The 144,179-nt window shown below is 38.5% G+C and overlaps 1 protein-coding gene across 5 annotated transcripts; it reads right to left on the bottom strand.

The window, feature by feature from the left end:
• Positions 1-28,235: 28,235 nt before the first annotated feature.
• On the bottom strand, positions 28,236-120,365 carry GAPVD1 (GTPase activating protein and VPS9 domains 1). Of its 5 annotated transcripts, XM_036748279.1 has the most exons (27): positions 120,174-120,327; positions 89,661-89,877; positions 87,954-88,797; positions 81,185-81,271; positions 80,572-80,706; positions 78,510-78,699; positions 75,437-75,517; positions 71,271-71,431; positions 65,610-65,739; positions 64,658-64,783; positions 63,975-64,148; positions 62,545-62,685; positions 60,181-60,315; positions 59,251-59,370; positions 56,006-56,083; positions 54,564-54,931; positions 52,944-53,031; positions 51,843-51,923; positions 47,278-47,400; positions 44,657-44,786; positions 41,861-41,970; positions 39,694-39,853; positions 38,011-38,198; positions 36,889-37,102; positions 35,335-35,407; positions 31,755-31,952; positions 28,236-29,454 (listed from the first exon to the last, which is right to left on the bottom strand). In XM_036748279.1, exons 2-27 carry the CDS (start codon positions 89,843-89,845, stop codon positions 29,314-29,316), a joined length of 4,461 nt encoding a protein of 1,486 aa, XP_036604174.1. In that variant the 5' UTR covers positions 89,846-89,877; positions 120,174-120,327; the 3' UTR covers positions 28,236-29,313. The 5 variants fall into 5 exon arrangements, with proteins under 5 accessions (XP_036604174.1, XP_036604175.1, XP_036604176.1 ...); XM_036748280.1 differs by lacking the exon at positions 75,437-75,517 and having other exon boundaries at positions 120,174-120,365; XM_036748281.1 differs by lacking the exon at positions 75,437-75,517 and having other exon boundaries at positions 65,673-65,739; positions 120,174-120,352.
• Between the last annotated feature and the right edge of the window lie 23,814 nt (positions 120,366-144,179).

The following is a 144,179-nucleotide window of genomic DNA, read 5'->3' as shown; positions in this document are numbered from 1 at the left end:
AGTCAGGAGGACCTGAGTTCAAATCCAGCCTCAGACACTTGACACACTTACTAGCTGTGTGACCTTGGGCAAGTCATTTAACCCCAATTGCCCTGCCTTCCCCACCTCCAAAAAAACCCAAACAAAACAGAACTCAATCTCACCCTACAAGAAAATAGAGAAGAAGGGGATAAGAGAAGGGAGGGGGTGATAGAAGGGAGCACAGACTGGAAGAAGGGATAATCAGGGGGAGGGGAGAGATGGGGAGAAAATTTGGAACTCAAAATCTTGTGAAAGTGAATATTGATAACTAAAAGTAAATTAATTAATAGGAGAAAATAGTCATGAGGTGATGAGGGTGGTGGCAGAGTCAGAAGAGAGAGGTGGGCATACAGGAGAAACGTTATGAAGGTAGGAAGGACAAGAAAGAAGAGCTGAGGGTGATACTGAGGTTGTAAGCGTATGTGACTGGGAGGGAGGTGGCACCTCAGCATAATAGGGAAGTCAGAAGAAGGGAGAGTTTTGAGGAAAAGATCATGAGCTCAGTTTTGGACACGGGTTTAAGATGTCTACGAGAGACACCTCCAGTTCAAGAAGTCTAAACGGTAGTTAGAGAGCCGAGGTCAGAAGAGAAGTTAGAGCTGCCCAAGTGGATCTGAGAGTCGTCTGCATAGAGATAATAATTTAAACCGTGGGAGTTGATGAGATCAGGTGAAGTAGTGTAACAGGGGGAGAAGAGAAGAGAGTCCAGAAGAGAGCAACTATTCGTGAGCATTACCTGGAAGAAGATCGGCCAGAGGGGACTGAAGAGTGGTCAGAAAGGTAGAAGGAGAAGCACAGGAGAGGAGAGCCGTGAAAATCTAAACAGAAGAGAATACCCAGGAGAAGAGGGTGAAAGATGGTGTAAAAAATGCCGCTTTCCTCAAACCATCCGGGTGGAGTAGATAACGCAAGCATCATTCTCCTTTTCTAGACAAGGATATGGGTTCAGAGAAGGAACGCGACTCGCTCAGGGTCTCATAGGTAGAAAATACTAATAAATAATCATAACAAAATGTGTTACTATCGTCTTTAAGATTTACACCACACTGGCCTGAGACGCAGTGGAAAGAGTGCTGCATCCGGAGGCAGAGAATCAGGTTAAAATCCTAGCTCTGCTCCTCGCTTTCTGGATGACCTTGGGTAGTCATCCGGCCTTTCGGGCCACAGGCGGTCTCAGCTGAAAAATGGGAATAGTAACGCCTACCTCCACAGGATCGTTGTGAAGATCAGATGAAATGAAACTTTGCCAACGTAAACTTTGCACAATTAACATGCTATACAAAAGTTCATTGTTTGCTATCATTGTCATCATCATCATCACTACGACTGCACTCTGGGTGGCTTTAGGCAAGAGGTTGAACCAGGTGACCTTTAAGGTCTCGGACTCTCTGCTCCTGAGCATTTCCATTTCACTGAGGCTTCAAGGTTTACAAAACCCTGTCTTCGCAATGATCTTCCAGGTAAAGAGTATGAAGGTTATTTTGCCCACTTTAGTGGTGGGGTGAAGAAAGTGAACTGCCCAAGGTCATACGGCCAGTGGGTGTAGTGATAAAAGAACAACTTGTGTTTCTACAGTACTTTAGGATTCACGAGGTAATTGCCTCAAAATTGTGATGTAAAGCAGATAGTAAATGTTTTATTATCTCCACTTCATAGTTGGGGAAACCAAGATTCAAAGAAGGGAAGTAAATGATTTCCCCAAGATCACATCAGTAGTGATCGGCTCAAACTTGGTGTAAGGATTATGGAAGGTAGAACTGGAAAGGACTCTTGAAGATCATTTAGATTCTCCCTCCCTCCCAGTTTTACAGATGAAGAAACTGAGGTTCAAGAGGTGAAGTGATTCACCACAGATTATAGAAGACAACCTGGGAATTAAATCCTTGTAAGGTCAAAGAAACAGAGAGTTCAGGGCTTTTTCTACTCCACAAGTTCCCCTCCCCCAACTCCAACTCTTCTCACTAAGTGGCTCCTTTCCCTGTTATCAGTCCTCTGCCTTGCATCCTTCCATTCAATAATCAATCCATCAATGAGCATATATTAAGCACCTCTGTGTGCCAGGAACTCTGCATCAATCTGGGGATATAAAGACAAAAAAAAAAGAGATAGCCCCTGTTCTCAATAAGTTTGCATTCTATTGAGGAGGCAATAGGTACTTACATAAAAACACATATATGTAGTTCATGGGCTCTGGGACTCTCTCCCAAATGACAGTCAGACCCAAACCATAGCTGGCATCATCTCCCTTTAGGGTTCTAGGAGTAACCCTGAGAAGCTGGGGGAGGGGAGCCCCATCTGCTGTGTTCTCCCTAAAGTCAATTGTTAGTTAATATCTTCCCAATAGCATTTAACCAGCTAATACTAGCTTTTACAAAGGGATGTTCACTGAGAAAGTGTAGCAATAATTAAAGTACAACCAGTTCTAAAATGACTTTCCTTCACCACCTTGGGTCTGCTAGGTGTGGCACAGCCAATTCACTCCCTTGCTTAGAGGTCGACGTGTCCCAGCTGCTGGGTCACACACATACACACACACACACACACACACACAAATAGATGCCAAAACAAGGTAACTTTGCACTAGTAGCTTTGGAGATCAGGAAAGGCTTCACATAGGTGGCGTTGCTAGAATTGATTTTTGAAGAAACTTAGGGATTCTAGAAGGTAGAGAGGAGGAGGGAATGAAGTCCAAGCATGAGGGACAGCCTGGATGAAGGAATAGTAATGGGAGATGTGTGATGGACAGCAAGAAAGCCAGTTTGACTGGACCATAGGGTATGTAAGGGGTTTTAATGGAATAGAAAAGCATCTATTATTACAAAGCACTATGCTAAGTACTGGATACACAAGTAGAAATATGAGATAGTCCCTCCTCCCAAGGAGCTCCTTCTGATTGGAGGTTTCTTGTTCTTATTCAATTCGTAGCAGATGGAAAAGTCCGGCAGTAGTTAGGGTATTGAAGTAAAGGTAGCAGGTCAAGTGGGGATTTGGTGTCAGCATCCAGCCAGGCAACGGGACACTGAGGGTTGAATGGGGAAAGCAAAGGGTCCATAGTGTCTCTCAGTGGCGGTGGGCAGCTCTGGTCCATCTCCAATTCTATTGATAAGTGAGAGAATAAGGCTTTTCTGCTTGCTCTGTGGAGCCAGTAGTGGTAATATACAATAGAGCTGGAAAGGTAGGTTAGAGACCATTTGTGAAGCACTTTAAATGCCAAAAGAGTTTGTATTTGATCCTTAACATAATAGGTATGCCTGGCTTTCTTCGGTGTCATTTACCCAGCACCCTTCTCCACAATCAATACTTAATTCCAGTCCCTGTTAGCACACACAAGTTAGTTATTCAGCTGGTATAAGTTCAGATCTCCCAAAAGAGACATTTCATTCTCTCTCCAAACCTTAAAGTGCTCTGGCAACGTGAGTGGTTGCAAGTCTATCTCAGAGGGAACAGAGCGGTAACCCCCAAAGAGTTTGGAGTTGGAATTAGAAGACAGTTTCCAATTCTGGCCCTGACATTTAACCCATTTGAAACTGAGCACATCATTTGCCTCCTCCGGACCTCCCTCGGGACAATAAGCTTGTACCACCTACCACATAGGGCTGTTGTGAGGCTCAAACAAAGGAGGGAGGCTTGTGGACACTAGTGATGAACCTGAGGTGAGGGAGTTTTGGTTTGGAATCCTGACTCAGACACTACTGTGTGACCCTGGGCTAGTCACCGAATGTCTCAGTCTCGATTTGCTCTCTGTAAATTGGTATAATTATTGGTACCAATTATTGGTATAAGAAATAAATTATGTAATGTATGTAAAATGACTTGCAGATCTGAGGCATTATGTAAATATGGATTATTGTTATTAACCCATAGAACATAAGCTCCTTAAGGACATCCCTAAAATGGTTCTTTGAACATAACAGCTACTGAAGAAACGTTTGTTGAAATACGTCCAAACAGAAATTGGAAAGCTCTTTTAAAATGCCGGATATTGTTAAAGTCCCTGCCAGTTCTAAAATTATATAATCCCAACAATTCTTGGTTATTTCAGTATAATGTATGATCCTTGAAGGAAAGGATGGTGTTGGTTTTATTTCTGTATCCCCAGCACTTAGCTCAGCACCTGGGACATAGGAGGTGCTTCTAAAAATGTTTGTTGATCGATTAGAATCATAGAATTTTCAAGTTGCAAGGGACTTCAGATAACAATTATTCAGTTGGTAACATGGTGTCATGAGCGGGGCAGAGCCAAGATGGCGGCTGGAAAGCAGGGATTTGCCTAAAGCTCTCCCCCAGGAACCTCCAAACACCTATAAAAATGGCTCTAAACAAATTCTAGAACTGCAGAACCCACAAAATAGCAGGGGGAAGCAGGACTCCAGCCCAGGATGGCCTGGATGGTCTCTGGGTAAGGTCTATCACACCGTGCTGGGAGTAGAGTGGAGCAGAGCCCAGCGTGGACCACGCCCAAACCAACCAGACCAGGAGCCAGGCCAAACAGGCCCTAGCACCCTGAATCAGTGAGCTGGGGCAGTTACCAGACTTCTCAACCCACAAACACCAAAGACAACAGAGAAGGTTAGTGGGGAAAACTTCTGGGACAGAGTGAAAGGAGTTCATGGTCCGCCACTGCCCTGGGGGCAGCGGAGGTGGTGCAGCTCTGAGGCTGCTTACAGAGCTACAGCTGCAGTTGCTTCTGGCCCCAGGCCCACGTGGTAGGAGGAATTAAGTGGCGGATCAGAGTGGGCATGCAGAGCCTGCTCAGATCTGAGTCGCGGTCTGGGTTGGAAGTTCTTGGGGGAGAAGAAGGGCTGGTGTGGCAGAGCTTGTTGTGTAGAAATAGCTCTGAAAACAACAGCACAACTCCTCAAGCTTGGGACAAAGTACTCTCTATTCTACAAGCAGTCATATCCCAATGAAAAGCTCAAGGGTCAAGTAGTTGCCTGGGAACATGGACAGGCAGTGAAAACAGACTCAGATTCAGACTCAGACTTTGGAATCTTTCTTTGGTGACAAAGAAGACCAAAACATACAGCCAGAAGAAGTCAACACAGTCAAAGAGCCTACAACAAAAGTCTTCAAGAAAAACATGAACTGGTCTCAGGCCATGGAAGAGCTCAAAAACGATTTGGAAAAGCAAGTAGGAGAAGTAGAGGAAAAATTGGGAAGAGAAATGAGAGGGATGCAAGAAAATCATGAAAAACAAGTCAATGACTTGCTAAAGGAGACCCAAAAAAATACTGAAGAAAATGACACCTTAAAAAATAGACTAACTCAAATGGAAAAAGAGCTCCAAAAAGCCAATGAGGAGAAGAATGCCTTGAAAGGCAGAATTAGCCAAATGGAAAAGGAGGTCCAAAAGACCACTGAAGAAAATATTACCTTAAAAATTAGATTGGAGCAAGTGGAAGCTAGTGACTTTATGAGAAATCAAGATATTATAAAACAGAACCAAAGGAATGAAAAAATGGAAGACAGTGTGAAATATCTCATTGGAAAAACCACTGACCTGGAAAATAGATCCAGGAGAGATAATTTAAAAATATTGGACTACCTGAAAGCCATGATCAAAAAAAGAGCCTAGACACCATCTTTCATTATCAAGGAAAACTGCCCTGATATTCCAGAGCCAGAGGGTAAAATAGAAATTGAAAGAATCCACCGATTGCCTTCTGAAAAAGATCCCAAAAAGAAAACTTCTAGGAATATTGTTGCCAAATTCCAGAGCTCCCAGATAAAGGAGAAAATACTGCAAGCAGCCAGAAAGAAACAATTTGAGTGTTGTGGAAACACAATCAGGATAACACAAGATCTAGCAGCTTCTACATTAAAGGATTGAAGGGCTTGGAATATGATATTCCAGAGGTCAGTGGAACTAGGATTATAACCAAGAATCACTTACCCAGCCAAACTGAGTATCATGCTCCAAGGCAAAATATGGATTTTCAATAAAATAGAGGACTTTCAAGCTTTCTCAGCAAAAAGACCAGACCTGAATAGAAAATTTGACTTTCAAACACAAGAATCAAGAGAAGCATGAGAAGGTAAACAAGAAAGAGAAATCATAAGGGACTTACTAAAGTTGAACTGTTTTGTTTACATTCCTACATGGAAAGATGATGTGTATAATTCATAAGACCTCAATATTAGCGTAGCTGAAGGGAATATACATACATACATACATACATACATACATATATATTTATATATATATATATATATATATAGACAGAGGGCACAGGGTGAGTTGAATATGAAGGGATGATATCTATAAAAAATAAAATAAAATTAAGGGATGAGAGAGGAATATATTGAGAGAGGGAGAAAGTGAGAGATAGAATGGGGTAAATTATCTCGCATAAAAGTGGCAAGAAAAAGCAGTTCTGTTGGAAGGGAAGAGGCGGCAGGTGAGGGGGAATGAGTGAATCTTGCTCTCATCGGATTTGACCTGAGGAAGGAATAACATACACACTCAATTGGGTATCTTGCCCCACAGGAAAGAAGGAGGAAGGAGATAAAAAAGGGGGAACGAAAGAAGGGAGGGCAGATGTGGCAGCAGGTAATGAAAAGCAAACACTTTCGAAAAGAGACAGGATCAAGGGAGAAAACTGAATAAAGGGGGATAGGATAGGCAGGAGCAAAATATAGTTAGTCTTTCATGACATGAGTATTGAGGAAGGGTTTTGCATAATGTGGCCTATGTTGAATTGCTTGCCTTCCTAGGGAGGGTGGGTGGGGAGGGAAGAGGAGAGAGAATTTGGAACTCAATGTTTTAAAAGCAGATGTTAAAAAAAATGTTTCTGCATGCAACTAGGAAATAAGATGTACAGGCAATGGGGCATGGAAATCTAACTTGCCCTACAAGAAAGTAAGGGAAAAGGGGTTGGGGGCAGGGAGTGGGGTAACAGAAGGGAAGGCTGACTGGGGAACGGTGCAATCAGAATATATGCCATCTTGGAGTAGGGGGGAGGGTAGAAATAGGGAGAAAATTTGTAATTCAAACGCTTGTGGAAATCAGCACTGAAAACTAAAAATATTAAATGAAAATGAGAATTTAAAAAAAGAAAAAAACATGGTATCATGAAAAGAACACTGGGCTTGAGAGACAGGAGACTTGGGTTCAAATCTAGATTTATGACCCTTGGCAAGTAATTTCATCCATCTGAATTTCAGTTTCTTCATCTGCTAACAGAAGGGATAATAATATTTGCATTACCTATATCACTGGAAGTAATTTGGAGCTTTAAAGTGTTGAATGGGAAGGCTTTAGAAACAGAAGTAGGTAGAATTAGATATCAAGATATATAGAGATATATAGATAGAAAGATACACCAAGCTAACCAACAGGAAGTGGTTGTCAGGCTGGGTTGTCATAGAAGTCACCCCAAGGAGGTTTTACTGATAGAGTTAATTTGTAAGCTTGCATCCTGGTTCCAGAATTTACTATCTGTATGACCTTTTAAAAAGTCATTGAACCCAGAAATGGAACATGATAAATACTGGAGGGAATATGGGAAAATTAGGACATTAATGCACTGTTAGTGAAGTTGCAAACTGATCCAACCATTCTGTAGAGTAATTTGGAACTAAGCCAATGGCATGCATACCCTTTGACCCAGCAATACCACTACTAGGTCTAAACTAAAACTAAAGAGTTTTTTTTAAGGGAGAGGGGAGCAGGGGAAAGGTTCTATTTGTACACAAATATGTATTACAGCTTTTTTCATGGTGGCAAAGAATTGGAAATTGAAGTTTACCTAAACTGATGTGAAGTGAACGGAACCAGAACACTGTACACGGTAACAGCAATATCACACAGTGATCAACTGTGAATGACTTAGCTATTCTTAGTAATACAATGCTCCAAAACAACGCCAAAGTACTCCAAAGAAAGAATTCATGGAGTCTGAATGCAGATCGAAGCAGACTATTATTCACTCTATTTTTATGGGGTTTTGGGGGGGAGGTCTGCGCTATTACATGATGACTAATATGAAAATATTTTTGCATGATTGCACATATATAATCTATATCAAATTGCTTACCGTCTCAGGGAGAAGAGTAAGGGAATGGAGGGAGTGAGAGAATTTAGAACTCACAATTTTTTTTTTAAAAATACTAGAATTTATTTTTACATACAATTGGGGAAAAAAAGAAAACATTGTTAAACAATAAAAGTCCCCTAACCTCTCTGGGCCTCAGTTACTTCATTTGTAAAATGCAGATAATTTATACTTTACTACTTACTTCATGGGGCTATTGTAAGAAAAATATTTTGTAAACCTTAAAGTGCTGTCGACTTTACAGAGGGTATTACTCTTCTTTTAGCAAAGAAACTTCCAAAAAAGCACTTGCAATTCTGCCTCTCTTTTCTGTAGAGACAGCCAAGGGCTGGAAGGTGGAAGTGGGGGTGTAGGTGTCACTCAGTTCAGTCTTCAATGGGATCTTCAGGTGAGCAGGTGGGCCTGGAGTCAGGAAGACCTGAGTTCTAATTGGGCCTCAGACACTTACCAGCTGTGTAACCCTGGGCTTGTCATCCTCAAGCAGTTCCTGTAGACCCTCCCACCCTCCCAGAGCCTATGCTTTAGTACAGTGGAAAGAGCACTTGCTCTGAAGGTTGGACATCCTGGGTTCAAATTCTACCTCTGACACTCCCTCTGTGACCTTGGGTAGGTTATTTCTCCCTGGACAGTAGAATTGAAGGAGAAACGGAGAAAGAATGTCAGGGTAGATTCAAACGCCAGTTTCTGGGGGAAGCTGAAAAAGTATAGATGATATGATGGAACTTAAGACTTGAAAGGGATCTCTAATATAACCACACATGAGTAAAAGATGCTTTTACCTCTCCAAGTCATTATTCAACCCTTGAAAGACCTCTGACAAAGGGAAAACCATTTTGTCCAGAAGTAACCCCTTCCGGATAAGGGGGTGGGGGAAAGTGATAGAAGGGAGGGCAGATGGGGGGAGAGGATAGTTAAAAGCAAATGCCATTGAAAAAAGACAAGATCAAAGGAGAAAATTAAATAAAGCGGGGACGGGATAAGATGGAGGGAAATATAGTCAGTCTTTCACAGCCTATTATGGAAGTGTTTTGCAAAATGATACATATATAAGCTATTACAAACTGCTTGCCTTCTCAAGGAGGGTGGGTAGGGAGGGAAGAAGGGAGAGAATCTGGAACTCAAAGTTTTAAAAACAAATGTTAAAAATTGTTTTTATGTGCAACTGGGAAATAAGATACACAGGCAATGGGGTATAGAAATCTGTCTTGACCTACGAGAAAGTAGGGGGGAAAGGGATGTGGGGGCGGGGAAGGGAGTGGGGTGATAGAAGGGAGGGCAGACTGGAGAAAGAGGCAATCAGAATACATGCCATCTTGGGGTGGGGGGAGGGTAGAGATGGGGAGAAAATTTGTAACTCAATATCTTGTGGAAATGAATGTTGAAAATTAAAAATAAATTAATTAATTAATTAAAAAAAGAAGTATCCCCTTCCAATTTCAGGTAGCTTTAATTGTTAGAAAGTTTTGCTTTACAATTATAAATCGGCCTCTCTACATACCCGCGCCCAGAAGGAGAGCTAACGTATTCATTTCCCTCATAAGAAGCTGTTAGGCACAATGAAACAGGAGTACTCATGTGGCACAGTGGATAGACCCCCTCCTCTTGGGGTGAGAATAGACCTGAGTTCAAAGCTGTCCTCAGACGCTTATGTCCTGGGCAAGTCACTTAACCTTTTGTCTGCCTTTGTTTCCTCACCCATAAAACGGGCATAATGATAGCCCCTCCCTACCACGTCGTTGCGAGGATCCAATTAGATAATATTTGTTAAGCACTTGACATAGTAAGCAAGCACTTAATAAACACTTTTTTAAAAAGTAACAACCTGCAAGGTTCAGGCCTAATCTCCCAGGCCACAGGAATTTGCTATCAATGAGTTTGTACACGGTACTTGGTACTGCTAGTGGAAATAAAAAGATACTACGAGATGGAGTTTCTTTCTGAATTCAGGGTTCAACTTGGCAATTCACCTTGTCAGCTTGAGACGGCTGCCTGATCGTCACTGGGTAGGTCCTTAGCAGTCCAGTCCCTGGCTCCCATTTGCAAAACATCAGAGCCCTAGATTCCCAACACCCAGGTGAGAGAAGCAAGGCAAGTATTATCACAGCCATTTTACAGATGATGATTAAGGCTAGGCAAGAAATGAGGCAGAGAATGACCTCTTTTACCTATCTGGAAGGGGAAGACCCTCAGGGTTTCTGGCCAAAACAGAAACAATTGTGTTTTACATCCACTTGTTGCCTCCATCAAACTGAGACCAGTTGAAAAGCTTAGCTTAAAAGGGCCAAGGTCTCTCACTACATCCAGGGCCATCTCCGGTCCTCCTGATCTACATATCTTGCCACTGGACCCAGATGGCTCTGGAGGAGAAAGTGAGGCTGGTGACTTTGCAGAGCCCTTCCTTGCTCAAATCCAATTCACTTGCAAGTCTTGGCATCACCTCCCTGAACAAACAACAGCAAATAACAGGATCAGACTGGTTAAACCACTTACCAGCCATGTGACCTTGTTCTAGTCTTCACTTCTTTGAGCTCCAGATAAAACGGAGGGTGGGGCACAATAATATTCATATTCCGTTCTTCAAGGGGTTATTGTGAGGATCAATGAGATCATGGAGGTACCGTATTTTGTGACCACAAAGCACTATCCAAATATAAAGGGTTATTATCATTATTATCCTTACAGCTGCTTCAAATATTAATTCTTCTTGGGAAATAAGAGGGTCTTTCACTTCTCTAGTCATTTCACGTGGATCACAGATTTAGAACTGGAAGCAGCCCCTCCTATAAACTATAATTTTACTGATGAGGAAGCTGAGGTCTTGGGGAAGTCACTGTAGGCCTCAGTTTCTATAACTATAAAACGAGGAGGTGGAACTGGATGACTTCAAAGATCCCTTCCATCTTTAAACCTATGATCCCCAGAATGGAGCTTAAAGCAGAATTTTTGACCTAAAAAGGGCTTTAGGAATCATCCTCCTTAGTTGAGGAAACTAAGGAGATACAGAAAGCTAGGGACAAGGCCAGGATTTGAACCCGGGTTCCTGACTCTATCCAGTGTTGTTCATACTGCACTACTGCACAGCCTCTCTGTTGACCGATCCTTTGACAGGCCGGGATCCCAAGATGTCTGTGGCTCCTTCAGTCTGACCGCAGGAGCGTGGCCACGGCAGACAGCGCATGTGTGCCTCTTCTGCCGGTCAGTTTGAAAAGCTCTCTCTGCGCACCTGGAGAAACGTCATTAGCTTCTGGCTTTGGTTCAGTCTGTGGTCAGGGAAAGTCTGCATCTCAGCCGGCTAACGGTACTAAGGGTTGGTGCTTTCTCAATATGATGAAAGTGAGCAAAGAAAAAAAAAAAACTCAGGAGAGCGGGTAAGCTAACAAGAGACTGCATTAAGAGCAATGTAGGGCAACGGTGGGGAGAAGCGCCGCCGCGAGGCACAGAAAACCACAAAGCACCGTGTGAGGTCTGAGGGGGAAAGGTGTTAGTCAAAGGCGGGATGAGGGAAGGTTATCCAGAGAGTGCCTCGAGTTCAGCTTTAAAGAATGAATAGAAATTCTCCAAGTGTGGTTAGACGTCCTTTCTAAGGTTCATTTTACATTCAAGGACATGCATTCATTTAAGTACCTACAATGGGCAAAGCACGACACTGGACATCCAGGATGATATCTGGTTAAATAAAACAATTAGCTGCCGCCTTTAGAGATGAGAAAAAAAGAGACTAGAGGAGAAAAAAGTAAGACTAGGTAAGACACAGGTCAGTTGACTAGGAGGAATGCAAGAAACAAGCGTCTTATCAAGAACTCTGAGAAGCCGCTGGTGACTTAGGAAGGACTTAGTTAACGTCCTCGCAAGAGCAGATGCCTAACAGGTAGGCGCACGTTTGAGACAAATACACAGTTATTTATTCCCTATTCCCGGTTCATATTTCCCTCCCCTCTTTCCCCATTGGCTGGGTCTTGCAGGGTTTACAGCCTATCCGGAACGCCTAAACTCCCCCACGTGATTCTCCGCCCCCGTTTACATCTCCCATTACCCTTCCCCCTTGCCCTCATTTTCATTATACCTTCCAGCTGCTTGGTAAGCACCTGCATCTTGTTTAGCAACTTGGCTTTTATGCAGAAGCAACAACCTCCTTTTCCCCGATAATGTTCCCCCTTTTCTTTTTACTTACCATTTGTTGCGTCTGCACCTTATTTCAATGTACCATAGGAAGGAGCCTAGTTTTTAATTCACTTTCCTTGTCACCATTAGGGTTCACTTCAGTCTCATCGTCTAGTAGGATTTGTTTTGTTACTGCTGTTTCGATTAACCTCTGTACCAAACCCCTTACACAAGGCATTATGCAACAGCCTACAGCTGTCAATACCCCAGCAACTACTATTAAGGAGATCTAGATAGACTCATTCCTTTCTACTTGCCAAGCTATGATCCCAACCATTCCGTCAATGAATTATCTTTCACAGCAGCTAAAGCGATTAGACTTTGCAACGCCTTCAACAGCTTTCCCCTAACGTGACACATACTCCTCCTTTCTTGGCTAGTGTTATTTGATTTCTAACCTTAAACTGGCATGGAACTCCCCTCAGGACCCCGATGGCATCGAGGTAAACTTTCTTTTCTTTTTCTTTTTCCATCCTTAGCAGCATCCTCTTCCTCAAATGCCAGGGTAAATGGTATAGCTAATTGTACCATTTCACATATGCCTCTCCAATTAGGGGGAAAACTAGGTCTCAAAATACCATCATAGGTCTGCTCTGGGGATGCTTAAAGGAAGAGTAGTCTCCTGATTCATCCTCATTCACATTCCACATATCTATGCACATCTCTAGTTCTCCCAGATTTCTGGTAGCCTTCACACCTAGTCATGAGAGACAAGCTGTGCGGTTTCCAGTTGTCCTGGAGAAGGCAGGAGGTGTCCTCATATCTTTGTCCCATAGAGCTGGGGACAGTAGCAAGAGGGATTTACAGATATCATCTCCCCATGCCGTTTTATCCTGATATAGAGCCACCATACACCTCATCCCCTTTTCCTCCTTGGTTCATCCCAAAAGGAAAGGGACTATCTGGGCCACTGGTCAGCCTGAGGCACAAGCATAGCAGTTGCTTTTATTTAAGCTCTTAACCGTGTATTTAACCCATTCCACCCAGGCATTTGTGTCCCCATAACCTGTTTCTATCTCTATGGTCTGTCTTAAGTCCTTAACTTCAATTACCTTCACAATCTTAGGGTTATTTGGGTGTTTCCACTCCTTCACTGGGGGCACTATGGTTGCTTTGACTAAGTTTCTCATCATGAAAAAAGACAAAACCACTGAATCAGGTGAAGGAAGAGAATATGGGTCCAAATCCTTTGCCACTCGGTGTGACTGACCATGGACAAATCACTTAACTTCTCTGGGCCTCAGTCTCCTCTCCTGTAAAATAGAAGTTAAGGCTAAATGATCTCTGAGGTCTCTTCCCACTTCTATGAATAGCCCCCCTAAAGAATGCTGGGTATGAGCATGAAGTGCTGAGAGAAGATGAGAGAGGTCACATGCAGCTACCTAAGCCTTACTTCTCTGCCATTCTCCATGAAAAACAGAAGCAGATTAGGAAAAAGTTAAGCACGTTAACCAATTAACATATGCAGCTCTTCCTATAATCTCAGGTCGGATAGGATCTAAGAGCCCATTTAGTTCAACTGTCTCCTCAACAGGCTTCATCTCCTTCACCCTCTGCTGGGAATCAGTGCCAGCCAGGCCCATTCCACTTTTGGTAACCTCAACCTCTCATTGTTAGGGAGTAGAATATTTTTCCTCCTTTTTGGATGTTTTTGAGTCATTTTTTCAGTCGTGGCTGTGACCCCATTTAGGGTTTTCTTGGCAGAGATGCTACAGTAGTTTGCCATTTCCTTCTGCAGCTCATTTTACAGATGAGGAAACTGAGGCAAACAGGGTCTAGTGACTTGCCCAGGGTCACACAGCTGGTTAGTGCCCGAGGCCACATTAGAATTCGGGAAGATGAGTCTTTCTGACACTTTATCCATTGAACCACCTAGCTGTCCTAGGTTTGTTCTCGATATTTTTCCTCCTATCTTCGACTGAATTTTGAACAGAATTGACATGCCCTCCCTTCAAATGGGTCTCAGAGCATCTCCCTCCTTTTCCCCTTCCCGTCATTGATTCTGGCACTTTACACTAGTTTTGGAACACTCGCAACCCTTCGGTTGCCAACACCAACAATCCTAGATCCCAGGATAGACTGTACGACCTAGTAACTAAGACCTAGTCACTGTCCGAGGAAAATGATCTCTCGAAGAGTTCCATCCAGCGGGCGCGTCCCGGCCGTGACGTCTCTCCCAGATATGCGGGCAGCTTGAACCTGCATAAACGATTCCCCTTTCCCCTTCCTCCGCCCCCCACCCCAGAGGCTCCAGAAGCGCAGGCAGGAGTCCCATTTCCTTGCCACCATGCCCATAGCCTAGCTCCAGTCGTCGGTGTGGTCCTGCTCCTGCAGAAGACCCCAGGCTTCAGCCCTAGAAGTGAAGCAACGCTCCCACAAAGGTCTGACGGATACCCGGGGCAGGAGCTAGGACCGCGGGAGCTCTCTGAAGCTGGATTCATGCCCCAAAGCCCGGGGCGGCAATCTGCAAAGGAAGGCGGCTTCTTCCATCTTTGCCGGCTTTTTAAGTGAATGCAAAGGAAGGTCAGCCTTCCCCTAAGTCTCCCTCTCCCTCCACTTGGGCCCAGGCAGCCTTAACAGAATCCGTTATCCCTCCCTTCCTTGGTCCCCAGACTCAGCGCAGTCCTGCTCTGCAAATGGCCGCTGGCCGCCGCTCGGGTCAAGCAGGGAGGCGCGAAGTGTACAGACTGATCCGATGGGTTCCGGTGGGAGGGCCGGGCAACTAGATTGGACGCTTGTGGAGAGCCGATAGGGTAATAAATTTCAGAGCCGGGCACTTCAGCGCCTAACCCCAAGTCTTACAGATTGGGTAATTATAGCCTAGCGGGGTTAAGTGCTTGACCCAAAGTCACCCGGGTAGCGTTTGAACTCGGGGCTTGTTCCTCCAAATCCATTGTACTTTCCACTGTACAGCTGAGGATTTACCACCACCCCTGTAGCGATGGAAACAAACGGGCCCCCGGGACTGGAAAGCGCAGGGAGCACTTGGGCTTGCAGGAGGGCTGAAGCACCAGGACCGTCTTGGACAGTGGGCCACAGGCTTGGGGGTTCAAAGAAGCCGGCACGGTCCCCGACCTACCGGTACCTGTGGGAGCTGAGTGCGGAGTCCCTTCCCCCAGGATATAAAGGACTACCCAGACCCCGCCCACAGACAGGTAATATGGGGATCGAGGGTAGAAGAGAAGCCTCGCCTGCTGCTTTCTTACAGATTAATGATCCGTTAATATTGGAAAGGCTTCAGCTGAATTCAACAAGCATTACACAACTCTGTGCATGAGCCGCCGGATGAACTGAGGGCAAAAGAAAAGGCTCCTGTTTTCATGGAGTTTACAAGCTGGTGACAGAATACACACAGCTACAAAACTAAAGATGCTACTCTTGTAAAGTGGAAAGAGTGCGGGATTTAGAGTCAGAAGTCTTGGGTTCAAATCCCAGCTCTGGTGCTTACTATGTCTATTACCAAGGAAATCCTCCTTTGAACCAAGTGTAAAATAAGGGGGATGGGCTAGATGAATTTATCCAACAAGGGCTTGTTAAGCAGTTATGTTTCAGGCACTGTGCTAGAAAATGAGACTAAAAAGAAGCTGACATTCTACGGGAGACAACACGAACCCACGAGCATATATATAAGTAATGGGGGGAGGGAAGAAGGGGGAAAGGGGATGTTTTCCAAACATGGGAAATAGTCTGTGCCTGATGCACTGAGGCTTGGAGATGGAATGTTGTGTAAGGGGAACAGAAAGGAGGCCAGACTGCCTATAACTTTGTGTGCAGGAAAAAGTAATCAGGGACCAGATTGTAAAGGGTTTTAGAAGCCAAACAAGAGAGATTATATTTGAGTCTAGAGAGGAGAGAGGCACTGGGGCTTCTTGAGAAGAGGGGTGACTGATTATCAATTCCGACTGATCGAAGAAGGAAAGACAGGAAACAGGGAGATAATCAAATTGTTATTAGTCGTGTCTGATTCTTTGTGACCCCATTTGGAGTATTCTTGGCAGAGATGCTGGAGTGGTTTGTCATTTTCTTCTTCAGCTCATTTTACAGATGAAGAAACTGAGGCAAACAGGGTTAAATGCCTTGCCCAGGGTCACACAGCTAGTGTCTGAGGCCAGATTTGAACTCAGGAAGATGTCTTCCTGGCTCCAGGCCCAGCATTCTATCTGTTGTGCCACTTGGCAGATGAAGTAATCTTGGTGACAGGTGATAAGGGCCTGAACTAGGGCAGATATATGTGACTTCAAGAATAGAAAGAAGAGGTTGGAAATGAGAAATGTTCTAGAGGAAGAACCAAGACTTTGTGTCTGGATGACCTCTAACGTCCCTTCCAGCTCTAAATCTATGATCCTCTAATACACAGGATTTATTACCCAATAAATACATTTGAAAGGTGTAAATGAAGTGTGAGGTGGGGTGGGGGTGGGGGGATTGGGTGAGGGGAGGTGGTAATAGGCCTAGGGAATTAGGGAAGTCTTACTGGAGCCGGGGCCAATGCCTGACCTGAGTTCTTGAGGGCTATACCAGCAAAGCAAACACTGGCTGGTCCTACCAAGATGGAAGGGACAGACCACAGATCATGAACACCTACAAAGGTGTGCAAAAATTGTGATCTATAGATAGGTTGCCGTATTCAGACCAAAAAAAGTCACAGGTCTTTTTAAGTCTTGGACAAGCTTTTTTACGTTGCACTCTCCTGGCCTTTGCACAGACATAGGGTCTATAGCTGAGACCTTCCTCGAAAGTACAACTCAAATGACATCTCATCAATGAAGTCTTTGCCTAAATGTAATGACCTGCATCCTTAGACCTCACATGACCCTTAGTTTTACACTCTGGTGCACTTACTCCAATATTCCAGAATTGGATTTAGAGCCAAAGGACCTGGTTCAAATCCCATCCCTTCCATTTAACCTCTCTGGGTCTCAGTTTTCTTATCTGTAAAAATGAGGCTGGACTCCCATGACCTCCAAAGTCCCTGCTAACAATAGATGTGTTCTCACTGACATGAGTATCCTCTCACGACATAGAACCCAGTCATCTGTGCTTACCCATCCTGTGTGATTCCTGTCTTTCCCTAAGCTTGCCAAAGGGGATCCACCCAACAAGGTGGTGACGAATTCTTTGGCTCGTGCAAATCATGAAACAACCGGCCCACTAACTCTACAATATTGTGTAGTCTATTCTTCTCTGTTTTATCCCTCGATTTGACTTCAGACCCCATGTGGGCAGCTAATATTTTAGTTTTTGTATTTCAAGCCAAGTGCAGTGCCTTGCACATAGTAATTCCTCAATGAATGTTCATTGTTGACTTTGAAACTAAACTGAAATATCTTCCCCAGTCATTTGCACAGTGCCTTCCTTCTACATGGTAAGGGCTTATCAAATACGTAATGAATGAATGGTAGGATCCGACAGCCTGGCCACCTAGATTTCTCATTTAAAATGAACATATTGGTTGAGAGGCCATGTCACATAGTGATTGGATAGGGGTTCATCTGGAGGTGAGGAAGGCCTGGCTCAAGTTTTGCCTCTAAGACATACCAATTGTATGACTTCTAGTAAATTATTTAACATCTTGGTACCCCTAGGCAACTCTCTAAGACTTTGGGTACATTAGAGTTGCTGGACTGAATCAGTGGCTGATTCAAGACCAAAATTCAAAACTACCCCATGGAAATGGAGGAACAAGGATAGTCACTGGAGAAGTGAAGGAAGTTGCCCAAGTTCAGAGTTAAGTAAGACCTGGGAGGTGGGAAATCTACTCCTGGCATGCCAAGATGATCTGAACAATGGGCTGCTGGAAAATAAAAATGCTAACTGAACTATACTATTTTTTCTTAAAGGCCTGTCCTTTCTGTTAGCATGGGTTGAATTGTTCAAACTGTTGTCATGTGCATTCATGCAAACATAGAATTTGGATGTTAAAAACTGAATGATTCATAATGAAAATAAATCTGATATGTGTGAGTTAAGATTTCCCTCTGGGCAGTTCTGGACCACTTCTATCATTCACCTTGGCCAAATGATTTTCCACAAAGTGGAATGTGGTGTGATAATAATGAAAAATCACATTTGCATAGCACCTTAAGGTTGGCAGAGCACTTTCCTCACAACGCCCTGTGAGTTGAGACAGTGTAATTGGTATCTCCATTTTACACAGGATGGAACTGAGGCTTAGACAAGTTCTCCAATTGCATGTGATCTCATTCCATCTTCTCTGTCATCCCCATTTTTACTTCTCTTCAATCTCTCCGTTACTGGGTGCTTCCCTACAGCCTACAAATAAGCTTGTTTCCTCCATATTCAAAAAACCCTCACTGGATCCATCCATCTCTACTAACTATAGTCCCATTTCTCCTTTTATGGCTAAACTCCTTGAGGACATCTTAAATAGGTGTTTCCACTTCCATACAGCCCAGCTTCTGACATCATCATTCAAATGAAACTGAAGTTACTCTCTGCAAAGTTACCAATGATCTCTTAATTGCCAGATTTAAAGGCCTCTTCTCGATCTTCATCTTTGACATCTCTGCAGCCTTTAACACCCTCCTTCTCCTTGATAATCTCTCCTCTCTAGGATTTCATGACATTCCTCTTTTCTACTTCTCCTCCTACCTGCCTCACTTGTCCCAACTCCTCTGGTGGATCTGCATCCACGTCAGGCCCATTAACAGTGAGTGTCTTAAAAGGCTCTGCCCTGAGCCCTCTTCTCTTCTATTTCACTTGGTGATCTCATCAGTTCCCATGGATTCAAATAACATCTCTGCTGGTAATTCTCAGATCTACTTATCCAGCCCTAACCTGCTGACCTCTAGTCTCACGTCTCCAAATGCCTCCTGGACATATCACACCAGATGTCCTGTAGACATCTTAGCATAGCCAAAACTAATGTTATCTTCCTTCCGCAAACCTTCTCCTCATCTTAATTTGTCTATTACCATCATCTTCCAAGTCACCTAGGCAGGAAAGCAAATTGTTATCTTTGACTCTCCACTCTCTCTCCCTCCCCACCAATATCAATTTTACTTTTTGTTAACATGTCACATGTGCCCTTTTTCATGTTGTTTCCCACACTAGAATATGGGTTCCTTGAAAACAGGAACTGTCTTTTGCCCTTCTTTGTATCCCCAGAACTTAGGTCAATGCCTGGTCCACAGGAGACATTTAATAAATGCTTATTGACTAACAAGTGATTCACCACGGTCATCCTTTCCTGACTCCCAAATTAAGAGCAGTGGGTTTGGGATCACAGAACTTGGGCTCCCAGCTCTGCTACTTCAAGCAAGGTCATTTAAATGCCCTGGGCCAAAATTTCTGCAGCTATAAAACAATGGGGTTGGACTAGATATTCTTTAAAGTCCCTTTTATATCTACATCCTTTGAATCTCCTCCATCCCTTGCCTTTTTAGAGGTAGCATGCTGAACTTTGGTCCTGAGTATCCCTTTGCCCGTCACTGTACAACTGAAGTCCTTCTCTAGTTCTCCATCAAAAAAGTGATCCTGGGTTCCCTCATGTGTTTCCTCATGAAGATGGCATTGCTTTGAGATTATACACTCTCCTACTGTCAGTCTCCCTGCCGTTACTGGGACTGTGGGGGAATTCGATGTCCTATAGACTCCATGGGATAGGATTAAACTTATTTGGGAGTTTTGTTTTTTTAAAGATGGATTTTTATTCTGAACTTTCTAGTTGGTTCTCAAGAGTTATTGTGTCATCTACCTCCCTTCCCTTGTTATCTGAAGTAACAAAGGGGTAGGAGGAAATAAAAGAAGTTCCAGGTAGCATGTTTTACTGCAGATACATATAAATATGCTTCATTAAAGTCCTTATTTCAGTATGTAAGTGAACCCGAGTTCTTGAAGGCTCTGCCAGCCAACCTTGCGCCCTGTCAGAGACCTGATTTTTTTCTTGATTGTCCAATGAATGGTTCATGTCCGGCAATTGTAGACATCAGGTAAACCACAGACAAAGGGGGAATGAGGGTTTTTGAAGAGCATAAACAAAAGTACAACACTAGTAACACCTCTATCCATACCCTGCTTCAAACTCAATAATAACAATAACAATAATAATAATAATAATAATGGCAACTAGCATTTTTATAGTGCCTACTATTGCAGGCACTAGGCTAAGTGCTTTACGAATATCATTTAATTATCTCCTCACAACCCTGGGAGGTAGGTGCTGTTATTATCCCAATATGACAGTTAAGGAAACTGAGGCAAACAGAGCTTAAGCGACTTGCCCAAGGCCCTAAGTGTCTAAGGGCAGATTTTATTCAAGTCTTCCCGACTCCATGCCCAGCACTATCCACTTGTACCACCAAGAAGTGGCCCCAGAAATTAAATTTACCTTCCTTCAGTGCCTTTTATTAGCAAGTCTCAAATGAAATGAATTCCATACTCACTGTAACTTTTAGACTGTTCTTGGGTACACTGGTAGGTTGAACACCGGAGTTAGAATTAGCAGACTTGAGCTGGAATCGTAGCTCAACCATTTAGGTCATTGCCTATGGGCCAGAGTCCTGGCCCCATCAACTACATGAGGTGCCCATGAGCAAGATACTTCACCCTCCAAGCCTGCTGCTTCATCTGTAAGATGAGGTTCTTACTTACACTACTTAATTCATACAGCTTTGGTGAGGGTAGCACCTTGCTTATTCTAAAGAATTAAGTAAATGATTGCTACTACAATACAATTTCCCCTGAAGTGTGGCATAGTGAAAATAGCACTGGTCAGAAGACTGAAGGTTCAGGCCCCACTCTCAGACTAACTGGGTAACACTTCAGCATTTCCACCCCAAAAATCAGTAAATACTATAAATCAGGAATTGATTTCTTGTTTTGCTGATTGTCTAGACTTAAATAGAGGATATGTTAGTAATGCAGAATAAACTTTAAAGTGTTTACAGCAAATCTCCTCCCCACTCCCTCCCCCAAGAGCTGGTCTTTAAACATTCACCAGCACACCTTTGATTAGAATCTCAGGACTTTGCATATAGGAGGTGCTCCATATGTGTTAAATCGAACTACACTCCTCATTTACAGCTTGAGCAGAAAGAATTCACCTAATTCTCAGCTGCCCTGTAACAAAGCCAAATTCAACTCCCTTTGTTCCAGGAATGTTTCATAATTTCCTAAATGCACTCTTCTTTAGCCTTGGAAACTAAAGCTGTTTTCATGGCATAGAATAGAAAGGATACCTTTGGGGCCCCATATTTTAAGATTTTTTCTACCTCTGTGGCCAGTTTTTAGAAGAATTCTGGGTTGAATGAAGACATCACATGAATACTTATAGCTCTAGGAAGCAAGAGTTTTTATCATTCAAGTCACTCCATTATCTCGCTCTGACCTACTGTCAAAGCTTAGTTCATACTATTTCTCTTAAGGGATACTCCTATCTCTGTGTCTCTGATCATGCCATCTTCTATGCGCCAAGGGCCTGACAACCCCCTCTCAGACGAAGTCTAAGTCACCCCCCTTCTTCCAAGGCCCAGCAAAAGTGTCCTATCACCTCTCCCATGAAATCTTACCTAAGCCCTACCACCATCCCTCTAAAGTACAAGTGGGCTCTCCTCCCTCAACTTTCTGACGGTACTTGGCAAACACAGTCCAAATATCTCCCTCTCCTTTGTATCACCATAAACTTGTCGTTTTCCATTGGGTATAAGCATACTGAATGCAAGCCGTTTTGGAACTGCAGATCTAAACACCAGGCTTCTGCACAACTGAGTGCTTAACAGACGTTTAATTGAATTTATAAACTAGGATTCTGAGCCTTTTATGTGGATCTAAAAAGGGTCATGACATATTTCCTTAATAGCACTCATATTTTTACTTGTAGAAATACTGATAGGTCTAGCTAAATGTCATAAAGTAGCAGTGAGCAGGCACTTAATTAACTGTGTGACCTTAGGCAAATTGCTTAACTTCTCTGAGCCTGTTTCCTCAGCTGTAAAATGGGGATAAAAATAGAACCTAATTTTTAGGATTGTTTTGAGGATCAAAAGAGCAATTTGCAAACCTTAAAATGCCACACAAATGCTAATTATTATTATTATTATTATTATTATAATAAGATCAACCAACTAAATTCATTCAATAGTCAAAACACACAATGCACCAGATAAAAAACTTAATGAATAGCTATAGATGATAAATTGGCCAAAAAAAGAGCCCAATATATCCATAATTAGTTTTTAATATAACGTATTGTCACATGTAAGGAGGATGTAGCATTAACTTTAAAATTTAGCTCTGCTTGAGTCCAAAGACAGTAAGGAGCTCTTCATCAAGAAAAAGTTCCTTCCTATTTTCCCGTTATGGGTAACAATGTGCTGTTTGTATCCAGCCCAACAATGCTAGAGGACCTTCTCAATGAGATGTTTGGCCTTTAAAAGAAAGTTTAGCAATCCACACGGGAAAAATCATATGGGTATGAATGCACATTGTCCAAGTTCTATTGAATGGGGTAGCTCATTGACTTGGTCCACTGGTACACATATCTTGAATCATCACTGTTTGAGCTGGTCAAGAACTGAATAAGTAAGCAGACTAGATCACATTTGGGAAATTAAATAGTGCTTTCACAATGATCTCAACTTCTTACTTCCACAAAAGCCCATCTCTAAATAATATTCCCCATGTGATGCAATATGGTTACCAATCAGGTACCACAATATCAGATAGAATCAAAATTACATGACCCAAAAAACAATGGAAAGCTGCATTGTGGGTCTCAATCAAGGTGCAATATGTTACTATTTGTATGCAAAAAGTGGCATAAAAGATACAATCTACTACATGTATGCCCATAAAAGAAGGTGGCAAAGCCATACAGTATGAGTGAGGGATAAGCTATGGGCAACCCTAGTGTTGCATTTCTACTCACCAAACATTAAAAGAATTAGAGGAAAGCTTTCCATGTCTTGAGATGTTTTTCTGTAAAGGATTAATGGAAAGATAAAATCACAAAGGATGGGAAGATATAGATGGGCTGCAACAAGCCTTGCTGGAGAGTGTTCACACCAATGAGTTCCCAGATCTATTAAAGTATTGAAGCTTGAATTTAATTTGATTTTTAACAGTTCCTTTCTAAAACTATGTGTATTGCATAGAAAGGAAAATCTGTGAAAGAACAGTTTTAGATTTTTCCCCATTTCCTCACCTTCACCATCCCTTTATGTCTTATCTGAAAGGTATGCTTATGTCTGAAGAGAAGGGCTCCTTATCTGTAGTTTTTCTCAGCTGGAAAGACCAGCTGTGGCTTCAGAAAATATGGTTATGATTATAATTCACATTTATTAAAGCATTCTGCATACTTTAGTTGTTCTGAGCCTCACAACCATGTACAGTAAGCAGCATGAATATTATTGTCTTTCATAGATAAGGAAACTGAAGCTCATGGAGAAGTGATTTGTTCAGGGTTATAGAACTACAATGGTATGACTTAAAACTAGGCCTTCCGATGTTAAAAACCAATGCTCTTTCCATTAAATAAAGCTGTCTCTAATGGTATCTGTCTTTTTAATCAGAATTAAGCCATACAATTTTCAACAAATTGGATTGCTTCAGGGTTTCCATAACTAGGAACAAAAAGAAACTGTGCTAAAAGTGAAACATTCATCTTCATAGGATTTTAAAGCTTGTAAGAAATTAAAATCATAAAATCCAACACCTCTCCTCTCTCATTTTATAGAGGAGGAAACTGAGGCCCAAAGAAGAAACTTGACCAAAGTCAAGGAAGAATAATTGGAATCTGAACCCAAGATTCCGAGGCCAGTCTCAGGCCGGTATCTCTCTTCATGGCAGCTCCCTGATCTAGAATCCGAGAACATTAAAGGTGGAAGGGAGCTTGCTTAGGCACTAGTCCTCTAGCCCACCTTCCCCATGGATAAGAGAAGGAAAAACATAGAGCAGCAACATGGTATAGTGGAAAGGACACTGGATTTGGAGTCAGAAGACACGTGAATTTGATCTACTCACCTGGAAAATGACAGGACTAGAACTTGGGTCTCTTTTACTCCCAGGTCAGTGTTCTTTTTTCCCATAGTACTCATGTACCCTCTCTCTCTAATTCCTTCTTCCAACACATTTGACATATATTTTCAAGTTTATGGAAAAGATAAGTGTGAATTCATGAAGAAGAGCAGTAATATTTCCAATACAAAAATAATTTTCAACATCGCTTACAAGACAAACTACATAAGATGATGGAAACAAAATCCAGGGAGTTAAACTGCTCTCCTTTTTTAATCAGTTTTACAGAATGATATAATACATTAATAATCACATTAGAGACAAGACGAGTTTCCTGTAGGTATACAAGATTGTGCAAGCTCATTAATTTAGACTTATAGAAAGGCTTTACCAGTTTCAAAGAGGAGAGGCAGTACAAAGCTTTTCAATACAGGAGAAGCATACGATAGATACACAACACAGAAGAGTTCAGCAGAGATGAAGTCTAAAGCCACACAGGCTCAGCCATACTGACTGTTGTGGGCTAGATACAAAACGCCCTCTTTCTGAAGTCCAACTTCCTATTTGGCTGCTACCAGGAACGTCCTGCCACATCACTGGCCACACCGCCAATCTCCACTTGACCATATAACTCTTCTTTGACTTCATTTACATGCAGCTTTCTAAGGAGAAGCAAAGCTATTCTTGACTGAGGAGCCATTTCTGGTATTGTTTGCATTCTATAATATATTCAGTTACCATCAGTCTGGCAAAGAGCTCCCAAGCATTTTGGCATTCAACATTTTTCCAAACAACACCTACTGTCAATCTTTAAAAAAAAAAAAAAAAAGGAAAACCTTTAGCTAAAAAAAAAATTGTTTTTGAAACTCTATTCTCTTAAAATTATGGCAGGTAACATTCAGAATTCTTCAGAATAATCTTGCTTGAATAAAAGGAACTAAAAATAGGGCAGACAGACTTTCCCTCAAAAAAAGAATGTGGGAGTAGAGAAGAAACATTTAAACAACATTTTTTAAAAGTATACAGCATATGAAGAGGAACAGCTCTAACAAAGGAACGCCTGGGTTCTGATAACCCTACGGCTCTTGGGCAGTTCTGAGAAGAGCATCGATACTGGGAAGTCATCCACTCAAGCTTAGGACAGGAGAACACAGAAAAGACCAACAAAGACATCTCCCTGAGCCAACTCTGTGGGCTGACTGGTCAGTTCTCTGGGTCAATTCCCTTAGGTTGACTGGCCAATACAAACATCCACAACTAAGAAGACATGTGAACCTTGGCAAATGCAAGTAACCCAAGACCTCTCGGGGTACCCAGGGTGGTTCATGAAGGACCTTAACCCCAAACCTAGCTTTCACATCATACTGGTAAGTTCTCCTGGTAAATTTGGTCTACAACCAAAAACCACAATAAATTCCTATTTTTTTTAAAAGAACATCTCAGGATCTATCTTTTTAATACCTAGCCATCCTATTAGACAGAAAGCTTATTTCTACTGAGAGCCACTACCACAATTTGTCAAGTAATCAGGTGAACAAATTCCCTACTCTTTCTCCTTCCACCTTTACTCCCATCTAGGGGGTGAAACGACCATTTTTATACATTTCATTGACCTTTGTTTGGCAAAAAAAAAAATCTAATAGCATTCTAAACACATTTATAGCTCCCAAAGTTCTGCTCCTGTAGCTACAGACTATTGTAGTAAAAGTCTTTGCTTTTGTATTTTTATTATTGTTTGGGGGGCAGGAGGGGCATTCTTCTAGCTTTTGTTTGGGCTATTTTTTCTCTTTTTGGTTTAGATAGTTTTTGTTTGTGTTTCAAGAGGAAAAACAAAATGAAATCTTCCTATAGATACATAATATGAAGAATATTTAAAAGTCACATCAACAAAAGACATCTATGAGTCTGATGGTTCCTCATAAAGCCTAATTCTGTGATTATAACTATTGAACAATGTTTATATAAATGGCTTTCAATAATCAGGATATTTTTTTTAAAGAAAAAAATCAAGAAACAGATTAACAGCTCTTGTTGAAATTCTGATGTAAACCAGAGGCAGTAAACTCATTTTACAGAGGGGTTGCGGAAAACTCAAAATCTTTAATTATGTTTCTTCTAATCAATTCTCAGAAGCAGCAAATAAACAGAAAATCAGTTTTCTTCTCTTTTCAACTGGGAAAAAATTAGGCCTAAAAAAGGGGCCTAGAAATCATGTTGGTCAACCCCCTCAGTTTACAGATGAAGAAACTAAAACTTACAGAGAAATGACTTGCCTGAAGTCCCACAGCTGCTAAACAGAAGCATCAGGATTCAAACACCAGTCTTCTAATTCCAAATCCAATGCTCTCTATACCACATTAGTTTTTCAAAACTCCAGTGTGAACCAGTGTTCCCAACTTAACACCCACCGTGAACTCATTCAGCATGAAAAGCAAGAGGTTCTGTGCTCTTTCACACTAATGCTCCATTTTAAGTTGTTGGGAGAAAGCTCAGTACAAATCTTCAGAGTATTCCATTACTTTGAAAAAGCAAAGCCAAACTCATACTACTTCTTTTCCCCTCCCTTCAACACACACACACACACACACACACACACACACACAGATAGTGTACTGACTCCCATGCTTAAATATCAATAAAATAATAAATCTTAACACTGAACACAACTGGGTCATTGTTGATCCTGAAATAATTCCTGCCTTTAAAGTTTCTCAGAATGAATATGTTAACTGTCTCTTGAAAGGCTCTACTATGTTCATTTGCTAAAAGTCTCCACTGTCAGGCCTAAAAGTACAGTCCTCATCTCTATCACAAATGGAAAAAGAATATATAGACACAGAAACTGAACTTCTATGGTATTCTCACTATGGGCTCAAGCATCTGCATTACTACAGGTAGGCAGCACTAAATAAGGCAAATTCTATTGCTACCAGCACTTTAACACTGCGCCTCCAGTCAAGATTATAAAGAGATGAAACCCTTAACCCCTGCCCATCCCCTCTTCAAAACAATAACTCTATGTAAGTTCATTTCTGATTCTTATAATTTTCACACTGATGACATAGAATAGATTTTAACAGTCCCTGGGGGGAGGGAGCAGTCAGTGCACAAAGAAACAAATATTTTTTGTTAAATTATCAAAATCAAATTGCATTACAATTGACTCCAAATTTTTAAATACCAACGGAAATAAGTTGACCAGTTGAATCTTAGAAATCTTATCATACAAATGTTTGGGGTTTTGTTTGGTTTTTGGTAATGGAATACATAACAGACTTTGACTTACAATAACAAAGGCAACTGTGATAGGCACAGCCTAGGAAACAGTATATACTGTACACAAGTTTGTATTTTGTTGATTTTTTTAAAAACTTAAACAAAGGATGAAAGTTTAGCAGTATTAGTTTAATGTGTTCACTTATTAAAAACAAACACCTAACTCTACATCTACCTCTATAGTACTTGATATCTTCAAGTAAATGAATGGAAAAGGGAGAATGGTGGAATAAACAAACTAATTTTCCCTCAGTATCTCATAAATGCTTAACAGCATGTCTTAAAGAAAAAGAACAGACCGTGTCTTTCCTTGCCTCTAAGAGGCTGGCTACTACATCCTTAGCTAACTGCCAGCAATAAAAATACTTGGGGGAGTGGGGTGCTACTATTAGCATTAAGAAGCTAACTCAGCTCTCTATTACATAAAAGAACCGATTATTATCTATATTGAGAAATAACAGAGGTACGAAATAAAACCAGCCAGTGATCACTTATATACAAGACATGTGCTTAATGCTGTCAAGTGCCTGCTTAGTCAACTTCTCAGGCACCAAGGATAATCTGTCAGTTTAGTTATCTAAAAGAAAACAAAGCCATATTTTGTTAGGAGAGAGGAGAAAATAACAGAAATCTGCCCAAATACCCTGACATGGTGCCTATTTATGAATATATATGTATGTGTGAGTATATATATATATATTATATATACATATATATAAAATATATATATATTTTTATAAGAACAGTGTGATTTGTTAAAATATTTTATGACTAGTAAAACCTGCACCACTAGAGCAGACAATACAAAGAACACTTAGTAAAAAAAACGCCATTCACTGAATCCCCTGGCGTATGCATTCAATGTGAATAATCAATCAAAACATATATTACAATTTAAGGTTCATAAGGAGCTCTGTCTGGGGTTTGTACAGTATACACAATATTTCAGAAGAAAAATATTACAATAAGGTATCTGATATTTACTATTCCTTTCTATAGTCAGTGCTTATCTCTAGACACAGTTCATCTCTTTTATGTGCAGCTCCCAAACCTCCATGGTGAAAGATCCAAAAATTTACACTTGCCGTCAACTGTAGCACTGCATGTATCAAACTCTTGGAAAGTTCAATAAACTGCACTGTATTTTAATAAATATTTATGGTTTTTTGTTTTAAGCTCAGCTTAAGTTCTTTTGAGGAAACCATATCACAACAGGGTTATGGCACAACCTACTGTCAAGACACAGAAGTTCCTTGTTTATGAAAGAGTCTGAAGATGTCCAAAGTACAACAAATATAAATATATATATTATATTTACATTTCCTTCTCAGCTTCTCAGTTTAGGTATATATAGATTTAGAGATAATGCCACTAATGTTTCAACTATTATAAACCTTCAGGTTCAGTAGGTGTTTTCTTACCAATACTAGATATCTTAAAAGAGGTGACCTGGTCTTTTTGTTTGTTTGTTTTTAAGAAAAGGAAAGAATGGCTATCCATGAATGATGACCTAGGAATTTTCACGAGAGGTTTTTATATTCCAAAATACCTGAAAAATGTGGTCCCTTGTTGCAGCTCTAGCCTCTACTTAGAGTGGGAAGAATAAAATATGCAACCCAGAAATGGGAAGAGGGGGAAAAAAAACAAAGAAAAGAAAACCTGCTAGTTAACTCATTAATCTGTTTAGTAAAGATCTGCTTGAAAATGCCTGAACTCTGTACAATATACAAGGACAATCTTCAGCCTGCTAAGCAGCTGGTGAATATTATTTAAGAGATTCTGCTCCCCTGAACAGTCTGCCTGCTGTAGCAGGCTTCAGAGTGGGTCACTTCCGGTCATCAATGGTTTTAATGAATTCAACTGCTGCTGTGAATTGCATCCACCAATACGATTCTTCTCCAGACAGACAGCTAGCATAGAAGCTACTGATGTACTGAACAGTAGACAGTAAACAGGGTGGGTTTGCCTGGAAGAAAAGCCACAAATACAAATTAATCTAAAGATCAACTCTCATTTCTTCAGCACTTTAAAGATTATAACATGCTTTTCCCTAGGACCACTTTGTGAGGGAAGCTGAGTATTACTCCCAGCCAAGGCCCCTCCAGATGGTTGTTTTTCTATCTATTCAGGCAGCCAGGTGGTACAGTGGGAGCCAGGCCTGGAGTCAGGAAGACCCAAGTTCAAATCTGACCTGAGACACTTACTAGATGTGTGACCTTGGGCAAGTTACTTAACTTCTGACTGTGAAATGGAGATAAGAATAGCAGCTACCTCTCAGGCTTGTTGTGAGGACCCAATGAGATCATACTTATAAAGTACATAGCACAATGCTGGGCACACAGTAAGCACTATATAAAGTCAGCTAGTGTTATAATTATTATATTGCTGTTACTGCTGTTAAACAGACTCCAGATGGGAAAGCTTCTCAACTATTAACACTAAGTGGAACGGGCCACCTCAAGAACACTTCCCCTTGCGCAAAGTCCTCAAGCAAAAGCTGGATGACCACTTGGGACATTGTATAATGGGAAAATTTTTCAAGTATGGTTTGGAATGGATAACCTCTAAGGTCCCTTTTATGTATAAAATTCTGGGCTCTTACTCTCCTCCTCCAAATCAGGGGGCTCCATCTTAGTTCACTGGCAGTCATGTACCTTGGGTACAATAAAAAAAAAAGATTCCTTTCCTAGGCCCAGAAGCAAGCTATACTTACTTCTCTGTGCTCAGACCAATGAATGAGTTATCCTTTAATTCTTCCCAAGAAAAAAAGAGCTCTTTATCCTCCTCCCCTCCTCCAAATAAAATATGGATAGGATCAAGGTACCACAGAAACTGTGGGGCACTAAAACTAAGCTAAGCAAAAATATGACAAAAAACTATTGCAAAAGGAAGGCTTTTGACTCGAGGCTAAACACATTCAAGTTGTTACTCATTTTTAAAAAGGAGTTAGTGAAAAAGTTCCTAAGTTGTTCCTTAGACATTTATTTAAAAACTATTCTAAAATACCACTGAAACATTTGTTTACTACTATTAAATTCTACTGGTTTAATAGCACTTTTAATAAAAAGGTATAAAAAGCTCAAAGTTGTAAATTTAGAGGAAAGTTAACACTAAAAGGTCAAGATGCAAAAAAATGATGCAAAAAATGCAATTTTATTTCAAAATAAAGATTTTCATCTTATCTATTTGCCTTAAAGATTAAAGAAAATTTAGCACATCAATTGAAACTGCTTGATCTTTTAAAGCATTCTTAAGTTCTGGTCCGTCTAGTATTAAGCAGAAAGGACAAAGTCTAAACCATGCAGTTTATACAACATTGCCACAGCATACATCAATGCCACCACTGGCATACCTAAATACCAAATGATTCTTTCTTTAAAAAACAGAAAAAAAGAGTACATAAACATTCAGAAATGTAAAAATCAAAGTGACAACAAACCTTATGATTATCTATGCCCTAGAGTTTAAAGCAATAAATAATTACATTCCTAAAATTAACAGGCTAGAGATCTAATAAATTCAATATGATGTGTGACAAGTAGCACAAAATAATATTTATGCATGTGAATTAACAAAGGCAACAATAAGTGAAATAAGCATTATCTGTTTACCTATAGCTTATAGATTCTGACACTATTTTTAAAAGAATGAATGTTTAGTCAGGAGTCTAGGATTCCCATCCTTTTTTTCTGAAAGCTCTTACTTGTCATCTAACTTCTATTTAATAACAGACCCCAAGGACACAGCCCCAGTGAACAAGAGGCAAAATATCTTTGGGAGTGAATTAGACTTTAAAACCTGTGAATGTGGGCTATTTTTTACTACCATCATAAAGATCAAATGACAATCCAATGAGATAATGCACACAGTACTTAGTAAATATAAGATTTTATCTTCATCTGCAGCCTTCACTTTACCCAGCTTCTGTTGCTTAACATACCCACTAGGCTATTGTATTTAACAGTGGTAATTGGGGGGCCTTTTTTATAAAACACATCATCAATGACACAAAAACCAGAAAAAGCCTCAAGCTAATCATACAGTGAGAGTGCAAGAAAACAGCTTAATGCTGCTGCACAGGTATCCTCAAGATACTAAAAGACCCAGAGGAAGGTCTGTAGGGCATTAGGTGTCTCCTCAGAAACTTACAGAAAGATGTGGACAAAAATCACACAACAAAGGAAGCTAAGGAGGGGCTATGATTTGCATCAGTAATCTCCCCAATGATACCACAAATCTATGGAAGTACATAAGTAGCTGGCTCACCTTTATCAAAACAAACACCAGAACAGGAACAAAGTCATCTGCTCCAGGGACTGAATCTTCATTGGCCAGACTCAGCAGGTTCATAATTGTGGAGCACATTCTCAGGATGCACTGCACTTTGTCCCTAGGGGTCTTATAAGCACTTATTGTGCGGATTTCAGATTGTGCAGATGGCCATGGTGCCTCCCGAAGATAGACCTATAGGGGAGAAGAGATTCATACTCTGATACATCAGCCTACACAGGACCCACCACCAGCAATAGACAATGGAAGACTACAGTGTAAAAATATGCTTTCACTTCGATAACTCTTTAACAAGTACAAGCACAGAAGAATAAAGTTTTCATTGCCAGAACAAGACAGCTGCTTTGTCTGTAAAGGAGTTTCTATGGAAATTAGCTTCTCAATCAGGCCAGGTGACAGAATCTCAGATTTGAAAGAAAATTTAAAGATGACCTAAAGCAGGGGTGGAGAATCTGCGGCCTCAAGGCCACAAAGGGCCCTCTAGGTCCTCAGGTGCAGCCCTTTGACTGAATCCAAACTTCACAGGACAAATCCCTTTAATAAAATGATCTGTATTGTAAAACTTGGACTCAGTCAAAAGGCCAATCCTGAGGACTTAGAGGGACACATGGCCTCGAGGCTGCAGATTCCCCACCCCTGACCTAGAGTAAAGTGCTTCTAGTCCTTTCCTGAAGTAAGAATCCTTTCTACAACATCCCCCACTGGTGGCTAGCTAGCCTTTGCTTGAAGATGTCTAATAACACCTAAATCCATTCTCTCCCATAACAATCCGTTCCATTCTAGGACAGCACTAATTTGGGGAAAGTTTTCGTTACCTTGAATTAAAATCTGCTTCTAGGAACTCCTCACAATCGTTTCTATTTATGCCCCATGGGATCAAGCAAAACAAATGTAACCCCCCTTCCACATAACCCATAAATACAGCTATCATGTTCACAAGTTTCTCCTTCTCCAAGCTAATTTGTTGTTGCTGAGTTGTTTCAGTCATGTCCAACCCTTCATGACCCAATTTGGGGTTTTCTTGGCAAAGATACTGATTTCCCATTTCCTTCTGCAGCTAATTTTACAGATGAGGAAACTGAGGCAAAGAGGGTTAAGTGACTTGCCCAGGGTCATGCTAGGCCATGTCTGAGGCTGAATTTGAACTCTGGCTTTCCTGACTCCAGGCCCAGCTCTCTATCCATTGCGCCCCTAGCCACCCTCCAAGTTAAACAAATCTTTAACTATTTGCTAAGTCCTCTCTCTTCTCCAGCCCACATTTCCCTAATTCCTATAACCAGTCCCACATAGCATGGTTTTCAGTCCCTTCATCATACTTGCTACACTCTTGCATATATTTCAGCTGTCTCTCCCCTTCCAAAAATATAGAGCCTAGAACAATACTCCAGTTTTGGTCTGACCAGGTAAGAAGACAAAATTACAATCATTTCCTTTTTTTTCAGCCAATTATTAAGAATATAAACAAAAATCAAAATAGTCTTCACCTAAAGGAGCTAATATTTAATTGGAAAAGAAGAGGTATTCATCAGAGAGAGAGAGAGAGAGAGAGAATATGACATAATGTAATTTTAGAATAGAGACACTATCAACTCAGTGGATCAGGTAAAGCCTCATGAAGGAGGTGGTGCCTGAGTAGAGTTTTGAAGGAAGCTGGAGATTTCAACAAGTGGTAGTGAGAAGAGGGTAAACCACAGGCCTGGAGGACAGCCTGTACTAAGACACAAAGAGGCACAATGGACTAGGATGTGTAAGGAACAGCGATAGGGCCAGAGTGTGATGACTGTACAGTGAGGGCACAAAAGGGAGTAATCTGCAGGAAGCCTAGAAAGATAGGTTGGTGGTTAGGTTTTAAGGGCTTTAAATGCCAAGGAGAGGAGTATGCATTTGTTACTGTAGGTGAGAGGGAATCTCTGGAGCTTATTGAGCAAGGGAAGAACATGTCTGTTTCTGAACACCAGGGTCCTAGGGGCACAATCTAATCATCACACTGACTACTGTGGTTACTGCATCACATTTCTGTCTGCTACTGAGCTGGAAGCCTATTTAAAACCACAGTTCTCTTTCACATGAACTGCTGACTGTCTTATCTTCCTCATTCTATATCTCTACAATCGATACTTTTTAACATTCCAAGTAGACTTTAAAGTCATTTACATTTAATTTGACCTGATAAGATCTGGTCTATTTTTCCAGTCTTTGAAGATATTCCTAATAAGTTTCAATTCTGTCATGCAATAAATTAGTTTGTAGAATGCATTAACTTTTTAAAATATTTACAGAGCTATAATTAAGTACTTCGAGATTTATGATTTTGTTGGTGAGAATACCTCCAACAACACTGCTTATAACTCCTCTATGTCTTAGTAGGTGGTAATAAGAGTTGCTATGGACAAAAAAAGAAAAAAGAAAATCCCCTGGTGGCCAAATTCTGGTAGCTCTCCATACTTAAGATTGGTCCTGAAACAAACCTCATACAGCCAATCCTTAAAAGACTTTCTAGCCAGCAAAGCCCACTAAAAGCAAAGTATTTGAGAGCCTGAGGTTACCAACAAGCCACAAAGACGTATCCAAGGAAGACTTCAGTGGAGGTATGTGTCCATAAATAATAAAAGTATAGATGGCTCTAAGCCTGAGGAACTAAAAGCTCCAAAGAACTAGCTTCTTTATGCCATCAGACTGAAACTTATCCCATTTTGGAAAAAGGAAACAAAATGTATTTAAAAAGCTACCGGCATAAGTTACTAAAATCATGGACATGTGAAGTGCTATCTCTCAAATAGGGGAGATCTAAATTCTCAATTCAAATAGCCCACTCAAATATCCTTATCATCTCCTTAACACTGTATCATTCCAAGAGCCTTTCCAACTCTGAAATTCTATGTTCTAAGGTTCTTTCTAACACTAACATTCAATGTTTTACGTTCCAACGTCTCCTTCGGGCAGGACATTTTGTGTTTATTATTCTAATATCCCATTTGGTTCTAATATTCCATGATTCTATAAAACCAGAACACATAAATATCTGTAATTATTTTCTATATCTTCTTTTTATAATAAAGATAAATGACAAACAATCTGTCAGGGAATTAACAAAAAAAACCAAACAACTTTTAGATTATGACACCAATTTAATCTGTTCTCCTACATAATGGTAATAGCAACCCCAGAACTACCTTATAAATTTAAACACCTGTAAGATATCTTATTCCCATGTTACAAATGAAGATATGGGCTCTAAGAGGTTAAGTACCTTGCACAAGTTAATTGGTACCAAAGTCATTACTTAAATCACGTTTTTTGACTGCAACTGTTTCCAACAGAACACACTGAGTTTCTCTGTATCCAAGGTATTATTTGATGGTATCTGGTGCTCAGAACAACCCCTCTCAGGTACAATAGTCTTGAAACCTAATGAGCAATTTTTAAAATTAAATAATAACAGTGCTATAGATCTGAGAATATTAATTATTTGAAAACTGGTCATCTAAAATTGGTAAATAACTTTTACTAACATCCAACCCTTCTGGATAAATTGGATTTTGTTGTATCATATTACCTCAGGGATCTGAAGTGCTTTATGATTTGCAGTCACTACTTTAGACAATCTCTGGATATGCTCATGAAGAACCCTAAAAACAACAACAAAAGTATGTCAGTAGTTGTAACTCATTTCTTCAGGTTTATACACATCTTGTTTGTGGATATGGATTAGAATGATAACACAAGCTGCTTTTATATTTTATCTTTCAAAAGATATTTAAAATACAGGGTAAAAGTCAAGTATACAAACGGCTTGGAGTATATTGAGACTCATTTACAGATGGATCAATATTATCATTATTATTACTGTAACAATGTCATTGTCAATAATATGATATAGAATTGATGACAATGACCCAACTATTCCAGAAAACAATTTGAAATTATGCTAGAAAATGATTAAATAGCCATACGCTTTGACCAAGTGACTCCACTCACTACTAGGCATATAACTACCTCTCGTAAAGTGAAAGACAGAGAGAGAAAGGTTCTATATACATAAAAATATTCATAGTGTCACCTTTTGTGATATCAAAAAACTGGAAACAAAGAAGGTCCCTATAGACTAGGGAATGAGGCATATATTTAAATACAAAGTAATATTACTGTGCTATAAGAAATGACAAATATGAATGAATACAGAAAAACATAAGAAGACATATGAACTGATGAACAGTGAAGTAAGCAGGACTAGGAAAATAATAAATACAATGAAAACAATATAAAAAAAATGAAGAAAACCTCCAAAGTAAACGGTTTGTAGAAATGGCAAACAAATTTGGTCCTAAAAAAAAGTTGAAAAAGTGAACCTCTCTTCTTTCACTCCAGAGGTGGCAGACTATGGATGGAGAATGTAGTTTATACTGTCAGTCATGGTTGATGTGTTGACTAATTTTGCTGAACTATATTTTTTTCCTCTCTCTTTTAATCTTTGTTACAAAGAATGGCTCACTAAGTAGGCAAGGGGGAAGAAATATATTCAGAAACAAAATACTCAAAAACAAAAGCTATCAGTAAAAAGATAATTTTTTAAAGCCTTAAGGCACTCTAAAAATAAACGATGGCTTGTATCACAATTACAGTTACAAGGTATTCTGTACAAATTATATAATCTGATCTTCAGATCAACTCTGTGACACCAGTAGTGCAAAAATTTTTAGAAGCACTGTGATATGCCTTTTTTCTTCAAAAGAAGTCTTTTGCTTTATAAGACCAGATAAATATTATACATGCTAGCTAGCCTGCTTTGAATCTCATTTAGATGGTACAATAATTACTCTCACTCTTTCAGCAAGTCAGAATTTGCAAAGCATTTACCTCACAACAGCCTTGTGAGGCAGGTGAGGTAGGTATTATTATCCCTAATTTAAAAATGGGGAAATTGAGGCTCAGAGAGATGAAATGAATTGCTACATGACTAATAAAAAGTGGAACTCGGCCTCAAACTCACAGGTTCTGATCTAGTGCTCAATAGCGATTCCACCATTACCTCCACAACTCTCCATAAAGATATCTAACTGACTTCTAGATAGTCCAGCAAACATAGGCATAGAACAATGTTATTACTCACTGGTCACGGAGAATGTCTCCATCTTGGTTAGGATAGAAGGCGAGTTTGAAAATTCGGTTCATCACACTTCGCTCGATCGCCATCTGAGCATCTTGGAGCTGTTCCTCACTAGCATTCTGCCAGATGACATCCTGAGCCATGGCACCGTACAAAAATTGCAGGAAATCTTCCACCTGAGCTGTCTTATCATCAGCTGCTGTGAGCTTCTGAAAGTCTTCAATGCAGAACAACACACACAAAGTGGAAATTAGGGAGGGAAAAAAAAAGCTAACTCTGGCTACAATCCCAGCTGCCAGCTAAAAAAGATACCAAACTCTCTTGTAGTCCCAGGTCTCTGTTTTCCTGATTTCAAGAATAATTACAACGAAGTTGGTGAGATCAGGACAAAAGGTGAGTATATAAAAACTTAAGGATGCTAGGGTACAAACTTGCTCAGAAATCTTCAGTAGCTCCTTATGCCTAAAAGGTGAACTACCAATTCCATGGACTGACATTTAAAGTCCCTTAAATTCTGGCTCTCAGCTATCTGTCTAGCCTTCTCTGACTCTAGATTTTGGCCAAACCAGACTACTTGTTCCCCTATCTCCTCCTGTCCTCTCCTGCTTGCCTACATTTTAACCTCAACACTTCCCATGCTTGACACATACTCCCTCTTCATCACCACCTACTGCAATCTTTCCCTTCCTTCAAAGACAGAGCTCAAGTATCAACTTTATCAAAAAAAACTAATACATGCCCCACCCTCCAGTTAAAGATGATCATTTCCCCTCAAATCTTCTTAAAGCATTTCACATTACTCAGCTGTTATAACATTCAACCTTTTCTCACACTTATTTGTGTGCATCTATCTCCCCTATTAAAGCAGAAATGATGTTGCTAATAGTAGTAACATCCCTGAGGGCAGGAAGATGTTGCTAATAATATTTAAATATCTAATAGCACTTCTCTGCTTAAGACTTCTTCACTGAATTGGATTAAAGTTAGCAGAATTCCATAGGTCACAGAGCTAGAAGCGTCAAGACTGGATATGAACTTTAGCTTTCTGGTCTCTAATCACAGGTTCCATGCACTCTGTCAGCAGACAGAACCACAAACCTCAAACTCAAATCCAAAGTCATTTACCTTGAATAAATTCCCGAATCTTCTTCTCTTTACTCTCTAGCAATAATCTCACACAAACTGTGGTAAAGTACCGGTTGGCCACCTCCTTGTCCCGCAAAACCCTCTGCAACAGTCTTTCCAGATGGGCCTGTGTGGTCTGTAGCCCCTGGCGACAACGGGTGAGGTAAGCGATATATGGGGCTCTTTTCCTAAAAGAAGAAATGCTTTGAAAAACACCAGATATAGACTAGCATAACATATAAAATCTCTGTCAAGACCAAGATTTTCTCTTTATGAAGAAACTTTTTTTAGGCGTTTGTTTATAAACCAGTAGGCCACAGCGCAACCATTCTTCTCAAACAATACACAGAGATCATCAAAGCTAGAAGGGACCTTAAAGAGCGAAAGAGATGATGAAGGTGGGGAGGAGAGATGATTTCTGCCTTTATACATCTGAGGGACTTTCATAGGGGAAAACTTCCTATCAATTAGAACAGACCAAAAGCAAAATGAGCTCTACCAGGAGGTAGTAAGTTTCTAATGCTCAGAAATCTTCAAACAGGAGACTATAGAGAAGATCCTGGTTTGGCCAAGGGCTGAACTAGATTATGATATCCAAGGTCCCTTCCAACCTTAGATTCTATGATTCTATTAATTTACAGAATAAGAAATCAGTCACAAGACCTGAATTCAAGGCAGCTCTGTCACCAGCTAGTTGTGTGACCTTGGGCAAATGACTTCTCATTGTCTCAGTTTCTCCATTTGTAAAATGAGGGGATTGGACTATAAGACCTCTAGGATTCTAATATTCTGCCAGAGATCATAAAATAAAGCCAGAGAGGTAAAGTGACTTGCCCAAAGTCACACAGTAAGAAAGCAGAAGAGCTAGGAAGAAAATTCAGATGTGACTCAGCTCAGTCCTCTTTCTGTTGTCTTGCAGAGCAGTGAAGAATATCACAAACAAACCCAATGCTTTGAGACTGACTCATTAAACCCTTTTAGTAGTCTTCTCTCTACAGGCTCACGTCCAGCAAAAAGGAGATAGCACAAAGTCAATTTATACAAGCCCAGAGTGATTACACAGTAGTAATGTTAATGCAGCTCTGGGTTACTTTGGCCAGAGTGGAGTAAATCTGCTCCACCCTCCCACTCCCATAATCTCTTTTGCATACCAAAGCCTTCATACCCTTCATCATTATTATTTGTAATAATAATTCACATTTCCGGCCAACAAAGCACTTCCTTCACCATCCATGCCTATTTTAAAATGAGAAATCTGATTCTCTATACGTTTAGGAACCTCAATTCAAATTCAGCCCTCCTGTCTCCAAATTCAGTGATTTTACAACTAATACAACACAACCTTTGCTTTGAGCAAAAACACATTCACATATGAACAGCAAATTTTTTTTTAAATAAAGGGAGAATTTCCTGAAATGATGCATCTGTTCCAGCAATGTTGCTGTTCCTCAGACATCACCTTTAAAGGAAGACATATCCCAGGCTAGCTGCTGCCAAAAACAAGCACATCTCTCCATAATGACCTCACTACAATACTAATGAAAGCATGTCTACCAATTCTTTCCATATTAAAGCTAAATCCTACCACCTGGATTCTTCTTTTAGAAAAAGATTCAATAGGGGGAAAAAAACACACAAGGAGCTGAAAATTGAGTTTAAAAACCAAATGGGTAGATAAAGTACCGGTAGTCCTCTGCAATAGATGCCAGCAGCTTCCGACAAGTTCTATTATCAAAGCGTCCCACGCAGCGAATAGTTTCTTGAAGTTGAGCCATTAAGTTCTTGTCTTGTAAATTAATTGCTTCAGCTATCTGAACTTTTAGGAAGCATACAATCTCATTGTCTAACAATTAAAAAAAAAAAAAGGCAATTTACACTAGTGTCATGTACTTCCATGAGTATATGTAAGACAAGAATATATATCATCGCCACTGCCTGTGGAATTCCAGATTGATAAGCAATCTGTTCTACCACAACGCATACAATGTCTCCCAGACCACCCCTTTTCCATGTCTTAGTTGGAGTCATATTGAGTTGCAGTGGCAAAAAAATTTCAACATTATAGTACAACCCCTGTATTAATAAACCTCTGTGCACTTAGCTGGGGGTGGGGCTCTGACAACACAGGTTTCATTGCCAGGCCCACACTGAAAGGTAATGCTGGACCCAGAACCAGGAAAACTTGAATTCCAATCTAGCCTTAAACACTTACCAGGTGTGTGACCCTGGGAAAGGGATAACCTGCCTCAGTTTCCTCATCTGTAAGATGGAAATAATAATAATAGCACCTATGTCCCAGGGCTAAAGTGAGCCTAAAACGAAGTAATATTTGTAAAGTGCTTTGCAAACCGTAAAGTGCTATATAAATGCCAGCTATTATTATATGAATGCTAGTTGTACTGTGCTGGCATAGCTTTAACAGAAGCTAAAGTCACTTGCAACCCATGACGAGTTATCAAAGTAGGGTTTTTAAGAGAAAACTGCCTCTCATATTATGCATAATTAGTACAATCACATAATTAAAATCCTCCTCAGATGACTCATCATGACACGGTAGTAACACTGAGCTCCTGAAGGCTACGGTATTGAAGCACAAGCTTTAGCAGGTTCAAGTACAGGTCAGATAACGGGACTATATGCCTGTTCTCTGAGGACCAAAATACCTGAGGAGAGAATTAATAAGTGATCAATTTTAGCCACTAGATGATGAAATTTTCAATTAGTCAACATGCATTTATTATTTTTCACTCACAAATATCATCTACTAAGACATGAAGGACCCTGCCATCTTTTTCAGCAGAGTAGTACACCAGTGAAATCAAAGATGCTTGGACTTTTTTAAATAAACAATTCAGGAACATAGGAGTTAATTGGGTTTTTGTGGGTTAGATGGAGAACCTAATCATTGTGTACAACATACTATTCCTCAGAAAAAAACATACACTGTATTCCAAACTATCAATTTACAAATTCACTTTAGGAACAAAACTTATTCACAAGCTGGGAATTCTATTTACGGTAGTATACTTATTTTCACCACCTTATTACAGAATGCTTTGTACAGAAATATCAGGCCATCATTCTCTGTGAACATGTCCTGGACACGTTCACTAAGCTGGAAGCTCCTGGAGAATCCTTTAGCAATTAACACACTTAATAAATGTTGACATGAATTATCCATGCTTCAGAGACAAAAGAACTCTGATTATATCAGCATGGGAACTCCCTGTCCACTTTACACAGGTAACAATCCTTCTACTTTTTTTTGAGTTACTGTGGCCAAAAAAATCGTCCTCCAATAACAACAATAATAATAATAACTGACATCTATCTAACGCTTCTGTCCTGGGCGCTGTACTAAGCACTTTACAACTGTCATCACAGCTGATCCACACACCAGCCCGGGGAGGTAGATGCTATTATTACAGGTGAGGAAACTAAGGCAAACAGAAGTTAAGTGACTTGCCCAAGGTCACACAGCTTAATAAATGTCTGAGGCCAGATACGACCTCAAGTCTTCCTGACTCCAGGCCCAGCTCTCTAACCAATGCACCACCTAGTTGCTCTAGTGATCCATTTTCTGGTGAACATTCTGAACTTCATTATACTGGTCCGTGGCTAACACAGAGCCTATTACTGGAACAATACTCAAAGCATGCAAGAGCTTATGAAGCATGCAAGAGCTTATGCTCTGTACTGACTAATCTTAAAGAACTAAAGGCCACTTCTGCACCAGCATAAGAGAGCAGAATAGGTCTTTGGTGAAGGGAATTGTTCATAAAGCATGTTGTTATAAGTATTAATATAGGGGGAAAACATGTCATTATCCACTGATCAAGCAGCATCTTACCTTCTGGGTCTGTATGGTCTGGCAGACCATTCCTTGTCGAATGAGTCAGCACTGGGAAAGCAACAGAATCTGCTGAGCAAAGTGCAAGCCTCAGTTTCTTTTTGGCATCCCTAGAAGGATGTAAAAATACAAGAAATTGATTTCAATACTCAGGGACATGAGCCTTTTATTATAGTTCACTGAACAAATGAAAAGCTGAGATGATGCCTCTCATTTCAATTCAGAACTGGGCAGCTAGATTCAAAAGGCACATATTAATGTGTTGAACATTTTTATCAGTGACTTAGATAAAGGCAAAGATGGCCAGCTCAACCAATATGAAAATGAAGTGAAGCAAACACACTAGGTGATATAGAAAGGTTTCAAAAAGAATCTGACAAGCCAAAATTCTGGGCCGAAATTAATGATAAATAATTTCATAGGGACACATGTAAAGTGTTGTACATGGATACAAAAAATCAGCTTCACAAGAACAAGATGAGGGAGGCATGGCTAGACAACAGTTGTTGTGAATAAGATCTAGGGGTTTAAGTGGACTGCAAGCTCAATAGGCGATATGGTGGCCAAAAAAAAAGCTAATGCTTTTTTTGAGAAAGACACTATTAAGAGAAAGACAGATTAAGAAAGACAATGATAATTAGAATAATGAATCCTAACATACTCTGCCCTTATCAGAGAGCATGTGAAGTACTGTATTACGATCTTGGGAAAATAGGTTTAAGAAGGGCATTGTTAAGCTGGAAAGTGTCCAGAGAAGAGCAACCAGGACAGTGAAGGGCCTTGACTCATGTCATAAGAACATAATAGACTGAAGGAACTGGGCATGTTTAGCCCAGAGAAGAAAAGACTCAGGTGGGACATGATAGCCATATTCAAGTATCTGACAGCTATTTTCAACCTCTGAAGGGCTGACTGTCATTTGGAGGAGGGATTAGATTTGTTCTGTTGGGCCCCAGAAGACAGGAGCAATGGGTGGTAGCTGCAAAGAAGCAAATTTAGGCTAGATGTCACAGAGAAGCTCTGCACAATTATTTGTCCAAAAGTGGAAAGGCCTGTCTTGGGAAGTGATGGGATCCCTCTCCCCAGAGGTCTTCAAGCAGAGGCTGGATGATGACTTGTAGTGTACGTTACAGTAAAGATTTCTTCTGTATATGAGCTGGACTAGATGACGGCTGTGGTCCCTGCTAATTCTCAAATTCTGTGATTCTGTAAGATAGATCGTAACTGTAAAAACATCCAAGATAGTTCTGAATAAAGGAACCCCTTGGTTAATGGGCAAAACTGGGAGGAAATGATGTTCTGATGTGGTGATAGGATAAACCAAATCTTTTTCCCAATACCTGTACAGCTAGCCATTTATTTTTCAAAGACTTTTTCTTCCAAAATCATGATCATTAATAGAGAAAAAATACCACCTGTCCCCTCAAATCCTTCAGAGTTTCTAGAAATTTATCCCAGGTTTCTTTTGATTGCATCATTGTTTTCCATGTTAATCACCAGAATTGGTTGACAATCAATAGACTGAGAAGTCTTGGCAGGTCCTGGTCCCACCTTGAATAGATACTCAATCAAGAGAATACACTTGTCATTTTGTCATAGGAGGCATGTACATGCCTGAATCTATAAAACTCTAAAGGATTCTTCAAATAAATGATGGATCTTCCCCCTACTTGAGTGCAGTAACAAGATGTTCTCATCAGCCAACTCTCCACACAAAGATGATGCGTCCTCACCAAATCCAAAAATCACTTTCCATGAGAAGAGCTGGTATCGTCCCCAAGAACCTCATAGTTTACAATATGAAAAAATCAAGATATACTAGAAAAAACCCTGGATTTGGAGTGAAAGACCTGTATTCAAGCACAAGTCACAGAATCATTCATGTTAACACTAACTCGATAAACTGGAAGTCACAAACTACAACTCTGCACGCTATCATCCACCTTGCCATTCCAGATGAAGGTCCTCTGGGCCTTGCCACCCACCTCACTGCTAATCTGTGAGGACTGCTGGGCCTTTTCATAAGCCCTGCAGCTGAACTCTTATATAGGTTGTTTCCTACAAGAAGACTGTAGACTCCTTAAAAGCAAGGATTGCCTCAAATTTCCTTTTTCAATTAATCAATAAACATTTATTAAGCACTTACTGTGTGTTAAACACAACTTCTTTCCTCAGAATGTAATACCATGTTCAGAACACAGCAGGCCCTTAATAAAATCTTATTTTTAGCTCGTTCATCTACTACCTGTAGAGATAACACAACCACAACCTTTATAGAGCACTTACTACGTCCCAGGCACTGTGCCAGTGAGTACTTTACAAGTATTATCTCATGTGATTCCCACAGCAAATCCTGGGAGGCAGGTGCTATTATCTCCATTTTACACGTGAGAAAGCTGAGGTAGGCAGAAGTTAAGTGACTTCTCTAGGGTCACATAGCTAGTAAGTATCTGAGGCCGGACTTGAACTCCTCTTTCTGACTCCAGGCCTAGAGCCCCATGCACTGTACTACCTCGCTGCCTCACAACAGTTCTTCCTCCAATTTTTTCCTCATCTTTAGCAAATGAATCAGCTAAAGATTTGATTTTGAATTCTATTACATTCAGCGTTATCCTATTTTTGTATTATAGTTACTGGTGTAAATAACCCACCCCTGTCACTAGAACGTACGTGTCGAGAGAGCTGAATTTGTGTGTTATAGAAACCTTGTTTCTCACAGCACCAGAGTGAATAGCAGCTGAGCAAACAGATAACCAAAAACAAAGCCCAAATGCAGCCCCTGAGGCCCTACCGTACCTGTAAGAGAAAGGCGAGTCCTGTGGAGGAGCTGCCTGGCTGGCCGAGTCTGGGAGATCATCAGCAGAGATATTCTGCAGGGCTTCATCACGCGGAGAGTCATGTACACTTTCACCATCTCCCATAACTTCTAAACAAAACCCATTCCCCCAAAAGCACAACCCTGTTAGTTTTAGAGGCTCTAAAGAGTCAAGTTTTCAGAAGAAATTGTGTTTTGAATTATTAATTCATGGCTCTAATTTTTTCTTTTGGAGGGGGGAAGGGCAATTGGGTTTAAGTGACTTGCCCAAGGTCACACAGCTAGTAAGTGTCAATCGTCTGAGGCCGCATTTGAACTCAGGTCTTCCTGACTCCAGGGCCAGTGCTCTATTCACTGCACCACCTAGCTGCCCCTGAATTATTAATTCATTTCTTTGAGAAAACCAATATGGAAATTGCACTTCTCTGTTACAGAAGAAAACTTCAAATATTAAAACTCATTTATTTTAGGATTGGCAACTGTCACTAAGGTCAGTTCTACTGGACTAAGGTCCACAACAGCAGTCTACCTCCTACCTAAACTGTATATCTAACCCAGCACACAGCACAATGTTCTGAACATGGTGGGTGCTTAATGCATATTTGCTGAATTATTGTTTGAAAGATTACTACCGGGATGGGGTCAAAGGAGAGAACAGAATAAACAGGGGCAGGGTAGGATGGCATAGATGTGTTTAGCATGACTACACATGTATAACCTACATTAAATTGCTTGAGGGTGGATGGAGAGGGAAGAAGGGAGAGATTTTAGAACTCAAAGTTTTAAAAAACGAGTGTTAAAAATTGTTTTTACATGCAACTGGGAATTAAGATATACAGGCAATGGGGTATAGAAATCTATCCTACCCTATGGGGAAAAGGATAAGAAAAGGGGGGAGGGCTGATAGAAGAGAGGAAAGATCAGGGGAAGGGGTAATCAGAGATGGGGAGAAAATTTGGAACTCAAAATCTTGTGGAAGTAAATGTTGAAAACTAAAATAAATAAATAAATTGGGGGAGAGAAAGAAATCCACTCCAGCCCACCTCCCCAAAAAAGAAAAAGAAAGATTACTAACACTAATGAAATTTTAAATTCTGTATTAACTGATATTTCTTAGCATTTTGAAGTTATAAATGCTTTATATACATTATGTCTCTCATTTGATTATCACAACCACCCTGTAAGTACATGGAAGAAATAGTATTACAAAATTACAGGACTACTAAGTGACAGAGCACAAAATGGCCTTAATGAAGTCAATGCCCCAGAACCACAGAACGATGGCTGGCCTACAAGGGGCCTTATGCCTCATCAAATACAATCCCTTCAATTCAGATGACGAAAGTGAGGTTCCACGGAGATTAAGTGACTATTGTCAGAACCCAGAGCAGCACCTGGACCTCTTGACTCTACTGCCCTCTTCACTATACCACACTCCCTCTCTTAATGTGTGTCAGGAGGAGAGATGTGTAGACATCATAAAGACATATTCTTCTTACTTTTCCTAAGATTCAACGGACACATTTCAATCTAAGGGTTTATGTAGGACATGTAGCATAACCCTCACTTGTTGTGACACAAAGTCCATACCTAGCCAAGTGGGTTGGACTAAATGATCTCTAAGGTCTTGTAAACTTCTTAAGCTATGATTCTATGATATCTTAAGATCATCTCTAAAAAGATTTTAAAAATCAATTGCATACTTTCACAAGAACCAACACTGAAGTCATTCTAAGGAGGTACTATCAATTCAATTTGCAATTAAAAACTAACAGTTAATTCCTATTTTTAAAAATAAAGACATAATTTCCCACTTTCTTCTCTTCTCTTGAACAGTGGTTCCCTAATTTCATGATGACTATCGTTTTAAAAATTTCATGGCACTACATTAAAATAGTTATGCTATTTATTAGTACACCATTTATTGAGAAAATACATTGTGATAATAAACTACTGTGGATGCAATAACACTTAAATCATTTATATTTTATAATTCATAAAAGCATCTACACACATTGATTGTGATTACATATTCAAAACATTCAGTCTCCAGAGAATCTGTTTATTATACTTTATAACACTATTTTGTTAGAGCTAAATAAAAATAAATTGACAATGCTGATGTGCATATGGATTCCTGCAATACCTTCACAGCTCCTCAAAGGTCTACAGGCTATAGGCTGGGAACCACTGCTCTACAACACCCAGACACTAACATTTCCTATACCACAACATCAATATAAAAGTCAGTCTAAAATTTTCATTAATCTTAGAGTTGAAAGGGATCTTATAGAACAAAGAATAATAAAACAGAGATGACACTGTTCAAGCTGGAAAGACCTCAGAGATCATCTAGTCTAATCCCTTCATTTTCCCTTAAGGAAGTGTGGGATAATGAAGACACTGTGATAAGTTAAATGACTTGTCTACAATCAGAGGAGGTTCGTGGTAAAGCCACAACTTGAACCTCCATCTCTAAGATCAGCACCCATTTTATAACTTCTAAAGTTCTTTTTTTTTGCTCTAATCTTCCATGACTGAGAAAAGACTACTAGAAGAATGAAACCTAAATGCGGATGACTAGCCCAGGGCTAGTTCTTACCTGCACCTTCGTAGTTCCCCACAGCTCCTTCACCAGGACTAGTTCGTTTAATAGCATTTCTATATTTGTCCAAGATATCCTCAGCAACCTGGGCCTGTGCGCTGAGTCTGGGGGCAGGATCATCTGAGGAACCAAGGAGAACATGCACAAGAATTGGTTCGCTTCCATACGCGCTGCCTTTGAAGTTAGTACGACACCAGTAACAAGAAAATCCCAAGGGCGAATTAGGAGGCAAATCTTAAAAAGAGCACATATCTCAATGTTAAGAGGCACCATGCAGCTGCCTACTCATCCCCATTTCTAATAATCAGAGCCTTGCTCGAGCAGAAAATTGGGATGAGCAGCTCCACATCTCATCATCGCCAGCATTCTACACAATGAAAGTTCAGTGAAGACTAGAGGGTGAGATGCGTTCCTAAGTAGTCACACCCAAATCAACTGGATTGGCAGGTGCATAGTGAACAAGACTTTCAACAAATGCCATTCTATATGTAGATTCCATTTACTCAGAGACATCTCCAGGCTGAGGGGGGAAAAAGGTAAACTGTTCAGACCTCGGAATTAAATTCTTCTTAAGGAAAAGAAAATACTTCCCCCATCCTTTATCAATAAATTACTCTTCCACACCACTTCTGAACAAGGCTGCCTCACACTGCAACAAACTGAGACCATGTGGCTGTTGGGGTACAACATAACTGTACATTTAATGCTACTTGAGGCACTCTAATATCAGTGGCAGATGTTCAAGGAATGCTGTAAGTGCACCTGGGACGAATCTTATCATCAAATAATAGTTCTACTTACTAAAGGATAGTCACTTATCCAGCAAAATAAGCCATTCTAAAATGGGCTCACAGCCGAAATGAAGGGAGGAGGCACTCATTAATTGATAATTAAGAGATAAGTACTGCAAGTCCCTGGGACACAATATACCTTCAATGGTCATAAATACAGCATCCTGGGAAATCTGGGAATTGCAGTTAACTCTGAAGATCAATTTACAAGTAGGATCCCGTTTTAACAAATTCAAAGGGACATCAGAATCAATATATTACATTAAATATTTAAAGGATCTGCAATTTTAGTTGTCTGGGTGCTTTCCACCAGTGTAGACTGCAACCCTTCTATGACTTAGTAAATGGCTTAATACATTGCTATAGCCAAAACAAAAAATTCTCCAGGAAACCAAACTTTAAACAAATAAAAAAAATCAATGGGAAGCCAAACTTTAAACAAGTCTGTCCATACCTAGCTAGGACTGTCCTCCAATGACACTGGTCCTACACTTGAAGGCTTTCCAACTTGGTAAAACTTATGCTCTGCTAGCATAGTTTTTGAGAACTCAGGGTGGCTACTTAGTAAAACACTGGGAGTTGAGTGAAGAACATTAAACTCAGAACAAAAAAAAAAACTACAACAAGGCTACAGAGTTGGAAATTTTTAAATTTTAATAAAGTAAACACATCTATTGGTACCATATCTGGAAAACAACTAAATGAGGGAGGGGAAAGATAAAGTTCTGTCTATTTCATAGAATCTGAGTTGGAAGGGATTTACAACTCATACATCAAAGGTCATCTAGTTCAGGGTTACTCAAACTTTTTTCACTCACAACCCTTTCAGCACTTCTTATACCCACAGGGGTAGAAACTCACAGTTTAAGAAGCACTGAATCCTGCACCTAAACATGAATCCCCTCCAAAGCAACCTTGACAAATGGCCCTCTAACTTCCCCATGAAGTCCTCAAGGGATGACAAAATCACTACCTACTGAAGCATTCCATTTCATTTCATTTCTGGATAGTTCTCGTGGTTAAGAAGCTCCTCACATGGAAATGTAAGCCCTATTTTTATTTAGAGCTTCTTAGGTTCTAGAAGCCTATGGTAGAGGATGATAATCTCTTTCAGGTCCTACCATCGAGTTGCAAAGGCCACGTGACAAACTTTTTGTCCGTCAGAGAAAAGCAAAGCCAGCAAGAAAACTGGAAAGGCTTTGAGGACAAGCCCAGGGGCAAATTATTTTGTTATAAACTAGTTTGTTATTAGAGGACTAGCCTAACCTAAAGCAACGAAGCTCAGGATTGGTCACCAGGTGATGAAATATTTTTGGCCAGGGTAATTCATAAAGATTGTCTATTAAAGCAAAGAGGGGCCACAATATGCTGGGGTAGAGGAAGCACCTATACTCATAAAATCACAAACCTTTTGAAATAGTGCAGTCGGATAAATTCGTAATAAAATTGGACATTTTCCAAAATGTGTTGATGATTCTTTGATGATAAAATATTTTGCTTCTGAAAAAAGAATATTTCTTGGCTTTTGGTTCACATGCTGATGAAGATTATAAAAATGAAGCACAGGTCAGCCAGTGTGGAAAAAAAAAAGGGATTTGGAATCAGAAGAAAACTGTGTTCAAACCCCCAATCTGCCTCTTACTAGCTGTGTAACCCTGGACAAGAGTCATCTACATCTGGGGTTCACTGAGGCAGCTGGTGGTGGAATGGATAGAGTACTCAGCCTAGAGCCTGGAAGACCTGAGTTCAAATTAGGTCTCAAATATTTACTAGCTATGTGACCCCTGGGCAAGCCATTTCACCTGTTTGCCTCAGTTTCCTCAACTGTAAAGTGGGAAGAATAATAATAGCACCCACCTCCCAGGGTTGTTACAAAGATCAAATGAGACAATAATTGCTAAGAAAAAAAAGTGCTTAGTAAAATGCCTGGCACATAGAAGATGCTATATAAATGCTTATTCCTTCCCTCCCTCTCCTCTTCTAGTATGCTTTTGCAAATCACAGTAGGTTAGAGCTAAAAAGGACCTTAGAAATCATCTATTAAAACCTGCTTTATTTTATAGATGTGAATATTAAGACCCAGAGGAGAAAATGGCTTGTCAAAAGTCATAGAGCTACTAAGTGGCAAATACAGGACTCGAGTCCAATTCTAAATACTACTTCCATTACTCTACGCTTCCTGGTACTACTCTGTGAGTATCACAAAGCTACTCACAGCAGCACTTCATTTTCCTACTAGCCTAGGCACCAAGAGCCAGAGAATATTCTTTATCCTTCCTGCCCAATTTAAACCTGAAATTAATAAAATTAAATACAAATTTAGAAAGGCCATCAACACAATTTTTCAAAATCACTTAACCTTTTGTTCCTATGGAACTAACCTTTACTCTTAAACTTCACTCCCAACCCCCACCTCAGTGTAATTATATTACACAGGTATTTAAATATAAGTACTGTGCATATACTTTATGACAAGGACAATATTAAATAGATTGTTGAACAGGACCAAGACTTGGGAAAACAGGTTTTACAGGATTTCTCATTTAAGAGAATTTACCAGATCCTGATCAACAAAACAACTACTGTTATGACCTACCTAATAAGACATCTAAATAGTCATTAAAATGGCAATCATTAAAATAGGATTCTACTTGTACCGAGGGTAGATTTTTTTTTCCAATTTAAATTATTCATTTTTAATTTTAAAAAATCATTATTCTAACTCAGTGCAATAAAAAAAAAAATCCAGAATGGGGAATAGATGCAAACTTACCCTAATTCGCTATAGCCACTGGAATAAGTTAAAAACTTTCAAATTCCAGGCTAGTTAATTATATAGGCACCACCTGCCTAATAACATCACTAAAGAGTTCTTAGAAAACACAATGGGGAAAATCACTGAGGTGGGGGTTGGGAGTGAAGTTTAAGAGTAAAGGTTAGTTCCATAGGAACAATCAACTTCACAGGTGGTTGGCCACATGAACTGACAAGGAGGTGTCTTGATAATATGGTGGGGTTTGCATCCAGTGTATTAATGACATCATTGCTAGATAACATTGGCCAGGGCGACATTATGTGGGATACACCTATAAATGGAATCACTCATGGTTGGTCTAATCACTTATCAAGTATTGCTAAAGAAAGGAAAATACTAAATTCTCAATAAGGTAAAAATACTAAACTTACATAAACAGTACAAATTAGGTGAAACATAAGCACATTTTACTAGTTTGTTATCTGCTACTTAGGCTGAAATTCCATTATAAAAATTCCAGTTCAACATAGCAATGTTACACTACGTATGAATAACTTAAAGGGCAAGCTATTGATAAAACAAATTTAGGGTTCTAAAATCTAGGGTAATCAGTCAAATATATGGGCTAAAGACGTGGTGTGGACCTTATTCTTGAGATCTGCTAAGGGTTTTCCCAAGAGGAACGTGTCTTTTTTGAGAGAGAACAATTTGTGTAAATGCGCCTACAGGTTCAGTTTTAGAAATTTCATAATAAATTGAAATTGATGACGATGACGATGATGATGGTGGTGGTGGTCTGCAGCAAGAGCATACTAATAATCCACTACAATCTTCTATTAGAAGCTACGGAGCTATGAAGGAAATATTCCCCATCATTTCACACACATAAAAACACACACACACACACACACAAACATACTTTTCTACAGAGGTAACGTTTATGGCACCCAAGAAAAAGTGTTATGGAATATGTGCTCTGGGAATGAAGGAGCCAGGAAGTCCATGGATCTACAAACCTGTAAGTGCTGAGAATCTGTCAGGCCCCAGATCATCTTTGTCTTTTTCTTGTTTTTCTTTCTTTCTAAATGGTATAGGAGCTGGAAATTAAATAAAGTCAGTAGTGTGACATACAACATACTGCACTGTACTCGGAAGACAGTAGTCAGTCATTTTTGGAGATACTGGTGTGCCAACAGTTCTAAATGAAAGGAGGCTTTAAAAGCTGAAAACCTAAGAAATTCTCTGTGTAAATCCTTTCCACAGACAAATATTCTTGAAAACAACTGAACTTGAGTTCTCAGAGTCTATTTGAAGATTCTCTTTTATAAGAAAGGATCAATTAAGAGGTAATCAGAGATTAAGTTGAATCCACTGCACTCTGAAATCTGCCAAAAAAAAAAAAAAACAAAAGAACAAAAAAAACAAAAAACACCACATTCAAAGCTCGGAACACCATTCTCTCCTCAGCAAGAGGCCCTAATTATGAATGAAAGGGGTCATCCATAGCTCCGGAGTCCCAGGTTACCAAGGGGAGGCCTGTGAAAGTGGCACCTGTTTCTACTCCTGGTGCTTCTCCTTTTCAGGTATAAACACATGTGCAAACTTAAATATTAATATCTTTACAATGCCAAGCTGTTCGCAGGAAAAGCACATGGTCTCATACAACTGAATTTCAGTACCAGCACACTAAGATGTAAGGGATAAAACTCAACTTATTGAGATGAAGTTTAAATTTACTCCAGGTGTCCAAATTAATGTTGCAGATTCTAAAGATCAACCCCAAAATGGGATAAAAAATTTTTTATTCAGTTTTGGCAAGTGATATTCCTGTCCAAAGAATCTTCAAGTGAACTTCAGCAATATTTCATATTTACACCTCCCAAGTCTACATATTCTCCCGGGTTTATGAGAAATCAACACATCATGGGTCGCAGAGCAGTAACCTTAACATCTTAAAGCTTTGTTTCAGCATCCATCTAAGATGAGCCACTTAAAACACTGTAGAAGTCAAGTCATAATCAAATTCCCACAAGACCTAGAATACTGACTTACTGAAAACAATGGACCCTATTTCTCTGATCCTAAACCATAGCATTCTAATAATTTTGTGAAATTACCTTTAGGCATAGCTGAAACAAAACGTTTTCTCCACCAAGGTTTGTTTCTGTCTGACTTCTCATCATCACTATCTTTTCGTTCTTCAGTCTGCAGAAAGATTTTAGCATTTTATTTTCAGTCTAGATAAGGTATAAAATGTTTTCAAAACATCTATGAAATACTGAAAAAATTGCTGGGATAATGGTTCACTAAAATATCATTGCAGACTCCATCTTACATACAAAATTGCATTGACTACAAGGGCATGAAGTTTTATATTTTGGGATTCCGCAGGCAAAGGAAACAGAAGCGAATATGATGGGGAAAGCCCCAGAATAGGAGTAAAGAGATGTGGGTTCTGGTCCCCTCTCTGTCATTAACTCATAGCATAATCTTGGGAGAGCTACTTTGCCTCCATTTAAACCTCAGATTGCTTATCTGAAAAGTTAGCTAAAATTAATTCTTCTGTATACTTGATAGAAATATTGTGGGAATTAAATCAAGTTAAGACATGGGAAAGTGTTTTGAGAAAAGCTTAAAATCCCTTTTTTAAAAAAGTTTAAAAAACAAATTTAAAGTACTATCATTAATAAGAGCTGAATTTTGTGTCCATGGTCTGAGGATCAGATTTTGTAAAGAATCAAAGCTAAACAAGTTGTATAAGGGTTCTATCCATAGAACCTCACACGGGATATGAATTGAAGTGGAGGAGAGGAGCAGCAGGAGAGCTCACGCTAACAAAATCATGACTCTTTTGAAAAAGCCATAGACTTATTTGTGGACATCTTATATTCCCTACTAGATTTTGAGCTTCTTGAGGAGCAGAACAGTGTTTTATTTCATCTCTATATGTTAGCACTTAGTGTATTATTTCACAAATTTTACTGAACTTAATTGTGGAATTACTTCCACTTCAAAAAAACAAACTGCCTAGGGATTGTGGGTGTCAGGGTATTTAGCATAACAAGGAAAAGTTTCACTAGATCAATGGTTTTCAAAGTGTGATCCACCAACCCCTGGGTGTCTCCACATTCAAAATTATTTTCATAATAATGCTAAGATGTTATTGGCCTACTAAAATACTCTCCACTTGTCCAACGATTAAGTGAAGTCTGATTTTCTTTATATACTCCAAAACAAAATATCACAATAAACTGAATGAAGAAGCAGATATAAAAATCTGGTTGCCTTCTGGTTGCCAGATATTAAAGGGATTTGCAAAAATATGTAGAACAATGCTACTCTTCTATTTTTTATTTCATAAAATAGTTATTTTTCACAAAAAAGTTATTTGTTAACATGTAATGGGTTTATTATTTAAATGACTAAGTATTTTAAAATTTTATCCGTTTTAATTTCAAATATAGTAAATATCAATAGATATCACCCACATATGCAGTGGGTTATAGCCTCTACTACCCCACTCTTTGGGGTCCTTAATAATTTTTAAGTCTCAAGGGCTCATTAGACCAAAAAGCTTGAGAACCACTGTCCTAGGTCATTAAGTTACACTAAATCACAAATACATCCTTCCTTGGTCAACAGACTCCATGTTAGTTTGAGAGGTCAACAGTACTTACTGAGGTCATTCAAACCAACAGTTACCAAAATATTGCTCTACTATATCTGGGGCTCCTCACCTCTCCTCTCAAGGAATCTTTACTAGGAGATGAGGATGATGATGGAGGTGCAGCCACTAAAGGAGATCCAATGGGAGCTGAAGGAAGCATTTCTCTGTCTTCGTTCCCAGGACGCCGATTCCAACTGGGATCACTCATGGGTCTCCGGGCTGAAGATACAATATCAGAACTCCTGCTGCGGACTAATCGCTCAGGATAGGAATGCCTCTGTTTGAATGCTTCTGCATCCGTTGGAATCAACACATGAGAGCCAAATCCTGGTAGCCTGGCTTCATTCCCTCCTACTGCTCCTTCCAGGATTGGAGGATCTGGTGGTGGGTGTGATGGTCTAGCATAGTGAACTTTTGGTCTCACAACAGCAGAAGCCCCTTAGATAAAGAAAAATTTCCCAACTGAGATACAAGTAATATAACAAAGGCTCTCAATTACATGATAAATTTTTCTCTTTGGTTATAAAAAACATGGAAAAGTCAAGGAACCCAGTAAAACTATAATAATCAAATTTGGCCCCAAAGAAGATACATGACAAGGCAGCTCTTTCCAATTCTCTGTAGAAGTGATAGACTAAAGAGGGGGAAAACTACATATCATTTTATGATTTTTTTCAATAAGCTAGTTAGATTTACAAATTGTTTTTTCCTTCTCTTTCTTTCCCTTTGTTATAGGAGATGACTCTCTAAGGTCTAGGAGGATGATTGGTAGGGATACAATAGGAAATGTAAATGAGATAAAGACAAAAGATAGCAAGGATCCATATTTATTTCCTTCTTTATAATCATTTCAATCCTGTATTAAAGTTTTCCTTGAATGCTTCACAGTAAGGAATAAAGTACCCCGGGTTCTTCCATCAAAGCACAAGCTCTCACAGGACCTACTGTAGTAGCAATTTAGATGAGAGAGAGACAGAGACAGAGAGAGAGAGACAGAGACAGAGAGAGTGAAGTTATGGCTGCTAAGGGCTATTGTGACAGAGCTAAACAGACTGTGACTTAGCTGTACTGTGAGTTTGTTTTTGGGAAGACTCGAACAGGGAGTTGGAGAGGTTTTAGGATGGAGAGGCTCCGTGCTATGGTATGGTGCACTGAATATTTTACTGCTCTGATAGATTGGATAAAAGGCTTGTGGGATATGGTTCTCTGGTGTCTGAATAAGTGGTCTACTTCTTCTACATTCTATGTGGAGAGTCTTGTATCCTTTGTGATACAGAATCACATAGGCATTTTGACAATTATCATCTACACTGTTATTATTGCCGTACTTAGTAGGAAAGGTTTCAAATGCAGGCCTAATATTGTACTATGTGTCTATCGTCTGAGGACCAGTTCTGAAAAGCTCAGCATCAGAAAATTAGAAACCAAGTATTTAATTTCTTTATCAGCTGTTGCTAGACACCAATGAACAATGAGCTCTAAAGAGCTGAAGAAAGAATTTCAATGACTTACCTTCATGTGAAGCCAATGGGTCAAACATTGCAAGCAAAGACTCTGACTGAGAGGGAGGAGAAGTCAGCTGGTGGGCTCCTGAAACACATATGAAATTAAGTCAAAAGTAAACATATAAAGGGAGCAGAACCAGGAGAACATTGTACATAACCACAGACACATTGCTTCTGTGATGACTGACTTCGATAGACTTGGCTCTTCTCAACAATGCAAGGTTCTAAGATAACTCCAAAAGACCCATGATGGAAAATGCTGTCCACATCCAGAGAAAGAATTATGGAGTCTGAATGCAGATGGAAGCAAACTATTTGTACTCTCTCTTTTTTTTTTTTTTTGGTTTTGTTACATCTTTCTCGTGGTTCATTTCATTGGCTATAATTCTTCTTTACAATTGGATTATTGGGAAAAGAAGTTTAACGTGAAGGTATATGCAGAACCTATCTCAGATTACATGCTGATTTGGGCGGGGGGAGGAGAGGAAGGGGGAGAAAATTTGGAACTCAAAAACTTGTGGAACTAAGTGTTGTAAACTAAAAAAAATAACTAATTAATAAAAAAGTGAACCTATTTTAGCACTTTCAGTTCCCCCACTTGCTCAGACAAGTGTTTATTTACTTTCTGAGTACATTTCAAAGATCCAATAAAATTCATAAACAATCCATACTAAGACATACTCTCACCAGCACAGTCCTAGAGGAAAATTCAAATACATCTGTGCTTTGACAATTTACTTTGCAGGCAAATTCTACCAAGCTATCTAAGATATTGTCTGAGGGCCAGCTTCCAGTTAAAACTAGAGGAGTTCATCTTATGGGTTCCTGGGTAATAAATTATTTTACCTACTCCAATTGAAAAAAAATAAAAAATAAAGAAATATACCCACTCCTGTGTATTCCTGCCCCTCTGCCTACTTCCACAAAAACAAGAAGAGAATAGTGGAAAGGTCCTAAGAACCTCACACAGTAACATAGTTTTAAGGCCACCTATTAACATATTAATGTTATCAACGGTCTTCAAAAACTAGAGGAAGATAGGCCAGGTAGTGTGCAGTTAAGTTATATAGCTAGTCTGACATCAGAATAGGCAGATTAAAGGAAAAAATAGCAAAGATGAACATGTCATACCATAAAACAAAATGTGATGGCTAGAAATAGAATACACATCATAGAGGAAAAGTTAATGACTTGGCCACATACAAGCATGAATAATGTGAAAAGGAAATGTTGGAGGTAAAAAGAGGAAATCTCTGAACATATCAAATAAATCAGTTGCTATAATTCAAATATTTTTATTCTAAATCTGGTATTACCTTTCTACATGTAAATATTTTCATAAATTACTGATGTTTTGTTTTAAAATGTAAATGGAAGAGTAAAACACTTTTTCATTTTTAATGCTGAGAAAATGGCATAAATGATATTATTGAGATATATAAATGGAAAAGGAAATGAAGTGGTCCTCTTACAAGAATCAGAGACAACAAACAGATGGACAGCCCAAGTACTACAATGGCACCTCCAAAACCCTAAAACTGGAGTGTCTATCATGGGGCCCCTGAGACTTTTCAGCCAAACTCTTTAAACATAATGTGAAAGCATACATAAACTAGTAAGCTATGTGGCTAAACTGTGGGTAATGTTTGAATCTACCTGGTTCTAGGAATTTATATTCTTTATGAAACTGCAAAAAGCCACTATCTACAATGTAAATTTAAAAGTCAGAACTGAAAGCGCATAGCTCTTGAAAACAGTCCAGCTGCCAAGCAGGATGTTGCACCCCTATGATCCCGGCTTCTACAGAGGCTGGAGCTGGTGGATCACTTGAGTTTTGGAGTTCTGAGCTTCAGTGGGCTAAGCCACTTGGGCATCCATATTACATTCAACACCAATAGGAGGAGATTTAGATTTAAATTTAGAGGGAAGGGCAAGGGAACCAGGCTGCCTAAGTTAGGGTAAACTGGCCCAGGCTGGAAAACAAAACAGGTCAAAGCTCCCATGCAGAACAACAAAGGGCCTGGGCCTATAAAATACCACCTTGAGTGGCTACTCTGCCTCTAGCCTAGTGAAAGAAAAAACAAAGTCTTAAAAAAGAAAAAATAAAATAATTTGGCTACAAGGCATGTACTCCAATTAAAAAAAAGGAAGAGAAATATGAACAAAACTTTTTTAAAGCTCTTTTTGTGATAGCAAAGAACTGGAGTGCCCATCAATAGGGAAATGGTTGAATAAGTCATGGGATACAACTATGACGTTGCTGAGCCATAAGATGAAAGGGACTGTTTCAGAGAAACCTGACAAGACTCGTAAAATAAACTGATACAGAGTGAAATGAGCAGAACCAGAACAATTTATACGCTAACAAGAAAAGTGTAAGACAAACAATTTTATAAGACAAAAAAAAATCTCGTTCAACACAATAACCATGATTCCAGAGGACATAGTATATACATCCCCTGTGAGAGAGAATGGACTTATACATATATGCATATATACATAGAGACAGACACAAAGAGACACATATATTATACAGAGAGATATATAAGTACATATGTTTACATATAAACACACATTTTTAACATGGCCAATGCAAGAATCTGTTTTGCCTGACTAAACATTTAATTAACATTAAATTTGTTAAAAAGGGTTTTTTCTTTTTTTTTATGGGGAAGTAGGAAGAAAAAAACTTTATTAGTTGAAAAATTTTTAAATGGTATTCCCACTGACATATTCAAAAATTTATCATTGGCTAGTACAAAGCTTATAACTGAATTTTTGTATGGACAAAACTGACTAAAACATTTTGAGGGCAACTTCTTTGTTATAAAATGTACATATCAATGTACTATTAATAGACATCACATGTAACCACTGTCATAAATGTAAAATTCTTGAGGTCTACAGATAAATGGTTTCCAAATCAATTAGGTTCCTATTGAAAAAAAGCTGACATCACTGAATTAAAAAAGACAAGAGAAAATGCCTACAGAAAACTGGGTAGATCCTCTATGGTGTATTTGTGGGAAAATACAAATAAAAATCAAACAGAATTAGAAAGCAGAGAGAAGCTGTTGTGTTGGCAGAGACAAAAAGGCACACCAAAGAAATTCTATCTCTTTCACAGAATCAAGTACTTCTAGGTAACAAAGTCATGAAATGATGGTGAGAATAAAATTAAATTACATATTTATGGCACTTGGGATAAGAAGTAATGTATTTGCACACCTCACATACATGTGCCTTTCTTACCATGGACTACTTCATCCATATCTGGACTGGTGACTGAGTCTTTGCCACCAAAGTCAGAACTACATTCAGATCTAAGGTCCTCAATCTTATTAGGAATATCCTCAGAGGTTGCACTGATGCCTTACAGAAGAAAAATACACACACAAAACACAAGAAAATTATTAGAAAAGCCTTTAAATATTAACACATTCTTCATGTGCTGGCTAGAAAAACTGACTAGTAGTAAAGCTTTTATATTTAGGCTTAAGCATAGTGAAAGTGATTTATACAACATAAAGAGAATTAACCTGTAAAGGCACAATATAATAATAGCAAGCCACTGGGTATTTAGAATAATACTATAATAGTGAAAATAATAATAATAATAATAATGTAAGAGCTGACATTTGTGTCTTTTTTAACCATTACAAAGCATTTTACATTATCATCCACACTGTGCCTCGCATGTACCTGAATTATTTCATGTGATAACAATTCACAATATAAAGTAATTTCCTCACAGTAACCCCATTAAGTTAGTAGTACAATTACCATCATCTTTATTTTACTGATGAAAAAACTGAGGCATAGAAAGATTAAACAGTCTGTCTGAGCTCACAGTCAGCAAGAAGCAGAGCCTGAATCTGAACTTCAATCTTCAGACTCCCAGACTAGTGATCCTTTCACTCTATCACACTGTCACTCAATGACCACCAACGTACAAGGAAAGCACAAACACTAGGTCCAAAATTAAATGGAAAACTCATTGATTTAAAAAGTGAAACCAGGCCACAGCCTGTAAGACCCCTTAAAATCAGTTTTAGTTTTAAAAAGGGAGATTTTCTTGATGCAACTCTTAAGTTAAAATATCATGTTGACATCAACAGAAAACTTATTGAAATTTAAAAAAAAGTCTTAAAATACTTCTTCCATGAAACAAGATAGAAATACCTGAGACAACACTGAGGCCTGGAGTGCTGGGGCGGGAACTGACTTCCCGGACATCTGTATCATCAGATGTGCTGCCCAGTCCAGAACAGCTCTCTAGCTCTTGTAATCTCTCTTCCTGTTTGAGGTCTGGGGCCTCTGGATGGAAAACAGCATGTGCTCATATTAGTGCTTCAGTTAGTTCCTCATGGCTTCAATTTCTATAACCCACATACAAAAAAACCCACCTGAGGATTAAGAAAACCAGTGTAAATAGATTTCTATATCTGGGCCAGTTACTTCAATTGCTTAGACCACTGTGTTAATAAAGCCAAGGTTAAAGATTCCATTCTTCTACAGGTTGGTTAATAGTGCACAGATGAAAACTCTGTTTCAAGGCAACAGACTATGTCCCCAATTCCAGCCAGCCATATAAAAACCACGTACTGGTACATGTACATGGAAGTTTGGACAAGGATGTGTGGATAATGGGGAGCAAACTCATCATCACTAGTAAGCAATAATAAGTCAAATTTCAATAGTACTGAATGTCTACAAAGTGCATTCTTCACAATCACTATATAAGAGAGGCAGTGCAAATACTTTTATCTCCATTAGACGGATAAGGAAACAGGCCCAGAGAAGTTAAGTGACTTGCCAATAGTCACATACCTTATAAACTTTAGAGCCAAGGTCTGAACTCAGGTCTTATGACCCCAAGTCCAGGGCTCTCTCCACTGAAACATATCTTTAGAAAAACAACTCAAGCATGTCACCAGTCAATCAGCAGCATAATCTACTTGTAAAAATGACACTGATATATCTGAATTTCTGAAAAGCATTCCAAAATATTGGCATTGCAGAATAAGTCAATTGTCCCTTAATTAAAGGAATCAAACTTTGGGTGAATGCAATTTTATTTAATATTGTGATAACTGTCCTCTAATAAAAGACACAGGACATTTTGCAAGTATAAAAAGGAAAATGTCGCTCGATGTGTAAACTAAAGTACTATATGTGAATTTACAGTAATCCTACAAAAAAGAATTTCTGGAGGCCTATTACTCAATTTCAAACTTTTTACAAAATGTAGGGGGTACTCTCCATTGGCACAAACCTAACTGTGACTGCAGGACACCCTCCTATTCAGCATCTGAAAAGCACTGCTAAACCAGTGCTACATCTACGATGCTAGATTGAGAGATAGAAAAGTAATTCCCTCATCTTGAGTGATCCTAATAAAAGCAATTGCTTTTTAAAAATCCAGAATTTAATCATTTAGAAAAAAACTTGCCCATAATTATTCAAAAGTTCCCAAAGAGTTCAAAATCACAGATTAAAAGCTGGGGGGTCCTTTAGGAATCATGTTGTCCAAACCTCATATTTATGTTAAAGAAAATAGAATCCAGAGAGGAGAGGGAATTTATCCAAGATCATACAACTAATAAATTGCAAAACTGGGACTTGAACTTCAAGGCCTTCTGACTCCAAGTCCAGTGTTCTCTCTGTCATATTAATGGACAGAAAACATCACAAATGAAAATATTTTGCGATAGTGCCATAAGATATACCTAGTTGTCCACCCCCTCTTCCTAATTCGCTTCATATTCAAGGCTCTCCACAATCTGGTAGCACTCGACCTATCCAGCCTAATCACATATCACTCCACACTTAGGTCTGTGCAAGTGCATATGTGAGACACATGCACACATACACGATGTTCCTTCCAGGTAAACTAGATTAATGTTTGCTTTCCCACCTCTGTGCATTTGCTTATACTTTTCTCTATGCTTGGCATGCCTTCACTTTACCTCTTTACCTCTCATGTTTCCAATTACACTTTAAAACTTGAATAAGAATGCCACCTCTTCCATGAAGAATCTTCCCTATTAGTAAAATGTTCCTTCTCCTGGGATCTCACATAACACTTTGTTTTGTGCCTCTCCAATACACTTAACTCATAATAATTCAATGCACATTAGCTGTCTAATGTGCTCAAGATATTATGTGCCAGGTGCAGAGGATACAAAGGCAAAAATAAAACAATCCCTTCCCTCAAGGAACTTAGACTCTACTGGGAGGAGATAATTTGTACAAAGATAAATTAGTACAAAGTAAATACAACGGGGGCTGGGAGAAGAGGACGATAATGTCTGGAGAAATAAGAAAAGGCCTCACACAGAAGGGGCGCTCAAGCTGAGTCTCCCATGAAGAAAGGGAACATATCGTAATCGACCCAGTGCCAAGCAGAGTACGTTGCACACAGTGGTTGACTGACAAATAAAGGTTTGTTAAGTAAATGTACACTCAAGCCATGGATTTTGAAGTACCTTAAATTGATTGCTTCTGTGCAAAGGAAAAAAAAGGAAATGAGGACAGGATACTAACCTGAGTCACTTGGTAATACCTCTACACTCCAAGCTTCGCTGGTTGTTTCTGATATGGTAGAACCAGTGCAGGGGTCAAGAAGCACTGACCCTGAACCTGGCAGACACAGCAAACTGCCTAACATGTTCTCTGCTGCCGCACCTGTACAACCAGTGGGGAGCAAAGGGTTAACAAAGGTCTGGATGGAAAGAGCAGTGACAAAAGGAGAAAGACCCAACACAAGCCTTACAAAATTCTTCAGCCTATGCACAAGGGACTAAGAGAAAAAGAAGAATGCTTTGAACCATAATCACCACCAAAAGCAAGGGTTTGCTACTGTAAATCATGGCAACACTCAAATTCCATGGACTGGTTTCCTATTTTTCCATACTCTCCTCTCTTTGAAGTGAACACACATCATTCAAGTCATTGTGGCCAGCTACCAATATTACTGATTCAGCTATGATGCTCCAGCTTACAACATCTCTCTCCACATACACTCCTCCACAGGTAACAAAAGCACTGCAGAGACTCCGAAAGTTCAAACTAAGAGATTCAACCTCAGAGGAACACATTGGCCAAATAAGCTTTCTTCTGGCACCTTATCGAATGATGGAGTACACAGAGCGATAAAATGTATTTGCAGCAGAATACACACCTCCTCTACAGCAGTCATTCAACTGCAAATATAGCTTATTGCTTCATATATTCCAATGCCAGGAATAATACTCCTTTGGCATCTAGAACAGAGTAATGCAAGACTAATTAAGAAATCTATTTACACTATTTAAGAATACATGTATAAAGACTCAACATTACTGCACAGCTGTATTAAAACATACAACTATAAGAAGTTCCATGATTTTCAACTTAGTATAATGAAAGAATTGTTCTAACTTTGGCTCATATGGGGAAAAAAAATTTACCATTTTTAATGCATGGCACTGATACATTAATACACTGGCACTGATCCAAAGATAAACAAATCATTTTGTAAGAATAGAGAAATCACCTTTTCAAGCTGAACAGCATTTTCAGAGGTGAATTAATTTTTTCTGAGATCCTCCATGCTGCAAATTGCAATGGAATTTATACAAGTAATTCCCACACTCTGAAAGAGTTAATTCACATCTCAATGATCTACAGTTTACTCCTGGGGAGGAATTTACTAAAAACAGACTAAGGACAGATACCAGTTCCTTAAAAAAGAGGAAACTGTAAAGTAATTCAGCAAAGTAGCTATTCTCTTTCAGAATGAAGCGCAGGGAGAACCTTGCCTATGTTTAAATAAATAAAGGCTGTAGAATAAAATGATTCACTTCAAAATTAGGTCTGTACAGAAGAAAACAATACCACTTTACCCTAAAATGTGATACTTGTTAGAGCATAACAACGAGGGAACAGCTACATAAATATCAGTAGAGAGCTTACCATACACCCTTATCAGTTACCTGCAATCTCCTGTAATCGATCTTCATCAATGTTGGGATCAAAATCACTGCCTAAGACATCTGTGCTCCAGGTCTCACTCACTGTTTCTGAAATATCCCGATCATCTGTTAGCCCCATCATATCACGAATTTCAAATTTCCGTAGTTTATCATCAAGGTTATCCTGTGTTGTAGCTGTCAAAAATAACAAGAAGCCCCTCTTTATTATAAAACAGGCATGCGTTTGTCTACGGCCAACTCAAAAAAATCTTTCTCTGAGTTACAAGTTAGAAATATTTTTTTCCTTTACCCTGAACATTTTTAATTCATGAAAAATCCATTCTTCTCAGTAAGGTGAGCTTACAAATTTTACTTACTGATGAAACTGAGTCCATGAAAAAGAAGGAGACAGCCAAAGGGGACATTAAGTTTAATAGTTACAACATATAGAAAGTTTTTTAACTAAAATCAACATGTATTTATTAACTGCAATATGCAAAGCAATAAAGGTCTCTTTTGTCAGAGTCAGAATTTGGCACAGTGAAAATCAATCAATTACAATTTGATTCAATAAGCAATTATCAAGTATCTACATTGTAAAATGACTTTTGGAGAATAGAAAACAAATATATAACATGGTCCCTGACTGCCAAAGGCTTAAGGCTGCTTTTTGTAATTTGCAGTTGTTTTTATCTATGTATTACCTTGTTCATGTTCCAAAAGCTGTAGAGCTTCAACTCCATTACTCCCAGAAGGCCCTGCTCCAAGTTCTGATACAGATTCTCCTTCCAGGTCCAGAGAAGATACCGAATTAGAACGATTTGAAGGACCTATAGAATTTTTTTTTTCTGTTAGTGACTGCCTTTAAGCAAGACACATTGCTGAGCCACATGCAAATTTTCATGCTTTGATAAGTGATTAAAAACTGTTAAGATACTGCTCTGAGAATTAAATTGAAATACTGAATCTGCAATCTCAAAATTCTTCAGGGTAGCAGTCTTTTTTCTGATTCACAGAATGACCAAAACTCCCACTTTGAGAATTAACCACTCAATTTTTTTATTGATATTTCTGTTTTATGTTCCTGGATCAATGAGGTGTGTGAATGGTGCAGTGCAACCTATCACTCTTTAATCACTTATATGCCAAATGTGGTCGGCAGTACAAGCCTAACAAAAACAACTGTGAGCAATTTGTCACCTAGAGTTATAATGATTTAGCTCTAGTTTAGAAAATACGTAAAACCAAATTTGGAAGAAAAAATAAAATAAAATTTAAAACTATAAATGCTACTGAGACAAAGTGCTGGTTTGTTTGTCCTAGTTAGACATGCATTATTTATGTACCTCTAAAGGAGCTATACAGTCTAAAAGGCAAATATTTTGATGGCCATTAATAGGAAATACACAAAACTGCCAAAGATTGGCAACAAGAATATTCAGATTTTAATGAAGCAAACGTAGTTCTCTTTTTTCCTCATTTCAACTTTTTAACAATCTCTTGTGTAACAAATTTCAAGTATTTATCTCTATGGCCAAATGTAGGACCCTTACTAAAAGGCAAAGATGGAATAAGCATACTTCTTAATAAAGCTCCTTTAAAGAAAACTACAAAATCTACTTGAATCACAATTCTTGGAATAAAGTAACCCTTCACCTTCAGATATTCCTTCCAGATTATCACTGCAGAGGGAAAAGCGCAAGGTTTTATCAGGTTTACCGTGGAGTTTGGTTTCATCAACAGGGACATCTCCTTGTCCTCCATCTGAAAGCTGCATGTTTAAGACCTAAGAGATAAAATCATTCTGGTATTGAAATTATAACATGTGAAAAGGAGATGGAATTTTTAACAAATAACAACAAAACGACACATTTTTATAGCACTTTAAGGTTTACGCTTTATTCTAATCAACCCCGAAAGGCAGATAACACAAGAATTCTACCTATCTACACTGAAGATGGAGAAATTAAGCTCACAGAGGTAAAGGAAAGTTCAAGAGTGACACAACTAATAAGCACCAGAGCCAAGATTCCTAGTATTATTGAGTTTTAAGCTGAAGAGATCATCTAATAATAGAATCCCTTCTTATAATAGACCAGGAAACTGAGGGGAAAAGTGACTTGCCTGTGGTCACATAGATAGCAGGTAGCAAAGCCAACGTTCAAACACAAGTCCTCCAATTCACAATTATATTATGATTACTATTATACAGCAGATCACAGTCTCCTAATTTCAAGTTTAGCCCTCTTTCTACTATATAGTGATACCACTATTTTAAGTTTTTTTTAATTAGCTAAATCAATTTTCAAGAATTTAAAAGTATTTTAGTACTATTAGTATTTTAGTACTAATAAATTTATTATTTTATGACCACTTTCAGCAATTAGGATCTCTAAGGCAGGAAATAAAACCCTATCTTATAACTTCCCCAACAATTTTCCTTAGAAACAGGAAGGCTGGGATCCATGACACATTCCTGAAGTTCTACATCTGGGAAGGCTGAGGCTTGACTCCAGGGATTCTGAGCTGCTGCAGCAAAGCTCAAGTCTACTGGGTGTCCTCACTAAATCTCGTACCAAAAAGTGAGACCCTAGGAGCAAATGGCCACCAGCCTTGACTAAAGAGGGACATTCTGGCCCAGGTCAGAAAAATGGAGCAGTTAACTACAGCCTCTGGGCTAATCAGAACTAGAATTAGGTCCAGAAGAGGCCATTGCACTTCCATTCTAAGCAATCTAGAGTTGCTGTTGTTCGGTTGTTTCAGTCAAGTCTGACTTTTCCTGATCCTATTTAGGTTTTTCTTGACAAAGATAATGGAGTTATTTGTTCTTTCTTTCTCCACTTCATTTTACAGATGACGAACTGAGGCAAACTGGGTTAAGTGACTTGTCCAGAGTCACATAGCTAAAAAATGTCTTAGGCCAGATTCAAACTCAGGAAGAGGAGTCTTCCTGATTACAGGCCCAGAACTCTATCCATGGCTCCCACTCCTAGTTACCAGGATGAGGAAGACCCAGTGTCAAGACAGATAAATAAGCACAAACAGCTCTTGCTTTATGTGAATTCACATTACATAAATTCAACTTTACATAAAGAATTCTGAAAGGCATGGGAAGATATAACAAAAACACATATGAACAGAGTTTGGAAGAAAGTTTGGATATTTTTAAAACATTCAAAGTGAGTAACAAGATTATAAAATTAGCCTAAGAATTGGGGCTAGAAGTGGATAAGAAACTGAGATGTGGAATATCTGATTCAATCTCATGGAGAAGAACTGTGAAATAATGATCAATTGAGCTCCTAGGCACAAAGATTGCAGAAGAACAAAGGGAAGCTCTGGAACTTGAGATAAAAAAAAAAAAAGGCTCACAAAAAAACAGTTGGCAGCAGCATTTCATCATAGGAGTGAATTATTTTTTATTGTATTAAAATAACAGATCCAAATATTTCAAGAGTTTTAAAAGTTAAAAGACTAGTTGAGGATAATATTGCTCACTATTGTCAGATATATGATATAAAAAAAGAGAACCACTGTCCAAATATTTCTCAATGGCTTCATTAAAAAAAAGTTGCACAATGGAAGGATCTAAGACAACTCCAAAAGACTCATGATGGAAAACACTATCCGCAGCCAGAGAAAGAAACGTGGAGTCTGGATGCAGATGGAAGCGTACTATTTGCTCTTTTTTTGTTATTGTTTTGTTTCTTCTTTCTCGTGGTTCCTCCCATTGTTTCTAATTCTTCTTTACAATATGACTAATGTGAAAATGTTTAATATGAATGTATACATAGAGTCATCTTGAGGAGGGGGGAGAAGAGGGAGGAGGAGAAAATTTAAAACTCAAAAGCTTATGGAGGTGAATGTCGAAAAATAAAAGTAAGTAAGGTCTCATGAATTACACACATCATCTTTCCATGAAGAAATGTGAACAAAACAGTTCAACTTTAGTAAGTCCCTTATGATTTCTCTTCCCTGTTTACCTTTTCATGCTTCTCTTGATTCTTGTGTTTGAAAGTCAAATTTTCTATTCAGCTCTGGTCTTTTCATTGAGAAAGCTTGAAACTCCTCTATTTTATTGAAAATCCATATTTTGCCTTGGAGCATTATACTCAGTTTTGCTGGGTAGGTGATCCTTGATTTTAATCCTAGCCCCTTTGACCTCCAGAATATCATATTCCAAGCCTTTGATCTCTGAATGTAGAAGCTGCTAGATCTTGTGTTATCTTGATTGTGCTTCCACAATAGTCCAACTGTTTCTTTCTGGCTGCTTGCAGTATTTTCTCCTTGACCTGGGAACTCTGGAATTTGGCTACAATATTCCTAGGAGTTTTCTTTTTGGGATCTTTTTCAAGAGGTGATTGGTAGATTCTTTCAATTTCTGTTTTACCCTCTGGTCCTACAATATCAGGGCAGTTTTCCTTGATAATTTCGTGAAAGATGATGTCTAGGCTCTTTTTTTGATCATGGCTTTAAGGTAGTCCAATAATTTTTAAATTATCTCTCCTGGATCTATTTTCCAGGTCAATGGTTTTTCCAATGAGATACTTCACACTGTCTTCCATTTTTTCATTCCTTTAGTTCCGTTTTATAATATCTTGATTTCTCATAAAGTCACTAGCTTCCACTTGCTCCAATATCATTTTTAAGGTGGTATTTTCTTCAGTGGTCTTTTGGACCTCCTTTTCCATTTGGCTAATTCTGCCTTTCAAGGCATTCTTCTCCTCATTGGCTTTTCGGAGCTCGTTTGCCATTTGGGTTAGTCTATTTTTTAAGGTATTATTTTCTTCAGTACTTTTTTGGATCTCCTTTAGCAAGTCATTGACTTATTTTTCATGGATTTCTTGCATCACTCTCATTTCTCTTCCCAATTTTTCCTCTACTTCTCCTACTTGCTTTTCCAAATCCTTTTTGAGCTCTTCCATGGCCTGAGACCAATTCATATTTTTCTTGGAGGTTTTTGATGTAGGGTCTTTGACTCTGTTGACTTCTGGCTGTCTGTTTTGATCTTCTTTGTCACCAGAAAAAGATTCTAGCATCTGAGTCTGAGTCTCCATCCTTTTTCACTGCCTAGCCATGTTCCCAGCCAACTACTTGACCTTTGAGCTTTTTGTCACAGTATGACTGCTTGTAGAGAGTGCTTTGTCCCAAGCTTTAGGAGCTGTGCTGCTGTTTTCAGAGCTACTACTACTCCACTGTCACTGCAAGTTCTGCCACAGCAACCCTCCTCCTCCCATAGAACCACCAACCAGGATTGCAACCCAGATCCAAGCAGGGCATAGTGCTCCCTGAACTCCCGCTCTGATCCAAGGGTTGATTCCTCCCACCTATCAGCCAGGGACTCCAGAAGCAGCCCCAGGAGGTTCCTGCCACCGCCACGCCTCCGCAACCCCCAGGGCTATGGCCTGACCACTCTCTAACCCGATTTAGCAGTTTTCCCACTAACCTGCTCTGTGGTCTTTGACATTTGTGGGTTGATAAGTCTGGTAACTGCCACAGCTCAATGATTCATGGCCCTAAAGCCTGCTTCGGCCAACTCCTGGTCTGGTCTAACCTGGCATGACACACACTGGGCTGTGCTCCACTCCCAGCACCATGCGATAGACCCTTCCCCAGCAACCATCCAGGCTGTCCTGGGGTGGAGACCTGCTTCCCTCTGCTATTTTGTGGGTTCTGCAGCTCTAGAATTTGTTCAGAGTCATTTTTTACAGGTGTTTGGAGGGATATGGGGGAAAGCTTAAGCAAGTCCCTGTTTTCCAGCTGCCATCTTGGCTCCACCCCCCGATGAAGTCCTTTTCTTATAACAACCTTATTGGGTAGGCAATGTAGGCACGTGTCCTCATTTCAGAAACAGTGAAACTGGGGCTCAGAGAGAACCACAGAGTTGGAGAGAACTCCAACTTCCACATCTAAAAGGCCCTGACTGAATACTCAGTGATGAAAAGCTGCTACTGCTCTCAAGGTGACCCTTCCACTTCTTTTCTTGTTTTTCAGTCATTTTTCAATTATGTCCAACTCTTCATGACTCTCTGTGGGTTTTTCTTGGCAAAGACACTGGAGTGGTTTGCCATTTCCTTCTCCAGTTCATTTTACAGATGAAGAAACTGAGGCTTAACTGACTTGCCTAGAGTCAACCTAATATGTAAGTGTCTGAGGCCAGATCTGAACTCAGGAAGATGAATCTTCCTGACTACAAGCCTAAAACATTCTATCCATTGTACCAGCTAGCTGCCCTATTCAGCTTCTAGACTTCTCTAATTCTTTAAAAGCACTTTCTGGGGCAGCTAGGTGGCGCAGTGAGCAGAGCCCCGGCCCTGGGGTCAGGAGTTCAAATCCGGCCTCAGACACCTTAACACATTTACTAGCTGTGTGACCCTGAACAAGTCACTTAACCCCAATTGCCCTGCCCTTCCCCCTCAAAAAAAAAAACAAAAACAAAAACAAAAGCATTTTCTACTGACTACAGTCAAAAGTAAAGTCTGCCTCAATTTATCCTTTCCTAGATTCTAGAAGGTCATACCAGTGGACGACAAGCTCAGGCAGCCCCTATACCACATTGTAACAGTTTCATACAAGCCCAGAGACAGACCACACGTCTGCCTAAAGACCAACCCAGTCAGGCATAGAAAAGGTCACCCACTACTACAAAAATCAAAAATATTTTTTAAGAATAATAAATTCTTAATAAAAATTTGTGAATGATATGCTTTGTCTGCAAAAAAAGAATAACACCTTTTGCCTATCTGTTCAAGTGCTCATAGAAGCTTAAAAAGGACACTAGATGTTCAGAGTGATTTCAAAAGATGCAGATGGTATAATGGAAAGAACCTTAGTTTTAAATCAGAGAAACCTGACCCAGGCCACAAAGCTAGTAAGCCAAAGAGTTATGACTCAAACGCAAACTTCCAACAACATCAGTGCTTTTACAAGGCATCCTGAATTGTCAAAACCATCAAAGAAAGATCCTTATAATAAATAATTCTTCATGAAGCATGTTCCTTCCTAAGGAAAACAGATGTGGAAAGAAAGAATATAAAACAATTACATAGTATAGTGAAAAAAGTAACAAATTTGGGTCAGAAAACCTGTTTCAAGTTTGATCTTTAATACTAACACTAAGTGACCATGGGCAAGTCATTTCACCTAAGAACTTCAATTTTTTCCATAAAAAGTGATAATAACCCATGTACTTCCGAGTGTATTTCACAGGATGATTGAAATAAAAGTACTTTGTAAACCTGAAAGTGCTACAGAAATGGGAATTTTTATTACTATAAAGCTTAAGACTATATCTAATATCCAGCAAAATAGCCGTACCTCATTTTCTGACATCATGCCTGGAGTAAGCTGGGGGCCTGTTCCCAAAGAAATGACCAACACTTCTTCTGGCTGCACTTCCTGAATTGTCTCTTGGGATAATCCATCATGGTCTGGGTGCTGGTCAATTAGCATATTGGTACGACTTCTGCTCCGAGTTGCTAATAAAAAATTTCAAATATAACTTTTAAGGAAATTTTTTAAATGACATAAATGGCTCACAGATGAGAGAAATTTTTAAAATAACATAAAAGGCTCACCAAAAAAAGTCAAAATAAACAATATAGAAATGCTTGCACATGCACAAAAAAAGAGTGGACAAAATACAGAATATAGTTTATGGATGACATAAAAGTAGGACTACCCTGCTAACCTACCATAACACTACTGCCTTCTTTTTCAAGAGTTCAACTAGAAATTTCTAATCATACAAAATGGAATTCAAAATTAAACATCCCAGGACAAAAGACAGAAATACTATGTTAAGGAGCATACCTAAAATATGAAATATGATCTTCCTCCCTCATTTCTCACAAAGCACTCAGTCAATATTACTACATAGCACAATCATTCCTACATATGTCTTAGCCTCCTGTGAGATCACAAGCTGCATGGCAGCAAGACCCAAAATAAGACTAGGAAATATAGTATGATGGAAAGAGTATAGGACTTGAATTCAGAGAACCTAGATTAACATGCCAAGTCTGTTACTTTCTATCTGAGTAACCTGTGTAAAGTCATTTTCCCTCTGTGGGCCTTAGTTTCTGTTTTGTGTGAAGCAAAGGAGGTGGACCAGATGATCTCTGAGTTACATTGCAGTTCTAAACTATCATTATGTCTTATTTAAACTCTGTATTCTCCTTATATCAAGCATAGAATTCTGAACGCAGCAGGTGATCGATAAACGTTTGTTAACCTGAAATGCGTAGATTTGTTTCACAGTCAATGTGAATATGGGGTAGTAATAAAAGCACCCTCTCATCAGGTCCTATTTCCTAAAATACGAAGATTAGCTTCATATAGAAACTGATGAATAAATAATTCAGTTTTTACAGTGTACAGAGCACTGTATGTTAGGTTGGGAGAGACAGAAAGATTAGGTGCAGTTTTGAAGCTCAGACTCTAGTAGAAGGATAAGACACAAACATAGATAATTATAATACACAATACATGGTAAATGACTTAAGAGAAGTATAGGACAGAGTGCTATTGAGGATATGAACAGGAAGATCATTATGTAGGCTCTATTATACAAATGAGATAAACTTCAGATTAACTGGTATTATAGAGAAAGAGTATTAGAATTGGAGTCAGAACAAGGTTCAGGTCCTAGCTCTATCCTCCTGTTAGCCCTGTGGCCATAGGTTAGTAACTTTATTTCTTTAAAATTCAATATTCTCATTAGCAAAATGGAAAAATAACACATGCAATACTCCCAAGAGCTACTGTGAGAAGATCACATTGTAAACTATATATGGCATTATAGAAACAGAAACTATTCAAACTACTTTTTGAAATTCAAATTTAACAAGAATTTGGTGCCAGCCTGGGTGCCAGCCTCCGTCAGAGCCACCAAAGGCTTGGAAGACAAAACAAACACAGTCCTTGCCCTCAGCAAGGAGTGAATACTCTGCAGGTGGGAAACAGCATGCACACAGATAAGTAAATATAAAATACAAGCAAAATCAATACAAAGTATTCTCAGGAAGGGTTAGCAGCACCATAACAACTGAGGGAATCAAGAAAGCCTCTTGTAAGAGGTGGTACATAAGCTAAGTCTTGAAGGAAGTTAAGGATTTCAGAGGTCAAGGTGAGGAAGTAAAATATGGAAAGAGGAGATGAACCAAGAACTAGGTCAGTTTGACAGAAATATCTCATGTGTAAGAGGAAGCAATGTGTAAAATCAGCCTGAACAGAAAGGCTAGAGCAAGATGGCAAAGGAGTTTAAACATCAAAAAGATGAATTTGTATTTTATCCTAGAGGCAATAGGGAAGCACAGAAGCTTCTTGAGCACATCAGAGACTCGATCAAACCCATGCTTTAGTAATACATTTTGGCAGCTGGGAAGAGGATGACGTGAAGAGGGGAAGAGACTTGAAACCAGAGGTCATTGCAACAGTCCATATAAGTGGTGACAAGGCCTGAAACAAAATAGTGGCTGTGTGAAGGAGGGAAGGGACAGTGGGAAGGGATGTAGTAGAAACAATCAAAAGGACTTGGTAACTGATAGGGCATGGGGGCAAAAGGGCATGAAGAGCTATACATGACTCCAAGGCTGTAAACTTGTATATATAAGAATGGTGGTGCTTAAATAAAGTCAAAATGTGGGTGAGCTTAGGATGAGAAAAAGTGCTGCTCTGGACATGTTGACTTTTTAGATGCCCATGGGACAACCAGGTGGAGATGTCCAGCAAGCACACAGTGATAGAGGGTCAGAGTTCAAAAGAAGCCTTAATATATAGATTTAAAGGTAATTTACACAAAAATGATAGTTGAATTCATGGGAGTTAGAGACCAAAGAGGAAGAATTTAAAAAGAGGAGAGAGGAGCCAGGAGACAGCCCTCCTGTGTCCCTTACTCTTCATAAATTCTCTCAGATGGCTAATCTAATAGCCTAATGTACAAAAATATAAGCAGGAAATTTTTCCTATGTTTGAATTTAAAGATTGTGCCTTCTGGTCAAATCCAAGCCTTCAAGAAGGATCTGGCTACTATTCCTTTTCCTTTTGCTCTCCTGTAAGCCAAAAACTGACTACCAGCCCACCAAGTAGGCTCCTAGAAGTCAAACCACTATCTATTCTACCTCTAGAGCTGACGAATCCAATGCTTCTTTTGAAAATTACTGGTCAATATTATAATGTAATCATAGACTCTTAAGAGTTAGAAGGGCCCTCAGAGGTCATCTAGTCCAACCTTTACTCACAGCAGGAATGATCTCTACCACGATATTGACAAAGGGTCACCCACCCATCTTCCGCCTATCTTTGGTGATATGAAATTCACTGACCTCAAAAGAAGCTTTAGAGGATATTAGATGCCAAACTTATGAACTCTATTCTTCACAAGATAACTGTTAACCTTTCAGTGAACTATAAAATCAAACATAAGTCAATTGTAAACAAACAAAAACTCCTCTTCTAATGCCTATTATATAGTACACTGAAGCATAGACAACTGGAAAAACAAAGGTGGTTCCAATATCCCTTTGATCAAAAGCCACCCAACTTCCAGGATAAGATAGAAGGGAATAGAAATTAAAAAAAAAAAAAACTAGCTTATTACATTGACATCTTTCAGAATTGAATATTGACAACATTACAATCTTTTTGTCACATGGAAGAGGGATTCTACCAGCTCATCTAGGCTCTAAAGAGATAAAGCAGGAGCAAAACTAAAGTTGCCCACAGGTAGATTTTGGCTCCATTTAAGGAACATCTTCCTAACAAAGAGAGCTATTCAAAATCTGAGTGGGCTACCTGTGGAAATAGTGGATTCATTTTCAAGCAAAACCCCAGATGACCTTTTGTTAAGAATGTTGTAGAAGAGATTTCTGGTTGAGTACAGTTGAAGTAGATGATCTCTGAGCTTCTTTCTGCCTCTAAAATTCTGTGACATGCTTTAGGTGTAAAGCTTGGTTAAGGGATTAAAAAAACAAAGCATTTTCTATTTCAAAATTCAGAGTACTTAATTAACCAAGCAAACCTAACTATTCCAATTTAGGATAAGGTGTAATATATAGCCTCTGGCAACATTTAGTGTACAAGAATATTTTAAAAATTGACTTACATATCTCAATAAATCCTGTTTCTCTTATATGTACTGTGTCACAACAGATAAATATCATGTGACAGTACCTTACTATTTTGTAGGTAAAAGATGAATCTTGATATATTATCAAATAAAAACTTGCACTACAAAAGGAGGCAAATTCTTCTTTGGTTACTTATTTCACAAAGGTACAAAATAAATACAATGACATAAAAAATGAATTCAACTTAAATACATTAATTAGACCATGTTTGAATTTTAAGGGACAAATGCCACAAGGACTGTAAAATATCTAAATCTCAAATAGCCACTTACAAAAAACAATTAAGACATGCACATGAAGCATAATTTTGTGAAGTAATTTTTTAAAGTAGAAGAAAGAGAGCCTATTACCCACCAAATGGGGTTACTAGAGTAATGTGAGCTGTGAGATTGGTGGCTGAGGGATCCCATGCAGTGATGGCTGCTAACTGTTGTCCTGGGGTTCGACAGCATTAAACAGAAAGAAAATCAACCCTTTGAACAACAGAAACATTTTTAGAAACGTGAAATAAAATGCAATGACCTGGTATCAATTTCATAAAAGAATTATGGGGAAACACTTAAAAATTATTTTCCATTAGTTTTAACCCTAAAATAGCTTCAGAGTATAACATGAGAAAGCTGTTACACTGAAATAAGCTATGGAAATGACTAACTCCAAATTAATAGACATCATTTCTTTCTTCCTTTTTAAAGAATAGAAGCCCTTGATATCCTAATCTCACATAAAGTACAAATGCAACACAACAATACAGTGGAAAAAGTAGGTGATCTAGTTAGATGACAGAGGTTCCACTACTTAACTGTACTATTATCTGCATGACATTGGCAAATCACAGACTCATTTTCTTCATCTGTAAAATATAACATTTGCACTACACAAATGATTAAACACAATGTTGTAAGCAATCATTATTATTCTTCTACTTCAGCAATTTTCTAATGCTTCCTTGCGACTTACATGGCTGATGTCCACACAAGCTCCAGCAAGGCCAAATAACACAAGAATCCAAAAATGGGACCAACAACAGATTTGTATCTACCATCTTGAAGCCTATTGCCAGAAGACTGGACATCAGGAAATGATTTTTCCCCCCACAACCATAGTGACGTGAGAAAATGGTCTACTAAAACCTATAGAAGTTGGGATCTACATGAGTAGAAGGAAAACTCACACCAATGAAATCATAGTTCTCTCAAGAATTACTATTACTAATGTTATTTAACTTGAAAAATTACATGATGATACTAGTTACTAATAAGAATTAAAAAACTAATATTACCAAGATACAACATAGCAATGCCCTGAATTGGCCAAAATTAGATTAAATGTCAGTCAGAAACACTAAGACATTATTCAATAAATGAACTGCTTTCCCCAAATGGTAAGTGGTCAAAGGATACTTATAGGCAGTTTTCAGAGGAAGAAATTAAAGCTATCTATAATCATATGAAAAAATGCTCTAAATCACTATTGATTAGAGAAATGCAAATCAAAACAACTCTTAGGTACCACATCACACCTGTCAGATTGGCTAATATGACAAAACAGGAAAATTATAAATGCTGGAGAAGATGTGGGAAAACTGGAACACTAATGCACTATTGGTGGAGTTGTGAACTGATCCAACCATTCCGGAGAGCAATTTGGAACTCTGCCCGTAGGGCTATAAAAATGTGCACACCCTCTGACCCAGCAATACCACTTCTAGGGCTGGATCCCAAAGAGATCATACAAATGGGAAAAGGACCCACATGTACAAAAATATTTATAGCAACTCTTTTTGTGGTGGCAAAGAACTGGAAATTGATGGGATGCCCATCAATTTGGGGAATGGCTAAACAAGTTGTGGCATATGTATGTAATGGAATATCATTGTGCTATAAGAAATGATAAGTAGGTGGACTTCAGAAAAACCCACAAAGACTTATCATGAACTGATGTTGAGTGAGGGGTCTAGAACCAGGAGAACATCGTACACACTTACAGACACATTGTGCAACGACTGACTTTGATAGACTTGGCTCTTCTCAGCAATGCAAGGTTCTAAGACAACTCCAAAAGACTCATGATGGAAAATGCTCTCCACATCCAGAGAAAGGAATGCATATTGAAGCAAACTATTTGCTCTGTCTTTTTTGTTTTGTTTCTTCTTACTTGTGGTTCATTCTATTGGTTATAATTCTTCTTTGCAACATGACTAATATGAAAATATGTTTAATGTAAATGTATATGTAGAGCCTATATCAGATTGCATGCTGTCTTGGGGAAGGGGAAAAGGGGAGCAGGAGGAGAAAATTTGGAACTCAAAAGCTTGTGGAACTGAATGTTATAAACTTAAAATAAATTATTAAAAAAAAAATTTTAATGAGCCTGCTTTAGAATAAATTGTCATTTTGCTTTCAGCCTCAGAAAATCTGATTTCATTAGTAGGGATTTTCCCTCTACCAACAGAGATAACAACCATCCACCCCATGAGGAATAAAGTGTTAAGACCAAAAGAAAGCAAACAAAAGATTCATCATCTAGAGGCCAACTTTCTGAAATTCGGAGAGGAGGTCCTCCTTCCTTAGCTAGGTTAGCCTTGGACTACAGATACATAAAGCCCCAAGGAGAACCATACTTTCCAGCTTATCTGTATCAGCCAGACCTTATGGAAAACTACTCTTTTCTGACTCCAGAATCAGTGTTCTTTTCACTACACCACAGCTAGAGCAAAGACAACAGCTAAAGAAGAAATACTAAATAAAAACATTATCATACTCTTACCATCTACTAATTTATTTGCAGGTACAGTCCCACCTAACACTGTTAACTGGTTTAGCAAAAAAAGAGGTATTGAGCAGAACAATGTATCCAGGACCATTAGTTCCAGAGGAGTGATGTTAAAAGGGGGACAATAAACATACTATCACTCAGGTGACTTAAGGACACCGAGGCCCAAATGCTAATCTCTATCTTGGATAACTACAAAACTATATAATGGGATTTTACAATATCACAATAGGGTTTTGTTATGATTAATAAGTATCATTGGTCCAGGAATGCCTAAACAAGTTGGTTACAAGTTACCCACTAGACCAGGGGTGGGGAACCTGCAGCCTCGAGGCCACATGTGGCCTTCTAGGTCCTTGGGTGCAGCCTTTTGACTGAGTCCAAGTTTTACAGAACAAATCCTTTTAAGGGAATTTGTTCTGTGAAGTCTGGATTCAGTCAGAGGGCCACCCTTGAGGACCTAAAGGGCCACACATGACCTTGAGGCCACAGATTCCCCTGAACTAGACCATAACCATCTTGTATATACAATGCTACAAACACCAAGCATAGTGCCTTCCAACAAAGAAGATGCTCAATAAATGTTTGTGGAATTGACTTGAAGTTAGAACAAAGCTGGGCTAAATGCAGTTCCTCTCTAACCTTTACTCACCTAAGGGCAAGCGATTTTTTTTATTAGCTGGAGTAGTTGCAGGAGACAACTGAGGAGTATTATACGAAGTCATTTCCAAACTGTTACTTTTTCCTGGCTTGGCCTGGGGTAGATTTGCCAACAAGTTTTCAAGAGCCATTCGATCTTCTCTCAGTTGGTCACCCAACATGACATTCTTCATAAAACCAACCTGCAAAGGGAATAAGTCCTTAGTCAGTGTTCTAATACCTAGTCTCTTTTTCTCATATATATACACACATACATATACATATACATACACCCTTATAAACTATATAACACTTCTCCCACCAAGACCATTTTGCAATAAAATCATTAATACATAATAACTAAACCATACTACAATGTCTCAAAATCCTGCTATTAACATCTTTCTGCTGGGAACCTGAGATGCAAAATAATGGCTAATGACACTTCCTGGACAATTCAAAAAGTTCTCTTCAAAATCCATCAAGGGTCACTTGTAGCAAGCTGTCTCTGGTCTGAAATAGCCCTTTTCTGATCTAACACCTAACCCCTTCTACTCATCTTTTCTCAAAACTTCCATACTAAATGCTTGCTTTCTTGATTTAATTCACTGGCCAATCCTTTCTCTCTCCTTGCCTGTCAAATCAGACCCGGAACATTGACCAGATACACTTGAATAATAACCTCCTCCTATCTTGTAAAACTTATGGTTCTGGTCTGAAAACCATGCACCTCATATGACCTGCTCCACACTTCCCCAACCAACAGACATAGACACAGACACACAGACACAGACACACACAGACACACACAGACACACACACACACACACACACACACACACGCACACATACATCTTTGGCAACTGAAAAACAGTTGCATCTAACCTCTCTCCTCTCTGAAGATTAAGATGAATACTTCCTTCATCCTCAATCTGTATTTCTGCACATCTCAGGTATTTTAAAACATGGGCTTTCCTCTTGTGTGAGTTAAAGCACACCATAATTAAGTCCTATTATACTATGCATTACTGACCTCTCTGACTTTTTTGTAACTAAAAGTTCTAAAAGTGCTAGAACATTGATCTTAAACTGTCTTTTCATGGAATCAATAAAGGACATCGACTGGACAATTCCTATAATTGCCTATGCCCGTTACTTTTTTTTAAAATGAATTATTTTTTGGACAGGACTTATAATCTCATTGGTATAGGAAAATCCTAGGACAAAAACACCCTTTACTAATGAAGAAAGGCACCCACTCTCCAATTTACGGTCTCAGAGAGTGCACCAAGAAAGTTAACTGACTTGTCCAAGGCCATGTAATCAATAAGTATCAGAACTATAACTTGAACCCGGGTCTTCCTAACTCCAAAGTCTACTCTCTATTTATTATACGACACTTTTGCTATAGTATGAATTAGTATTAATATTCATAAGAATAGTTGACTACCTGGACACCTCCCACCTCCATTCAAAAATCTTCAAATAGCCCCCTATTGCTTCTAGGATAAAATACCAGTTCCTCAGTATGGCATCTAAAACCTTCCATAATCTGGCTCCTGCCTACCTTTCCAATCTTATTTCTCATTACTCCCTTTCATATGCTCTCTCTTCCACTCAAACTTGTCTCCTCACTGTTCCACAAACACAACATTCCATCCTGTGCTTCTGCACATATCTGGAACATGGACTCCTTTTCCTCACCTCTGTCTCATAAACTCTCCCACTTCCCTAAAGCACAGCTCCAGAGTGTCACCTTCTACCTTGGGCTTTCTCTGATGCCTTCTACTCCTCAACTCCCAGCCCAGTTATCGGCAGCATATTGAAATTACTTCGTACTAATTTTTGTATTTACTTAATTGTATATGTGCTGATCTCTCCCCGAATAGAAGGTATTATTCTTGAGGGAAGTGATTTATCCACATTACCTTTGATTCACCAGTGTCTGGCACAGAGGAGACGTTAAATAATCGTTGGATGAATTAAGCTAAATTTCATAAGGTTTGTGATTATATTATTAAGCATCTTACAAACATGATACCACAAGAATTCCCAACAAAGAATAAAGCAATTACCAGAGTGATGAGCTGACTGTAGGTCATATACACCACAGTTCTACTCAACCCTTCTAGAAGGTTAACTGAAGACATTGGGGGAGTCTCCACTGCCCGGCCACCAATAACAACATCTAGAAAAGCAGCAACACAACTCTGTTGACAGAAGAAAAGAGCTCAATTAAATACTGACACCAGAATTACAGAACAATACTTAAGAGTTATGGCACAAAGTGTGTTTCTTCAAATGGTTCATAAAAAAAATTTTAAAATGTCGTGTCAACATATGAAATATATGTAAGTTATGCTATTATTTGTGCTTAACTTTCCTATATATGATACAATGGCAATTTCTATTTTATAAATCAGGTTCTTTTATATAAAAGTTTTATAAAAACACTTTACGATTCCATCATCTTCCTAAAATTCCATAAATTTAACTCTTCACAAAGCTGAGCTAGAATCTTTTTTAAATGATCTTTTCCATCAATGATCTTTTCCGTCAGTAGTACTAAGATCAGATACAAATAAGAGGATCATTTACTACATAAATAACGTATAAAATCAAAGGATTAAATGTCAAATGAGACTTCTCAGACTCCTAAAAATAATACACATCCATATTTATTCTTACTTTGTCAAATTTACCAAGGCTGCTCTTTGCTCTAGGATCTCCCTCTTCAGAGCCAGTCATTGCTAGCTGCTGCAAAAGGCGGCCAACCTGCAATTAGAAACAGTATTAGGGATATATACTCTATAACAAAGCATTATCCACTAATGGATCTAGACTGGCAAGTCACCTGCTGTGTGAGCTCATACAAGCCACTTATTATATCTTGGCCTTAGTTTTCTCATGTATAACATAAAGAAGCTGGATTAAATGATCTCTAAGGTGCCTTTCAACTCTTAAGTCTTATGACCTATGACCCTGTAACAAGTAAAAGAGACAAATAAATACAAACCTAAATGAAGGAAAGTTAAGAAAATAGAATTAGAAAAGCATATACATTGACTGTGAATTGAAGTCAGCTTGAAAGGTCTTTGGTGAAATGCCCCAGAGAGCTTTCTCCCTATCTCTCCCTCTCCCCCTCTCCTTCTCTACTCCCTTCCCCTTTCCCCCTCCTTCCCCCCCCCTCTCTCCCCTCCCTCCTTCCCTCCCTCTCTCCCCTTCTCCCCCCCTCCCCCTCTCATCACCCCCTTCCTCTTCCACTCTCTCTCTCTTCATTCTTCCTCCTTTTTTCTCTCTCTCTCTCTCTCTCACCCACCGCCTGTCGAAGAACCCTGTGAAGTTTTCTTGGGCGCTACTGTCAATCACTGCCAGCACCTCCCTTCATTCATTCATTCATTCTCAGGATTCCAAGCCTCGGGAGCTGGAAAGGACAGCAGAGGCCATCCGGCCCACCCCATGGCCGAACAAGCATTCTCGTATCCCCCACCGAAGACCCTCAAGCATAAGCTTAGAGAGTCCCAATTAGGGGAGCACTGGCAGACCATTCCACATGCTCACTCCTTTAGCAAACGTTGATTAAGACCCTACTGCTTGAAGCGTCTTGATTGGGCAGGGCATCGGGGGCGAAAGAGAGTAAAGATCGAAAAACAAAGAAACAACCCCTGCCCTCCTCGAGAGATGTAGTGGTGAGGGATGGAATCCTAACCTAGGTCACTTTCATGTGTAATTGACATGAGCGCACCTTGATCCTGAACCAGCAGGAGGTCCTTGCTGTGGTCATTGAGGGGAGCAGCCCTCGTGGAGAAGGGGCCTGACACCCTCTGCCAACACCACCACCACTGTCACCACCAACAGAGGAGCTGCCACCCTTCCAGCAGAGGGAAGGCACTAGAATTAAGCGAAATTGGAGAAAGTTTTCTGCAGAAAGCAGGATTTTAGCTGGGACTTGAAGCACGCCAGTGGAGCCAGGAGATGAAAATGAGGAGGAAGCACATTCCAGAGGTGATATGGAGCCATAGAAGGTGATATGGAACTATTTGCACTTTGGGAAGATCACTTTGACAACCAAGTGAAGGACAGACTGGATTGAGAAGAGATTCGTGGCTGAGAGATAAACTACCAAACTATTATAATAGCTCGGATCTGAGGGGATGGGGGCCTGCCTATTGTAATCATTTAATAAATGCTTTTTTTCATTCAAAAAAAAAAAAGAAAGGCCCCAGAGATCTGTGTGTGGTCCTGTGCTTTTGAACATTTTTATCTAAGAACTGAATAAAGGCCCAGGCAACATGCTCATGAAATATGAAGATGACAAATGAAGATAGGAGGAGTGGCTAACACAATGGATTATAAAGCCTTGATTAAAAAGAAGATAATGATAAACTGGAGCATCAAGTCTGAATGAATTAAAATGAAATTCAATTAAAGTCTTAGACTTGGGTTCAAAAATATCAATTTCAGAGAAAACATCTTGGAACCAAAATGGCAGATTAGAGGAAATCCAGATGAACTCTCTCAACATCCTCCTCCAAACAACCTTAAAATAATGCCTCAAATAAAATTTTGGGGTGGCAGAGACAACAAAAGGTCAGGGTGAGACTTTTTTGGCCTAAGAAGTTTGTAGGAAATTCACATGAAAAGTTGTAACATAGATAGAAGCTTGTCCAGAGCCTGCACAACATGGCAGAAACAGCAGCACCTTCGGGAACTCTCAGCCCAGAGATGGTAAGGGGCTTGGACAACTCAACAGAAAGATATTATGGGGCACCTTTTGTTAGAACTAGGTACACAGCTGACGCTGACTGGCAATTCTATTGCCCATATGCAGTTATAAGTCACAGTTCCAGGGTAGAGAGGAGCATGGGGGTTGGTCACAAGGGAGGATGGGACCTGGTGTTAGTTCCAAGGCAATGAGGAGTCAAAAGTGCTATCACTTGTGGCTACAAGGGACAAAGGGCCCTTTCTAGATAAAGACCAGAGTACAGACCAGGAGACCAGTGACCAAACCTCTCTCAAGATCATACCATCTTGGAAGCACAATAACCTGCAAATCCCTAGAATTAGCTCTGAAAACAGCAGAAGAAAAAAGCCTCAAGCTTGGGACTGGGCCTCACCATCCTCAGGTGAGCAGAGCCCAACTTTCACATGAAATTCAAAGTCAAGAAATAGACTAGAAAAATGACCAAACAACAAAAAAAGAATTTGACCATAAAAAACTACCATGGTAGCAGGGGAAGACCAAGATATAACCTCAGAAAAAGACAACAATGTGAAAACAACTACAAAGCTTCAAAGAAAAATGCTAATTGCACACAAGCCCAATAATAATTCCTGGAAGAGTTAAATAAAGATGAGTGGTAGAGGAAAAATTGTGAAAAGAAATCAAAGTGATACAAGAAAATTATGAAAAGAGAATTAACAGCTTGGTAAAAGAGGCACAAAAAACCAGAACTGGCCTAATGCTAAAAGAGGCACAAAAATCCTCTGAAGAACTGCTTAAAAAGCAGAATAGGCCAAATGGGAAAAGAGGTACGAAAGCTCATTTAAGAAAACAATTTTTTAAAAATCAGAATGGGGCAACTGGAAGCTAATGACTCCATGAGACATCAAGAAACAATAAAATAAAGTCAAAAGAATGAAAAAATAGAAGAAAATATGAAATATCTCATTAGAAAAACAACAGTTCTAGAAAATAGATCAGGGAGAGAAAATTTAAGACTTACTAGACTACCTGAAAAGTCATGATCAAGGAAAGAGCCTAGATATCCTATTTCAGGAAATTATGAAGGAAAAATGACTCAATATCTTAGATCCAGAGGGTAAAATAGAAATTGAAAGAATCTTCCAAGCACCTCCTGAAAAAGATCCCAAAATAAAAACTCCCAGGAATATTAGAGCCAAATTCCAGACCAAAGATCAAAGAAAAATACTTCAAGCAGTCAGAAAGAAACAAGTTGAATATTACAGAGCCACGGTCAGGATTATACAAGATTAAGTGGTTTCCAAGTTAAAGAAGCAGAGGGCTTGGAATATGGTATTTGGGGAGACAAAGGAGCTAAGATTACAAGAAAGAATCACTTCCCAGAAATATTGAGTATAATTTTTCAGGGAGAAAAATGGGTATTTAATGAAATAGAGGACTTTTGAGCATTCCTGGTGAAAAGACTAGAGGTAAATTGAAAATCTGACATTCAAACACGAGACTCAAGAGAAACAGGAAAAAAAATGAGTAAGAACTAGTAAGGGCCTCAATAAAGTTAAATGGCTTACGTTCCTACATGACAAGATGATACTTGTAATTTCTAAGAACTTTATCATTTTTGGGACACTTAAAAGTTAAGTTTACATAAACAGAAAGCATAGATGTAAGTCGATTATGTTAGAATGATGTCCAAAATAAAATGAAAGGGTAAGAAAGAGGGATGCACTGGAAGAAGGGGAAGGGAGAAGTAGAATGGGCAAAATTTTCTCACATAAAAGAGGCATGCAAGGAAGAGCTTTTATAGTGGTGGGGGAAAAGGGAGGTGAGGCAGGCAAGGCTTGAACCTCACTCTCATCAGAACTGGTTCAAAGAGGGAAGTATATACATTCTCAGTTGTGTGTAAAAATCTAACTTACCTAATATGGAACTAGGAAGGGAAGGGGATAAGAGAAAGGGGGAAGGGAAAGAATTATAAAAGGAAAGCCAGATTAAGAGAGGCAGCGGTTAGAAGCAAAATAGACTTTTGAGGAAGGACAGGATAAAAAGAGAGGCAAGAAACAGAAGATAATGGGATGGAAAGAAATTCACAGTTACTAATTGTAACAGTGAATATGAATGAGATGAGCTCACCCTCAAAATGTAATCAAAGGCAGAATAGATTAGAAACCAGAATCTAACAATATGTTGTTTACAAGGATGCACTTGAAAAAGAAAGACAGTTAAAATAAAGGGCCGAAACGGAATCTAATGCTTCAGGTGAACTTTTAAAAAAAGGCAAGACTAGCAATCATGACCTCAGACAAAACAAAAGCAACAATATACCTAATTAAAAGAGATAACCAGGTAAACTTCATTTTGCTAAAAGGTACCATAAACAATGACTATCAAAAATTTTCACAGCAAGTTTCTCTGATAAAGGCCTCATTTCTCAAATATATGGAGAGAACTAAGTCAAATTTATAAGACTACAAATCACTCCCCAATAGATAAATTGCCCAAGGATATGAACAGGTAGTTTTTGGAAGAAATCAAAGCTATCTATATTCATATGAAAAAATACTCTAACTTACTATCGATCAGAGAAACGCGCAGATTAAGACAACTCTGAGGTACCACTTCTTACCTATCAGAAATGACAAATACTAGAGGGGACAAGGGAAAAATAGGTATACTAATGAAATGCTGGTGGAATAGTGAACTGGTCTAACCATTCCAGAGAACAATTTGGAACTAGGCCAAAAAGCTGTGCATATACCCTTTGACCCAGCAATACCACTACTAGGTCTGTATCCCAAAGAGATCAAAGGAAAAGTACCTGTATGCACAAAAAACATTTATAACAGCTCTTTTTGTGGTGGCAAAGAATTGGAAATTTAGGGGATGCCCATCAATTAGGGAATGGCTGAACAAGCCACGGTATATTGATTGTGAAGGAGTACTATTGTGCAGTAGGAAACCATGAGGTAGGTGGTTTCAGAGAAATATGACTGATGAAAAGTGAAGTGAGAAGAACCAGGAGATCATTGTGCACAGTAAAAGCAATGTTGTAATGATGATCAACTGTGAAAGATGTGGCTGCTCGGGTCAATACAATAATCCAAGACAATTCCAAATGACTTATATCCACCTCCAGAAAGAGAACTAATGAACTCCGAATGCAAACTGAAGTATAATTTTCTCACTTTCTTTATTTTTCTTGTTTTTTAAAAATATGATTAATATGGAAGTGTTGTACGTGATTTCACATATATAACTGATATCATATTGCTCACCTTCTTAGAGTGTGGGGGAAAGGTAAAGAGGAGGAAGACAATTTGGAACTCAAAATTGAAAAAGAAAAGAATGCTAAAAATAAATAATAAATTCAAGAAAATTTTTTTAAAAATTAGCAATTACGCAAGAACATGATGAAAAAGGCATGATGACATGGCTTTTGATACCATTGACCTAAAAAAGTATAATGGTATGATACAACAACAACAAGAAAAAAATTAATATATCCTTAGGGTACATTACTAGATGTACAACTGCCCTGATTCTTCCTTTATACACAAATCTGATCAGACCATATATAGAATACTTTGCCCAGGTCTGAGTGTCACAGTATAAGAGCAATGATATGGTATAGTGTCCAGGAGGACAACCAGGATGGTGTTTCACAATAGGGGATAGTCTATTATGATAATGATCCGACTCACAGAATTTTAGAGTTGGAAGATCCTGCAGGAGAACAAAGAATGTGAGATCTGGAAGGTGTCTCATTAAACAGGATGTAATAACACAGGATCAAAACTAAAAGGGACCTCAGAAGTCACCTACTCCAATCCTACAGATGAGCAAAATGAGGTCCAGAAGTTAATGACTTGCTCAGAGAGGTAATATTTACTAAGTGTCAGAGCCAGGATTGAAGCCAGATTAAGACTTGTAGTGATGGCAGTTAACTATATTGAGGAAATCACAGCTCTTCTTAAACATAATAAAAAATCAACTGGGACAAAATTTAAGGAAAAGAGATGACAGAGATAATACTTGATCTCAGAATATTGCCAAACAAATTGTACTGATTTCCTATATCACAATATTATAGGGGGAAAAACAACCAGATTTGAAGTCAGAAGGCCCGTGCTCAAATTCTGGGGTGTTTCACCTAATGTGACCACCTCAGACACTTAATAGGTGTGGGACCCTGGGCAAGTCACTTCATCTCTCCTGAACTCCATTTCTTCATCTGTAAAACAAGGATGATAAGAGCACCTATTTCAAAGGGTTGTTGTGAGACTCAAATGAAGTAATTTATGTACAGAGCTTTGCAAACCTTAAAGCACCACATATAAAAACTACCTATTATTGCAATGGTTAGAGCACAAACCTGAAGTCAAGAAGACCGGTTTTCAAATCCAGCCAGAGACACTCAGTATTTGTGTGACCCTGGACAAATCACTTGACCTGTATACCTCAGTTTCCTTATCTGTAAAATGGGGATAATAATAGCACCTGCCTCCCAGGGCTGTTGTGAGGATAAAACAATAAAATATTTGTAAAACACTTTAAGGACCTCAAAGCACTGCATAAATGCTAGCCAGCTACCTACCTTACAGGGTTGGGGGGGAGTAAATGATAATATAGGTAAAGCACTACAGAAATATCAGTAGTTGTCATTATAATTTTTTTCATAATTCTCAGAAACAATTATGTCAAAATTCAATCCATGTGAGACTGCATGTCTTATTAAAGTTATCAGAAAATACATACCTGCATCAAATTAAATCTTGCCACCTCATTTATGGGAGCATCAGAAATTATTCCATACTGTTCTGGGTTGACAATTGCAGGGCAAATGAAGCAGGCCAAAAGGAGATCAGTACACATTGCCCTCACTTCCCCTACATCAAGCCGATCTACACAGGAAAGTGTCTTATACATTTGTGATACAATCCACCGCAAACTATGGGGAAAGCAGTATGTGTTCTGTTTGAGATAGCCAATAAATTTGTTCACCAAAGCCACCAGTTTGGATTCATTTAATTCCACCATCTCTTGGACCTTTTGTCTGAATCTATCTGAACCCCTCTCTCCAAAAAGCTTCTCCTGCTGGGATGGAGAGAACCTCTCAATCAACTTGTTTGGATCTGTTTCCAGATGGTCTTCATCTTCAACCAGCAACTGCATGATTGGCTCATGTAATGTTGCTGTGAGGAAGAGTTTGGCAGAAAAGAGTCCCTCAGAAAATAGCTTGAATAAAATGCTGAAGGCACAGGTTCCTCTCCTCAAAAGACGCCTAGGGTTGTCACTTTCTTTGAGTTCAAATTCAATCAGATATCGCAAAACCTGAAGGAGGTAGCTCTCATCTTCTTGCATGATACAGTTGCCATAGAGAGAGGTAAAAACTGTGTGAATCACACTCTGAGTGTTATCCTGGTTCAGTTTCTCTCCAGCAACCAAAGAGGAGGCAATGAGTCGAGGGTTTTCCCTTAACCTATTTAAGAATTCTCCATAATAAGTCTCTTGAAATCCCAGCTGCTTATATCCATCAACAAACTGTGTATCTTCCAAAATCTTGGCATGTTGGCAACATTCAGCAGGGGAAGCTTCAGCACTAAAAAACACGCATAAGATACATATCAAATCCCACTGAAGTAGGTAAATAATGCTTTCATCTATCAAGGAATATCATCTGAAGTTGTCAAACCATTTAAGCCTTTTAGCATTTGGATCAATAAGACCGTATACACAATGGTGGTGGAGTAGAACTTGCATGTTATCAGGGGTAATTTAAAAAGAAAGAGTATGGAGTACCACCAGCTACTGTTCTCTCTGATATTGGCTGAATTTAAATCAACCGTGACTCAATCAACAAGCATATTATTAGCTGCCTAAAATAACAGTGGCCATTAACTGTCATTTATGAAAAATAAGATTGTTCATTCTGCTATATGTACTTAAGAAGTGAGAGAGACAACTCAAACTAGGTCCACAAGAACTTTTATTGCTGCTTTCTTATTGTTATTTCTTTTAATCTGAACTTGCTGAACACCAAAAAAAGAATATTTATACATAAAAAGTAGATCATATAAACTTGCCAATAAGCAGAAATCCCACACAGCAAGGACTGAGGGGGAGGGGTGAGCAATCTCATGGGAGTACAAAAAAGGTTATTTTTTTAATATGACACTATAAATGCCAATGTCTGAAAATTCTACTCTCCATGGTCTGGGAGCACAAATCTAAGATGAGTCAAGCATGTGTGTTACAACAAAAGCTCCCATCTCCAGGGGAGAGTAAAACAGAAGGGCATAAATTCTAGGCTGGCATGGAGTAACCAGTTCTGCTAGAACACTCCTGATGCTGACAAAGAAAATATTACTGACATATCTGAAGCATATTCATTTGTTATGTCATGCAACTTAGAAGTAGAATTACTGTGTGTCATAAATGTTAAGAGCTCAAATACATTTATACCTTGTTATGATAAGCCTGTCCAAGTTAATTCTCTGCTGCTTGGCAATCCATGCTGTGCGGTACAACTTTTCAGCAGTCTTAAGCACATCTGCATTTAGCCTCTGGATCAGCTGTTTCTCCGAATTCACATAGAGTCGTTCCTGCTTAAGGTGATGAGCCAAAGTGTGAATGTCCAGCTTCACCATCTTCAAATGTCAAAGAAGTACACAGGTGAACACTAAAGAGAAAACAGATACATTTTTTTAAAATGTTAAGATGCCATTTAGACAGGTCATATTTCTTAAAATACATATAATGTGGAGAGGTAGTATAATGAAGCAGAAAAATCACTGAACTGGAAATCAAAAGACCATGGTTCAAGTTCCACCTCCACTACCTCATGACCTAGTACAAGTCACTTAACTTCTCCGTTTATCAGACTTGGGTGATGAATTGGTTGGTTTTGCTGAACTTCTCGTTCTCTTTTTTATTCTGTTACACAAAATGGCTCACTGGGGAGGGGATAGAGGAGGGATATATTCAGAAATAAAAGTGATATAAAAGCAAAAAGATCAATCAAATACTATAAGATATAAAAGCTTCGTAACAACAACAAACTGACAAATTTGCTTACTTTTCTTCTCTGCTAAAAGAAAGAGTTCCATGAAGACTTTTTTTTTAAACCTATGAACTTCAGCTAGAGGCAGCTAGGTGGCTCGATGGGCAGAGTGCCCGGCCTGGAGTCAGGAAAACTCCTCTTCCTGAGTTCAAAGTTGGCCTCAGAAACTTACTAGCTGTGTGATACTGTGAAAGTCACCTGACCTGGTTTGCCTCAGTCTCCTCATCTGCAAAATGAGCTGGAGAAGGAAGGAGCAAACCACTCCAGTATCTTTGTCATGAAGGTTCAGATACAACTGACATAACTGAACCATAAAAATAGAGACAACATGAATTGCACAGAAAAGAAAGAATACAAAAAGGAAAAAGGCAGTAGAACAGCTTTGAAAGTTACATGTTGATTTTGATATACTTTTTAAAAAGTCTACATAATAGAAATTTGCAGCTTCAAGTACAATCCTCTTTCACTATTCTACGTATGTAGAAAAATGCTCATTTTGTTTGGTGCTTAAGTTCTGAATATTGTTACAAATTTGACAAAAAAAGCTTTAAAAAGGGTAAAAAATTAAATTAAACCTATGAACTCAGCTCAATACCTTAATAGTGCCAATCACAGAATCTCAAGAGCTGGAAAGTTTGGCCAGATCCAAAGATGAATGAATCATACATAGGACCTGAAACCAGAAAGGTCTTTCGAGGTCATCTAATATAACTCATTTTACAGATGAGTAAATAGAGGCCCAATAATTATGTGACTTGCCCAAGGTCATAGATTAAATAAGGAGCAGAACCAATATTTGAATCTGAATCTTCTCACTACAGCTCCCATATGCTTTTTCTACTATGCCATAATCAGGGTTTACCATGGCTGTACCTGTATAGAGCTACAAGTTTCACCACACGAGTGAATCAACCAATCTGTCTAGTCGAGTGAAGCTAGTGGTGAAATGGATAGAGCACTGGGTCAGGAGTCAGAAAGATCCTAGCTCAGATTTGGTCTCAGACACTAGTGTGATCCTGGGCAAGTCACTTAATCTCCGTCTGCCACTGTAAAATGAAGATAACGAGAGCAACTACCTCCCAGGGCTGTGAGGCTCAAGTGAGATGATATGTATAGCACAGTGTGGCACACAGCGGGTGCTTAATAAATACTTGTTGCTTTCCTTCCTTCCTTATGGAGCACTGAATTTGGGAGTCAGAAAACCACATTCAAGGCATGTAATACCTAGATATCACAAATTACAATAAAACTATAGGTAATTCACATGACCTCTGATTAATCCCAGCTTCTTTATATGTAAAATAGGGACATTTGCTTATATAGTCATCTCTCCCTTCTTTATACCTCAAAACTGTTCCACAACTTCATAGATCACTTCCTCTTTTATTCCATATCTTATTTTATTCCCCTTTTCCTTGCTCAAGAAAAATCCTTTCCATTTCCTTCTGGAGTCTGTCCAATCATTCATTCATTCAATCTCTAATTTTCAATCTCTGCCTATATACTGGCTTGTTCTACACTGACTACAATATATTCAAGTCTTTCCTATACTTTTAAAAAAATTCCCTTGACCCTGAGATCCCACCAAGATACTGTCTTGGAATACTCCTCAACTCCCACCAGGAGTAATCTATATTCACTATTTCTACTTCCTCACTACCCATTCACTACTCAGTCTTTGCAAATCCACCTTCTAACCTCTAATTCCAACTACTACTGAAAATTCTTGATTAAAAACCACCACTTACTTTTCCCCTGCTAAATCTCTTAGCCTTTTCTGTCTTCATATTCCTTGACTTTTCTGTAACATCTGGAATAAGTGACCAGTGATACCTCTTGGACATGTTCTCAACCTCAAGCTTCCTAAAGACATCATGCTCTGAATTTTTTAGTGGGTCTACTGTTTTCCAACAGTTAATTTTGTTGGTTTTTTTTTTGTCAATACAATTTATTTTAACATAGCGATGCTTCCTTAACTAACCCCTGACCAAGTACATTCCCCAAAAGTTATACAAAACTGACTAAAAGAATAATTGTGAATAACTGAAGTTTACTTATTGTTGCTGGAAAGAAAGGAGATCTGTTTTAACTTTATTCATTTCATATTAACATTGTCTGCTGTATTTAACTTGAGCTTTATTGCCTTTTACTGCAGGTTGTACTTATACTATTACAGTCCTGAGTATTGTTCTTTTGGCTTTGCTTTCTTCACTCTGCATCACTTCCACAAATTTTCAAAACTTCCTCTAAATTCTTCATATTCATCATTCTTTGTGACCCAGTGACTTTTCAATTTGTTCACATAACATAATTTGTTCAGCCATTCCCCTATCACTGGGTACATATTTCAGTTCTAGATTTCTGTTATTACAAATGGTGTTACTATGAATATTTTATCTATGTTATGGGCCTAAACCCAGTAATAAGACCGTCTTTCTTCTACCTACCTCCCTTGATGATTTCACCTGATCCTATTAATCCACCAAGGTATCCAAAACAAGAGAAGTAACGGTCCTGTGGTCTAGATCAGATCACAACTGAAACTCAGGTCTGGGTGGCATATTTTAGAAAGGACATCAATAACCAAAAGAGATTCTAAAAGAGGCTAACCAAGAGAGTAAAAGGCATACATGGTAACTGTTTTCAAGTATATAAAGGCCTATCACATGTAAAAGGTTTAAACAATCATAAAACAACTAAAAATGAATAATGCAAAATTACAAAGAAATTTGGCCCCAAAGAACTGACATGAAAAGACACCTTTCTCTCCCCAAGCCTTGGCAGAGGTTATGGGGCATGAAAAAGATCTATGAATGAGAAACATTATATACATTGTCATATCTTTTTTTTTTTTTTACCATACTGATCAGTGTTGCTCATTTTTTCTCTTTTTCTTCTTTTCCAATTTGCTTTAAAAAAATCTTTGTTATAAGGGATAATTTTCCCAGAGGAAGATGACAGCAGGAAATTTTGGTAATATAAAAACAAAGATATCAATAGAAATTTGTTTTCCAAAAAAAAAGGAAGAAAGGGGTTAGTAGAACCAAGAGAATATTGCAAACAGGAACAGCAGTATTATTTAAGAAGAACTCTGAGCAACCAAGGCATTCTATTATAAATACGCAAATTAACTGCAAAGATCCTATGAAGGAAGATGCTATTTCTATCCAGAAAAACAAATGACACACATATATAATCTGTGTATATATAAGACATATAACATATACATTATATATATAAAATCTGTGTATATGTACATATATGTATGTATGTGTGTATATGTATGTATATAAAATAAAATCTGTGTGTACACACACACACACACACAGACACAATGGTAGCCATCTCAAAGTCTGGGGTGGGGAAGAAAGTTATATGATAGCTTTGTTATTTATTTGAAAGAAATAGCAAGTTGTACATACTGGAACTGCAATGTGTATAATCCTGTTTTTCTATTCCACTTTGCTTTGAAAATGATTGTTTTACTTCTTTAGTTCAGAATAAAATAAATAAAATTTTAAAAAGAAAAGGGGTTGGGAATCTGTTCTGTTTGTCCTCAAAGGTAAGATCTAGGAATAATGGGTGGAAGTTGCAAAGGTAGATTGAGGTTTGTTGTAAAGCTTGCCTTGAAACTCTTCCCTCCCTAATCTATCCTCTGAACAGTTGCCAAAACAATATGCCTAAAGCACAGATTTGACCATGTCATTCCCCTGCTCAATAAACTAGAGTGCTCCCTATTCTCTCTAACATAAAAAACAAATTCCTCTGTCTGGCATTTAAAGCCCTTCATCAATTGGTTACACCCTAACTTATTATACATTACCCTCTCACACATACCCTACAATTCACTCAAACTGGCCTTCTTATAGTTCTTCACACATGACATTGTCTCCTTTCTTTGTGGCACTGCACTGGCTGTCCCCCCTCCATGCCTTGAATTCAAGTTCATTGCATATCCCACCCTCTTTGAATCCCAAGTTTCCTTGTAAACTCAGCTCAAATACTACATGAGGTCTACCTGAATTCCTTCCCCTATTAGTGCCTATATGCAAAATTACTTTATATTTATTTTATATGTACTTTGTTTAATCAGAGAGGCAGCATAACATAGTACAAAAACTCAGAGCCTGGCAGCTTTCAGATGAAGAAATCAAAGCTATCCACAGGCACATGAAGAAGGGTCTTTTGATCACTTTTGATCAGAGAAATGCAAAATAAAACAGTTCTGAGGTAGCACCTCATACCTATTAGACTGGCTAATATGACAAAAAGAAAAATGATAAATGTTGGAGGGGATGTGAGAAAATTGGAATACTAATGCATCGCTAGTGGAGCTGTGATCTTATCTAACCATCCTAGACAGCAATTAGGAACTATGCCCAAAGGCAACCAAACTGTGCACATCCCCTTTGATCTAGCAACACCACTACTAGGTCTATGACCCAAAGAGATCATAAAAAAGGGAAAAGGACTATATGTGCAAAAAATATTTATAGCAGCCCTTTTCATGATGGCAAAATATTGGAAACTGAAGGGATGCTCATTAATTAGGGAGTGGCTAAACAATTTGTTGTGTATTAATGTAATGGAATAAATACTATTATATAATAAGAAATGATGAGCAGGCAGATTTCAGAAAAACCTGGAAGGACTTGTACAAAGTGAAATGAGCAGAACCAGGAAAACGATGCACAAAGTATTAGCAACACTGTGTGATGATCATCTATGAATGACTTAGCTCTTCTCAGCAACACAATGATCCAAGACAACTGCAAAGGACTCATGATGGAAAACGCTTTCCACATCCAGATAAAGAACTGATGGAATCGGAATGCAGATCAAAGCATACTCTTTTTTTACTTAATTTTTTGTGGTTTTTTTTTTCCTTTTGATCTGTTTCTTCTTTCACAACTGTGATTAGCATGGAAATATGTTTTTCATGATTGCACATATATAGCCTACATCAAACTGCTTGCTGTTTTGGAGAGAGGGAAGGGGAAGAAGGAAGGAACTCAAAATCTTGTAAAAATCTTGCTAAAAATTGTCTTTGAATATAACTGAGGGAAATACTATTATAAAAAAAACTCAGGGTCTAAATTAAAACCTCATTCCAGACAAATACATAATGTCTATGCAAACACACATCAAGCAAGTCACTACACTTTTAAATACTTTAGTAACTCATATTATAAATTGTATAGAAGGTACCAAATTGCACTGATACAAGGAGTTTACTCATCAAAGAATTATCTATACCACAGGCCCAGTCAGTCCCTATCCCCTATATTCTGTATATACTCATCTCCATACATGCTGTTTCCCCCAATAAAATGCAAGCTCTTTGAGGACAAGGACTATTTCACTTGTGTCCTTCTCTCTCCAGAACCTAAGACAGTACCTAGCAGACAGGAGATGCATAATAAATGCCTGCTGACTGAGGAAAATTCTCCTAATAATGTTATCTATATAAAAATGGAACAGATACCTCAGGAGGTAGTGGGTTCCTTTTGACTACTGGCCTGTTATTTGCCTTTCATTTTGAAGAGGACCAATGATATCACGGGGTGATGCCTTGACTTGAGTGTAAATTGTATTTAAGTGAGGCTGAGTTGCACTCAACTCTCTCTTCCAGAGTCATCCAAGTCCAGAAGTGAGGCAAAAGTCAGGATGACTGGTGATGGCCTAGGATGCAGCGGATGACCCTGGTGTCTAGTCCCTGCTTCAGCAGCCATTAGGACAAACTGTTCTCATCTTTCCATTCTACTGAGGGAAGTCTTCACATGCTTGGGCAGACACCTCACTAACACAATGACAGGTTTGTAGCATATAGGTACCCTCAGCCTGGTTTAGCCCCTCTGCGGAGATAGTGTTACCAGGCACTATGCATGCTATAGCTTTTTGGAGCCACAGGTGAGAGGGGGGTGAAAGTGGATACCAAACGTGGATGAGCTGCCCTGAAAAGGGCTCAGCAAGCCCTTACACCAGAGGCACGAAGTTCTCCCTGAACACTCCATGTAGGCCTTTAAGCCAATGCTAGATGATGACTTGCCGGGTACACTGAAGAGCAGATTCTTGTTTGGGTACAGGTTGGACTGGTCTCTCAGATCCTTTCAAATTGTGAAATTCTGTGATTCTACGACTCTTCTAACTATAAATCCACTCCTAATCTCTTTCCTAAAATTCAGTCCTACAGCTCCAAATACCTACTAGTCTCTTCCACATCAATGTCCTCCAAGTACCTAAAATAATATGTTCAATCAATTAACACTTATTATTAAATACCTACTATGTACCAGGCAATATGCTAGTGACAGTCCCTGCCTTCATGACCTCATTCTATTTGGAAGATAAAATATGTATATGGATAAATAAATATGAAAGATATTCTTGTCAAATAAATATAGAATGATGTTATAGAGCATTGGTAGGAATAACTAGAGAAATCAGGAAAGGTTTCTTGAAAGAGGTAGCTCTTGAACTGAGCCTTGGAGGGAACTAGGGGTTTTAAAAGACAGTGATAAGAAGGAAGAACATCCCAAGCATGAGGATGCCTGTACTAAGGACTAAGGTGGAAGAAAGAATATCACATACAGAGAACAGCAAGTAAGCCAATATGGTAGGAACATTAAAATGAGTAAAAGGGAGCAAATGTGTAATAAGTCCAGAAAGTCTGGCTGGAACCAAACTGAGAAGGGCTTTAAATGCCAAAGAGAGCTGTTTGTATTTTACCCCAGAAGCAATAGGGAGCCAATAAAGCTTGAGCAGCGAAGTAATGTGTGCTTTAATTTCAATATAACAATGACTGATGGATTTTAAGAGCAAAGAAATGAACTAGAAGTCCGAAACTGAACTCACCTTCCTCCCTTCCCACAAACTTCCCTATTTCCCTTGATAGCATTCTTATCTTCCTAGGCACCTAGACTCCATCCTTTAGAATCAGCTTAAACTCTCTTTCTCTTTGCCTTCCTGCCTATCTAATCAGTTGCCAAATTCCAATTACTCTACCTCTGCTAGCATTCTGCTACATATGCCCCCTTCTTCCCACTCATGCTGCCAGCCTAGTCACAACTCACCAGGACAACTCAATAAACTCATTTACTTGTCTTCCTGACTCTAATATCCCCCGATCCAATCTACCCTTCACACAGTTGCCAAAACTGTCTTCCTAATTTAGATCCCTAACCATATTACCTTTCCCAAAACTTTCCTTCAGTGGATCTCTAATTGCTTACAGATAAAATACAAAGTCTCTATCCTAGAATTTTAAGGCTCTCCACAACTGTCTGACCAAAATGGACAATGAACTATTCCCTGAATTTGACTTGCCTTCACCTACTTCCGTGAATGAATGCAGATCACCCTTTATGCTTCAAATGCACTCATTTCTGCTTTAAATGCACTCATTTCTGCCTCGTAAAATCTTTCAACGTTCAGCTCAAGTGCCACCTCTTCCATGAATCCTTGGCCTAATTTCCTCAAGTTAAAATGGCTCTCTCCCATCTCAAATTTTCCTAAATCACTTTGCCTCGATCTCTTCCTTTTGCCTTCACACTAAGCTGAAACATCACATTTATGTGTGTACAAATTATAGGGATAGGGGCAGGACCTCTGATTTCATTAATTAAGGGGATCTCCCTGATTATGAAATTCCCTCTACCAATACAGATCAGTATGTTCTCTGCAACTTAGTACGGTATATATTATTACCTTCTAGAACAGAAAATAAACTTGCAGGGAGGTTTTGTCATTTTTTGTCAACAATACCTACCACAGTGCTGTAAATACAATATGGATATAATAAATATTTTGTTGAACTGTCAACTAAATAATGCGATAAAAATTGGAATTACTGTAATTACTAGCATCAAGGGACCACATTTAGAGCTGTGGCTCTGGAACTTTCTGGTCATGTGAGCCTAGTTTAAAAAAAAAAAGACCTTGAGCCTCAGTTGCTCTATCTGTAAAATGGGAATGATAAAATTCATACTACCTACCTTACAGAAGGGTTAAAATTGCTTTGTAAACTACAAACCACTTACAGAAGTAGGAGTTATTATCTCTTCCAAAGCCCTTGACAAATCAGGAAGCAAATTTAATTAAAATTAAAAGATAAAAAGCAAATAATTTACCTCTTTGCTAATATCAACATCAGCAAGAAACTTAAGTGCTTACTGTTTATAGATCACTGGGTTAGTACTAGGAGAAATTCCAAATCTGAAGGATGTGAGTGTGAAGAAAAAGAAACTGCCTAGTACAAATTAGTACCAGTACTGGAAACCCCTCTTTATCATCCTCAGCAGTTTAAATATGGCATATTATTTCCAAGGAGGTTCTGCTAAGAAATAAGTCTTAAAAATGGAAATTAAAGTCATCCAATCTCAATTTGTCAGGAGCATTAACAGACTAATACAAATACACCTAAGTATATACATGAGCTCGCTTCTGACATTCTAATGAAGTATGTAATAGGCAAATGAGCTTCTTTTTACCTAATGGGGCTAAGGCAAGTATCTTATATTTGTTCCATTCAAAACTAGCATCTAAATAAGAGTTTGCTTCAGAGACATAAAATATAAAAATTCAAAGAAAGGACCTCAGACATTGTAACTTAATTTTTACTAACAATTATCAGTTAGAAATGTAATTCTCACACATCTGGTAAAAGATCATAGTCTAAATCAAAGAATGCTTTCTTTCAGCTCCACATAACTTGTCAGAAATTAAACAAAGAAATTTTTACCCTAACAGAAAGCTACCTCAAAATCTTCTACAGTCACACAGTGTTCCCCAAAAATGCCTGGTTAATTAAAGCAACACATAATTTGTTTTGTGTATGAACATATACAAGGTGTCCCAAAAGTTTTAATGTTTGTATTTACATACACTTCATATGTATGTAGGTGTGTATCTTTTCATCTTAGAAAACTCAAATTAAGCAAAATTTTCATTTGACAAAACCTAGGAAGATACAACTAAAACAACAGCCTCAAGATTCAAAAGAGCATGACACACTAGAATGGTAAGATATCTACAAAATCTTGTATTTGAATTTTAAAAAATAAATTTCACATATAAAAGATGAAGATATGTCTAGGAAGCAGTTAGAGTGGGAAAAAAAACACGGAAAAATACCTCCATTCTTAAAGGAACAGGGTATAATGCCAACTATGATGATGATAATAGTTCACACTTAAACAATGCTTTAAGGCTTGCAAAGCATTTTACATCATCTTTTTTATGTCTCACAACAACTATCAGGTAGGTGCGATTATCACCATTTTACTGATGGGGAAGCTGAGGTTCGGAAGGGTTAACTTTCCCAGGATCACCCAGCTAATAAGTGTCTAAGGCAAGACTGGAACCCAGGACTTCCTGACTCCCAAGTCCAGCACTCCATCCACTACACTAGGCTGCCTCTCAATGAATGAGCATGAAAGGACAAAGAATCCTGATAAAGAATTAGAAAAAAGGACTAAAAAAGAGTATTGATACTTTATTTGTTGAAATTAATTAACATTTAAATAGTTACTAAACAGTCTTAGCTTTTCATTAATGTTCAGTTTTAAATTTCTAAGAAAAATTTTAATTTTTAAAATACCAGAAGGTCTAATTATTTGTAATTTCACTAAGAGTCAACAGAGACATGGTAGCCAAAAGAGATAATGTTATCTTAGGTTGCATTAAAAGAAGTATAGGATCCAGAATAAGAGAAGCTAATTATCCCTCTAAGTCTCAATATCCTTAACAGTAAAATGAAGGGTTTAGAAGTAGATAGTCTAAGGTCCCTTCTGGATCTGACATATGATTCTATAATCCCAATCTACTATCTGCCCTGTTAATGTAACACAGTGTACAGTTCTGAACACCATGCTTTAGTATCAGCATAACACCTGGAGAACTTTGGGAGAAGAGTGACCAGGATTAGGAAGAGTGTCAAGATCATACCATCCAAAGATTGGTTTAAGGCACTAGGAGTATTTAACCTAGAGAAGGCTTAAGAATGATATTTACAATTGTCTTCAAGTTTCTGAAAGACTGTCATTTAGAAGAAAGATTAGACTTGGTTTGTCTCCAGACAGAACTAAGGTTCATATAGGTGGTAGAGGACACAGGGAAGCAAATTTTACCTTACAATAAGGAAAAACAGTTAGGTTAGTCCAAACAGAGTGGGCTTAGAGAGGGCTAATGAGTTTCCTATCAAGCTAATATGACCACATATTTGGGATGCTGTAGACAGTACTCAAGATTTGAGTAGGTGTTTGACTAGATAAGGTCCCTTCCAACTCTATATGGTTCTATCTCCTATAAAAGCGTTTTCTATGAATAGAAGCTGAATTTCTAAGATTGCTTACAACTCTTAAGACACATGATAACAAGATTACCAATTAACTTAAAGCTAGAAAGAGACTTACAGGTCATCTCAGTGCTATCAAAATCAAACGGAAATGGATCCCTACAGCTACATACTGACTTAGAAAACCACATATTAGCATCATGTCATGTTGTTTTTATTTGTTTTGTTAAATGTTTCCTAATTATATCTCTGGCAGGCCCAGGCTGCCAGTTTGACACCTCTGATATAGGACAATCCCCTGAGGTCCTTTGACTACAAATACACCACTGTTTCCATTATACCGCAATGCCTCTCTCGTTGGTGACACAGCTCACCAATAAAGACTATGTCATGAAAGTGAGAATACCTACATTTTCCAGACTGCTTAGAAGATTTAAAAAAAAAAAAAGCATTTACTTCATGTATACAAGACAAAAAGTGGGCATCCGCAACTTTCAGAGTTGTACAGGCTTCTATCTATTAAATGAATTAGCCCATAATTATTAAGTTCAACTAAATCTAATTCCTACAGGGGACATAATATGCCCATAAACTTTTTCTCCTATTCATCAAATTTTTATAATAATGTGGAATATTTATCAAATTAATCTAAATATGAAAATAAGCTAAACGATAAAAGATGAATACTTTTCAAAACTGTCTGGGTACTTCTTAGGAAGACTCTATAATCCTAGCTTGAAGAAGCTAGGATAAATTTTGTCTCTTCTTTAAAAACAGTAAACAAACAAAATAAGTAAGCACTGGTTAGCAAAAAAAAAAAAATAGAAACTGCTGTCAAGAAACAACTATGCTTTAATCATATTTTCATTGAGATTCAGAACTTACAAATCCAAAAGTTATTTTGGGGGAAGGGGGAGAGAACCCTCACATTTCTATAGCACTTTAAGATTTATAAAATTTTTTCTTCATAATCATCCTTACTAACCTCACAAAATTTTATGTAAGAAAAGAAAGCTCAAAAGCAAATTAATTTGCAAACTATTCTCTATGAATTTTGCAAAACACAGAAAAATTCAAACTATATTCCAAAATGCTTTTTTTCCTTAGTATATCTTGGAAATGAGACCTCTATTCAATTTACAAGATTAAGAGTTATTCTCCAAGTAAGATAAGGAATTAGATAAATGGTCTATGAATAAGGAATTAGGAAAAAAAAAGGACTGGAAAAAAAAAGCATTAGTGCTTTATTTGCTGAAAATAACTAACATTTAAATAGCTACTAAACAATGTTATTCCCAAGGGAAGAAATTCAAATTATGTCCATATGAAAAAGTGTTCTGAACTACTAATAATAAAAGAAGTGGAAAATTAAAGCAATTCTGAGGTTATACCTCACATCCATCAGATTAGCTAAGGTATATGAACCATTTTGGGGCCCCCATCACCCAAGAAAAGCCTAAAACTTGGATTGGCCAATTAGGAGAAAGACATCTTTGGCCCACTCTGAGCTTAGCCTACCATAATGCCTTGCATGCCTGACATAACAGACATGCTTTGCCTTGCTCTCTGAGTGAACCCAAAATGCCCCTTCCTATGTAAGCAACTACAAGGCCAGATGAAGCTGACCATGAACACTGTTCTGTTTATGACTACAAAGGATAAGGAGCCTTAAACTGGACACTACTTTGAATAATGGGACTTTTCCCATCTTGGTATTTTATGGACACATGCTATGCTATGTTACAGTGTACTTTATACACACACATACACACACACACACAAAATGCTTTCTCTCTCTCTCTCTCTCTCTCTATATATATATATACATATACACACATATTTGTGTGTATATATATATATATACACACACATATATACACACATATATATAAAATTCTGCTCATCAATGTGGGCAAGTCACTTCATTTATATGGACCTTAGTTTCCTCATGTTACAACCCTTGATTGGTCTTACCTCACATGGTTGTTGTGCAGAAAGCCTTTTATAAACTATAAAGTGGTAAATAAGTGAGTTATTACTATTACTCATGGAAAAGATATCCAACACTATATAACTATTAGATTAAAATACAACACAACTGGGAGCAGCTAGGTGGCGCAGCAAGTAGCGCACCAGCCCTGGAGTCAGGAGGACCTGAGTTCAAACAGGGCCTCAGACACTTTACATTTACTAGCTGTGTGACCTCGGGCAAGTCACTTAACCCCAATTGCCCTGCCTTCCCCCTTCAAAAAAAAAAAAAGAATTAAAATACAACACAATTGAAAAAAAAAAAAACAGAAGAATCAGCCAATCAAACGTGCTCAAAATATCTGAATCCAAAGATGTTCATTATATAGAAGTTATATTATTATCAGAATAATACCCTAAAATGACTCAACTACTTTGTGACATTACAAAAATGTATTCAAAAAAGGATTTAAAGACACAATGTAAAAAGACAGGGAGATGAGACTTGCATAGTACTCTTCCTCTCATCAGATCACTTATGTAGCATTGTGTTCAATTCTGAGCCATCATATTTTAGGTAAGACATTGACTGCCTGAAGATGGGCAACCATAGCGGTGAAAAGTCTCAAGGTCACGCTATAAAAAGACCAAAGATTAGGTGAAGTAAGTGGACATATTTAGCCAGAAAGAGGACATGATAGCTGCCTTCAACTATTTGAAAGTCATATAGAAGAGTAACTGGACAACTTTTAGTGATTCCAGAGGTCAGAAATAGAAAAAATTTAAGGAAAAGCTTCCTAATAAGTAGATTTATTGAAAAGTAGAATTTGATGCCTCAAGCAGCTGAACCACTCTCACTGAGAGAATTCAAAGTTTGGATCACTACTTGCAATTGTTGTTAAAAAGAGTTCTTGTATGGCCGCCAATGTCTCTTCCATGTCAGAGATTTTATGCTCTGTGATTAGACAAATATTTGGTCAGACCATATGACTTAAACATAAAAGACACCTTAGAGATCATCTAATCCAAGTGCCTCATTTTACAAATGGCAAAATAGTAAAACTATACCAGTATGATCTAATTGGGGGAAAAAAAACCCAACTAGGTGTTAGGCACTTTCTATGGTGGTTTCTATTCCTGGCTCTATTATTAACTTACTGTATATGTTTGGGAAAAATTAATCTTTCTAGGCCTCAGTTTCCTCTTTTGTACAGTGAATGTAGTAACATCAGCCATGCCTCAATCATGCAATAAAATTAAACAATACAAGTTAGAAAATCTAAGGGTATTTATGGGATAATATTTTGAGAAAATTAAGAGCTATCTAAACGCAAGGTATTATTTTGTGGCTAGTTTTTGCCTACAGAGTGGCAAGGCCTATACCTACACACTGCCAATTTAAGATTACTCACTGTAATGAAGTTTGCATTCCCTGAATAAATGCCAACTGTGACCTACAAGTGTGTTGAGTGACAGAACGGTAATAGCCCATACTTAAACAGGTAGTACAGTGGATAGAGTGCAGGGCCTGGAGTTGGGGAAAACTTAAGTTCAACTCTGGCCTCAGACACCAGCTGTGGGACCCTGGGCAAGTCATTTAACCCTGTTTGCCTCAGTTTCTTCATCTCTAAAATGAGCTGGAGAAGGAAATGGCGAACCATTCCAGCATCGTTGCCAAGAAAACCCCAAGTGGGGTCACAAAGAGTTGGACACAAATGAAACGAATGAACAACAACAAAACGTAGTAAAAAGAACACTAGACTTGGAGTAGGAAGTTTAAAAACCAGCTTTGCTACCTGTGCAATCATGGAAAATGAATATCTGTGAAATCATGGGAAATCAATTAACCTCTCTTGGCCTCAGTTTCCTCATCTTTAGAGTGAGAGGGTTGGAATGGATGACTTCTGAGGTCATTTTCAACCTTTCTTCTATGCAGTTCAGAAAGGGGAAATGACTTTCCAGTTAGAGTATTTGGGAAGGCAATATTTCACATTGTTCCAGCAAAGGGAGAACAAGGATGAAATGTCCTGGCTGTAAATAATTTTAAAGTTCAAAACAGAAAAATATGCTTTGCTCCTTCAAAGAGTAGAGGAAAAAAAAAACACTGTGAACTTTAGAGTCCTAAATAAAAAACTTTAACCCCTTTCATTACATTCAGAGTGGGCTTATTGGCACTGTGCAGGATTAAGGCCAAGCAAGCAGACAACTTAAGCTAATGAACAGGCATCCTACCTTTGCTTCACTAGTAAAACTTCTTTTAAAGTGAAATAAGAAAAGCCTTAAAGGATACTATCTAAAGGAATAATATGTCAAAATCATAATGCCAGTGCTCTTCCTGGTATTGCCTAACATGGCATGTCCGTTGGACATCATTCAATTTCCTATATAACAATGAATCCTAACAAATATTTCTGTCAAAAAGGGTTAGACAGCCAGATCACATAACCAACAAGATGAAGGCTCAACATTTTCTCTGATGCTTTCAACTTCTCAAACCTCTCTCTTCAAAATAGAAACTATGAACAAAGATAATGTAACCTCAGTTGTCTCCATGGTCTAGGATACCTGGAAAACCAAAGTTTAAAAAAAAAATGAACCAGGGCAGCTAGGTGGCGTAGTGAGTAGAGCACCGGCCCTGAAGTCAGGAGGACCTAAGTTCAAATTCAGCCTCAGACACTGGACACACTTACTAGCTGTGTGACCTTGAGCAAGTCACTTGACCCCAATTGCCCTGCATTCCCCCCCGCAAAAAAAAAAAAAATTTTTATAAAATGAACCGATGCCTACCCTGACCTCACACAGCACCCCTCCCCTACCACATCACACTACCAGCAGCAAGACTGCACTAGCCAACTCAAGGAAACACATAGGCTTGCAACAAAACACAAGGACTTGACACATGGGCTTACAATAAAACCCAACCCTACATCTTTATCCCACCTCCTTTTTTCCAGCGCCATGGAGATCCCAGCACCAGGCTGCCACAGATAGCAACTCCAGGCTCTGTAAGTTTGCTGGTCCCACAACAGACACTGCATTAGTAACAGGATAACAGCATTCTGTTACTCTGCAGGAGAGTAGAGGAACAGGAAAAGGGGCAAGACATATAACTAGAATTGAAATAAAGCTCAACCCCACATCCCATCAACCCCACATCCCATAACATCCTCCTCCTAGAGCCATGGAGACCCAAACTACAGAAATCAGTGCCATAGTACTAGTGTGACAGCGCTCTGACCCGTTGGTGTTGTGCCAGAGAAGAGAGGAACAGGACACCATAGTCGCTCCACCAGGGTGCTGTGAGGGCTCCATTAAACATGAAGTAAAGAGCTCAACATCCAGATAGGGACACTTTTGCCCACACAAAAGTCATTTGGGGCAGAGACCTAGACTAGTGAATTGCCCAGCATGGGAGGAGGCTGAGACACTTTGAGATCTAGCCTCCAGGGAAACCATTAACAGAAAGAAAGGAGTCAAAACGTAAGCAAAATGGAAAACCAAAGGGGAAAAGACTGAAATTACCAAAAATAACAGGAAGAAAACTCAAAGACCTTGAACATAAGCAAACAACAGGACAAACATTAAAAACAGAAGGAAATATGGCCTCAAGATCTAGTAAACAAGTTCAGGCATCTACGCTTGAAGACAGCGGACCCTTTAGAATGTGAGAACATGAAACTACAAACATGCTATTCCTCAGCTGTTAAAAAGAGAAATTAAAACTATGAGAGCAGAATTTATGGTCTGCAAAGCAAAAATAATGGGCAAAATAAAAAAACTTGAATTTGCAACTGCAAGTCTCACCAAAGAAACAAAAGAGAAAAATAGGCTGTGAATGCAAACACACAGAGGTGACAGCCAATATAGAAGAAAAGAAGAAAAAAATAACATTTAAAAAATATACTCACTATCCAAGCCAAATAAACTTATCTCAAAGACAGGATGTATAGAGACAACTTAAGATTCACAGGTCTCCCAGAAGAATATGAGAAGTCCAAAACCTTAACACTATAATGAAGGAAATAAGAGAATTGTACAGTACTTCTACACACAGAAAATGAAATAACAATTGAAAGAATTCATAAGTTGCCTTCAGGGGAAAAAAAAACCCCAAGATAGCAAAACTCCAAGACATACAGTGGTTAAATTTAAAATTTTAATTCAGAAATAAGTTATGCAAGCAGTCAGGAGAAATACTTTCAAATACAAAGGAAAAGAAATTTGAATAACACAAGACTATTCAGCACCCACCAGAAGATGCAGAAGAGAACAGAATGTGTTCCAATGAGCAATGGAGCTCAGGATGGAGCCCAGGGTGACCTACCTTACTAAACATGTACTTAACTGTACATGAAAAAAGATGGGTGTTCAATAAATAGACATTCGAAACATTCATTTGAAGAAATTATTTGCTTCTCGAACACCAGAGACAACAGAAATGCAGGAGAGGTGAACAAATGCAGCAGCCAAGGACAACAGCAACAGCTAAGAGAAAAGTTACACGTGTTCCAAATGTACACAAGGAAACAGAGGTGAAGGTGGAAGTGAGATGGAAGAGTGAAGAGACAGGTTTGGGACATTATGGATACAATCTGGCAACACCTTAAATACAGGTGAATTAATAGTTTGTTTTTCCCCCCATGGGGCTACCTTACAAAATAGAAGGGTGAATGAAAGAGAAGGAAGGGAGAAGGGGGAGTGTGAGATGTACCCAGGTGAAATCAAAGCCAACAATGGAGGGAATGGGACCTGATCCCTGTGGTCTCAAGAAGAAAAGAGCCTTCAGGAGAATGGGTGAGGATGATGGGAAAGGACTAAAAAGAGTAGAGGTGGAGGAAGGCAGCCTTACTTTACTAGCAGGAGGAGATTCCACTGATGAATGCTCCTATGGGTGAAGAGAGATGTTCAGTAAAAAGAAATGAGTAGATTAGGTACACAACACACAGTAGTAAAGGACTATAGTAATCTATTGTTTGATAAACCCAAAGATCCAAGTCTTGGGGGCAACAATTCACTACAGCAAAAACTACTAGGAAAATTGGAAAGCAATTTGGCAGAAACTAGGTATAGACTAACATCTCACACCACATACCAAGATAAGGCCAAAACAGGTACATGATGTAGACATAAAGGGGTGATATCATAAGCAAATTAGTGGAGCACAGGATAGTTTACCTGTCAGATGTATGGACAAAGGAAGAATTTATGATCCAAACAAGAGACAGCAGGATGTAAAATGGATAATTTTGATTACATTAAATTTAAAAGGTTTTGCACAAACAAAACCAATGCAGACGAGATTAGGAGGAAAGCAGAAGGGGGGAAGATTTACAATAAGTTTCTCTAGTAAAGGCCTGATTTCTCAAATATATAGAGAACTGAGTCAAGTTTATAAGAATATAGGTCATTCCTTAATTTATAATAGTCAAAGGATATGAATAGACAATTTTCAGAAGAAATCAAAGCTATCTATGATCATACGAAAAATTTTCTAAATCACTAGTGAAGAGAAATGTAAAATAAAACAACTCTGAGGTACCACTTCATACATATCAGACTGGCTAATGTGACAGAAAAGGAAAACGACAAATGTTGGAGAGGATATTGAAAACTGGGATAGTAATACATTGTTGTTTACTGATCTAACCATTCTGGAGAGCAATTTGGAACTATGCACAAAAGGCTATAAAACTGTGCCTACTCTTTGACCAGCAATACCACTAATAGGTCTGTAACCCAGAGAGATTAAAAAAAAAAAAAGGAAAAAGACCTATATGTACAAAAATATTTATGGCAGCTCCTTTTATGGCAGCAAAGAATTAGAAATTGGGAGGATGCCCATCAATTGGGGACGAACAAGTTGTGGTCTATGATTGTGATGGAATACTATTGTGCTATACGAAATGACAAGTAGGATGCTTTCAAAAAAACCTGGAAAGATTTACATGAAGTGATACAAAGTGAAGTGAACAGAAGCAGGAGGGCATTGTAGACAGTAACAACAATATTTTATGATGATCAGCTGTGAATAACTTTGCTATTCTCAGTAACACAATAATCTAAGATAATTTGGAAAGACTCGTGATGAAAAATGCTATTCAGAGAAAGAACTTATGGAATCTGAATGAAGATGGAAGCACACTTTTTTTGTTTTATTTTTCTTGGGGTTTTTTTTGGTCTGTTTCTTTCCATAACATGACTAATATTTCAGAAATATGTTTTGCCTGACTGCACATGTATAGCCTATATCAAATTGCTTGCCTTCTCAATGAGGGGAGGCATAGAATTTGGAACTAAATTTTTTTTTAAAATGATGTTAAAAATTTGTACATGTAAAAAAAAAAAAATTTGTACATGTAATTGGAAAAAAAAAATTTAAGTACAACAATATTCCATTAGAGAGAGAGACACAGAGAGAGAGAGATGGGGACCTTGTGGTGGATGTGGTCTGGGAGATTTGGTGTTTAAAAATACTACTCAACCTACTATGGGAGGGAAGGGGCTGGAACTCACGGGGGCAAATGACACCTGGGGGAGTGGGAGAACATGAACTCAGGGAGGCAATTTTGAGGCAAATGGGAACAAGAAGGTACCCAGGGAGTAGGTATAAATCAGTGGTGAGCTGCATAATTAGGGATGTGGTTGCAATGTCACCCACAGAAAATGGAATGAGGCACAATGGAAAAGGGGAATCTGTAGGGCAAGCTCTACAAGGTAGTGGCAGAAACTACCCAAAGGAGAGAGTCCAGAATGGATACCTCAGAAGTTATGATTCTATGAGGAATACAGAGAAAAGAATGAGACCAGACAATTACAGTGGTCATGAACCAGAGAAAGAGCCTAGAGTAGACAGAAAGAGAAGATGGATAATGAAGAGAAAAATTCTTTTTTTAAAGGGGCAGGCCAAAAAATTTTTTTTAACTAATGAATTTGAAGGGAAGGAGAGGAAGGGGGAATCTACTCGACTAACTGAAAGGAAAAAAGGGCGGGGGGAGAATTAAATAACCAGATAAAAACAGGAAAGAAAAAAGGAACTAACAACCAAAACCTCAAAGAACAAGCGGTAACAAATGGGAGGCAAAATGGGGGAGAGGGAAAGAAAGGCAATGGGAAGAGGGCCACCTTAAAAAAAGAATAAACTAAAGTAGCTCAAGTAACATAATATTGTGTTTACAGCAGGAGCAGGGAAAACATATTTGAAAAAAACCTAAATTAGAGACAAATGGAGGAAATTACCAGTCTAATTCTCATAACTTTAAATGTGAATGGATTAAACAATCTAATAAAATAAAAAAGTGACAGATTAGATAAGAAAACTTACAAAGAACACATTTAAAAATGAAAGACATACACACAAATTAAAACTGAAGGGATGGAAAAAAATTTACTATGCATCAAGTGAATCCAAAAAAAAGTAGGAGTTGCTATCGTGCTATCTGAGAAGCAAAAACAAACATTTAAAAATAAAAAAGGATAAACAAGGAAATTACTTTGTGCTGAAAGAAACCATAGACAATAAATCAATCACTAATAAACTTCTATGCTCCAAATGCTAGCATCCAAATTCATAAAGGAAATATTAACTGAGGAACAAGACACAGACAGTAATATAATAGTGACAAGAGGCTTCAACCTCTCTCAGTTTTGGATAAGTCTAACAGAAAGATAAATAAAAGGGAAGATATGGAACTGAACAAATTGCTGAAGAAACTCATGTTAAAAGACTTATGCTGCCTTCTAAATGGGACAGCAAAAGAAATCCAGTGTTTGATAAAGTGGAAAAAATTACCCAGTTAAAAAAAAACCCTCCTTATTTGATAAAAACTATTGAGAAAACTAGAAAACAATCTGGAAGCAATTAGGCTTAGACCAATACCTTACACCATATTCCATAATACATTCTAAATAGATATACAACCTTAATAATAACATTTTTTTAATTGAAGTAGATTATATACTTCTCATAGCTATGGGTAGGAGATATAAATTCAATGTGGGGCCAGCAAAATTCCTAAGTGAGGCCGAACCAGATTAAAATGTAATTGGGATACCCAGCAAAACTGAGTATAATGTTCCAAGGCAAAATATGGATTTTCAATAAAATAGAGAACTTTCAAGCTTTCTCAATGAAAAGCTGAATAGAAAATTCAACTTTCAAATACAAGAATCAAGAGAAGCATGAAAAAAACAAGAAAGAGAAATCATAAGGGGCTTACTAAAGTTGAACTGTTTTGTTTACATTCCTACATGGAAAGATGATGTGTGTAATTCATGAGGCCTTTCTCAGTATTAGGGTAGTTGAAGGGAATATACATACATATGTGTGTGTGTGTGTGTGTGTGTGTGTGTATATACACAAGAGGGCACAGGGTAAGTTGAAATATGAAGGGATGATATCTAAAAAATAAAATAAAATTAAGGGGTGAGAGAGGAATATATTGAGAGAGGGAGAAAGGAAGAGATAGAATGGAGTAAATTATCTCACATAAAAGTGGCAAGAAAAAGCAGTTCTGTTAGAAGGGAAAAGGGGGCAGGTGAGGGGGAATGAGTGAATCTTGCTCTCATCGGATTTGACTTCAGGAAGGAACATACACATTCAATCAGGTATCTTACTCCACAGGAAAGGAAGGGGATAAAAAAGAGGGGATGATAGAAGGGAGGGCAGATAGAGGGAGGAGGTAATCAAAAGCAAACACTTTTGAAAAGGGACAGGGTCAAGGGAGAAAAATGAATAAAGGGAGACGGGATAGGATAGAAGGAAATATAGTTAGGCTTTCACAACATGAGCATTGTGGAAGTGTTTTACATAATGATACATGTGTGACCTATGTTGAATTGCCTGCCTTCCTAGGGAGGGTAGGTGGGAAGGGAAGAGGGAAGAGAATTTGGAACTCAAATTTTTAAAAGCAGATACTCAAAAAAAAAAGTTGTTTTTTGCATGTAGCTGGGAAACAAGATATATTGGGAATGGGGCATAGAAATCTATCCTACCCTACAAGAAAGCAAGGGGAAAGGGATGGGGGCGGGGGCGCAGTGATAGAAGGGAGGGCTGACTGGGGAATGAGGCAATCAGAATATATGCCATCTTGGAGTGGGGGGTGAGGGTGAAAATGGGGAGAAAATTTGTAACTCAAAATCTTGTGGAAATCAGTGTTGAAAACTAAAATATTAAATAAAAATGATAAAATTCAAAAAAATGTAATTGGGAAATGTTCACCAAAATAAATACAGCATAGATAATGTTAATTTGTGACTTTGTAAGTCAATAAGCTACCATCCTTTCTATCTGAGTTTGACACCACTGTTCTAAACGAAACAGAGATAAGAGGCAATTACAAAAGAGAAAATGTATTACTTTGATTATAATGAATTGAAAAGCTTCTGCACAGACAAAATTAATGTGCCTAGGATAAAAAAGGAAGTGGTCAAATGGGAATAAACTCTGTATTTAATTTCTATGATAAGAGCTTGGTATCCAAGATATATAACTCATACATATCTATATGAAATTATGTCTATATATATACATAAACAAAACTATACACACACATATGAATAATAGCTACTCTTCAATAGATGGAGTGGTCAAAAGATATGAACAGTTCTCAAAAGAAAAATGGCAACATATCCACTATCATACCAAAAAATGCTCCAAAACACTAATAATAGAGAAATGCAAATCAAGACAGCCTTGAAGTTTCACCACACACCCCGCAAGCTAGCAAAGATGACAAAAAAATGGCAATACTCAATGTTGGAAAGACTGTGGACTGACAGGCAAACAAATACATTGTTGATGGAGCTAAGAAATGTTACAACCATTTAGGAAAGCATTTTGGAATTATGCAAATAAAGTGACAAAAATGTCAATACCCTTCACACCAGAGATCCTATTACTGGACTTATACTCCAAGGAAGTCATCAATAAGAAGAAAGTCTCTTTATACACCAAAATATTTATAACAGCATTCTTTGCGTGATAGCAAGGAACTGGAAACAAAGTAGATGCCCATGGCACACGAATGTAATGGAATAGAACTGTGCTGTAATAAATGATGTATGTAACGAATACAGAAGCATGGAAATATCTAGAAGAACTGATACAGAGTGAAGTAAGCAGAGCCAAGAAAATATTATACACAGTAACTACTACAATCAATGCTTGATTTTCGTAAGTACAACTATACACCAAAAAAGTCAAAAGTGAATGTAACAAAATCATAAAAAATCAAAAATTACTTAAATGAAGAGATAAGAGATATTTTCAACCCACCCCTTTGTAGAAGTGGAAGGTCCACAACTGTTACACATTGCACATGTTTTCAGACTTTTTCAATGTATCAATTAGTTATGCTGATTTTCTTTCCTTTTTAAAAAATACTGCTTGTTATATAAGATGGCTCTTTGGGAGGGGGAGTGGAAAGGGGAAGACTACCGGGTATAACTACAATAATGTAAGAAACAGAAAACATCAATAAACATTTATTTTTTAAAAAAAGGAAAAGAAACTGGCTATCCATCTAAAAATAAAAGCTTTATTTAAGAAGTTATTACAACTCATTCAAACACACTAAGGAATTCATGATTTATAGTAAAGAGTTCAAAATACAGTCTCAGCCTATTAATCATAGAGAATTAACCTTCATGTCTAAGCAATCTTCTGAGAGGCACATAAAATACAGATCTGAATCAGTAATATTCCCTCCTAATAAAAGAAACACCAGAACTTCCACCACTAAGCTACTTCAGCTATTTTTCAGAGTTGGAACTTATAAAACAAATCTAACTTCAAATGCAAGTCTGGGTAGTTCAGAATTGGAATTATTAGAAAGATGACTAGATTTAGACTCAAAGGACCCAAGTTTTAATCTCAATCCTGCTACTTATTCCTATCTGACTTGAACAGATAATTTCTCTGAGGCCCCTCAGTTTCCTCATCTATAAAATGAAGATGTTGGATTAGTCTCTAAGGTCCCTTCTAGTTTTAATCCAATGAGAAGTATGCAAAGAAAAGCTGCAACCATTGCATTTTAGAAAAAGGTTTCCCAATAAGACAATTTTTTTCAAGAATTTGTCTCTGTGGGGAAAAAAGATCTATTTATAGTTCAAATTTAAACATAAAATCCCAATGTAAATGCTACCTCCACATGAAGTCTTCTCTGATATCCTACATCCTCTTACCCTCCCTTCCACATTCATGAAGACCATTTCACATCTTCCATACAACGCTTTGCTTGTACCTTTCTAATGGACTTGTGATTTCTTGTATAAATATTATATTTATTTGTGTGTCATTCTCTGACTTAAAGGTCCATGAAGACAGTAATTGTGTCTGTCTCCCTCAAACTTTGTCTCTTCCACTTAGAACTTAACAGATACCTAAGTTTGCTGAAATGAATCAATCCATGTTTCCAGAAGTAAGAGAAAAATCAACCAATTAGTCTCAATTAAAAATTTAAAATTAAGTCTTCCTGAAAGGATAAGGGAGAACAAAATTTCCATTAAATCCCTTAAAGTTTAAGAGAAAACTGCACACTTGGGGGTAGGGGAGTGAAGGGAGGACCTAAGACAGTATCCCTGAGGAGTACTTGAGTAAATAGTCAACTAAAAAGTTCTACTCACCTTCATGACTATTAAAACTAAGGGTCCTCTATATATATACATATGTGTGTGTGTGTGTGTGTGTGTGTGTATAAAATATATATATATAGACAGAGGGCACAGGATGAGTTGAATATGAAGGGATGATATCTAAAAAAATAAAATTAAGGGGTGAGTGGAATATATTGGGAGAAGAAAGGGAGATATAGAATGAGGTAAATTATCTCACATAAAAGTGGCAAGAAAAAGCTGTTATAATGGAAGTGAAAGGGAATGAATAAATCTTGCTCTCGTCGTATTTGGCTTAAGGAGGAAATAACATACACACTCAATTGGGTATCTTACCCTATAGGAAAGTAGGGGGGAAGGAGATAAGGGCAGGGATGATAGAAGGGAGGGCAGATCCGGGGAGAAGGAAGTCAAAAACAAACACTTTTGAAAAGGGACAGGGTCAAGGGAGAAAGTTGAATAAAGGGGTACAGGATAGGATGGAGAGAAATATAGTTAGTCTTTCACAACATGACTATTATGGAAGTGTTTTGCATAACGATACATGTATAACCTATATTGAAATGCTTGCCTTCTCAAGGAGGGTGGGTGGGGAAGGAAGGAGGAAGAGAATTTGGAATTCGAAGTTCTAAAAGCAAATGTTTAAAAATTGCTTTTACATGCAACTGGGAAATAAGATATACAGGCAAGGGGGTATAGAAATCTATCTTGCCCTACAAAAAAGTAAAGGAAAAAGCGATGTGGGGGGGGGGGGTGGTAGAAGGGAGGGCAGACTGTGGAAAGGGGCAATCAGAATACATGACACCTTGGGATGGGAGAAGGGTAGAGATGGGGAGAAAATCTGTTACTCAAAATCTTGTGGAAATGAATGTTGAAAACTAAAAATAAATTTTAAAATAAAAATGTTTTAAAAAATAGAATAAAACTAAGGGTCCTAGAGAAATAAAAAAGTTAAAAGGGCATTCTTATCAAATAGGTCAAAACTTGTCAAACAAAATAATTTAAACCTAAGAATGTTGTATTTTTAAGAACAATTTCTATAGGCCTCAATTTCTCCATCTGTCAAGAAGGGGCCAGACTAAATTAACTATGAAGTCCCTTCCAATTATAAAATCCTACAAGTCTAAATTGAGAGTTAGCTGTGACCAAATAAAAAATGTCAGCTGTTCGAAAAATTCCATGTTTTGTCAATGCCAATATATCTTACTTCAAGACAAAGACCTGACAAAGTCTCTCCAAAAATTTCTATGCATGGCTCTGTGAAAGAGGGTAAATAGGCAGACTTTTATTCATAATATCACAGTGCACTTCCCTAATATAAGAATATCTTTACCTAACATTTCTACTAAGCTCAAAAACCTCACTGAATGTTCAAAAAACAAATAAATGGAATTTTTTTGTCCCCCACTGTTGACTAGTAAATAAAAGTTGCTTAAGGTTTATAAAAACACCTCCAAAGATAAAATATTGTAAATTATTTAAAGTTAAACTCTAATTCTTAAATGTTAGCACCAATGCCCTTCTATGGTTTCATCTATCCTGGTCAAGATACTGGATGAATCTCTATGGAGCCTTTTAGCTCTAAACCTATAATCTCAAGAAAAGGATACAATGGAAAGAAGACATTGTTTTTGTCTTTGTAAAGGTAATAGAGTTCTGTGTATGGTGAAAAAAAAGAGTACTGGATTCAGAATCAAAGACATCAGGATTTGACCTCTGGCTCTAACACTAGTTGTGTGACCTTGGGCAAGTAACCTAACCTCTTTGAGCCTCCATGTCATCTATGTAATTACAGAGTTGCTCCCAGATCCAGTTTGAACACCTATGAGTCTATTTTCCTTTTGGCAAACTGAAAATAATTCAGAGTTTATGGTTTTACATATGATTTTATTGCATACTTGGTTGTTTTTCTTAAGATGACTACACTGGTAACCAGAACATGAACAAAAGCATTTAGGGAAACAAAAAAGACTTAAGTGAGAGTCAATAAGACTCTACTTCACACACCAGGTCTGCCACCTGCTTGTGCTGTGACCTTGGACAAGCAGCTTTCCATCTATGGGACTTGTTTTCTTTTTTAAAAATGAGAGAGTAAACTCTGGTCCAGTTGAACAATCTATGACTCTAGTAGCCAAGATGTTTTAGGACAGACATAATACATGTAAAAGTTAAATAAAACATGGTACAGTGGAAAGAATGCTTGATCTGAAGACTGAGGTCCTGGGTTCATCTCCTTACCTGTTTAAAATTGGGTAGGTTCCTTAACCTCTTCCAGCCTCAATTCCTCTTCCAGAAAATGAAGAGGTTGAATTATATGACCTCTGAGGTTCCTTCCAGCTCTAAGTCTATGATACTATGACATCAGCTCAGACAAGACAGGATTTAGAGATCAAGTGATCTTTGAGATCATTGAGTCAAACAGTTTTAACTCGAAGTCCATGGACCCCCAGCAGGTCCACAGATGTGAAGAAGAAAGTACTTGTCCATGAACTTGGATGGAAAAAAAATTACATCTTAATTTTAACTAATACATAACTAAAAATTTAGCATTTCCTTCAATTACGAACATAGACAATAAAACATACTGAGAAGAGGTCCACAGTTTTCACCAAACTGCCAAAGTGGTCAATGACACAAAAAAGGTTAAAAACCTCTGATGCAGTTCAAAACCCAATCATTTCACAAATAAAGAAATGGAGGTCAAGACTGGCAAAGGGACCTACCCAAAATAACACAGCAAGTTAAGCACCATGGTCAGGTATAGATTTCAGGTTCTTTGATTCCAAATCCAATGTTCTTCCCACTACACCTCTTCACCTATCCCTTCATTTCAAAGTCTTTAACTGAACCACACCATAACTGGGAGATAACAGTTATCTAAACCCACAATGCAGTAAGCTTCTCATCTAACAGTGATGTGTAAGATTAGCTCCCCCAAACCAAAACTCCATTTAAAGCACCAGGTATCAATAAATATATAAAATGAATAAAAAGATTCAAATTTCAACCTGTTAAAATATTTATGGAGAAAGAACAGTGACATAGTTTGCTTACATAAATAAAACAGTAGGTCTTAGAAAACATTTGACTCTATTCACTTCAACAAACATTTATTAAGCAATTATGTAAAGGGTATTATCTGTGAAGTAGGTATTTCAACTACTATAATCCCCATTATGTAAACTAGAGACAAGATGTAGTCTCTCCTCTGAGAACTCACCCAATATTAAATTGTCTGAATCACATACAATAAAATTCTATTCTATCATCCTTCTCCCTTTTCTTCATGAAGAATTAGCTTCACTCTTTTTCCCAAATTATTATTTTGGAGGGGGGAATTCTCACATACGGTGTTAATTATTCTACTAAGAGTTGCAACAGTAAAGTCATCCAGATATTGAGAAAATAGTTAAGAGTTATTTGCTCGTATGAAGGTTAATGCCAACATGAAGCTGAAAAACAGTAAAACTTTAGAGAGGCTAGAAGGGAATTTTAAGAGAATGACTCACCAAACCTATTTACCTTCAAGTTTGCCTCCTTAGTGAAGGGCAGCTAACAGCAAGACAGATCACACACCTTTTGTTCTCAATAAAGAAAAAGCATTCTGTCTTTGAGAGTGGTAGCATGTATCTGTCCATAAATCAGAACATTTAAATTAAGACTGATACACTAAAATTTTTCTGCCACCAACTCCCAAGAGGGCTTTACATGCTTCCCACATCTCAGAACCAGAAGGGGCTTCAGCATAAAATCTAAATGCCACAAAGCCATTTTATTATCCTCCTCAAATTATTACTCTGGTTTACCACTGTAACCTAGTATGTTAAATGTCTATCTTTTATGCTAGCCTTCAAAACTGTAACTTGGCTGTAACCTAAATCTTTTCCTTCCTCTAATGAGCAACCTATTGTGGAGGCTGACCCCCTCCTTTCAGTCATTTTGTGATTCGTATATTCTTATTTACGAAGTTATAGACAGATTGCCATCTACCTTGGTAGATTTTGACAGTGAAATAACAGATCTCATATACAGTATATCTCAAGCCTGAAAGAGTTTCTGCTCAGAACTCACTTCTTCCCAGAAGCCTTCCAAAACTTCCCTAGGCCATTCCAAAGACAGTTTCTTACTGAGCTCTTTCTTGATGTAGATGACAATAAGTCAGGTGTACTAGAATGACCAGTTCTGACTATCCTCCTAAGAACAACTGAAAGAACACAAGTCTTAGTATTCTAATAACTTACAGAACTTCAAGTTTCCAAATCACTTTACATACATTTGAATCTACAACACTGATGAAGTAGGTACTACAAGCATCATTATCACCATTATACTAAGGTTCAGAGTAACGGAATAACTTTCACGTGCTCATGGTCCCACAGCTAGTAAGTGTCACAGGCCAGACTGGAACCCAAAATTTCCTAACTACCACTGCTAAGACTTCATCTCCAGTTTCTACTACAGTGGAAAGGAAATTATGAACCCAAAGTCATCAGTTCATGTAAGCACTGACCTGGAAATGAAACAGGATACCTGGGTTCAAGTCCTGGCTCTCACACTTACTAGCTGTGTGACATCAATCAAATTGCTCTCCCTCTCTGGGTCTGTTTCTTCCTCTAGAAAATGAAGGCACTGGACTAGATAATCACTAGGGTCTCTTTCAGTACTAACAGTGTATGAGATAAGTAGGATATAAATTCATCCACAATGATGGCTGTAATACATGGGATAAGAAGCTGCACCTTCCCTGCCCTAGCCCAAAAATCAAAGGTTCTTTCTACTCCTGCAGATCCTAACATATCCCTATGATATAAAAGACTAAGACCCCAAATGGGATCGCGAATTGTCGGATAGGACTGAAACTGCCACAAATTCCTCTCGCCTTTGGTTAAAGGCCCTCCAGAGTCTAGTTCCAATGTGCCTCATTAATCTTACTTTATACTATTCCTTTTCAAGCACTCTTTCCAACCAAAATACACTACATACCTCCTCTTTCATCCAGCCCTCTCCTGCCTCTCTGTGCCTTCATGCGCCAAGCCCAGGAACCACCCTCTTTAACTGAAACTCTACTCTGGCTTCAAAGCCAACTCGGGCTCGACCTCCTTCACGCAAAGCTTCCATTGCCTCCCCCTCCCCACCCCAGATTTTCCTAGAGCAGTCTATCTATAGCTCTTCTTTACCTCCTTCACACTATTATAACACGCTCATGTGTCTGGGTTGTAGCCCTGTCAAATTTCACCCTTGCAAACCCACTGCACGAAGTAGTCAGGCAGTCAATAAACGTTTATATGGCGCCTACTATATGCCAGGCACTGTGCTAAGCGCTTTACAAATATTATCTCAGTCGATCCTCACAACAGCCTTGGGAGATCGGTGCTACTTAAGAGAGGGAGGAGGGGAAGACGACAAGAAAACCAACTATGTGCCAACAAGATATGTATGCTGGATAAATCGGAGGTGATCCGAGGGGAGGCCCTGGAATTTATGAGGGGCTAGAAGGGACTCCTGCGGGGGTCGATGTCTATTTCTCAATTACCAGTTAGGGACGGAAACTTCAAGACCCCCGCCCCACCCCCCACCCCCGCCACCTCCGGCTGGCTCCACCTGCTCAGTCTTGTTTATTTTCCCTAGAGCCCTATCCTCCCTCCTTCCTTCTGCCTTCCCTTCCTCCATCCTTCAGCCCTCCCTCCCTCCTAACTCTCCCCCGGCCCCGGCCTCGGCCTCCTCGCCACGCAGGCCGGCCTCCTCGCTCCGCCCGGCTGACTCTCCCACCTGGCCGCCCTGGCCCCGGTTCCTCTTTCCGCCCCCTCCCCCCCGCGCTTCCCCTCCCCCCTCCTGGTGCGTCCCCACCTCCCCCCCACCCCCGCAGCCGCAGAGGGCAGGGCCAGGCCTCGCGGGGCCTGGCACCGGGGCCGAGGCTCCGCATTCCGGGCTCCGGACCGGCCGTGAGGCGCCGACTGTGGGCCTAGGCCCAGGCGACCCGGACCGGGCCTGGGAAGGGCGGAGGGAGCCGAGGGGCCAGAGGGCCGTGAGGACCCACACTCACCCAAGGAGACCAGGGCGGGCGGGCGGAGGCAATCTCCGAGCAGGGGCTGGGGCTGGGGCTGAGGGGTCGCCTGTCGCTGCTCCTCCGGCCGCCGCCGCCACCGCCACCGCTCCCCGCTGCCTTCGCTGCGTCCAGGGGCTGCCTCCCCTCACTCAGCCGGGCCACCAGCCTCCGCATTCGATGCGCATGCGCAGAGCGGGACTGCCCGCGTGGCCGCCGGGACTTGTAGTTTTCGGACTGTCTTTTTCTCCGGGTTTCCTGCCTGGTAGCACTAGGATCACAGCTGTACGACCTTGGGCGTTTCACTTTCTCGCTCTGTGCCTCAGTTACGCCCTCTGTAAAACAGAATTTTCTTTTTCGTTCGAACCTGTGTTTTCATTAATATTAGTATCTTCTGGTGAAGAAATTTTCCCCGCCAACGCAGATGGGCAAACGGTAAGTCAAGAAGCATCCATGTGGCAGGCGCTGCGTTCAGCACGGGGCTGTAGCTCACAGTGTCAGAGAGTCACCTAGCGGGTTCAGTGTTTAAGTGATTTGCCCAGCATCAGACAGCAAATAGGTGTCAGAGGCTGGACTTGAACCCAGGCCTTTCTGACTCTGACTGATGCCAACTGTCTTCACAACTCCTCCCACCTCTCCAGAGTAATAATGCTTCCAGATGCCCTGTGTAACACCTGCACGCACAGGAATCCTTGAATCCTGACCCTGTGACCTTGAGCAGGTCACAGCATCATAAATTTAGATTTGGAAGATAACCTTATAAATCGTCCAGGTCAGCACCCTCGTTTTACAGATGAGGAAACTGAGGCCCAGAGAAGAGAAGCAACTTCTTTTAGTTAACACCAGTAGAAAGAAAAGGAGGAATTTGATCCCAGGGCCGCAGATCCTATATCAGAAATCAACACAGATTTGATGAAAAGTCAATGTTTTGTTTGTACCAGGGGATTTTCCTTTCTTTCTCCTCCTGGTGGGGTTGGAGGGGGGGATAAGACTACATATCTTTATGAAAATAAAATAGAATGAATTTTTTTTAAATAAAAAAGAAAGTTAATGTTTAAGCGATCTCGTCTCACCCTACTTCCTTTTCATTTGCTGCAAGTTCCTGCCCTTTCCCACCTCAGAATGTTTCCTCCCACTGTCTACCAATAATTGAAATAAATACAACAATGGATGTTGTGAGGCTCAAATAAGATAACAAATGAAAGCACTTTGCAAACCTTAAAACGTTATATAAAAGCCAGTTACTATTATTTTCCAACATTCACTAGGCCTTCAGTTTGTTGAAGACTTCATTCTCTTGCTGGAAAACAGATAGATAGATAGATAGATAGATAGATAGATAGATAGATAGATAGAAAGAAAGAATACACATATACACACTTTTAAGTTTAATCTGGATTATTAGCACTTTATTAAATCTACACATTCAATAAAACAAATCAATCCCTGATTTTTTATTGACAAATTTCTGAGTTATAAATGCACACATGAAATTTTAATAATTGGTTCTTGGAAGCCAGTTAGGGCTTGCTTCAGCTAAACTCTGGATACAACCACCATAACCTTAATCTTCCTATCTTCTTTTCATCTCTTGGAGCTCTACCCTTCTTTTTTTTTTTAATTTGATTTTTTTATTTTTAGTTTACAACACTTAGTTTTACATGTTCTCGAGTTTCAAATTTTTCTTCCCTTCCCTCCCTTCCCCCCCGCCCCCCAAGATGGCATGCAGTCCAATATAAAGTCTACATAGACCTTCGCATTAAACTTATTTACACAATAGTCAAATTGCAAAGAAGAATAATGACCAATGGAATGAATCATGAGAGGGAAGAAACAAAACCAAAAAAAAAGCGAACAGTTTGCCTCGGTCTGCATTCAGACTCCACAGTTCTTTCTCTGGATGTAGCTTGCTTTTTTCATCATGAGTCCTCTGGAGCTGCCTTTGAGCCTTGTATTGCTGAGGAGAGCCAAGTCTATCAAAGTTAGTCATCACAGAATCAACTTGTCAGTAGTTGTGTATAATGTTTTCCTGGTTCTGCTCTTCTCACTCAGCATCAGATCATGTAGGTCTTTCCAGGTTATTATTATACCTTCCCCATTACTTATAGCATAATAGTATTCCATTACATTAATATACCACAACTTGTTCAGCCATTCCCCAATTGATGGGCATCCCCTTAATTTCCAATTTTTTGCCACCACAAAAAGAGCCACTATAAATATTTTTGTACATAGAGGTCCCTTTCCCACTTGTGTGATTTCTTTGGGATACAGCCCTAGGAGTGATATTGCTGGGTCAAAGGGAAGCTCTACCCTTCTTAAAAACCCAGATCAGGTCCTACCATTTACTCGAAATCTTCTCGGAAGCTCTGACTCTCAGAATTGGAAGTGACCTCATGGGTTATCACTTCCAACCAGTACCTTAACAAGAATCCTTTTTCACAACAACCCCAAGAAGCAGTGATTCAGCATCCATGTGAATCCCCACCCTACCCCAACCCAAATGGATTGTACCAAGACAGAAGGAAGCAGAACTGCACTTTTAATACATCTTAAGATCATAGAGGCTTTGAGAACACAATTTCTGTCCCACAGGGCAGTGGGGCCGCCACAATTTATACCACATCTTTTTCTTGGGACCTTTTAATCTAGTCATGACTAACCCAAGCCCTATTCATGAAGTAGATTTTTTTGAAGCTAAGTATATGGCTTTACAGTTATCTATATCAAATTTAAGATTTTTACACTTAGTATTTCATGCTATACCCTGTCAAGATCTCTTTGAATTCCAACTCTGTCATCCAACATGGTAGCTAGCCCATTCAGCTTAGCCCACCCAAACATGCAAATTTGACAAGCATGACACCTGTACCTTCAACCAAGATCTGCTAAAGTTCATGTAGAACTTTAGTGCTCCTAACACTGTCTTCCCAGGACCTTACTAATATTTTATAATCATCCTCCACTGCTGACCTTTACCTTTGCTTCCATGTGTCTTTCAAAAATCTGAGTTGGTAGATCCATTCCTCATAGGCCTACATGATCTTTTAAACAAGTTCTTTTCTTTTCCACAATCAGAATTTTTTTTTGTTTAGGTCTTAGTATTTCCTCAGTATTTACTCTATCACTCCATTAGAATATAAGCTCCTTGAGGACAGGGACTTTGTTTCTGTCTTTGTGTCACTGGTGCTTAGCACAGTATCTCCCATGTGCTGTATGCTTAATAAATGCTTTTTCAAAATTTCTTTCTTAAACACTCCCCATTCTTCTTTGGCTAACTCTCCACATAGAATTTTAGGCCATGGAATTCTATCTAATCTTTTCTCTAGACTTTTCAAAATCTTCTCTGCCAAAATGTATCATTCACATCAGACTATATCTATCAGTCCTCTCCTCTTTCAAAAAATCTGCAATAAAGATGTATAACCTGCACTTGAAAAACTTCTTTCTTGTTGCTCTCAATAAAGTTCAAAATAGTGATTCTTCTTTCTTTCTCCCTCTTTGGAAGAATAAAATTCTCATTAAAGCAAATCAAGAGTGAACCAGCTGTTCTGCTTTTAGCACACATTTGGGTAGTTGAAATCCCATATCATACTTTTATGTCAGATTTCTGAGCTATTTCTATTGACTCCTTCTGTCCAGGTGGTCTATAATATGTTTCTATGACAACATGACTTATTTTTCTCCTTCCTTTGATCTACAACGAAATACATTCCACTAAGTTTCCCTCTTTAGGTTCCTGAAATTCTTCGTATATACACATATATGTAGCAATGTTTGGTTTGGGCAGGGTGGGGGTTTTCTTTTTTTTTTAACCCAGACATAGAAATCCCATGGGTGAGGGTTTGAGCATGTGTTACAAGGTGATGGTAGCACTTCTGCTGTGGAGGACAAATATGCCAAACTCTACCTTCAACCTGGTAGTTGACATTAATTCTTTCATATCAGATTCGTAGGCAATCAATGCTTTCAAATATTTCTTTTAAAATTACACTAGAATAACAATAAGAAGGGTTACTGGGCCCAGGGCGCTGGAACATTGCACCCTCTTTGACTCCACTAAGGGGCTCCTCTATTCAGGACCCATGTGCTCAGACCAGATTCAAAGCTGAGAGAGCCTGGCCTTTAATGAGAACAGTTAGGCTTTTTTTTTTAACCCTTAGAATTTAATAATAGCTCAAAGGACCATACTGCACATACTAGAGATAGTAGAAAGAAAATTTTTATTTCAAAATAAAATTATAATATCTGCTTGTAATTATTTGTATTTAATACGCCTTTACGCAGATAAATTATTGCAAAATTATTTTTAAATGCTTGTATCTCTTGATCTGTATAATATTAAGAAATTAGTAAATCATGGTAAAATATTTAAAATTATTTTTAAATTATAAAAAATTATTGTGACAGTTGATGTTCCTGGTTCTTCTAGCATTAAAAGCCATGTGACTTCTCCAAAGGATAAATAGAAAATTACTTAGTATAAAATATAGATCAGTTATAGAATTGTTATTTATTTCCTGTATACCAACATTTCTCAGACTTTTTGTGTCAGGACTCTTTTCTTAAAAGTTAAAGAATTTTTGTTTATGTGGGTTACATCTATCGATATTTACCATATTAGAAATTAGAACTAAGAGGGAAAGGGAAAAAACGTTTACATAGTGTCTACTACGTGCCAAGGCACTACCCTAAATGCTGTACAGATATTACCTCATTTGATCTGCACAAAAATATGCTAGGTAGGAACTGTTATTATCTTTATTTTATAATTGAGGAAACTGAGGCAAATAGGTCACCACAGGTCACCCAGCTAGCAAGTGTCTGAGGCCAAATTTGAACTTAGATCTTCAGTACAGTAGCACTCAAACCACTTTACCACTTAAATGCTGATAAATTTTCAAAACATTTATCAATTTATTTAAAATAACAATAATAGATTCATTACATGCTAATATAAATAACAACTCTATGAAAAATGACTATATTTTTATGAGTGTCATTTTACTTGTTTTTGCAAATCTCTTTCATATCTGTCTTAATAGAAGATAGCTGGATTCTTCTATCTGCTTCAAATACATTTGATCTATTGCAATATGTTGCTTGATTAAAGTATTTGAAGGAAATTCAACCTCAGATATGTAGTTGGAAAAGGAAGGAATATTTTAGTAGGCAAATAATATTTTTATTTTGTAAGGAAATTATTTTTGACCTTGAGGAAAAGGTCATAGGGAAGCCCAAGGGTCAACAGACTAGTCTTTAAGAACTGCTGCTCTAGACAAAAGAAATGTCTAATACGTACAAGAACCCCCTCCCAGTATGCAATGGTAGCAAAACTTAAACAAGCAGCTGCAACATAACTACTGTTGTACTCGCCCAAGAGATAAATATATCAAACATCAACACATGATATTGTTTGCCAGACTGATGAATAGGCATTTTACATGTTGCCTTGGCTCTGCACCATCCAAACAGTTTCCTCCAGATCTCTGTCTTCTGGCAAGATGAGTCAAGAGTCTAGCTCCACCCCCTTGTCAGTGGGTATCTCCTCCAAAGCATAATAATAACTGTAATAGCTACTATTTACGTGGCATTGAAGTTTGCAAAGCACTTTATATTATTTCATTTGATCCTTGCAACAACCCAGGGGAGTACTGTTATTGATGGAGCACTAATGATGGACCCTAAAAGGCCCTGGACTTTCCCACATGACCCAGGTCCCTGGCATTCATCTGGGGCACCTGGCCCTTCCCAGTTATTCCTTTCAACTGCCCTTTCATTGTGGCCCTCTTTATTTGCACCTGGCCCCACCCTCGATCACCACATCTAGACCCCTTCTCTGTTAACTCTGGGTCTCTTATCTCCCAGTCACCCAAGCTCTTAGCTACTCCTAGATCACATTCAGATCTTCCCACAGTGTTCTGTATAAAAGGTTCATCTTGCCTCCATTAAAGTGCTCTGATTCCTTAGGAATCAGGCCCGCTTGTCAATACGAGTGTCACGATAGCTTGGAGTCTTTAAATGTCCCCCACCCCAAGCTATGTTTTAATAAACCTTGTCTCTGAGTGAAAGAAAGCTTGGGTCAAATTCATTCGAAGCAGGACCCTCATTGTTTGCCCTTGAATATCAGGGTTCCCAACACCCCTAGACTTCAACATAATTACATTTTACAGGTGAAGAAACTGAAACAGACTTGACCAGAATCACAGAGTTAATGTTTCAGACACTGGATTTGAACACAAATATCCCCAATTTCGTGTCCAGAGCTCCATCCACTGTATTACCTAGTTGCTTATTTTATTTATAGTATAAACACTCCTTATTCCCAGTCAGTTCTAACCAAGAGACCCAGGATCTCTGAACTTGTAGAACTCACAAGGATGTTTACAAAGATTGACATAAATATAGACGTATATTTATATATAGATATCTTCTTCAGTAACCTGTATTACTGCTGTTAAATAACCTATGCTCAGAAAAAGAAACACAAAGCTGAAAAGGCAGCCTGGGAACCCAAGATGAACCAAAGCAAAACTTGCCCAGTCAAATAGGTGCCACATGGAAGCATTCCCTGTGCTGCTAGGGAAGGACAGTCCAGCGGTCACGAGAAGCTCAAAACTGGGGCAGCTAGGTGGCTCAGTGAGTGGAGCACCAGCCTTGGAGTCAGGAGGAGACACTTGACACATACTAGCTGTGTGACCTTGGGCAAGTCACTTAACCCCAATTGCCCTGCCTTCCCCCCTCCAAAAAAAAAAAAAAAACAAGAAGCCCAGAAAAAAAAATCTAAGGAAAACTAGAGCCAGAAGCTAGTAACTATGTCAAGTATCTGAGGCCAAATTTGAACTCAGGTCCATTCTAACTCTAGGGCCAGTGCTCCACTCACCGCACCACCTAGCTGCCCCAAGTTCTCTCCTTTTAAAACTGCAGGGCAGTCTCTCAATCTCTGTCTGCTAACTTTTAGAAAACACAAGAACTACAGTCAAATAATTTAGTTCTCTCTGGATGGCAATTAAAATCTCTCAGGAATTCTTCTCAGAATATCTTCTCCACAGAATGAGTTAAGCTCAGTCCTCTCAAAATGTCTTTTTAGATTTTCTCAAAGATGACAGTCAACTTTCATTCCCCAAGAGTCTATTCCCCCTGCACTGTATATAAAGGAATAGTATCCAAAGTTTCTATGAGAGGGGCTATTTAAAATAGGGTTACATTTACATTTCTAGCTTTTAAAAAATATACTGTAGTACAGCATTGTCCCTTTTATCTCTTTTGTTACTTTTGATAATGTATATCCTTTTAGAGCTATATAACAGTCTTCAATCTTGTCCCACCAAGTCTCAGTGATATCTGTGAGCTCCAATATTTCTCTCTTCATCCAGATCTCCAGTTCAGTCTTTGTCACCCTTACTTGACACATTTATGCATAGACATATGAAGCTATGTTTTTGTTTGTTTGTTTTGTTATTGTTGTTTATTGCTAATTTTCTTCTAAGATATTGCTGCCTGCAAAATGTGCTGATCTTCTCTACTGATTTTATTTTTTCTATATTGTCCATGCTATTTCTTACTGTATCTGTCTTGGTAGATCTGTGCAGTTTTAGGGCTTTTTAATTTTTTTGCATTAAGGACCTCTTTGGAAGTCTGATGAAGTCTATGAATCCCTTCTCAGAGTAATGGTTTTTAAATAAATGAAAGAAATTTCAGTAACAGGTTAGTGAAAATAAAGATGTAATTTTTCTTCTCCCATTTAACTTTCATGGACTCCTTGAAAACTATCTATAAAGCCCTTAGAGTTAAGAACCCATGATGTAGGGAGTTTTTTCCTTCCTCTTCCATTTCCACAATAAAGGTTTCTTCTTCTGATCAGATTTTTATTGGCTCTCATCAGGTACATACCATCCTTGACCGAGAGCCCTGAATTTTTGAATGGAAATGATCTTTCTTCCTCAAATTTCTCATAGTATTTTGCCTATACATTGAATTTGCACCTATTCTAATTCTTCCCTTTATCACAGTTCAGAGGATCATACAATGTTAGAACTGGAAAAGTGTTTAGAGAGCTGTAATGCTAATGGGGTGTGGGGGGTGTGTAATAAGATCTTCCCCGCCCATTAATAGGCCTCATGTGGAGCCCATTAGGGGAAGCTTCCTTGAAGGAAGGCTTCTGCATCTTTTGGTACTAAGCGAATTAGGCAATGAGTCAGGTTGTGATGCCTTCTGGCTCTGAGCATATTAGCCAAAAGAGCATATATTGTGAGAGGTGAGCTTTTGCTTTAGAGACTTACTCATTGGAAGAATGTTCATGTGATTTTTCCAGATGAGACTCTGGGTAGCCCTTAAGGAGCTCCCCCTACTCTCCTGGCTTTGAAAACCCAGATGTTGGTGCTTCTCTCAGGTAACTGTATGTATTGCTATAGTCAGACAGTTAGAAGCCTGTCCGTTGATTTGTGTTATTTTTTTTCTGTTTGTATTTGCTATGAAGTTCAGGGTGCTGACTTTTTCCCCTGAACTAAGTGAATGATATATGTATGTTTAGTTAAAGTAAGATTGTTGACCCCTGAAACAGCTATCTTTCCTTAGTAAAGCAGATCTAAGAACCTGCCCTAGCAGCCACCCTGGGTATGGCAGTGTGGTTTCCCTTACAAGATCATCTACTCCTAGTTTCCTCATTTGAGATGAGATAATGTTTTTGGAAGTGTCTCCCAATCAGATCCCATCACAACCAACACCATCATACTTAAACGTCCTTGAGATCAGCGTCTGTATTATATTGCTATAGTACTATAGTCCAATATTACCTTGAATATAGTAGGCATTCAATAATTGTTTGTTTAATTGAATCTAATTTAATCTAAGGATTTTGATTTCCAGAGAAATCTTTTCTTCCTTTTTAGGGAATATATTTATCTTCAACATACAGAATGCAAAGTATAGAACAAGAATGTTAAGTGGGACAATCTTAAACACTTAAAATACTGAAAAGTTTGTGTTATGCAACTTTCATTTACCCACAACCACATTTTTCATGAATACACACATTTTCTTAATGACTCAAAAACCATCCTATTCAATTTATTAATGTATTGAGTACCTACTATGTGCCAGGCACTGTGCTAAGCTTTGGGGCTACAAATAAGGATGCTCCTATCAACCTGAAAGTTTGGTTAAAGAAGCAAACAGGGTAGGTGATATCTAAATTCATATTGTTTTTTCCCTTAAAGCTAGCTAAAGCTAGCTTACATGTACATACATGGAGCCAAAATCTAAGTTCTGACTGTCTGAACAAAAGAATGAGAAGGCTTAAATACATTTTAGAGCCATCCCAATTCAAGATAACTGTGTCACTCAAATTTATGATCTCCACATATGTTCAAACATGGTATGAGAAAGGAATTTTCTTAATTTGATAGGCTGCAAACACAATAAGGGAGTTGACAAAGTGTCAATTGAAATTATGACCCAGGATATCTGTGTTTTCTTGACCATTAACATGCCATAACATAGTATATGTCCATAAAATATTAAGATAAGTTTAAGCGTGTCCCCTTCCGGCCCATGGATCTAAGGACCGGAGTTAAACCCGGGAGCAGGAGGAGGCCCAGGGCAGAAGTACTGGCTATGGTGGCGAGATAGAGCCCCAGGCCTCCCAGTCCAAAAAGGCATTAGTCAGAGTTACGGAGACAACAGCACAGAGCCTGCAGCCACAAGAGCACGTACCCTGGAGGCCTCCAGCCCACAGCCTAAAGGTTTGAAACTCTCCTTCTTGAATTTCCAGGAGACATGATGTCCAGGTAAATCATCTCTCATACCTGCCTTCCTCACCCAGAGAATACTACCTTGGGAGAAACAGAGGAGCCAGAAGTGGGGCTTCAGTAGCCTTTTAGTGAGAGAAGTTGGGGAGAGGGCCGTTCTTGTGGTGGCAGAAGGAGACTAGTGCAGGAAGAGGGGTGTCCCAGCAGGCCCCACCTCAGCAGAACAAGGAGAATTACTGAGCCACAGAGGGGTGGAGCTCACAAACATCAACACCAGGACCCCAGACATGCCTTTGCACAGCCAGGGGAAGTGGCAGACACCAGCACAGACAACAGCTGAGACCACCTGTACTGTAGAGTGGTCCCAGGAAAGGAGAGACCTCCAGCAACCACATCACCGCTCCCCCACACCTCGCGAAACCAGAGGCCATACCACACAAAGCCAGTGAGCAGGCCCACAGATCCCAACACAAGAAGCTTGGGACAGAGCCCCCTGAGCCCCAGAAGCAGAGATCCATTTTAGAAGCCAGGAGGAATAAAAAAAACACCATGAAAAAACACATTAAAAAGCCAGAGACCATTGATTCCTATTATGGACACAGGGAAATCAAAACACCAATTCAGAAGAGGACGGCATGGACACTATACCCACATCTGAAACTTCAGAAGATCTCCAGCTCAAAAAGCATTCCTGGAAGAATTCAAGGAGGACTTTAAAAACCAAATTAGAGAGGTAAAATTAAAAATGGAAAAAGTGGGGAAAAAAATTCACTGATGAAAACAAATCTTTAAAAAATAAAATTGGCAAAATGGTTAAGGAGATTCAGAATATAAATGGAGAAAATGTCTCATTCAAAAGTAAAATCAACCAAATGGAAAAGGAGATAGAGAAGCTAAAGGAAGAAAACAATACATTAAAAATTAGAATTGGGCAAGTAGAAGCTAATGACTCTATGAGACATCAAGAATCAGTCAAACAAAATCTAAAGAATGAAAAAATAGAAGAAAACTGAAATATCTGATTGGAAAAACAACTGACCTGGAAAATAAGTTCAGGAGAGACAATCTAAGAATTATTGGTCTACCGGAAAGCCACTATGAAAAAAAGAGCCTGGATATTATCTTCCAAGAAATCACCAAGGATAACTTCTCTGAAGTCCTAGAACCAGAGGGTAAAATAGTCATCGAAAGAATCCACTGATCACCTCCTGAAAGAGATCCTAAATTGAAAACTCCAGGAAATATTCTAGCCAAATTCCAGAATTATCAGGTCAAGGAGAAAATACTGCAAGCAGCCAGAAAGAAACAATTCAGATGTCGCAGAACTACAGTCAGGATCACATAGGATCTTTCAGCTTCTACATTAAATGATAGGAGAAATTGGAATATGATATTCTGAAACACAAAGGAGCTTGGACTACAACCAAGGATCAACTACCCAGGAAAATTGAGCATAATTTTTCAGGCAAGGAGATGGACATTCAATGAAACAAGGAAACTCCAGACTTTCCTGATAAAAAGGTCAGAGCTCAATGGAAAATTTGATCTTCAAATACAAAACTCAAGAGAGATATAAAAACGTAAAGGGGGAAAAACCCTTATTAATCAATAAGGCAAATTCTTTACATCCTTACATAGGATTATATCATTTTATATATGTTTTTATATATATATATATATCAATCTTGAGAATAATACAGTTATTATGACATTTGAAAGGGATATACATAGACTGTGGGTATCAGTATAAAATAACTGATATAACCATAAAAAACATAATTAAGAGATATAAAGGGATGGTTCTGAGAGAAGAGGTGAGAGGTAGTAGAAAAGGGTAAATTATATCACATGAAGAGGCACAAAAACATATTATAGTAGAGGGAAAGAAGGGAGGGAGAAGAGCAGTATTTGAGCTTTATTCTCATCAGATTCGGCTCAAGAAGGGAATAACATACTCTGACATGTATAGAAATCAAACTTGTCCTACAGGCAGGAGGAGGAGAAAGGGGAAAGAAAAGGGAGGGGGGTGGTCAGAAGGGAGGGAAGAAGTAGCAAGGGGAAAAAAGTAAGATAAGGGAGGGGAATCAAGAGGGAGAGTAAACTGAGGAAGGTGATGGTCAAAAGCAAAACTCTGTTGAGGAGTGGAAGGGAGAAATAAAAGCATAAACAAGGGGGAAATAGGACGGAGAAAAAGACACAGATAGTAATCATAGCTGTGAATGTGAATGGGATGAACTCTCCCATAAAACGGAAGTGTATAGCAGAATGGATTAAAAACTATAATCCTACAAAACACATTTGAGGGGCAGCTTGGTGGTGCAGTGAGTAGAGCACTGTCCCTGGAGTCAGGAGGACCTGAGTTCAAATCTGGCCTCAGATACTTGACACATGTACTAGCTGTGTGACCTTGGGCAAATCACTTAACCCCAATTGCCCTGCCCCCCCCCAAAAAATTATAAATAGCATCTGCCTAAAACAATCAGCAAGCATTATATGTAATGGGTATAAGATGGGTGTAGATGCATTCCCAATAAGATCAGGGGTGAAACAAGAATGTCCATTATCACCCCTATTATTCAATTTGATACTAGAAATGTTAGCTGTAGCAATAAGAGAAGAAAAAGAAATTGAAGGAATTATAATAGGCAAAGAAAAAACTAAATTATCACCTTTTGCAGGCGATATGATGATTTATGTAGAGAATCCTAGAGAACCAAGTAAAAAACCACTTGAAATAATAAATAACTTTAGCAAAGTTGCAGAATATAAAATAAACCCACATAAATCCTTGGCATTCCTATACATTACTTACAAAGCCCAACAGCAAGAGATAGAAAGAGAAATTCCATTTATAGTTACTGTAGACACTATAAAATATTTGGAAGTCTACCTGCCAAGACAAACCCAGGGTCTATATGAACATAATTAAGAAACACTTTTCACACAAATAAAGTCAGATCTAAATAAATGGAAAAACATCTATCAGTTGTTCATGGTTAGGTCAAGCTAATATAATAAAAATGACAATTTTACCTAAATTAATGTACTTATTCAGTGCCATGCCAATCAAACTAGCAAAAAATTATTTTACAGAGGTGGATAAAAATAATAACAAAATTCATCTGGAAGAACAAGAGGTCCAGAATATCAAGGGAATTAATGAAAAGACATGCTAGGGAAGGTGCCCTAGCCATACTTAATATTAAACTGTACTATAAAGCAGCAGTCATCAAAACTACTTGGTACTGGCTAAGAAACAGAGTGGTGGATCAGTGGAATAGGTTAGGTACACAAGATGCAGTAGTCAACAACTATAGCAATCTACTCTTTGATAAACCCAAAGAATCTAGCTTCTAGCCTAAGAATTCACTATTTCACAAAAACTGCTGGGAAAATTGGAAAATGGTAGGGAAAAAACTGGGCGTAGACCAATATCTTACACCATATACCAAAATAAAGTCAGAATGGGTTCATTATTTAGGAATAAAGGCTTATACTATAAGCAATTTGGGAAAGCAAGGAATAGTTTACCTCTCAGATTTATGGGAAAGGAAAGAATTCATGATACAACAAGAGATAGAGAGCATTACAAAATGCAAAATGGATAATTTTGATTATGTTAAATTAAAAAGTTTTTATATAAAAAAAGCCAATGCAACAAAGATTGGGAGGGAAGCAGAAAATTAGGAGAAAATCTTTACAACCAGTGTCTCTGATAAAGGCCTCATCTCTAAAATATACAGGGAACTGAGCCAAATTTATAGGAATACAAGTCATTCCCCAATTGAAAAATGGTCAAAGGATATGAACAGACAGTTTTCAGAGGATGAAATTAAAGATATCTGTAGGCATATGGAAAAAATGCTCTAAATCACTATTGATTAGAAAAATGCAAATCAAAACAACTCTTAGGTACCACATCTCTCCTATCAGATTGGCTAACATGACAAAACAGGAAAATGATAAATGCTGGAGAGGATGTGGGAAAGTTGGAACACTGTTACATTGTTGGTGGAGTTGTGAACTGATCCAGCCATTCTGGAAAGCAATTTGGAACTATGCCCAAAGGGCTATAAAAATGTGCAAACCCTTTGACCCAAAAATAACAATTCTAGGGCTCTATCCCAAAGAGATCACACAAGTGGGAAAGGGACCCATATGTACAAAAATATTTATAGCAGCTCTTTCTGTGGTAGCAAAGAATTGGAAATCAAGGAGATGCCCATCAATTGGGGAATGGCTAAACAAGTAGTGGTATATGCATGTAATGGAATACTATCATGCTATAAGAAGATGGAGAAGATACAGAATTCATAATAACCTGGAAAGACCTGCATGATATGATGCCAAATGAGGGGAGCAGAACCAGGAGAACATTGTACACAACCACAGACATAATTGATTCTGTGATGACTAATTTCAATAGACTGGGCTCTTCTCAGCAATACAAGGTTCAAGGACAGCTCCAAAGGACTCATGATGGAAAGAGCTATCTACATCCAGAGAAGGAACTATGGAGTCTGAATGCAGATTGAGGTAAACTATTTGCTCTCTTTTTTTCTTTTTTTTCCTCTTTTTTTTTTGTTTCTTTTTTCTCATGATTCCTTCCATTGATCATAATTCTTCTTTACAACTTGACTATTATTGTGTAAAGAAATTTAATGCAAAGGTATATGTAGAAGATATATCGGATTCCATGCTGTCTTGCAGGGGAGGGGGAAGGGGAAGGAGGGGAAGAAAATCTGGAATTCCAAAACATGTAGAACTGAGCATTGTAAACTAAAAATAAAAAAATTTAATTTAAAAAAAAATGTTAAGGTAAGAAAAAGTCCCATTATTCAAGATAGTGTCTCAGATAAGAGTCTCATCCTTAATGGCCAGATGCTGTCATTCAACCCCATATGACTTTGTTGACATAGGAAGAGATATTCTCTGAGTTTACACGTTTGTAATGTCAAAAAATTGCAAAGCATTATGTTATATTAAGCTCAGAATGGGCCACAATGTTTCTCCTGATTGGCCAATCCAGGTTTTAGGCCTTTCTCAGATCTTGGGGGTTCAAAATGGTTTGGGGAGGGGTCTACAGACCTTACCCACAAGGAGTTTGTAATTTAATGGGGGAAGACAACTCACAAAAGAAATCTGGAAGGTGAAGGGGGTAGGGGAACCAGATGCATCTAATTTCAGGAAACTGAAACCAGGCAGGGCTGCAGATGCAAAATGAAGTGGTCTGAAAGTATAATTTCTGCCCCCAATAAAAGAAAACTTTGGGAGGAGTTGAATACGCCACCCTTTTGTTGTTGTTCAGTTCTGTGTGTGACTCTCTGACCCAACTGATTTGGGGTTTTCTAGGCAAAGATACTGAAGTGGTTTGCTATGTCCTTCTCCAGTTCATTTTACAGATGAGGAAATTGAGGCAAACAGAGTTAAGTGACATGCCCAGAGTCACACAGTTAGTAAGTATCAGAGGCCAGATTTGAATTCAGGCAGATGAGTTGTTCTTACTCCAGGCCTGGTACTCTATCCAATACACCACCTATCCAGTCCTCCACCAAAAGGGGAGAGGAGGTTGAGGGAGGTGGTATCAAGGCTTGAATTAGCACAGTGATGATGAGATTAGAAGAGATCAGCTGGGAGGGCATCTTGTATAGCTTGGATGATTTGAAGTCTTTCAATTCCAACATTAATCCAGCTCCAAGATTTCCTATTTTTATATAATTTCTTATTTTAATTAAATTTCTTATTGTAAAGTCTATACACTAATTGTAATTACACAACTTATTGTAAACTCAATACACTAATTTTAATTATACCTAAACAACATTTTCATTAAAAAAATTTCAGCTATACTCAGCGGTCACAATAACACACAATGATGAGAGATAGGAGACAGGGACTGGACTTGGGATTTCATTGGTATAGAGAACTCCCAGATGAGGAAATACTCTCTACAGAGATAGGTTGGCACTTTTTCTTATAATCTAATAGGTTGGCACTACCTTTTATGGTCTTAGAGAGTTGTCTAGAGCAGAAGTATCAAGCATACTCCTAAATGTGGTAAAAACCAGATGAAACTATAATTGGGAAATATTTAACAAAATAAATAAAAAAAATGAAACACAGATAGTGTTAATATGTGGTTTTCTAATACACTGCCCACAGTTAATCTTATGTACAGTTCAGTGGCTTTTCATTTCTTTCTGAATTTGATGCCACCAGCCTAGATCACTGAAAGGTTAAGTGACTTGCTTAGAGTGATATAGTCAGTGTGTGTTAGAGATGGACTTGAATTCAGGTCTTCCTGAATTAATTAATCATTAATTCCTTTCCTTTCATAAAATCACAGAGTTGGAAGGGACTTAGTTTAATTTCCCATCCAATACAGGAATCTCCTCTTTAACATACAGGGATGTGCTGACACCAGCTTGAAACAGCTCTCCAGAGCCAATTTAAAAGATTTTTCATTGTAAGCATTTACACCTCAGAAATTGGCAAACCCTACAAATCAGAGTTGATTTATTATTCTGTTGATTGTCTAGACTAAAGAGAATGATGGAGAGAATATTAATAGTGCAGCTTAAACTTAAAAGTATCACATGTACAGTTGTGCAGAGGGGAAGAAGGGCGGGGAGCCAGTTGTTTAACATTTGCCAGTGCAGCCCTGATAACTTCCCTAACATGTGGCTATCTGGCCTCTATTTATGTGTTTCTGGTCACAAGGAGCTCACTCCTTTGGAAGACAAACCATTCCATTTTTAGATAACTCTAACTGTGAGAAAATTTTCCTTTATGTTAAACCAAAATCTTTCTCATTGTAGCTTCCATTCAGTGGTTCTAGTTCTGCATTTTGTGGCTACTCAGAATATATGTACTCTTTCTTTCATATGAAATATTTTAAATAAACATTAAAAGATAATTAAACACATTTTTCCTATGTAATCTATTCTATAGATTAAAATTACCTTGTTTCTTCAATCCATGCTCATTTAACATAATTTCCAGAATCTTCACCATGCAAGTCATCCTCCCATTTTAACTTTTCAAAGTAATTTCAGTTATGATTTTTAATTTTTGTAATATTATTAGATGGATAATGAATTAATTGCTATTACTAATATTTTCACTTGGTGAAAAAGAAAACAAAAGCTAGACAAAGTTAAATGATCTTCCAGGGTAAGCATCAGAGTTAGGACTCAGATGTTGAGGGAATTGTTTTAGAACTAAATGATACCTTAGAGATCATCCCAATCCTATCCTCATTCTAGGGGACTTTAACATACATGTTAATATTCTTTCAAATACCCTAACTTCCCAGTTCCTCAATTTACTCAGTTCCCATGATCTCCTCTTCTATTCCATTCCAGCTACGTATAGAGATGATATTATCCTTGATCTTGCCATCATCCACAAATGCTTCTGTTTCCAAATTCAAGAACTCTGAATTTCCTTTATGTGATCATAATGGTTTATCTTTCCATCTCTCACTATGCCTCACTCCTCTTAAAGTTCTCCTAAACCTTTGTTCTCACAATGACCTATAATCCCTCCATCCCTCATGACTCTTTTTTAAAAAATTTTATTTTTTAATGAACAGAAATCTGTTTACTTTCCCACCTACCCCCAACCCATTTAAAAAATCAAATCAAATCCATCGTAACAAATACACATAATCAAACAAAACAAATTCCCCCATTGGCCAAGTTCAAAAAATATATATACTTCATTCTGAATCCATCCCCTCTTTGTCAAGAGGTAGATAGCATGCTTCATCCTCAGTCTTCTGGAATCCTATTTGATCATTGTGTATATCATAGTTCTTACAGCTTTCAAAATTGTTTGCTTTTATGGTGGTGTTGTTATAGAAATTGTTCTCCTGCTTCTGCCCATTTCATTCTTCATCAACTTATAAAAGTCTGCAAAAGAATTCATTTTTGTAATATTGCTGTTTAAGTATAAATTGTTCTTTTAGTTCTGCTTGTTTTGCACTCTGCATCAGTTCATGAAAGCCTTTCCATGTCTTTTTGAAATAATCAATTTCCTTATTTCTAAGGGCACAGTAGTATTCCATCACATTCACATAACACAATTTGTTCAGCCACTCCACAATTGATGGGAAACCCCTTAGCTTTGTTTTTTTTTTTCTTTTTTGCCACTACAAAAAGAGTTGCTATATTTTTGTACATATAGGACCTTTCCCTCTTTCTTTGATCTCTTCTGGGTACAGGACTCATTATTATCATAGATCATCACCTCTGCTCTAGCTATACTCTCCTTCTTCCCTATCTTGACCCCTTGGTGAACCAGTTCAATTCTACATTATTGTAATTGTGGGGTTAGAATAAATCAATCACCACCACCTCATTTAAAATAACTAAACCAGGCATTACCTCCTAATGTGCCTTGATCAAGTGAAAATATATGATGTGAAAATGTTGTTGTGGTTGAGTCATGTCTGATTCTTTATGACTCCATTTGGGGTTTCTTGGCAAATATACTACAGTGGTTTGCAATTTCCTTCTCTAGCTCATTTTACAGATGAGGAAACCAAGATAAAGAAGATTAAGAGACTTGCCCAGGGTTATACAGTTAGTATATGTAAGTAGCTGGAGTTGAACTCAGATCTTTCTGACTCCAGGCCTGGTGGCACTCTGTCCACTACACCACCTTAGGTGCCCAGATGTGAAAATACTTGATGTTGAATCAATCAACCAAAAGAATTCAAGTAATTAATTAATTAATAGACATAAATTTGAAAAAAAAAAACCTTAATAAACAAAGCACTTAGTTAGGAAAGAGTGAAAAAAGGCTAAAGAATCCCTGCCCTCAAGGCGCTTACAATCTAATGGGAGAGACAACAGGTAAATATACACAAAGCAAGTATATGCAGGAAAAATGAGATATAACTAACAAAGGCACTGGAACTAAGGGGGTTAGGGAAGGCTTCCTATGGAGGTAGGATTTTAGTTTAGACTTAAAGGAAACCAAGAAGGTCAATAATTGGAGCAGAAGAGAGAAAGCATTCCAGGTATAGATATCAGCCACAGGGGGCAGCTAGGTGGCACAGTGAGTAGAGCATCGGCCCTGGAGTCAGGAGGACCTGAGTTCAAATCTAGCCTCAGACACTTGACACATGTACTAGCTGTGTGACCTTGGGCAAGTCACTTAACCCCAACTGACCTGCTTAAAAAAAAACCAAAAACCTAAAACTTTAGATATCAGCCACCAAGAATGCCAGGAACTGAGAGGTAGAATATCCTGTTCATGGAAGAGCTAGGAGGCCAATGTCACTGGATCAGAGAGTACACGTCAGGGACTAAGGTGTTAGAAGACCAAAAACATAGGAGGGGGCTAGATATGAAGGGTTTTGAATACCAAACAGAGTATTTTGTACTTGTTCCTGGAAGCAATAGGAAGCCATTAGAGTTTATTAAGTGGGGGTGGAAAGGTGGTATATGAGGCATAATTGGACTTGTGCTTTAGGAAAATCACTTTAGTGGCTGAATACAGGATATACTGGAATGGGGAGAGACTTGAGGCAGGCTGACCTACCAGTGAGCTATTATGATATTTCAGACATGAGGTTGTGAGGGTCTGCACTACAGTGGTGGCAGTGTCAGAGGAAAGAAGTGGCAATCTATGAGAGATGTTGCAAAGGTAAAAATCAACAGGCATTTGCAACAGATTGGATATGGGAGATGAGCAAATAGTGAGGAATCTAGGATGACTTCTAGGTTTTAAGCCTGAAGAACTGGGTAGATGGTATTGCCCTTTACAATAATAGGAAAGGTGGAGGGGTGAGATAGTAGTGTTCAGTTGGAAAGATAACAAGTTCCTATGCCTAAAGGGCTATAAAAATGTGCATACCCTTTGACCCAGCAATACCACTTCTCGGGTTGTATCCCAAAGAGACCATACAAATGGGAAAAGGATCCACATGTACAAAAATATTTATAGCAGCTCTTTTTGTGGTGGCCAAGAACTGGAAATTGAGGGGATGCCCATCAGTTGGGGAATGGCTGAACAAGTTGTGGTATATGAATGTAATGGAATAGTATTGTTCTATAAGAAATGATGAACAGGTGGACTTCAGAAAAGTCTAGAAAGACTTATATGAACTTTTACTGAGTGAAGTGAGCAGAACCATGAGAACATTGTACACAGTAATAGCCACAGTATGCGATAACTGACTTTGATAGTGATAATCATTTAATATCGACTTAGTAACTTCAATAAGGGCCAGAGCCTGAACTAATAATCAACCAGAAGAGCCTGGACCTAACAGTTTCTTTGTTCTCTGAGTTTACTCAGAGAATACCTCTTCCTATGTCAACAAGGCCAGATGGGACTGACTTAAGGGCATTCTTTCCTCTGTCTATGGTTATTAAAGATGAGACCCTTAACCTGAGATACTATCTTGAATAATGTGACTTTTTCTTATCTTAATATTTTATAGACATATACTATGTTATGGCATGTTAATGGTAAATTAAACACAGAGATCCTGGGTTGCAATTTCAATTGACACTTTGTCAACTCTCTTATCTTATTGTATTTACAACCTATTCAACTTAGAAAAGTGCTTTTCTTGTATCACGGTTAAACATACACAGAAATCATAAAATTGAGTAACACAGACATGCTGAGTTGTGACTGTTCTAAAAATGTAGTTAAGCCTTCTCATTCTTTTGTTCAAATAGTCAGATTTTATCTGGCTCCATACAAGCATGTATGCTGCTAGCTTTAAGGGAATAAACAATATGAATTTATATATCACCTAGCCTCTTTGCCTCCTTTAACCAAACTTTCAGGTTGACAATAGACTTAGCTCTTCTCAGCAATGCAAGGACCTAAAATAATTCCAAAAGACTCATCATGGAAAATGCCATCCACATTCAGAAAAAGAAATATGGAGTCTGAATGCAGATCAAAGCAGACGATCTTCTTTTTTTGTTTTGTTTTGTCTTATGTTTTTCTTTCTCATGTTTACTCCCATTAGTTCTAATTCTTTTATACAACATGACTAATGTGAAAATATGTGTAATAGGAATGTATGTGTAGAGCCCATATCAGATTCCATGCTGTCTTGGGGAAGGAGGGGAGCGAGGCAGGGGGAGAAAATTTAAAACTTACAGAAGTGAATGTTGAGAACTAAAAATAAATAAAAGCTTATTATTTTAGAAAAAAAGATAAGTTCAATTTTGGACATATTGAATTTAAGACATCTACTGACTATAACACACTCATGTCTCCTCAGTCCTTAAGAAACCCTTACATCACTGCCAACTATCATCCTGTACCTCTCTTCATCTTTTTTGGCTAAAATTCTTGAACCAGTTATATGCAACTGTTTCCTAAACTCCCTCTCCTCTCTCTTTTAACTTTTTGTAATCTGACTTTCCGCCCTATGTTTCTACTGAAACAGCGCCACCTAGCTGTCCCATATTTATCTGGTACTATTTGTTACCTATCTGAGTGGTCTTCACCATCAGAATGGAAGCTCCTTAAGGGTCAAGACTGTTCTTGCTTTTCCTCTGCTTCCTTAGTGATTGTCATAACGTTTGTTTAACTTGTTCCACTCTCCTAACTTTACCTTAAAGCCCAAAGAGGTAAAGTGACTTTCCTAAGGCACAGAGATATGAAGTGGAAGAGCCAAAATTCCAGGGCACAGATCAATATTGTTATTGACGTTGCCACTGTCGTGATTATCAGCATCACCATATTCCATGCAATAAAATCATGTATAAATAAAGAGGCACCACATTATTAGAGAAAAGACACTAGATGAGGAGTCAGAAGACCTGGGTTCAAATTCTCACTTTTCCATTTCCTGTGTGACTTCCAACACATCAGATGAATCGATTGGACAGAATTATCTCTATGCTCAACTTTCAGCTCTAAAACATATGCTCATCTATATTAGCTCCATAAAACTAATTTTGGGGATGGAGAAAAAAAGGTCTAGATTAGTGATTTCATTAGTATGGGGACCTCCTGGTATAGAAACTTACCTCACTGATACAGATTGCTAACTCATGCTTTATAGTCTTAGAAAGTTACTCAGGCTTAGATTTGAATGGAGACTTACCTTTTCGTGTGGGGTTGGGGGAGGCAGTCAGGCCCAAGGTCATGCAGCTAGTAAGTGATGGATGCTGAATTTGAACTCAGGTGCTCCAGACTCCAGGGCCTAGTATTCTATCCACTTCACTACTTTGACAGTCAGGAAATATATACCTTCTTCTCCTCTAGTTATTTTTCAGTCTAGTCACATTGGCCTCCTTGCGGTTCCTTGAAGAAGACTATCTCTTGGCTTTTCTCTGGCTTTCTCTTTATCTCCCCCCCCTTAGCTTCTCTTCAGGTCTCAGCTAAAATTCTATCTCTGCTAGAAGCCTTTCCCAGCCCCTCTTAATACTAATGATGCCTTCCCCCTGAGATTTCCTCCAATTTACCCCTCTTCATATTAATCATATATTTCTTAAGTTTATACCATTACAAAAGACTGCTTGCTGAGGCCAAGTTTCAATAAAAGTGCATCTTTATTCTAAGATATAAATGTTCATTTTCTAAATGTTCTTGACACTTATTCTGCCCTTGACTATCCCATGTTGGTTAGCTCAGAAAATTAATTCAATGTGGGAATTTACTGAATGAAAAAGGTAGATCTAAAGTTATTAAATTAATCTGAGATCTAAAAAAATTCTAAATATTGAAAAAATGAAAAGAAGAAATTTCTACATAGCAAAAAAAAAAATGTGGCTAGAGAGTCTAAAGTTCTTTTATTACACCACTGTTTCATACCCTGCTTCCCACCTGACCTCAGTCTTGGAATTCCTAGCCTCCTTCAAAGCTTAGATCAGCCTCAAAGCCCTGCTCCTAATGTTTACTGGCAGTATGACCATGGACTAATCACGGAAAGCTCAAAAGTGTCAACAACAGTGTTGTGGACCAGATGTTTCAAACGAGCAGCCTGAACCAGATTAAAATGTAATTGGGAAATTTTTAACAAAATAAATAAAAACAGAAAGCTTAGATCAAAAGTCATCTCCCACATAAAAACTTATTCCAATCTCCTCAATGCTCTCCCTGCAAGCCTGTTAGTGCTCCCCCTCACCAAATACATATTTTATACACTTTGTATTTACTTCTCTGTGTTCCTGTTGTATACCCCCAGCAGAATTTTAGCTAGTTGAAGGCAGGGATTATTTCACCTTTGTCTTTGTAGTACCATGACCTGACATGGTATCTTCTACATGACAGTCGCTTAATAAATACTTATTAAACTGAATTAAGTTGAATTTCATAGGATAGCATCTTCAAAAGTAAAGATCAGAATTAATTTGAGCCTACTAACTACCTTGTTCTGGTCCATTACCAGTACCTTTTTCAGTCAAGTTGAAATTACTAAATGGAATTTTGACATGTATTCTATTTTTTCAGGCTGTAATATTATTCATATTGATGTCATTTCTTTTTAAAATTAAATTTAATTTTTTGTTCCATTTTAAGTTCCAAACTGTCTCCTTCCCTACCTCCCTAGCCTGCCCTAGAGAAAGCTACCATTTAATACAGATGTGTGTGTGTGTGTGTGTGTGTGTGTGTGTGTGTGTGTGTGTGTAAAACCATATTATGCATACTTCTCTTTATCAGTTCTTTCTCTGGAGTAGGATAGCATCTTCCTTCATAGCTCCTTTGTAGTTATTCTGGATTCAGGATATTCAGGATAACTTAGTCATTCACAATTATTCTTAGAACAATATTGCTTTTACTGTATATAATGTTCTCTTGTTTCTGCTCATTTCATTCTTTATTATTTCATTCAAGTCTTTCCATGTTTTTCTAAAATCAACCTCCTCTTCTACATTAAGGGATAGAAGGGCTTGGAATACAATATTCTGGAGGTCAATGGAGCTAGGATTAAAACCAAGAATCACCTACACAGCAAAACTGAGTATCATGCTCCAAGGCAAAATATGGATTTTCAATAAAATAGAGGACTTTCAAGGTTTCTCAATGAAAAGACCAGAGCTGAATAGAAAATGTGACTTTCAAACGCAAGAATCAAGAGAAGCATGAAAAGGTAAACGAGAAAAAGAAATCACAATGGACTTACTAAAGTTGAACTGTTTTGTTTACATTCCTACATGGAAAGATGATGTGTATGATTCATGAGACCTCAGTATTAGGGTAGCTGAAGAGAATATGCATACATATATGTGTGTGTGTGTGTGTGTGTGTGTATGTGTGTGTGTTTGTGTGTGTA

This window comes from Trichosurus vulpecula, chromosome 3 (assembly GCF_011100635.1).
Source record: "Trichosurus vulpecula isolate mTriVul1 chromosome 3, mTriVul1.pri, whole genome shotgun sequence".
In the NCBI taxonomy this organism is placed as follows: domain Eukaryota; kingdom Metazoa; phylum Chordata; class Mammalia; order Diprotodontia; family Phalangeridae; genus Trichosurus; species Trichosurus vulpecula.
The sequence above is the reverse complement of the archived record's forward strand: the minus strand, read 5'-3'. Positions and strand labels throughout refer to the sequence as shown.

Bases quoted from the DNA above. Each gene is read 5' to 3' on its own strand.
- GAPVD1 (XM_036748279.1), bottom strand. From the start codon at position 89,845: ATGGTGAAGCTGGACATTCACACTTTGGCTCATCACCTTAAGCAGGAA. The intron at 75,518-78,509 runs GTGAGTAAAGGT...GTCGAACCCCAG, and splicing joins AAAAAATCGCTTGCCCTTAG to GACAACAGTTAGCAGCCATC. The intron at 29,455-31,754 runs GTGAGCCAGCTA...CTTTTCTTCCAG, and splicing joins TGGTGTTTGTTTTGATAAAG to GCAAACCCACCCTGTTTACT.